Source organism: Pithys albifrons, chromosome 9 (assembly GCF_047495875.1).
Source record: "Pithys albifrons albifrons isolate INPA30051 chromosome 9, PitAlb_v1, whole genome shotgun sequence".
In the NCBI taxonomy this organism is placed as follows: domain Eukaryota; kingdom Metazoa; phylum Chordata; class Aves; order Passeriformes; family Thamnophilidae; genus Pithys; species Pithys albifrons.
In genome coordinates this window covers 18,022,771-18,159,067 of record NC_092466.1, presented here as the reverse complement: position 1 = coordinate 18,159,067, position 136,297 = coordinate 18,022,771, and the positions used below count along the sequence as shown (strand labels likewise).

Below are 136,297 nucleotides of genomic sequence, written 5' to 3'. Positions count from 1 at the left end.
TTTGCCTGAAAGCTCCTGAGTACTCCGTCTCATCCCAGTACTGAATGCCTTTTTGCTCTGCTATAACACTGAGCGATACAAACATCCCTCTGAAATGCTGCGTAGCATGGGCAGGAAAAAATCCAAGTCCTAGCTGTCCTTCTCTCCACTTACACAGCTAAAGCAGCAGCTCAGGAGATGCAGGAGAGCTCCATTGGGCAGCAGTGCAAGACTTCACAGGCTGTACCTGAGGGAGTGATGGTCACTTGCTTCTGGCTACTTCTGTTTTAGGAATTCCACTCTGCAAAGGTGGCAGGTTTTGTGTGGGGCTGCTTAACAGCAGTAACCAAATAGCCTCCAGCCATTGCTTTTCCCTGTAGCCTTATATTACAGCATATGTTGAAGTAATTATCCAACAGGATTCCCAAATCACTCTCCAGGCAGAATCAACCAAATTACGTTCCTTCCAACACCAGACAGACCTTGGGAAGTTGTCTAGTCGAGTTTCTGCTCAAAACAAGGTCAAAATTGAATTCAGGTAAGGAGGTTCCAGGCTTCACCCAGTCAGATCTGAAATACCTCCAAGGAAAGAGATTTCATAACCCCCTAGCCATCCTGATCCAATGCCTGAGTATCCTCACAGCAATTTCTTTTTTCTTATATACAGTTGAAACTTTCCCTCTTTCAATTTGTGTCATGGTTTCTTATTCTCTTCCCACAAACCTCTATAAAGAGCCTGGCTCTGCTTTCTTTGTAACCTCTTCATAGGCTGTTTACTTTCCTTGAAACCTTGTCTTCTCCTTGCTGAACAAGTCCAGCTCACCAACCATTTCCTACACGGTAAGTGCTCCAGCCCCCAGCCATCTTGGGACCAATTTTACATCATTGTTTGGACACGTGATGAAAATACTAAACGATGTTGTACCAGGAACTGATCCTTGTGGGAATCTGCTGGAAATAGTTCCGCTCGTTACTCTCACCACTTTGCAATCTGTCACTGAGCCAGCTTTAAGTTCTTCCACAGTGCATCCTTTTAATTCCATACAATGCATGCTTTTTAATCATACCAACATATCCCCTGAAATGAAATGCTTTGGCAAGACCCAAGTAAACTGCATTAACATGTATGCCATTCTCTACCAGACCTTTCATCCTGAGAAAAAAGACTTTTTTAAAATATCTGCTTTGCATCCAGCCGTACAGACTGGCATCCACTGCTTGTAACATGCCTGATTCTTTCTTTGTAAACCTTTGGTTAACTCTTCTCCTTGTTTTCCCAGAACCCAGTCAGGTCAGCCTGCCTGTCGTTTATTCTCTCATCATTTTCAGCCAGTTGAAATATCTTGGGAGCTAAGGAAAAACAGAAAGGCGCTTCTCTGCTCTATTGGCACTGAAGCTGTCCTGTGAGATCTTTGGTTACAACCCAAGTGGATGTTCTACCTTAGGGACGTTCCTGCATCTTGTGAATAAAAGGGAGCTCAGGGAATGAAAGTAAGAAATAATTGGATGGATTTTGCTTTAAAATATGATAATGTTTTCATAAAGCATTGATTTTGTAATCTTTTAGCAAAACAATAGTATGTCACAACACTTACAATACATGCACTCAGGCATGGCAGCCTTTCTCATTTATTGAAATCATATCCACTATAACATTAGAAACAGCTTGAGGAGATTTTGAAAATCACTGTTACCTGGAAAAAACAACCCTTTTGTGTTTGGGGGGTGGGGAGATGTTTATTGGTTTGGGTTTTTCCTTTGATTTTAACATATTGCAATTAAAATGTAAATGTGTAAATCTGCTTCACATTAAATTTGCTGAAAAGCTTTTTCCTCCCTTTCATGAAATGAGGTTTCACTGTCATTGAGGTATTATTGGATTTGTATCCAAGCTATTTTTAATAAATATCTCCTTTGATTGCAATAATGTCAGTGAGGGTGGAAAAGCATTGATGCAACTTTGGAATTACATTACATCATATTATGTTGGTCATTCTCTTGAGGCTAGAGGGTATTTCTTTGACTGTAAACACAGCTAGAAAAATCAATTTGCTCTTTTTTAATCAATTTGTTACAGGTACATGGCATATACCAAAAATACAATTCAAGTTTAATTTGAGAGAAGAGAGTAATTAAAAACCAACCAAGGAAAAAAAAACCCGGCAAGGAAAAAGCCCAGATGCACCTTTGTTCCAAAGTTTCATAATCAGGCAAATTTATTTCAGATGATGAACTTGGAGATAAACTTTTGCCCTTCCGTAACACAGAAGTTTTACAAGAGTCTATTGCAACACTTTGGCTTGGGATTTCTGTATTCTGTTTCAGGAGAAAGTGTAGGGAATGCATGAAAAAGGAGGAAAGAAGAGTGAAATATCTCAGTTGGTTTCTGCAGGTCTGAAAACTGCACTGTATTCATCTACGGGCACTATTTTTAGTAAATTGATATTTCACAGGGGAAAATACCAAAAATTTCCCTATTTTGTCTCAGCAAAGGCATCTTCACACCCCAGGCAGCCAAGGAGACCATGGGGTATGCCATTTCCCCCAAAATCTGTTGTTACCCAAATTAAGGAGCTAGGAAGGTTCCTAGGATCAGCCAGTTCTTCCTGAGCCTCTGCCCATTTCTAACTCACATATCCTGTAAGAATTTTCTATGAGCTCTGCTTCTTTTTTCATGTCTGTTTAGACCATCTGTGTTGCAAAGCCAGTCTAGGGGCAGGCTGTTCCCACTGTAACATGATAGAAAGATCGGGACAATCCTTCTTTTTCCTCCCCACCGCAGGGTATCAAGGGCAAGGATACAGGACAGCATTAATCCAAATGAAACACTAAATTTCATTGTGAAGAGCCATAAAAACAAACACATATTTTCCTTTTTCTGACAGATACAAGAAAAAAATTTAGAAACTGAGAGTACTGAAGGGCATTTTCAATTGTCAATGCCCATCTTTTCAGATGGCTGAGGGCTCTGGCTTGGTGGCCGCAGCAGTGAATACCTTCAGTGAGGTTCCTCTCTGAATGGCATGAAGACGCCTTTTCTGACACTCAGATTCAGACCACTGTGCTGTCTTTACTTCAAGTGAGTGGCCATTCAGTTCTGTTGAGTAACCTCATGTTTTCATACAGTATTGCATGATGAGGAGGGGAAAAGGCATTGCTTTCTCATTTAGTAGCATGAGTCAGAGCAATACTTTGGAGGAAATAAGAAATCACCAGTGTCTTTGCCAAGAAACTGCAGCTTGTGAAAACCAGCACAGTTTTGGCTAGTTTTGATTTCTTCATAAAGTGTCTCTGCAATTCTTAGTTTTGGCAGAAAGTGGAAAAGAAATACTGAAACACTGTATGTCTATCTAAATTCTACTAGGCTTCTGGGTTTCCTGAAGCAAGGAAGTATAGGGCATCTCTGACTGACTACAACTTTGAATTCCAGCTCAAATAGATGTAGAAAACCTTTTTCCTTTTCTTTTCAATAGTCTCAAGCCTTACTTGTCAGATACCAAACACACAGTCACAGTCAAACTCTTGGGTTTGCATGTGCTGGCTTGGAATGCTGGACTACTGAGTTTATAGCCAGGTACAGGTGAATCCTTGCAATTTCCGATTGGGCTTTCTTCTTTTAGTGTTTGATCACAGAAATCAGGAGAAATTTGGCCTTCTGCCATGTACAGCCTCTATTCCAGAAGCACAAGCACAGAGACTTCATACATGGAATTTGTAATACCACCTTTAGTAAAACCTGAAGAAATTAATCCCAGCAGTATGCATCCATGCTTCCCTCAGCTTAATGACTCAGATTTCATGGAATATTGTATAGCTTAGTGCTGATGAGATTGGAAATTATGCTGTTTTCACTCAGGCTTTTTAAGGGTGGAAGAGCACCACCTTTTATATCAACCATGAATTACTGACGAGAGGGCAGAAGCATCTTCTCATCAGCAGTAAGTGTTTTGTAGAATGAGCTCTCAAGGCATTACAGTGTCATTCACAGTAACACATACAGTGGTGAAGTAGAGCTCCAGCCTGTTGAACAAATGAATTAATTGCAAGTAAAACATTAAACTTCTTAGTGCCAGCTGATTGAGAAAGCCAAGTCAACTACAAAATGTGCTTTGCAAGTGCAGAGGGCTTTCTGCTTATGATCTGTACAACCAGAAACCAGTGGGGGAAAAGGGTAGATTTTAGCCTTCAGATGAAAAATGTGTAGATGAAGCAGTTGCCAGATATGAAAACATAAGGCCATAAGGCCAGATTTGACTTTTACTGTCTGAACAATTTTTTCAAGCACCTGCAAATACTTCTGCAGTCCCAGAGTCGCTGCAATATGCATGCTGGAGTGTCTGCTCTTCTGATGGTGAAGGGAAACAGTCATAATGCATCTTCCCATGTTTGCTGTGGATTAACGACACAAACCAAACAAAAAGTCAACTTTTACTATTTGTATAAGATGATGAAAGTATAATCATATTTGTAATAACTTAGTAACTTTGCTGCTTAATTTTTCATTGACTTTTCAAAGAGCTGTGTTTTACTGAGTTCCATAAGCAATAGTACACATGTTCATTATGTTCTAGGGCAAGAAATTATTCTAGAAAATAGATGAAAGCAAATCCAATTTTGCTTTTATCTTTATTACAACTTGGTAAATACTTACCTATCAACTCAAGAAAAGCAGCAGCCTTGGTGTCTGGATTGTCTTCACCTTTTAGCTGCAGCATGTCACCTAATCTTTCCAAAATTTATACCACCTCACCCAAAGTCCTGTATCAGAACTCCTGCATGAAAATAATGAGTGCATGTTTGTTTGGTTGCTGGCTCTAACAGAATGAAGACATTGAAGAAGCTGTCTTTATCCCCAGGTACCAGAAGTCATTCATAAATAAAATGTAGTGTCTTGGGTATGGGATTAAAATGTAATGTTATTTGCTTTTAATTGCAACTGTACATTTGAGAAGGGCACTTCTTAATCTCTTATCAAAGCATTCTATTTTTCTTTGATCTTACTGTAATTTATTGACAACAGTTGCCACAGGCATGTGTAATCCTGCTTAAAATCCCTCTTTTCATTCCACTCTCTTCCGGGCTATCCTTTTTCATCTATCATGGTGAACATATTCTCTCTTTTGTTGTATGTGCATCTCCCATTTGTCTCCATTGGAGTTACAGGCACTCACACAAGAATAGTCCTTTAAAGTGTATGTTTTCTTTGTATTTTGTTTCACATGATCATTAATTAATAATTTGCTACTCAGGAAGATCTCAGTTATCTGTATTAATGGAGCCTTTAGAAAGTAGGAAAAAGAAAAAAGATAACATTTTCATGGTTGTTATTGTCTAAGAATAATGACAGGGACATGTAACAGCTTTCAGAGAGTGGTAGAGTTTCATTGGCATTTTTATTTAAAGACTAAAATGGAAAGTTTTGAATCAATCCCATGGTTGTTTTGCACATGCATTGAAGTGCTGGTCTTTCTTAAACACACAAAGCATTTTGCATTGATGAACTGTCCAAAAATCACTGACTTGGCACAGAAGTATTCCAGTGAAGTGTACGCTTCTGAAAATGGTATCTAATACTCTGAGACTACAGTACCCATTTCTTACTGAAAACAAAACCAAGTACAGTGGACTGTAGTAACTGCCTAGCCATCAGAAATCACAAGGGAATTAGATACTAACTCAGAAACAGAATCAGGTAATTTGCAGGCTCTTGGTCTGAGAGTATCTCCATATTCATCACAAAGTTACAGCTGGATGAAGTCAGTCCATGTGTTGCCTATAGATTTTTTTTAAAGTATAAGCCTGCAAACACAAAACTGAACAGCTGAATATTTAAAATTTTTGCAGTTCCAACATTTCATTGAAGCAAATAATTCAAAAGTTTTGGGATGAAATGATAAATTTTCCCTTTGCATTTCAGGATATTTTATCTATTTTTTCAGTTCATAACTTAAATGAGTTGAAGTCTATTGCCTAAAATCCCTAGTCTCCTGAGATGCCTCAGATGATTATGAAGCTTCCTCAACAATCAGTTTTTACCTTGAACTGGCTAAAACCCAGCTGGCCGAAGCTAATATGTACAAAACAGAGATAACACTAATGGAAGAAACCCTTGAGCTGTTCTATTGCTATGTAAGAGCACCATCAGTTAAAAAAAGAAATCTCAAAATCATAAATTAGTGTGCAGTGCCTTTTGAAAACCCAGTAACCATGACACAGGTGCTGCTTTCAGCATCTTCACAGAAGATTGTGCCCTTATGGACTTGATCCTGGTTGCCTCAGTTCACTTAAGATGAAAACCAACCATTGCACCCTCTCTTTGACCAGCACACAGCAAATTTATCTCACTTTTGTCCTGTGGGCTGTGTGCTGTCAGCCAGTGAGAGAGTTCATAAAACACTGTCACATGAAGCAGAACATCCATACGGAGATCACCTGTAGATGCAACCAAAAGGCCACAGACATCACCATGCTGAAGTGCACACCTTGTCTCCGTGTCAAGGCTTTTCACCTCTCTAGAAGGACAGTATTGTCCTAAGTCAACTAAACACAAAAACACAACCACAAGACTTCCCAGCTGACTGGAACAAGTTATTAATACCAGTTCTGTTCACAGAGAGAAAAGGAAACTTCTCTGAAAAATTCACCAAGTGCTGATTGTTCTAAACATAGAATAGTTTCCACAATAATCTCTTCCCAGCTTGCAAAGATTTATCTGTGAGATTTTTACTAACCTGCACTAGTGCAGTGGACTCTTTTGAGCTTAGCATACTTCCTACCTCATTAGGATGGCTTGAGCATGAGGGATGAAAGGGAATAACTGCTAATAGTATCTTTTTTAAAAATGGCAGGAGGTATTTATTACTCAAAATAGTCATGAGAAAGAGGAGCAAAGTAACTGTTAGAGGCATCAGTCAGAAGAAGATAAATTCAGCAACTCTGAGGAGCTGAACATGGAGATGCAAACACACTCCTTGATCAGAGCAAGTGCAACACCACCTCCACAACCTCTGCAGCTGCAGGTTCATGGAGCCACTAAGTCTAGGAAAAACATGTGGGGTCAGAAGCTTGCAGAGTTTTGGCTGAGAACTAGTAACCACAGCAGCTGCGGACTCCCCCTTCTACTCTGTTCAGGGAACACAAGACCTTCGCACCAGCAACTATTTCCCAGCTGCAGCTGGTAGATATTCATAACAAATGTCTAATGGCTAAAACTGTGAGCTGTGGACAGTGTCACTTTTCATGTCATACGGGGACAATTGTGTATTCTCCACGGTGGCTGGGACACTGAGCTGTCATCCTAACATCACCAGGAGCTGTACCCCTAGACCACAAACCACTGTTACTGAGCAGTAAGTTATGACTGCTGCTGCTGCCTTCTTTGTATCAAGTTACTGTTTTCCAACCTTTTACATGTACCAGAAACTGAGTAGCTGCCACTGTGTCTCACTGCAAGAGAGAAAGTGTAACTGTAGTAGCCCTGCCTATGAATTGCATATAAATCAGGTTCAATTCCAGGTTACAGCAGGACAAGGGACATGCGCATCCCATTCCAGAGTGCTTCTGAGTTTGTTTCCAAAGGCACTGTGCCTTTTGTGCTGATGTTTGGTATCATCAGGGGAAACCACATGGAGGATTTATTCTGTTCATGAATGGAGGGAGCTGAGCTGCTGCCAACCAGCCGTGAGGTTTGCGCTGGATTACTCTGAAATTCCTTTCTGCAAGTAATCTTGAGTCAGTCTTATTGGAAGAACATGTCTTTCTACTGATTTACACTGTAGAACTAACCTGAAATAATATTTCAATGAATCAGTCCATTTTCCAACTCATAGAATTTTGGAATCTTACAAAAATCTGCTTTTTGTTATCACACAATGAAACATCACAAGCAGTCAGAGGAGCTGTAAAGCACAAAGAGAAACTACTATACTATATAGGGGTGCAGTGCAGGCCAGTGACCAACAGTGCAATGCATCCCACACATCGGAGCTGTTAGGGACACACAGTGCACCAGCTCTCTGTGGGCTCCGGTGCCTTTGGGGCACTTCAGTCCAGACACCAGGGGGTGGCACAGTTGATCTGATCATGTGTCATGTCCAGACACATCCTGGATATGCTGGAGTTAGTAAAAATATTTGGAACAATTCTGTTGTGTGCACAAAAATAACTTGGCTGTGTTCAACAGCAAAACAATTGGAGGTTTCCTCTTTAAGTGGCAGGTTGCATTCCATTCCAATTCAGTAGAACTGGCATCTGATAATCATAGAATCAGCTGGGTTGGAAAAGACCTCTGAGATCATCAAGTCCAACCCTTGAACCACTACTGTGGTTACTAGACCATGGCAGTAAGTGCCACATCCAGTCTCATCTTAAAAACCTCCAGGGATGGTCAATCCACTATTTCCCTGGGCAGCACATTCCAATGCCTGTTCACCCTCTCTTTAAAGAATTTTTTCCTAATATCAAACCTAAACGTCCCCTGGCAGAGCTTAAGACCATGCCCTTGTGTCATTCTGATAGTTGCCTGGGAGGAGAGACCAACCCCCACCTTCTTTCAGGTAGTTACAGAGGGTGATGAGGTCTCCCCTGAGCCTCCTCTTTTCCAGGCTGAACAACCCCAGCTCACTCAGCCTCTCCTCATAGGGCTTGTGTTCACGTCCCTTCACCAGCCTTGTTGCTCTTCTCTGGACTTGCTCCAACACCTTGACAGCCTTCCTGAACTGAGGGGCCCAAAACTGGACACAGTACTCAAGGTGAGGTCTCACCAGCGCTGAGTTTGGGGAAGGATCACTGCCCTGGACCTGTTGGCCACACTGTTCCTGATACAGGCCAGGATGCCTTCATGTGTGATTGTCTGGACAGAGATTTGAAATCAAGGCAAAAGGCTCAGCCAGAAGAGAAGGAAACATCACTTGCTTCCTTTGCTTTGTAAGAGAAAAAAAACACTAGAGCCCAGTTCCTCTTCTGTGGAAGGATAGGACACATTGCATTAGACACTATCAACATTTGACAGGTCCTAGGGTTATTTTAAAATTACAAAAATAAGAACATGAGTTCTTTCTTGTTTACAGGACAAATATTCTCACAAAATAAATCCAGCAACAAAGGGGAGTGGCAGGGATAAATGGATAGCATTTGGTTTCACTAACAGTCTAGTCAGATGAAAATATCCCCCCTATATCTGACCTTCAGGGTGTGTGGCTGGTCAAGTGAAGCCAAGTTGCATAATGTTCAGCCAAGAGAGAGCCAATTTTGGATTGATGTGCTAGAGCAATATTTATGTGTATAGAATCAGGTTAAAGAAGCACTGCAATGTTTGCTATCAAGTAGGGAAATGGCCTCATCCTGAAATGAGCTGAGATCACTTCCCTGGTGCTGAGTCACTAGACCCCTGTGAGAGTTAATCAGAGCTGAGAGATTTTGACATCTTGGGGTGTACCTCATATGGAGTGTGATGTAAAGGATCCTGTTTCTCAAATGCTGACAAGCCCTCCTTCTTCCCTGCAGTTTAATTCTAGGACTTGGCAGTGAAATGTGTACATTGTGTCCCCTATTGTCTTCACACAGATAAATTAAGGTGCTGCTTTTATGGAGTGATGAGAGGTAACAGTCCTTTTTGAGTAATTTTGCCACAGCTAAAAGAACTTTTTCTCATGCAAAGCAGAAAAATAGTGTCTGTCCCGAGGGACAACTGAGTATTAGCAGAACTTTGAGTCAGTAATGCCTCTTCCCCTTTCTCTGATGTGCATCCTCTCTTGACATGTAGTAATTTAATCTTTCATTTTATAATGAAGCAGTCACGGAAAACATAAGGTTTCTTAACATTTGCAAGAATCTTACCTCTGAGTTTGACTCAGGTTTTAGTTTTGTTGAAGAAAATGATCTTAGAAAACTACCGAATGCAATCTATCATTTAATTGATCTGGATTTCTAAATCCACTTATATCTATTGCAGAAGAGTATCAAATATTTTAAGAAGCGTTCCAGCTCAAACTCACCCTCTGAACTGGATGCCAAGAAACAATCAGTATACATGAAACAATGCACCTGAGAAGGAAGAAATAACCCTAATGATTAACAAATGTAAGAACTTGTTCAGAATTTAAATTTATTGGTTTTGGCTGTCAGGTACATGAGAAGAATCCTCCCTAGTCCCTCTGATGGCGGCATCATGTCTGCACTTATGAATGTCATAAACAGATTGTACTAAATCCATTCACAATCACATTTCTTAAATTTATACTCACAATATGGTTCATTGTGAATGCCATTATGCTAAAAATAAAAGGAATTATTAATTATATAATTAATTATTAATAATTATATTAAGTGCCAATGTATACATTGCTCTTTGCTATATCTCTACTATTCCTTCAGTGTTTCTTTTACCACATTTCTAACAAGACAATGAAAGTGAATCTCTAATCCACAACCTCTAATCTCTGATACTATGTTCTAGCATACCAAACTGTTCCTGAAATAAACCCCTCTAGTTTCTTATATCATCTGTATTCTCCATCTCCCACTCACGTATTTGGAAGCTTTTGAGGCATAATATGTGTGTCCATACCACAACACAAAATACAGCTATCCACAGGGCTGCAGAATTGTGGGGCATTAATTTACGTAAGGTAGGATCTTACAAATCACAAAATACTTCTCTATGACAGTATAATTTAATGTAATTTATTCACACTCATACCATAGCTTCTTCAAGCAACTGAAAACACTTCTATTTGCTTATCATTGTATTTTCAGTCAAGGCTGTAACTGTTGACTAGAATACTAGGAGATATTGATCAAGTAATCTGGTTTTAAGCAGAAAAATACCCATTATAGCTCACGGATAGTTAAAACTACAACAATCTTTATAAAGAATCATTAACTGTGATCTTTCATGTTAAATCCCAACCACACTTGCACTCTGCTAGCAAGCTGTGCTGAACTAGCAGGTGTCTCTACTAAGGACCATGACCACCTGACCTTCTGACAGGCAGCTCAGAAGGCAGGAGAGGGAACCAGGCCACCTCCATGTGGGAAAGCAAGCAGGAGTGGAGAAATAGATTCCTGTCTAGCCCTGAACTCAAGTAAGTGCTGCCTATTTTGGACTAGAGTCGAGGGAGATCTGTTTTCTTTCTATACAGTAATATGCTGTAGCCTGTTTACTGTGATTAATTATCATATGTAATAGTGCCTCAAAGGAATTGTGCTTTGAGAGTATTACCTTTGTGATCTGAGATGATGTGTAGAAGTTCAGACTTCTGTTTGGGTGTTTGGAATCTGTTCTTTAAGTAGCTGCCTTTCCCCTGGGTAACTGACCAAAAAAAAAAAAAAAGAAAAAAGTAGTGTAAAATCTTCACAAACTTCTGTGACTCTGACTCTAAGCTGCTTGCTTGGCTTCTAAGAGTTCCCTAATGTCTAGGACAGAAGATAATTCAGATGAGAGGATGACACCTGTTTCTTGTAGAGCAGTGAGTAAGGAGATAAGATGTGAATGGAAATCTTCACTTTGTTTGATGGACGACTTGTCGATCTTCTGCAGGAGCAGTTTTTTCAGGGGTATTGAAGGAAAAAAAAGCCTATGGTTTTTTTTTCATGAATCTGCTTTTCTCTGCTACAGCCTTCTAGTTCCTCATTTGAAGAAAAAAAAAATCTTGAGTTCATGTGGCCACTTTAACATTTGTAAAAAAAACCCAAAACCTACTCCCTTTTCAAAACCTTGAAAAGTTCATTACATCCCTTGTTCCCTCCTTAATCTTGGTTCCCCACCTCAGGCTGCAGGAGGGATGAACTAAGAAACCACCAAGGTATACAGTCTGCCCTGAGACATACTACTTATTGCAATACATTTCTGAAAATTACTGCGAAGTATTCTAGGGTAGGGAGAAAGAAATGAGCGGGGGACATTTGTGTTGAAATGTTCACACAACCTCCTATATGCAGAGAAATGCTTGTTTGTCTAGATTGGAGCACAGAGGAGCTCAGCAGCTGCCACACATGGCCTCTGCTCCAAGGGGTTCATCTCCATTCATGGTAGAGGGTTGCTGAGTCCTGGAGGCAGCAGGTTCCTCTGTTTCTGGTACATTGTGAAAGGGCAGCAGTTGTTACTGAAAAGTGCCTGCTGGCATCAAGCTGTGTTTTGACTGGGAGTACTCCAATATTCGCCTTAATGCTTATTCATAGGTAATAGGGAGTGTGAAAACCATGTTTAGTCGAGTTGCCAAACAGCATATGTGGAGAAGCTTGATTTTTGTAGGTGTTTTTCCCTTTTGGTCTTGCTGCTTCATCAGAGTCGGAGGGATCTCCAGCAGCTCTTCAGTCTCTGCCTCTGTAGCCACCAGCAGGTCCTTGTCAAAAGCCTAATTTTATCACAGACATTTCTGAGTGATTACAGACCTACAGACAGGGCAGGATACTCTCAGCCTTGTATCCATGATGGTGCATCATGACTTACTTTCCCCCTGAAATGTTTAAAAACACCATGAATGATTTTTTGTACTTTCAATGCCTGAATATTGTCCCTTACATAGAATCCAGAGCAGTTGAGGTTAATGACTAAATTATGTTTGGCTGCAGGTAATAGCTAGAGGCTTCCTGTGACTTTCTAGCATTGCTAACACCCTGCTAACTCTCTCCACAACTCCTTGTTACAGGTGCTCTCAGTGCAGACATTTTCCCTGTTCCCCAGCAGCAGTGAGGCTGCAGAGAAATAATGCACAGCAAATAGTTTGACTCATGCACACCTTTAGCCTCTCTGCTCAGCAATGAGACCTGCATTTGCACATCAGCTTATGGAGGAATGATTTCCATAGCAACAGCAAGGATATGTGGGATAGTATGAATACTGCCTTGGAGAGCTTATAAAGCCCCTTCTTAAGAAATAACTGACTGCATGCACTCTGAAAAAAACTCTCACAGTTGGCTATGTGGAGGCAGTGTTGTATAACTTATTTTTTTTGTTGTGGTAAAAAAAAATTATATTCATGTTTTGTTTTAGATGTCCCTTTTCTCAAAAGTCATTCCTCTGTATAGAGAATAGGGGACCTGTGCTTTGTGTAAACTGTTAGTGGGTGCAGAGACCATGGAAAGATTGATGGTGATTTTTCAGCAGCACAGTGAATTAATGCTCTTAGTGAAGATCTGAAGGGAAGTTACCTGAGGCAAACATCAAGGGGGAGGGAAGAATGACAGCTTAGTTGATTGAGGGGGGGGGAAGCAGGATCAGGTCCTTGTGCCTTTAAATAACAGGTTTTATGGTTACTACTGAGGGGCAGACTTTCTGTTATCAGAAGACAGGGAGGTGATGATCTAGTACTTGGGGTTGCAGAGCAACAAGATAGGAAATATGCATGAAGGAATCAAAACTATTTAATTGTTGGTCACATGCTTATGCCTGTCTTCCCCTTGCTGCTGTTGTCTTCCTGCTTCTCTTTCTGTTTTTTGGGGGGTTTTGAGGTTGTTTTTTTTTGGTGGTGGTAGAGTTGTTGCATACTCCATGTATCCACAAAGCAAGCAAGTATCTGAACACCCCCACCAGGCTTCTCTGGGGATTATGGACTTCTATAGGTTCAGCTGTGTTACCCCTTCAGGAGGGTTGGCCCCTTCCTTCTTGGTCCTTTCACCAGTTACAGGGAGATGTGTCCCTGGGCACATACCTGCATCAAGCTCTGTGGGCCAGCAGTGGTTACTTGGATACAAACAGCTCTGTCTTTCTGAATGGCATGAGACTGGAAGGAATTGCTTCAACTCATTATAGGTGGAATGAATAAAAGTAACAGTGGTGATTTCCTTAGTAAGGTGATATCTCATCAACAATGTGTGCTGCACTGCAGCACAAGTATCTTAAAAATAAAGAGTTTTGAAAGGGGAAAATGTCTTCATTTCTTGGATATTACTACATTTAACAGATTAAATCAAATGTTAGGTAGAGCTAAAACCATTGGAAATCTTGAATCTCTTACTTAAGCTGGATGCCGCAAAAGAGCTCCATGTGCCATGGAATTCTTGACCCTTCCACACATTAAGAGACATGGAGAAGTTTGCACAGCCCATCTTACTGGATCTTTTTCTTCACCTTTTGAAAAATGATTACTATTCCTGTACAGATTTACTTATTGACTTACACAACCAGCCAATATGCTTTTTTTCTTTCCTTCATCCATACCCTGGAGGTTTCTGTGCACTCTGTTTCTGGTGTTCTGTAACTACAGGCAAAGTCAGCAGCAACAGTGAGAGACTTAGAAACACACCCAGCATGGAAGGTAGAAGAACATGTCTGTGTTTGTCTGTTTGGCACTTTAATAGTGAGAAGGCCGATGTGAGGACAGTAGCTCTGTATAGACTTTGTGTGCCTCTAAAGCAGCAGCTGAAGGACTAGCTAGGCCCTCATATTTGCAAATTCCCTCTGGAAATACACATGCTCTAGCTCTGGCACTTGTCCTCGGGATCCTAAGCCTGTGTCTTCATATGGGAGCAAAGTGCAGACTGTGGAATGTCTTTATGTAGCGAAGCTGGGAATGGCAAACCAATAGCAAGCCCTACCTGCAGAGATCAATAATGGTGGGTTATCCCACAGTGGCTGCGGCTGTGGGGTTCAGATCTTGGGAACAAAGTGAGCTATTTTCTTTTAATGAGTATCATGTACTTCCAGCTTATGCTTTAATAGGATTAAACAGTCTCAGCACAGCCTTGGCAGGATTGCACATACGCTAGGGCAGAAAAGTCTAGACTCCTTGTCTGCCCCAGGCATCCTCACCCCCTTGTTGCTGGCATGTGAGGAGCATGGCTCTGTGGACACCCTGGCAGGTGTGGTGTGGCTGAATCCAGTCCTAACACACCCTTCCTTAATCTGGCATCAGGTTATTGCTCTGTATACATGTATTTACCTGCTAAGTTGAATTTTAAAAGGCAAAAGATGAACTGGAATACTGCTTGCACTGGTGAAAACATTGTCCTGAAGGATGCATTTAGCTCTGAAGAGCATTGGGCAGGAGCCTTTCAAGGCAGTTCAAGGCCAACTGCCTCTGCAGGAATCTTTCCCTCCTCACTCTTTTTTCTTTTTTCCCTTCTGTATATGACTTGGTTATATAGAGACATGTAACGTCTAACACAGTGTGACCATGTGAGAGTATTCTTGTTCATAGGTTTCCTTATTCCAGGCTAAGGTGTTGCAAAGGATGTTGAGAGTTGAAAGCAGCATGCGATAACAGCCACATGTTGCATACACTTGGTGTAAGCAGCGAGTTTCACTCTGGGAGCAGGGGGGTCTTGTGAAGGGACATATGACTGCCTTCTCCTTACTCTTTCTTCTCTGCAAAGAAAGTACAATCTATTTGTATTTACTCTGTTTTCCTGCCAGCTATATCTGCTCTGTTCAATGCCAGCTCTCCTGGCGAGTCTGAAATATGGGAGCTGTGGACCCACATTTCAATGCCTACCCAGCAAACATTGTGGAGGAACAGCATGTGCACTCTGAGGATGGGATCTCCTCTTGCTGGTGTCTTTGAAGGCAGCTCTGTGGAAGCAAGTTCCAATTAAAATAAATGACTGTAGAAGACCAGTGCTGGAAGCTGTTTTGTTTTATCCCATGCATCCATTTTCTTCATGGCAATGCAATGTGTCTGTGTCAAAGCTATAAAATAACATACCTCTTTTCCAGAAATGAATAAATTAATTGTGAATACATCAGATAGCATTGCCACATATGCTGTGTGGAGAACAAAAAGGCAAGAGTAGCTTGTAATAAAATTCCTTTTATTGAAGCAGTAAAGGTTCCCATGACCTTCCACCTGTTCTTTAATAAAGTGACTTAGCTTGGCAGCATTGTTAAAAAGGAGTAGATGGCTTTAGAGTTCTTTGGTTAGAGGAAAAACACATTAAATTGATCAGGTATTGGCTCCTGAAATAAATGTGATGAAGAGCATCACACACACACACACTTTGCTGCTCTAAGGCTTATGCTAAGCATATGCCTTGAAGAGAAAGCATCTTCTGCTGCTAACACTGCCCCTCTCTGCCATCATTCTGAGGAGGCACAGGTAGAGGGGCTGAACAACCAAACACAGAAATGCAGAGTCTTGCCGGAGGCTGCAGGGTGAGGCTGTGGCAGAAAGGGGAAGATGAAGCTGTTACCTTAACTGAGTTCTCACCTCTCATAGTTATTTGTAAGTCAAAATCAGTGCTTTGAGGTCTTGCAACGGAAAGCTCTGTAGCTGAGTGGGATATTGAACTTTCTTACATACGAGACATCAGGAAAAAGAGAACCCTCCTCCTGTTTTCATTTAGCTGCTTCTCTATTATCTTCTCCAAACATGTCATATCCATAGGAGCTTCCATGAGAATGATCTGGTAATCTGCTTCCCTAGAGCATAGAGGCAGAAAGCCATTTACAAGGCGCTGGAGTAGATGGAGCAACATAAGCAGGGGGTTGAACTGGAAGCAGTTACGAGATAGGCAAGCAAGTCCAGTGCTTCCATGATGGTGAATCTCCTCTGCAGGACAGTGCAAGTAGAAGAATGGGATGGGAGAAAGGAATCTGACAAGCTGCAAAAGTCATAGTGTAGCTTGGTCAGGGATCCTTGTGGATACTGAGACGTAAGAAAACTGTGCAGGAGTTTGCTTTATCTGCAGAGAATGACAACATGTGCTGCTAGGGGATTGTTCCTTGTGCAGGCTGGCAGAAGTTCATGCCGTCAGTGGACAGTTCATGGCAGTCAAGAGCTTGGGAACCACCTTTAGGCTAAAGCAGAGTGAGAAGTCAATAAGGGTTTAAGATAATCACAGAATATGATCTGCAGGGTGAACTTATCAGGTTTTGATGATCTTTTTAATTTATGGCAACTTTTATCATTCATGGAAACCTGTAAGCAAATGCTTCTTGACTTTTCCGTCTCGCTTTCTTGTTTATTTCTTAAATATAGCAGACAAGGTACTGCAATTTCTCTCCTATTTCAAATAATTTCTCACTTTCTTCTGCTCTCATTTTAAAATCCTGGGGACAAACCTCTCCTGAAGACTCTGGTTTTCCAATTTTTAATAATTCCAAGTTCACCCAACTTAAGCTTATACTCTTCCTTATGCTTCTATTTCTCATGCTTTAGGTTGTGCTACTGTACATGTGGCAGTTTCACTTTGATTGCTTTCCATTTTCTCCTCTGCCTACAGTAAATTTCATATAATAACTACCCAGCTATTCATCCCTTTTTGATCCTTGCTCTGTTACAATTTGGAGACTTAATGTTACCTTCTCTCCACCCGTCTCTCTCAAACCTAAATCCAAATCACAGAATATCAAGTAGCCTTGGTCTATTACCTCTAAATATACAAGTATGTACTATTTCTCTCCTGCAGTCCCTCTGATCTTAAATAGCCACTAGGATGGATTCTTATTAGTTGTCTTGAGTTCATGATGTTTTGCTGTTGGGATCTTACTGAGAAGTTTCCTTTTGGCTTGTTCCTGCCACCATTTCTAAGCTGGACCCCAAAACCTCCTTGGCCAGCCTCACGCAGGGGCTTTCTGTACAGTGGGGACCTCCCCCTGCAGGGCTGCACTGCTGGCTCTGTGCTGCTGCAGGGTGCCTTGGGAAGCAGAGCTTCCCTCTGCACACCATGGCTCCAAGTCCCTCAGTGTTTCTGGGAGTAGAACTGTTAAGGGTTTTTTGATATATTGTCTTTACAAACACAAAAAGCTTCGATTCATTAGGAAGGACTCATCTTTTGATAGCAACTTGCTTTTTCCCAAATTCTTGTCACTATCAGAATACAAAGGCAGAGCAGCAAATGGGTAATGATTTGGCTTTTTCCCTGGACAATGAGAAACAGGTTCAAAGCTGTTGTCAGAATAGGATGTGGTGAACATAAGTATATGGTCTCAGGTAAGTTCCTGAGCCACTGAATTATTCCAGGATAGAAATTTTATGCCTGTTTACCAAGCAGTTTCCTCTGTTTTTTCATTCTTCGGAGATTTATATAACAAAACAGTGGAATCGTTTTTCCATAAAACTCTATTAACCTTATGCTGAATTTCTATTTTTGAACTGTATATTTGATTAGTCGTATGTGAAGGTTTGCTTAGGGAGGTCTTGGCTGACACTTGTTAAATGCGTTTGTGGATTACTAAATCCTATTGCATAAGAGGACATTTGTGTAGCCAGGGGCCAGACAAATACCTAGATAAGTGCTCCTGTGGATAAATTGCTTCTAATAGCTTTTTCTCTAGGTGCAAATAACAGTTGTTTTCCTGCCAGGGAAAAGTATTGCAATAAACATAAAATTAAAAAAACCCATATGAATAATTGGAAGAACTATCAATCAAAAATACTTCTGAAGAGGTAAGAAATGTAAAGCATTTAATAATATTTACTTGTGATATTTGGCATTCATTCTTTAAGTGTTCATACAAGATCCCAGCAAGAACAGATAACTATAAGGAGTTTATTCTACTGGTGCATGCTTGGCTGTCTGCTGAGGTGGTATATTCCAAAGTGGTCCATTCTTAGGAAACTGAAATGTTCCTAGGTGAGGGTATTGCTTCCATAATGTTTTGGGGGTTTTTTTCCTGTTTTTAACCTTGAATAAATGAGAAGAAAAACAATGAGACATAAGCAAATGTTCCCCTTAGGATACTGCACAAAGTTGCAGAGCTGAGCAGGCAAGAATGAAAATTATCATAGCAGAAAAATGAAATGAAAATGGACACTAAAAATTAAGTTTGGCCTAGTCCTGAAAACGAAATATTTTTCTACATCTTCCCTTGCTGTGACTGTACCATATGTCTACCTCACTCCTTATTACATGTGTTATGGAGAAGAGGGAGACTGAACTGAAACAGTCTAAATGCATGCGTTGCCAAAGTAATTAATTTGCATTTCACTGCTGCGATGATTCCCTGGACTCTGCCTTTTGCTTCACTGTAAACAATTTTTTTTCCCCTGTGTGATCTCACAACCCTCTGCTGTGCCAGTCCATTACTGCTTCTGCAGCCACATATAGTCCCAGACTGTTGAATTTACTCTCATTTGAACCTGGTGCACACAACAACCATACCTCCTTCATTAAGGAGTAACACTCCACTGACAGCTGGGTAAGTCCCTCAGATAAGGCCTTGGGCACTGGAACATGAACTCTTGGCTTAGGTACAGGAGTAAAGAAAATTAATAACTACGTGTTATATGGTGATCTGTGTGTCGCTTTAGAGGTCAGCCTTTTCAGTAAGTCAACAAGTGAAGCATAAAATTATAGATGTATACTTGTTCTAATGGATTTGTGCTGATGGTCTCTGTTGCTTATGTAGTTGTTTCACCACGTGCAAAAGGATGAGAGGAAAGGGCTTGTCCTTCAGTAAGGGGAGTAATTGACTTCCAGTGTGCACAGAACAGTCATTGCAACAGTCTCAAAATAATAATAATGCTGCTACCTTCAGGCAACACTGGCCTTCAAGCAAACAACAGGATTGGGTTATTATTATACCCCCTGAATTCCAGTTATTCAGAGTTTACTCTGCCTTTTACCTGTGGTGGTTTATTGGTGCTCATTAGTGTATCTGTTTATTGCTGGCAACAAAAACATGAAACAGGATTTGGGTCAGAAGACACAGTGGCTGCAATAAAATTACCAACACATAATTCAACAGGTCTATCATCTCTGTAGGATTATTGAGTTATGGTCAAACCCCTGCTAGTTCTACAGGTTGGAGGGAGAATAGGATCTGAATCAGCTGCTAAAAGCATATTCTTTTTTTTTCCGAAGTCAGAATAATTACCATTCATCCCAATTTAATTTGCAATAAAAAAAGCCTTAGTAATGCATGACAGCACCAACACCATTTCTTTTCACAGTGACTGATAAATTCTCTTGGATTTCAAGATTCTTTTTTAATTTTAGGCAGCTTTTACTTTTCCAAAATTTCCTTGCAGCCTTACGTTTGGACAAATGCATGGTTTATAAAAATAGACTTCATTAAAGTAGCAGGGTAGGTTTTAGGCAAACCAATAAATTTTGGAGTTTAATTAAATCAGCATCTTTATTCTGAAAGGACAACTTTCGAGGATAAGGGATTTTGTGCAATCCTTGATAAATAAGGTTTCTAGCAACAAAATTTGAGTTGTGAATACAATTATTTACCTCCCTTTTCACCAATTATTAAAAAATAATCTTTGTGTGGGAAAGGTGTCCAATGGGATTTGAACTTCTCTTCTGTTGATTATCCAAAAATTTAATCTTCATTTAACTCTACAAATGTCATTGGCAGTGGAGGAATAACCAGTCTCCTGAAGACCCATGAGGCTGAAATAGGTTCTTCAACTAGGATCACTTAAAGGATAAGTCAAAGTTATATTCATAAATTGCACATAGATGTGTGTTTTTTCTCTGATGCAGTTTTTTCTATAATGGAGCCTATGAAGCATTTCCCTTCGAGCATCAGTAAAATCCTCCTCAAAGCTGTGCTTCTAGAAATAAGCTGCAATTGGATCTACCTAAATTAGCAGGTGCTTTTTGGTTAGTGGCTAAGCTGGAATGTTAAGAAAAACATTGGGTTGAGACTAAGTGAAATTCTCTTGGATTGTTTTCTAAGGAAGTCAAGGAAAAGATCTTACCTGCAACTGCTTCACTTGACTCAAAAGCAGAGAGCTTGCTTTGGTTTAGCATCTGCTTGGCAGATTTAAAAACAAATGTCAGCTAAATGTCAAAGTATTTTGAGTTTCCTAATTTTTCCTCTTTGGTCACCATTACGTTCTAAATCTGCAATTAATTAATGAATGTTTTCGCTACCTATTTCCTCTTCCCATGGAATTTTTCAGCAAAATATTTACTGAAGTGTACTTTTAACTTCAACTTTAGTTGCAGAACTCCAGTCAGAAGTAGGTCTTGTAGCCTTTGAATAGGCTGGGCATTGAAGTCTTTGTCCAAAGGATTATGGATGCAACCATCTCTAGTGAGTCCTGTTTGCTTAAAGATTTAGATAGCTCTTTTTCTTATTTAGATTGAAAGCACTTGAAATGCAAGTTTGCTCAAGCTCTCTGGACTATGCCAAACTGCATGAGGTCTTTTAAAACTAGGACTCTTGAGCAAGAAGCTTTGAAACTCATGGCTTAGAATTCTATCCCCTAGTAAAAGATTTATCTCTTGCTAGACCAGCCCTTAACTTCATAGCTCCCTAGTTTTATGAAATAATAGTCCTTGGGCTCCTCTTATTCAAGAGTTGTGTTACAAATGATTGCCAATCAACCTATTTTCCTTTCTACTCAGCAATAGGAAACATAATTGAAGTTTCTTTTCCCCTGGTGTGACACAAGGGAGTTCCAAGGCTGAGGATGACACAGGATGCATTCTCTGCTGTAGGCAGCAGGGAAAACAAACAAACAAACAAACAAACAAAAAGGTGTCTTTTTAGATTATTAATAAGTTGTATGACCTGAAAGAAAAATAAGAGAAGCCCTGAAATTATTGACTGTGAGGACAACGGGAGGGTGTTTTTTTTCTTCTGCTGTGTATTTAAGAGAACAAAACCTGGCAACGCATTACTAACAAGAATACTTATTTCAGAAAAGGATGCAAGAACTATAGTCCAAGTTCAGTGAGATGTTATCAGCGTCTCTTTGTGACCACAGTAGTGTCTGGTGGTATACATCCTTCTTGCCACGCAGGAAAGACAGATGACTAGTATCATGGAGATCAGCCTGATAAATCACCACCATTTTCCCTCTAGGGAGCTAGAGAAGAAAGGTTCTTTGGAGACCAGTTTGTAACAACATCCCTTAACAAAGTCATCTGGACACTTGCTGCTTTGCTCAATAGAAAGGCACTTTGTTTCATGGTTCCAGCTGTGAGAGAGGAGTTAAAATCAGTGAAGGAACATGCAAAACATGTTCCCCAAACTTAGCAATTAACATGCTTAAGTTAAATGGAAATATCATGTTATTGCCAACCAACTGCATCAGGTTTTACTTAATTTGTGGCCTGACCTTGTAACATAACAATAATTAAAATGTACTATCCTCATTAGAAGAAAGGAAAGGTTTGTTGTACAAAAGACTAATTAGATTACTTATACTCTCAATGTTAAGAGCTTTTGAAATCAAACCAATAACTATGTATAATTCATGAGACTTGTTTTATTTCCATGTGTAATTACTAATCCAGAAAACCACCACAAAATGAATTGTGATTTACCTTTGAGGAGCCTGTAGCTTTTCAGCTATGGATTAAAGAAATAAATTGGGCCTTAAGAGTTTAAAACAAAAAAACAAACAAACTACCCAAAAAAGCAACCATCTGAGACCAAAAGGATCACAGGCAATCTAGACCATTCATCCTCCAAAAAGTGGGAGAGACTACATTCTTAAGTCCTAGTGATGATATATTTGCTACTGCTCACACTCTCCCTCTTTCTTCCTTTCCTCTTGGAAACCCCTGGTGATGGATAGCCTATGTGGTATCTCCAAAACCTACTGCAGAAATTTACTAAAAGGATGATTTCTGCCCCTTTGGGCTGTAAGCTGCCTGTTCATCTGGAGCATTCCAAGATGCGTAAATCCTTTTCCATCTTGTATGCTCCCAGCATATTGATCAGACATAGCCTTGATGATGTTACCAGCACTCTGTAGAACAGCCCACACAGTATGGGTCTATTTAGCTGGAAAAAAACCTAATCAAACCCAAATAGCAGAACCCTGTAATTGAGGTACATCTTAACAAAAACACCAAAGCCATTACTCTGGACTCTTTCCTGATGAGACTGTGGAAGGTTTCCCTTGTGATTTTAATTGCATAATTATAAAATTTGACTCAGCTATTGAGTTTTATGTCAGCTCAATCTGACAAAGCTAACAAAAAGACAGAGCTCATACATTGAGTTTCCAGTGATCCCAGAGAAGTAAATCAAATGGAGGATGCTTATTTGGTTGTGTAACTCCATATCTGTTGGTACAGTAAAAGCACAAATGAGCAATTCAGATCTGTAGAAGACCCTGTGAGACTGAAGGCAGCTAAGAATAAACAAGTCACAGCTGCTTGGAGGAGTTAGCTATTCCTGAGAGGTTTGTCATGGGAGCTCCTGAGGTTTCTCACAGCACACCAGAGAGGTTCTTGAAAACATCTAGGATAAGTTCTCCAAAACATTAGACTTGTGAGATATGGGTTCTAACCAATTGATGTTTCTAGCATGGTGGTATGTAACTCTTTTTAGCCAATAAGCTGTAGTTCTAACCCTATATAAACCGTGTGGTATGTGTAATAAAATGTCTTCACTATGAATCTCATAGGTTTGTTGTGCGAAGTCCTTTCTCTCTGCAGTATATTGTTTACTTTACATATCAGTTTTTGCATCCTGTGAATGAAATGAAGGAGTCCTAGGGATGCCAAAAGTAACTAATAATATGTTTTCTGATGACCAAAAGAAGACTGAAGAAGCTCTGGGCCAGATCTAATGGAGCTACAGTGCTTTAAGGCAATTGGTTTATGTCAGTCTGTGTTAGCAGAGGATTTAATCCTCCATGGAAAAGCACTTGTAAGAAAGTGTTTCTTTTTGCCCTCTCCTTCTCACTCACCTTTATATAGTAATAAGAATGAAATAGCAATGTTAGCTGGCTTGCCCCACACCACACCCTCCCACCTCAGAATTCAAGGGGCATAAGAACTGCCTCTAAACTAATCCTGTGATACACAGCTCTGGTACTTGCCCATTCCATAGCCTGTCTAGAGAATGTGTTCCCACTGAAATGCTCCTGCCCTCCTGGCCAGTGTTGTAACAAGTGCTTATTGCTGATACAGAGCATTGCAGCAGAGTGCTCAGAGTTTGGGAACTCTTTATGTTGTAGACAAAAATAAGACAATGAAATGTTAATCTTTTCAGATAAATGCAATATGCTGTACAGCTTCCCAGTGTGACTGATTCTCTGAACACCCAGGCAGACCCATGCAGGCACTGAGTCCACTGCACTGGGAGACTCCCACTCTGCATCCTAGAGGGCAACTATTAAAGCCTTCTCAGGGCCAGGGAGAGAAAAGTGTAGGATGCTGAAATATATTACTATGTTTGCCATTGTAGTGGAGAAGAGATGTGTCTGAGAGTTGTTTAAGATGCAATTACTCAGTGGTTAAGTGCCATTGTTGTTGTCCCAAAATCTAAAGGAGGAAAAGAACTCATTGCTGTTGATTTCCTCAGTGTATGCCCTAGTTATGGAGGCTGTGTGCTGGGGGGTCAGGATTTGAGCCAGTGTTTGGCAACTCCAGAAATCAAAGACAGCACTTCACCTCATTTGCAAGTACCGTATAATGAGCTTTGAGAATTCCTCTTTAGTCTGAGTTTGCTCTCAGAAGCAGTTCTGTAGCCTATGTATATTAGGGCAGCATAGATGACAGATGAGTCAAAGCCTTTTTTAGTCTCTTCTCTTTTGAACCTGTAGAAGAATTATCTGACTTGACTGTCTGTGCTCTCCTGAAATTAATTAAAGCTTTAGTTCCACTACTTTTAGTTTCAGTAAAAGTTTTGTTTCCTACTCATCATGACAACAGTGAAAAACTTCTTAAACAATATTTATCAGCATGTTCAGCACTTCCAGCTTCCCCGAAAAGAAATTCCAAGGTGAGAGTTTGGGGTTTTCCCCCCATGTTTTCAGATTCTAAGAATGCAACTAAAATCCTGAAGCTAGCAGAAAATTCTGCACAGAACTTGGATTCAGCCTCATTGCATGAAAAGGGGACACATCTTCCAAGTTAAGACTACAAAACCAAGCGGGATCACAACTGAAGTAGGGTTCAAGGCTCTCTGTGAGCCGTCTATCTGCATTCAGTAGAGACACTGCTAAGGTTTTGTTCTTATTTGCCTTATTTTGAAAGCTTTCTTTTTAATTTTGAGGTGCATTTCAGACATTAGTTCTTAAAAACATCTGATATTGGCCTAGCTCCTATTGAAGTCACCTGAAGCTTCAAGTCATGAAATAAGCATAAACCAAGCTCACCAGAGTGATCAATTGTGATGGAAAAGAAAGGAAAATGGTCATACTGAAGAATAAAGTGAGACACTGGGACTTAGAAAAGTTTGGTAGCAGACTTGTAGTGTGAACTCAATGCCTCCAGCACTTCAGTTACCCTTGCTCCATAGAGAGGATATTTCCTTACACATAATTTACAGGAAATTATCTAAGATACCTGGCAAATAAATAACTTTAGCAGTGACAACTCTTATTACTGGCTGAGGCCACCCTTCTCTCCAGTGCAACTGTGACTGCAGGTCTCTGGAGTGGTAACATTTTCTGGCATTACCTTGAAATCACAACTGCGAGACTTGAAATCTTAGGAAGGAGCAACAGTGTGACTGTGTCTGTGAGCTCACAGACAGATTCTGGCACGGTAGCTGGGTAACATTTTGATACTCCTGCAGATGGCAGTGGAATGTGTTCTGGGGATGGGAAATATCCAAAAGTTCTGCTGTTCTCCTAAAAAAATGGTGAAGTTACAGCTCTTGCTGTGGTAAGAAATGTTTTCTTTCTTTCAGTTCTGCTTTAGGACTTGCTGTGGATTGTATGACAGTCTGCCTAACATCAGCCAAAACAGTCCCTTCCTGAAGTCTCCTCCAAAGGGAAAAGTAGGAACCCTGATGTGGGCAAGGGCTGCCTGAAAGGTGAGGAGGAGAGAGAACCAAGCCTAAGCAAGAAGACTGGGACAGTAAAATCCAGTCTGCTTGCTGTGTTGTTATTAAGGGTTATCTAGCTGTGAATAGTGGGGGAAGTCACCCAAGCAAGAGCCTCTTTCTGTCTAATTTCTTTCACAATTGACAAAGTAAAGACAAATGCAGGCTGCCCAAAGTTGTGCTGCTCAAAATGCTGATGACCAGCTCTTCTCCTGTGGTATTTTTGATAAGGACAGCTAAGTAAGAGCAGGAGGAAGTGCAAGGCTGTTTTAACTACCTTTTTATTGGTATATGTTTGTATATATGTGTTTATTTTAGTTTTTTGTATGTAATTGTGTATGTACAACTTTTGGGGCTATATTTGGACTTTAAATTGGACATGCTTATTTAGATTTGAGTTTGTTCACTGGATGGATCTTTCCAAAGTGAGCAAACCACGCTGTAGTTAAAGAGCCCATTAGTCCTGTCTGAAAATCTCAGCTTTTGGTGAAAGCAGCAGGAATTAATATTGTCATCTTACCTGCTCTGACTCTGGTTTAAAATACAATAAATAGCTGACTGAAACATTGATTTATTATTAAGACCTAGGTTCTGATGTCCCAAATTCCAGTTTCATATTGGACAAGTTTTGATGATAAACCCCTGCTAGTAGTCACATTAGGATGAAATAGAGTATACAAGGCTAAAATGCTTATTATAAGATTTATTCCTGCAGAAATCTTGCTTTTTATGGTTATTATCTCTCTTGCCCACCATCCTCTTAGCTCCATTACTGTAAGCAGTAAAAACTATACCTTCTTCTGCATGTTTCTTAAAATGTCTCTTGTGAAGGCAGAATCAAGAGGAGCACTTGATGCAGATCATACTGTGATCTCTGCTGCTGTACAATGAAAAACTGGTAAAGGAATTATTTGAATTCTGCCTTCTTATGACTGAATGGAAACAGAAAACTGGGGTGGGGGGAAACTGTCCACAGTGGGAACTTGATCTAGAAATGAGGCCTTTGTACTAGGAAGTGTTCAAACTATAAATTACAAATCAAGAAGCCTTTTTTTACTTTTAAAAGGTGTGTGGATTTGTATCTTGCCTTCTTGAAGGAGACCCAAGTGCCAAATTTGAATGTTTCATTCTAGGATAATGGTAGACAAGTATTTGTATGTGAACTTGAGATAAAGCCACAAGGGAGGAGGTGGGAATTGTAGTACGTCTCTCTCAAGCATACAGGCTTTTAGCAAGAAAACAAAATGAGCTCTGAGCAGATATATTTCATATCTCATCTTAAGAGAAAAAAAGGGCAATCTCAAATCAGTGCTCATCTGATTCCCCAAAGCTGCCAATGACAAAGAACTTTGCTTCATGTAGATCTCAGCAAAACCTTTCCACTTCTCTCCAGCAAAGATGTGATTCTGATCATCAGCCTCTAATAAATTCTGGGTTTGTGTTACCATATTTGTCATTTTACAAACTGGTGCTCATGCAAAAATAGACATATTAACACATGCTGATGCTTGTACTGGATCCAGCATACAAAAAGGAGCAGTTCAGGAGAGAGAGGCAAATGGCAGACTGCCATTTAGAAATGAGAAAACAATTCAAAAGTGATAACAAATTTACAAATTCTCTGTATATGAGAGCAGTAAAGTTCTTGTATGCATTAATACCTTGTTATTTCTGGGTTACTCCAAGTCCAGTGTGTGGGTAGGTTGAAAAATATACATGTTCAGTTGAATGAAAAAGCTTGGATTTCAAACCATAGCATAATTGTCAGAGGTGGATGGAGCTCTGTGGTGGCAGGGAGGGACCGAAACAATTTCAGCTGCTCAGGGTTCAGAATTGTTTGGTTATTTCTGGGCTGCTGTGTAACTGATGCAAAACAGACATAATGGGCTGGGGCAAGGAGAGAAAAGGCTATTAGTAGATCAGTCCTGAATGTGCATTTATTTCTACTCTCAACAATTGTAGCTGTTGCTGCTGCTTGCTGGGGATTTGTTTCCCTGGGAGGAGAGGCCATCAGAAAAACAAACCCCCGGCAACTAGTACAGCTTCTCTGCTAAACAGGCAAAGCATGATTGTTGTGAGAAATGCTACCTCTATAATGAGCACTTACATTACTCCTGGAACTTGGCACTTTGCTAATAGTTCTCTGTACACAAACTTCCCAACCAACTATCTGTGTACCTGGACAGTTAGTAAGAAAAATTGTGCCATTAACCCACACCAGGAAAAAACGAGACTCCAAGATCTTAATTTAGGGCAAATGTTACTTCCTGTTGCCATACAACCCTGTCCCCTATCCCCTGTGTAAATCTTTCTAGAACAATATAAAATTGTCTTGTATAAGAGATGCCCATTTAGACTATTCATCAGAAATATATTTCTTTTAAAATATGATCAAATTGTTGGTTCAAAGTAAGTTGCAACAGTATGCCCAGGGTGTTACAATTTCTTTGTCATTCATATGATAAAGATATTAGGAGAGAACCCCATCCATGACTTGTTTCTGCTTCATTGCAGAGCTAACATCCTCCAGGTTCAGTAACTTGTTATGCCCACCAACTTGTTGGAAACACTGGAATTAGCTCATGGGGAGGGAAAATGAAGGGAATCAAAGGAGACAATTTTCCAAAGCAGACCTTCTGCAGAACCAAGGAGGAGTTTTCTGCAAGGTTGCTTTGATCCTGTTTCTTGTGGAAAAATACTGTGTAAAGGAAAACTGTATGGTGTATAGGATACAAAAAATCCCCAAAATCTTTACAGGGATTAAATCCTCCTTCTCCTATTTATCTCAACAGAGACTTTTACCTGACTTGTCTATGAAAAAAATTTAGAAATTAAGATGGACATGTGATGATGTCTTTTTGCTTCTACAGTAAGAAATGTCATTCACTAGGTAACATTTTAAAATGTTCTTTAATGCACTATACTGCTTTATTGATATGAGGATGATGAATCATGTCATTTGGTAGTAAATCAGTGAAGCTCAGTTGTGTTTGTTGTAAAAAAAGTGAAACTATTGAGGTAAATCAGAGCCATTAATTTGTTCTCAATCTGTGAACAATTTTGGCCTCAATTTCCTTTTCTGTGTGTAGATTTGCTGTGGATACAAGTAGGAAGTGCTTTTTAGGTATTGTCAACATGTTGTTTAAATTGCTCTTTTTCTTCTTTGTAACTTCCTTTTTGTGGGGCTAGGAATTCTTGCTCTGGTTTTCTAAGGAAACAAGGCTTATGCAGTCATGTGATTTGGATGTGGTCTAGCATCTCTCTGTCCTGCTGTGGCAGCTTTTTATCTCATAGTAAATTTTAGCCAAATTGGAGAGCAGCAGCAGTCTCCAAGCAATTTATATTCTTATATATTCATGAAAATCAAAAGTGCACTACAAAGGGGAGAGAGAGAGGCTTTAAGAGTGTCCGCTACCAAGGACTCTATTCCTACAACACACAAAGGATTCTACAAGAAGAACTATGTTTTGAGTATCCTAAATCCAGATAAAGCTTCATTTAAAATTCACACCCAGTTTGCTACCAGTGAACTCAGCTTCCATCTAAAATCCATAGCAAACTAGGCTCTGTGAGCTCCTCTCCTCACAGAACCATTTGTTTTGTGTATGTGACCTTGGTCAAGGGTAAGTTAGATCCAAATGCTGCCTGTACCTTCCTAACCTTGTTTATTTAGACAGATCTGGAGTAGACATGAAGAAATAATCATAAAAGTGCTGCATTTTATGATTCATTAAGCTTTCAGTTGGCACTTCATGACACAGTAAATAGAAGTGCACAAAAAGCATTTCTAGGACCTTTTATTAATTGCTCTGTTTCTGGGAAATCTGTTTGGAAAGTGGCCTGTTAGTGCTGCCTCCTCCCCTCTCCTCCAACAGCACGCAGCTTTGTCACCTCTGATGAAGTTTAATCAACACTAAAAAAAAAAGTGGTAGCCATTCCAGGTCACAGGCATTGTGGCAACTCAAACACTGAGTGCTCTTGACAGAATAGAATGCACTTTGCAAATCTTCCATTGTTCTTGGATGAATGAAGGTAGAAATATGGACTCCTTGGTGCATTCTCTGCAGCAGTTTTGTCTTGATGGGGGCAATTTGTTGCTGCATTTTGCATAAGTGAAACTGTGAATGAAATCATCTTTTTGGCACATTACTGCTGTTTGAATTCTCATTCTGTTGTTCAGCACTTCAGTACTTCTGAAGAAAATAAACCACAGTGATCCATCAGTTATTTTGTGTTGAGCTACTGGGTTTTGTTTTCCTGAGATGTTAAATGTATTTTCACTGCACAAATCAAGTCAAAGATGTTACACAGCTGAAAATTGAGTTTTCCTATTATTTTTATACACAAAAATTAGAGTTTCTACTACAACTTTCTTGCTGAGGAATAGTCTTAGAAGGGAAAACTGAGAACAGGTTCAATTTCATAGTAACAACAATGTTTTATACTTGAAACAAAGCTGCAGCTCTCAGTTACTGCTGTAAGAAAGCTCACACATAGAAAACATTTCCCTTTCATCTTGCTCACCTCCCAGTTCCAGCACTGATGGAAGGTAAGAACATTCAGCTAAGGATCACTTGGGTTTTCTGGTTTTCTTTAGCAGGTGATGGCTCTTTGATGATCTGTCACCTTTCTCTTGCTTCACTTAAATCTCTGGGCATGGATGAAAGTCGAGCTGAGACTGCTTTTTGTTCTGTGTTCACAATGGACTGGTGATGTCGCAACTTGCATCACACTTAACAGTATTGCTGGTCTGCAGAGGTAAATAGAGGTAAACCACTGAAGCAGGATGCTTTTCAGAGATGCACTATTAGCTTTGCTACCAGCTGCAGGCAGCAATCAAGATTCAGTGGTAAGTTACATTCTGAAGGCTTCTTGACTATGTTGCAATAGGATTACTTCATCAGTGTTGTATTATTTCCACCCCCCTCCATGAGGACAGCTTTCTATTTTTTGCTGTTGGGGAAACCACACTGCCTGGAAAGATATCTATATTAAGATGACATATTATAAGCTGTTGGGAAATAGATTTGCATTTGATTGGCTTATTCTTAGAAGATTAGTCTCAGAGACTAATCATATACAAAAGTGTTTCTTCAAATGTCATTTCTTATGTTTAATGTACAACTTGAAAAAGAACGCTCTGCTAAGAGCTCTCTTCAAAGATCCTTAAAAACTTTTACAGGGATTGAATACAGGCCTGACCACCAAATACTCTTAAAAAATTAAGTACTGTATGTGGAAGTACACTCTTGGCTTCTGTAGCTCTTTACCTTTTGTTCTGCTTACAACATATCTCCTGGCTGGGCTCAGAAAAGCTGGCTGCCAATGGGAATATTAGCGCAACAGGAAGAAGAACAACTAGAAAGACCCAGTCAGTTCTCCTGCAATATCTGTATTAAACAGAGAAATAGATAATTATTTCTTGAATTTGCTGTGGTGTTTTGTGGTTTGGGGTTTTTTTTGTTTGTTTTCTTTTTTTTATCTTCACAAATTTCTTACTGACTTCTTGGAGAGAATGAAGCATGAAGTACCCTATTGAGGTTAGTGGGATATTTGCATTATTAACTCCTCCTTTCACAGTATCTGTAGTTTACAAAAGATTCTACTGGAACTCCAGAAGTGTCTTAAAAATGCAGTAATAGTGCTTTACATAAAGACACATCTCTGGAAATCTAACTGCAGAATAGTCATCACATTACTACAAAGCTGAATAGCTTTAAATACAAAGTGCTGAATTTCCAAAAGCTGCTAGCAGTAGCTTTTCTGTTTCATGCACTATTAAACTGGTGTGCAACAGGCTGTCACTGAACATTTGATCCACATTTTGATGAATAAAGAATGAATGCAAGGCAGCTAAGGTACCTTCCCTGCAGAGAGCAAAGATGAACAAATCCAGAGCTGCTGCAGGGATGGAAAAGGAGAGGTGTGGAATACCAGCAGTGGGCGGCAGTGATGCTTATTTGGACATTGAGAGAGAAGGGAGCAAGATGCTGGAGCTTACTGAAATTGCTGGAGCTATTATATCAGCCATTAAAAAAAATCAGAAAAGCCCCAAGCAAACAAAAACAAAAGAATTAAAAACAAACAAACAAAATCCCACAACTCTAAGCTGTTATCTATATGGCCTGTTAATGCTAATAGGAAGAGTCCTCACTCGGTGTCTCCCTTACAACTGGAAAAAGTTTGGTAGTGGATGGATGTTCTCAGAAGACAAATCACCTGTAACAATTACTAGGAGTTACTTTTGGCCTCAAGAGTCTGGTTAAGCATAAAGAACAGTTGTGACGCTGATTAATTTAACCTTTAGAATTTAACCTTTAGTCTAGGACTTGCATCAAATCTGTTGCATAAAGGAACATGGGCTCTTGCTAACAATTCATCAGCCTTCATACCCCTAGGTCTACTTACCTAGGAATGCTGTGGTAAAAGCTGCTGAGGAAAGGTGGGTGAAATTTTCTGCAAAGAAAAATGGCATTAAAGTAGGCATTCTGTCAGGAGAGATTAAACTTGGGCTGATTCAATGTGCCTAAAATCTGTTCTGAAGACAGAATTCCTCTATCTACCAGGCAGGCTTAGCCTAGCTAATGCCAGCATAAGTGTATCCTGTCACACCATGTGCTTCCTTCTTCACCTCACTGAGTGAGGCAGCTGTGATAGTGCAGCAAGGGCACATGTAGCTCAGTTGTCACTCTTTGGTGGCTTTGCAGTCCAAACAACTTTCTGAATCAAAGTGATAATAAACAGAAGATCAGCACTTATTTTTACATGAGAGAAGTTGTATTTTTCATTCAAAGTCTCCCAGCTTCTCTTAGTCCCTTGGTGGGATGCAGCAGGGACCACACTGAAGGTGTCTGTACATCACTGAGGGGCTCATCCACACAGAGAGAAGAAGAGGGGCTCCATCTAATGGTTTAAGAACTCCTTTTCTAAATGAAATAAATGAGAGGGGCCTCAGGTCAGCCTTACTCAGGTTTTTGAGGCTTTAGAGATACTGAAACATCATGCGATAAGCACTCAGATTGCACTAAAGACTACAACTGGCCAAGGTGTTCTCACATTTAGACAGATATCCTATTTAATTATTTAGTTCACCAAATACTGTGACTTGTTTTTGAGCCTGGTACTTGACAACTGGAAGAATTAATTTCAAATAGAAACTAAAATTTGCTTGCATTGTATAGGATTTTCATTTTAAATGAAAGCAAAGCTTTTGAGACACGAAGTTCAAAGCAGTGCAGTCACAGCAAAATTAAATTTACTCAACTCTGTCAAAGCAAATCTTAAAATATTAGTAAAACTAGTTGAAACTGAAAACAGCAATATTCAAATATCCATGTGTTCTGATACTTGGTTAAAAAAAAGGTGATTTTATTGTTTGTATTTCTGCATATACATAGATACACTTGATGAAGCTTTACCTGTATGTCAGCTACTAAACTAGGTCTGACCACCTTATTTTCTCTGGTGAGAACAGGATTATAAGAATTATTTAGTTCCAAGTGGGAAATAAAATTGGTAGGAACCTTTCTTCTCTCTAATATATGAGGGCTTTTTAAATAAGTTTCCAAGGTATTTGCTAATTTCTATTTTAGGAAATATATAGATATAATATAGTGTTATAAAGAAAGAAAGCCTTCTGTGAAACATGATTTATGTGGTGCCACTGATGCCCTTTCTTCTTGCCTTTCCTTGATGCCTCCTTGAATCACAGCATCACAATATAGAAATAAGATTGTACATGGGGGCATTGTCCTGGGCAGACAGAACCTATGCCTGTCTCACTTGTGTGGTTCACCAGCTGGTTTGTGCATCCATGCTTTTATTTACTCCTCCACCAATGTCTGTATCAAAGCAATTATGAAGGCTTCTCTTTCCCTTTTGTTGGCCTACACAATTCTCTCTAGTGCACTTAGTATATTCAATAATAGTGACTTCCATCAGTATCTAAGGATATGTGGGGCTGGACAGACTGTAGTAGAGAAATTATAAATTAAACACTGAGGGAGGAAGAATAAAATTGCAGTAATTACAGTCATCTTGCCTGGCAAGCCATTTAATGTCATTTCATCCACATGATCTAGTGGGCAACAGAGGGAAAAAAGTGGCATTGATTTTCTTGCCATCCCCCTCGGGAGTTTGTGACTGAAATCCCCTAAGAGCATGCAAAAACCTGACAGTGCCATAGTACCTGCTGGGCAGAGGAGCTGCCAGTGCAGATGAGAACATGCAACCTCTTTCCCTCTATGGCTTTTCTTTTTCCAGTCTTTGTTTCCTCATGTTCTGCTGTTCTTTCTCATTTTATCTCTGCAACTATGAATCAGTCTTTTTCAAACATGCTATATACCAGTGAAGAAGTAACACCTTAAATTCAAAATTCAAATTAACTCTATAGCAGTGCATATGGATCTTGAATTTGGCAGGAATTTAGACAAGATTTTGAAAGTTTTATTACATAAAATTTGGGGGTGTAGAGTTTTTCGGTTTTGCCAATTCATCTTGTAGATTCTTCCTATTTACATCTTTGGCTGTGTGAAAATAGATTCCATGTTAAGCTTAGATGTTGACCTGCTTTGATTTGTCACTAACAATGCCTGTAAATTAGGTTGCTTAAAGCTCTTTCTCAAAAACACCAATATGTTTATCATCAGGTTATTGAAAACATAGTTTGGACTTTTAACTAGTGTTATAGGAAACTGTTTGGTTAGTACTAAATTTCTGAAGGCTACATCTAACTGGAGTTCAACTGGGTGTTTGAAGGAAAGAAGGAAATAAGACCTGTAGTCCCACAGTTTGTCCATCTGCTGGCTTCCCTTACCTAATGATGTTTCAATTTACAGACAAGTTCCAGCTATATTTACCAGACAGAGACTTGGAAAACACGAAGCTCCTGGCAGAGTACTGTGTAACTTACTGTGAGGGGATTAAACCTGCCTGCTCTGTCTGTTGGCACTGGGTTGGTTTTAATCAGGTCATGGGTGGCAGACGTTTCAAGCCAAATCCTCTCACATGTAGATTTGGATGAAAAACATCTTCCACATATTTTAGCCCCTCTAAACACACATCTCTGCCCACACACAGAGTTCAAGGCCATATGCCACATGCTTCCATTTGTGCCCTAGAAGGTGAGTTGTTTGTTTTGGTTGTTGTTTGCCACCAGCACTGCTGGGATGTAAGAAAATGGATTTACCGCTTCTGTTTCACTTTTTTGTGTTCAGCACAAGGGTTTGTCCCACGAAAGTTCTGCTGCCTGCAGCAACTGGAACATCACGCAAGATCATTGCACTATCATTGCCATTCTCCTTGGCCTTGATCATGGCTGCACAGACCCGACGTAACCCTCAGAGTCATTGTGTTTCCAGGCAAATGGAGAAGATTTGGGACCTTCAGCAATTGGCTCATTCAAGCCCAGGCAATTGGGAGAGAGAGGCAGGCAGAGGGAGGGGCCAGAAGGGAATAATCAGCCTGGGCCTGGTCATGTGAGCAGAGGGGCAGGGCTGGGGCATGGCCAGACTTGGGGGGGGTGTGCCAGAAAGTATTTACATACCTGTGTGCTAAATTTGTACTAGGGCAAATGAAATTATGAAAGCACCCTATTTCTTCTGCATGGATTTGCAGCTATAGACTCTTCATATGTTAATAAGTGCAAATTTTCATATAGTGGGAGAATTTTTATGCATTTGATAAACAAAAATATCCTGGTAATTGCTCTGATTAGAAGTATAAAGAGCAGTCTGTCAAATTCTCCCTCCTTATCTCTTGGTTCTAAATCTTTTCTATGTTTGCCAAGAAAACATACTACTACACTAACACCTGATAAGTCAATAATCCACTGACTCAGTTACAAAATATATATGTTGCCTGATAATAATTTAAGGTCTTAATAGTAACTATTCAGACTGTCCATATGTGCTTTTACAGTAGTGCATTCAGGATTAAGAATTTCTGCATCACTGTTGTCAGGGAGGGATTTTATAAGAAATGTTACTGTGTTCCAAGTGAGGGTGCCTCTGGGTATGAGCAGAGGGGATAAAATATGTATAAAATATATTAAAGCTATGGGGCAGAAAAAAAATGCCAATTAATACTGTACTTTTTAGTATGTGCTAATTTTTAAAATACAATATAGTGTGTGCTGTGTCATCCTAAGTATTTGGCAGTTAAGAGATTGATCCTTAAAGATTAGAAAAGCTCCCTCTCATATAGAAACTTTTCAGTCTAATTGTGCTCTATCCTGCGGGAAGGGCACAGACAGATTCTTTGCAAAGAAATTTAAGGAAGATCTCTGATCCATGGGATGGACGTGTCACACAGATCTTTCTTTTTCTCTTATCCTTGTACTATTGCATCCTATTGTTAAGGAAAACTCCAGTATCCACAGCTCCAGTTACCTACATCAAGAGCTCAACTACTCTCCCCTAAATATATAAATGCCTTAAAATTTGTTTTCAACAAGGTCCACAGACTAGACTGAAAACAGAACTTTTTTCCCCCTCTACCTTTTCAAAATCTTTATTCCTACATTCTATTTGATATACAAATGAAAACCTAAAAATATATTTGTCCTTTAGGTGTTCAGATGTCCCAACAAGGACTGTGACAAAACATACCAGATGAAACCCTCGTGATCTTAAGGATTCTGAATTCTAACTTAAAAATCGGTGTAATGCAAGAACTTGACCAGTTGGAATTTATGATTTATCTTACTGTTCAAATTGCCAGCAAGACCCACTGCATGTATTTTAGTAGAAACTCTAGAAATTTTAAAAAAACCTGATTTTTAAGGAACTTAAAAAAGAAAAAAAACCCCAACAAAAATACAACAAAAGGTGGCATCCTGCTTTCTTTTACTTCAACTATATCTCAAATCACCACTACCAAAAGAAAATAAAGACCCAATGCAGGAAATAATTTTCTTTAGGATAATCTAAAAATGCTTACATAGTAAGGAATATATGTGATTGGAATTTAGGTATCTAGATTTACCTTCTCCTCAGGAGCAGCTACTTCTCTCTATTGCCTTGTGAGCTGTTTTGCATACCATGGGCTACAAAAGGGAAGTGAAGGAGACCAATTATGCTTAATTTGTAAATGCAGAGGAAAAGTGTTCCTGGAGACTTTGCTCTTCCATCTTCCTTTCATTCATTCATTCCATTTGACAGTGAAAAAGTGATTGTCCAGTCTCTGGGCTTCGAAAAGACTGACTCTACTCAGTAATTATGCTCTGAATCTCTTGATAAGGAAATGTGTCCTCACTGTACAGGAGGGAGACTTTCTCAGAAACAGCTGCTGTGATTCTTGGGCACAGGTATCAGTCTTGTCCTGCCATCCCACTCAAATAAAGCATCAATAGTTAGCCTGTTAAAATCTACTCTCATAATTCTCTATGAGCAGAACTCCACAATGTGAAATAATAATGTCCTATGTCCTTCTCCATTTTTGAGGAAGATTGTCCCCAGTCATTGACAGGTATTTTATCCTGCCTGTAAAATGACATCTTATAATAGTCTCTCATGTGATGTAACTATACCTTAGTTCATACTCCAAAAAATGATGAAATCCAAACTACTGCTGGAAAACACCTTTTTCTGCCATTATGACTGAAATGTTTCACAATGATACCAAGCTATAGATCATGGTTGAGTTAAAAAGAAGTAGTAAAACAGAAGGAAGTAGAGTAAGTGTTTGGAACAGTGCAACTGGAGATGAGATGTGAGTTGCCTTAAAGCACTCGAGCAGGTCTGTGGAGATTCCTGCTGCCTTTGCAGGAGTGCAGAATGCCCTGATGAGAGTCTGGCCCTGATGTTGCTGTAGCTGTGCTTATGATCTGCTCCAATACTGGAGATGTTTGTCTTTTATGTACATATTTATAAGGCACCAATAAACTGTATTTAAAGAGCCATTTACCCAAGGATCTCAACAGCTATGTCTTGAGGAGAAAGTAAACTCTTAGATTTTCTTGTGATAGGCTTTATATCAACTTTGTAACTAGGCAGATACTCCAGCTAATAGAGGATAGAGAGATCACCTGGCAATTCCTCCTCCTGCTGGAGCTCAAGCCAGGCTGAGCAGGTGTTTTACAGCTCAACTGAAAGAAAACTTTCTCAGTCTAGTCCAAAGGCAAGAGAGCACTTGTTTTCTGCTGTGTAATTCATACGTCAGGGTGTTTCAGTATTTATAGAATAAAAATAAAGCAGCGCTCAAGTTAAAAATATCCACCAAAAACACAGAATTCACAATTTAGTCTCACTGTGGCTATAAGATCCCCTGGAATTATAGTAACACTAAGCAGTGCACAGTAAAACCCAAGAGTGCGTTTAGGTCATCAATAAACAATCCATAATCATGCTTGGAGAGCAACTCAGTAACATAAATGAAACTGAAATGCCTGAAATGCAAAAGCAGACTGTAAAATAGTATTTTAAATAGCATCATGGTTCGCAATAATGAGTTAGGAGTGATGATACTCTCTTTTCAAACCGAAGTTGTCATAGAGTGCCCTAGTACTCTACTAAACAAGAAAGCTTAGTAGCCAAATTCTGGATGAAAAGGAGAGAGGGATTCATCACTCTCTGGCAAGAAGTCCTAGCTCACAAGAAAGCTGCAAAATTAATGCTAGATATTTTAAAGCCATGATTTGCAATTTCTATGTAATCTTTGGAAAAGAAAAAATGTACCCTGGCAATATTCCTGAGGAGGTAGGGAGGGCACCCACTAAGACATGTATATTAAGTCAGAAATTGAGAGCCAGAGATCTAAAAGATCCCTGATATACCAAAAGATTACGGCTTGTCCTTCACTGGAAATTATGAGAGCTGATACGACATGCAGAATCTGCTAAGGGATTGAAAGTTAACTCACAACCCTAAATGTAGCAACTGCTGAGAACCAAATTAAACTGTTTGATTTTGCTTATTTTTTAGTTTTAAAAAATATTTCCCAACCACATATTTTAGAGTTGAGAGTGATGTTCATGCCAGTTCTCCAAAGATGCATTATCAGAAGAGGAGCTCCAAATGTGGCTGTTGCTCTAATTACAGTTAACTGACAGCTTATAAAAGCCATCATCTTAAGGAAACACTTCCATGTTGCAAAGCTTGGGATCAAGAAGAGAGCCCCAGGGAGCATTTCTAGGCTTCTCCCTCTAGTAGAAAAAAAACAGTAGAGGAAGTGAAAGAAATATAATTAGAGAACTGAGTCTTGAACCAGACGAACTTTTTCCTCCTGTATGCAAAGTCTACTGTGAAACTGCAAAGCTGTTTACACTAAAAATTCAGTACCATCTAAGATATAAAATAAAACTGGAATCTGTAGTTCAGGTTTTCCCAGTCATTTAATGTCTTACACTGCAACAAATAAAGCAAATATTGCCAACTTTTGTGCTTTGATTATTCATCTCACACTATTCAGTGTCTCCTTGGAGACAAGAAAACATGTGAGAAGATAAACTTTCGTCTAAATTTACAGTTACATATGTATGTACTTATATTTAAATATGTGACCCTTTTGGCTGTGAAGAAAACCTTGTAAAGGGAAATTTGTATCCATAATTAGGTAGACAAGAGAGCATTTGGTGAGAGAACTGTCAGTACTGAATCATTTTTCACATTGTGTTTATTGCCTGCCTTCCTTGCTGTCCTGGTAAACAAAGTTAATCTGCTCTGAGCTCTGTCCTGCCAATGTCTAGAGGATCACTGGTAGCTACATTTCCTACTTGTAACAATACCTCAAATATCTTTATCTTCTGGTATGGTTTCTTCTGTGATTTCAATGTAGGAATCAGTTGTTCCTCACTGACAGCCATCTCTCTAGTGGTTACAATTTGGTACTATCTTGCCTCCCAGAACCAGGATAGCTCTCAGAAGTTTTAGTGCAGGATTCATTTTCCAGTAAAATCACTGAGCACACAAGTACTCTCATGTACAGGAAGAAATTTGTTCTCTGACCTTTTTTTCAGATAAACACCTCAGTGAGAACTACTGTCTCTCTCTGGAACTGTTCTTTCATGATTCAGAATTTTTCTATTTATTTTCTGCAAATGAAAACTTAGAAGTTTTACTTACCAAAACCTTCAAAACCAAACAAAACCCCCCAAAACCTTTACTGATAGGAACCGAGGTACAATTCAGAAATGTCTCAGCTTTCAGAGAACCCTATTCAATAGCTTAAACTATGGACAGTCTAGTTTATTTTCACTGAAGTTTCTTTTAATCTCTAAAAATACTCTGTGCATTGTGAGACCGCCACTAAGTATAAAGTCAAAGGAGTTGAATGCATTGCTCTGCTATAACAAATCTGGCTATCACAAACACAGTTATAACTAACAGCTGAGCTGACAGTCAAAATCAGCACTAGTCTCACCAGCAAAGCCTCAGAACATCTACCTACTGCCAGGGCCTGCTGATGTCTAAATAAACATGATGCTGTGACCTGATCAGATGATTCTAAAGCATCTTAAATTCAGATATTGTGGCAAGTTCTCCCAGTAAGTGACTAAAATGGAAAAGTTCTAAGTAAGCAGACACAAGAGAACTCTTCCCTAGATAATGGGGGTTTTTTAATGCAATACTACTTTGAAAGCATCATGGATAGATTAAATCCAATCCTTCAAAAACATTCTCCTACTTTCCATGTAAGAATGAAAGTTGATCATGAAAATGCTAACTTGCAGGTGAATACTCAGCTCTAATTATCATCAGCAGTCCTGATTGCTGGCCAACTGCTCTACTGGCTTGCAGGAAAATGGTTTTAGCCAGTGACCTTATCCCAAACTTTGTGCAAGAGGCAACATGAAACAGTGTACAGGGACTATTGCTTCTGTTACCAGTAGTGAGTTGAGTGATTCACTATTAAATGCCAGGAAAACTTGATTGAGCAGCTTATTCATCTGAAAATGAGTCAAGGAAATTCCTGTGGTACGTACTGAGAGTGCAAATTGGGGATTCCTATTGCAAAGAGCTTTCATGGCATGTATTTTGATATTGCATTTATGCCATTGCTGACTGTGGGATGGGAGTAAAAGAACATTAAGGAGTTGCTTAATTAGAAATAATGAATACATAAGTAATGTCACGCAATCGTGTGCTCATTAATTCCTTGGTTAAAACTGTTTCTTTCGCTGGAAATTACCAAGGATAAGCAATGAGTCACACTCAGCCCAACAGAAATACACCAAGGAGCGAATCCCCATCGCTGCGCTGGCCTTTTGCCCACGCGAGCAGGGGCCGTGCGCTGTCTGAGCAGCTGCGCACACAGCGCCCTCGCTGTGGGGAGTGCTCGTTCCGTGCCCCTGTATTGCCCGAACTTTGGAGTTTTCCGGACGGAAGAGTACGGGCAGGAGCCGGCTCGGACCGTGTGTCTCCTGCTCCCGGCACCACCATCCCCGGGGCGGGCCCGCACCTGCCGGGGCGTGGCGGGGAAGGGCTGCGTTACCCGGCGGGGCCGGTCTGTGCAGACAGAGCACACCCAGCGCGGCTGGCGGGGAGCGCGGCCGGCGGGGAGCGCGGCCGCGGACACAGCGCGGGGAGCCGCTCCTGGGCGGGCGCTACCGCTGGCAGGGGTGGTGGTGCGGGGCCGCCAGAGGCACCCCCCCGGTTACATAACGGGCGCCTCCGGGCGCAGCTCCGCCTCGGCCCGCTGGAGGGCGGCGGACACGGCGGAGCGCGCCGGCCCGGCCCTGACCCCGACCCCGACCCCGCTCCCTGCCCCGGCCCCGGCCCTGGCCCCGCTCCCGCCGCCGCGTCCCGCGGGAACGGACCGGGCACCGATTCCGTGCGGCCGCCCCGCCTCAGAGAGCACGAACAGGGCGCATGCGCTCCCGGGCCCGCCGGCGCGCCGGGCATGCGCGGGGGTGGCGCGGGGCAGCGCGCGGGGGCGGGCAGCGCCCGCGGGGCACCGAACGGCGGCGGCCCCGAGCGCGCTGCTCGGCGGGGGCTCCGCCCGTGGCCCCGGAGGCCGCCGGGGTGGCAGCGCCCGAGCCGGGCTGTGCCCCAGTTTGTGTCCAATCAGAGAGTGCAGCGCCTGCACCGGGCGGGCGGCAATGCGTAAACAAGCCCCGGGAACTCCTCCGCCCCCTGCGCTCCCCTCCGCGCCGCTCCCCGCGCCGCCCCGCAGCCGCCCCCGCCCGCCGACAAGTCCGGCGAGGCGCGTTCCCGCCGCTCCGCCGCCCTCCCCTCCCCCGCCCGCCCGCCCAGCCGGCGCCGCCCGCGCTGCCACACGCACCCACCCCGCACACGCCCGCGGGTGCCCGTGGCCTCTGCAGGGGAAGGTAAGGGGCCCGCCGGGCGGGCGCGGGTGCGTGCGGGGGGATCATGTGTCAGAACAAGTTGTTGAACGTGACATTGCTCTTGAACTGCGGCGGGTGCGGGGCCGCCGCCGAGTAACTTTCTCCTCCGCTCCGGCGCTGAGGAGCAGCCGGCGGGGCCGGGCAGGGCGGCGGGGCCGGGGCCGCGCTCGGGAGGCTCTGGTGCCGCTCGCGGTGCGTGTGCCTTCGCGGCGGGGGGACGGGCGAGGGCTCCGCGTCTGGCGGCTGCTGCGGGAGCCGCTGCCGCCCCGGCGAGGATTTTTCTAGCAAGGTGGCTGGGCGGGCAGTGGTGGGGAGCGGGTGCCGGTCCCGGGCATCATCTCCCGCGGGTGATTATCCCCGCTGATGCTCCGCGGAGGTTTGGTTCGCTTCCGGCGTGATTAGCTCGGCTTATTATGTAAGATGTCACCGGAGGAGGAGAGGCACAAGCCCTCGGTGTGGCGGAGCGAGGGATGCACCGGCCCCGCCGCGCCTTCCCCGCTCCAGTACCGGAGCAGACGTAGCAGCCCCGGTCCGGAGCGGGCGGGAGGGAAGAAGCGGAGCTCCCCTCCCCTCGAGCCCGCCGCTGGAACACGGCTGCTCGTTTTACACGTGGGCTGGGTGTGTTCCCCAAACCTTGCCTTTGAACAGAAACGTAACCTGTTCTAGTTCTTCTCCCATGTTTGATTGCTTCTTTTATCTTCCAAAAAGAAAAATAAACATTTGAGCATAAAAAAAGTTTAAGAACTTGATTTTTGCTTCCTTTATATGCATGCTTAGTATGTTAACATGATCTGGAGACGATTGAATGAATCATCAGTTCCATGGAATAAAAGCAAGTGAATCATCTCGCATACTCACAACTGAGAGGGAGCGTAGTTGTGCTTACCGGAGATAGTGAAAGGTTAGTGTCAGTTTCTGAGACGCAGAGGGGATGTCAGGAGTACAGACAGTGCTCAGAAACCCAGCAGGTTTCCTGAGGCTAGTTTGTGAACTGTGAAAGTTTTACAACCTTCAGTTGCAGTTTTTCTGGCTCAGTGGTTGAATAGTAACCTCTCTCAGTTATCAACTTGCTAGCCATTATTTTATTCAAATTCACAAGAGGGGAATGTAAATGGTAAGAGTCAAGTAACTGTATTAGTCAAAGTGTATTACTTTAAAGTAAAATTTAATTAAAAGTACCAAAAAGGATGGTATCACACTATGTCCATACACTGAAGCCAGAGACAGATCACAGATGCTTTTATCGTGGGTTTGTTTTGCTTAGTTTACTTAAGCAAAAATAGTTAGTCTTGGTTAAAGTAAAAATATATAAATATGTATTTTTAAAAACTAATCCAATTTGTTTAATAAACCCACTGGAGTTGTACCTGGATAGCCTTCTGTTCCTGATCCTCTTACCTGTTGTTGTTTTAAATGGGATTGAGGCTGGTTGTCCTTGCAACTCCAACTTGCTTCCAAAGTGAAATTTCCATTCTCCATGTTTTCTTGACACATCTATCTCTCCCTGTACAGAGGCAGAACTATGAATTATACAAGATTAAGTCCTCTTTTTTTTTCTTAGCATGCCTACTACTGTCAAGAAATGAAATCACTGTTTATAGCAGGGAGGTAGTTCTTTACACATATAACCAGTTGGTTTACAGTATAGAAGTATGTGAAGATCTTTGTATGTCTTGCTGGTAAACTATTTTGTTTCCTGTGGCATCAGATATCCTTTATCCTGCTGCCTGTGTTACATACCTCTAGTCATTCTCCAAATGAGAATGAAAGACTAAATCAGTCATGGAAAATGTTGGTTTGGGTATTTGTCACTGTTGGGGAGACAGGACGTGTTAACATTTTTGTTTGTCTAGAACTGTGTCCTGGCACTTCATAGTAGTGACTACAGGGTTGGAGAAGCGAAGTGTGGGAAAACTGTATTACTTCAGGGTTCACTGTGCAGTTTTAACACCTCGCTATCGGAAGATTCTGAAGCTAACCCAAGCTAAGACTGCAAGGGAAAGTGAATGCACTCTAATAGAGAATCTCTTAGGTGTGTTGGGTGGTCAAGTTAACAAACAGGAAAAAGTGCTGTTTTATTTGTGCATTTAATTCAACAGCCAAATAGCACTCATTCTTTTTTATTGAATTTCCTTACAAAGAAGATAAAAACATACAAGTAAGTGGCATTCTGTGTGCCCAGACCTCAGCTGAACGTAGTAAAGGAATTAATACTGAAAGTGTACTCGCCACCGCTCCAGCTGTTTTTCCTTAACACTCTGGGATTCAAAGAAGTGAAAAATTCTAGGTTTTGCTTTTAAACCTGCAGAATGTGCAAAATAAAGTGAGAGAAAGTGTATCGGTATAGGCTAAGATGTAGTTGCTCCTGTGGAATTCCATTTTTAGGATTGATAAGCAAACGACTCTGGGATGCACAGCAGAACTTTGAGAACAGTGGAGGGCAATGCTGATAAAAGTCTGAACTTTGTATCTTGATCTTGGATCTGTGTTGAGGATACACAGGCTTTGTTCTTAGCATGAACTATTTATGCGTATAAAGTTGTACACTCTTTCATAAAAAAATAAGTTATAATCTTTCTGTGCTTTGAAAGTGTGGTGCCAACAGCATCTTCATACTTTCTTCTGGCTATTTCATCTAGAAATTAATGTTTAACATCCCAGTGGGGAAGAAAATCCCAAATATTCATTCCTTTTTACAGTTTAGTTTTAAAGACCCTTTCTAGACAAATGGAGCGGTCCTAAGCAAAGTTTTGAACTATTCCTGTAGAAGGACATACTGCTGGTATTGAAAGAGGGAATCCTTTCTACAGCTGTTGAAAACTTTGCACCAAGTGCACATTGTTTTGGGATTGTTTGTTTCCCAAATCCTCAGTTAAAAACATTTGTTGCAGTAGTCTGGGAAGAAGTTCATTTCTATTAATACCCAAATATTTAAAATACTGAGAAATAGTTAGGAAAAGTTGATAGTGTAACTTAGAGTAGTAGCTAATTTGTTTTTGAACATAGTAGGTAGTGCCTTAGACATTTCTTAGACAATGAAGCTTATTTTCCTGATACTGTGTTATCTTTAAATTTTTCTAGTAGATGTAGTGCCAGGAAAAGTAGCAGCTTGGCAGACTTTGAAACAAGTCTGTAATGAGCAGAACAGGTGTAGCACTGGCAGCGATCTCATTGGGCTGTGACAGGACTGTGTATGTGTAGCTGCGTGCCCATGGGAAATAGCAGTGTTACTGTCTCTATCTCGATTATTGCTTATAAAATTAAAATCGTTCACTGTCAAAGGTGGGACACCTCTGGAATGAAAGATACATAGTGTTACTTGAGCAGTGGTCTCAGCAGCTGTCACTAGTAGCTCTTACATGTGAAACAAACAATTTTGACTGGTTACCTAAAGCTGAAACCGTTTATCTGTTTATCAACAGTTAAATTCATGCACATCTCCGCAGCTTTCTTCAGACCAAACTGCTCATGTGCTACTGGGCTTTGGTAATTTCTTTCCTGTTACGGAATAATTTTCTTCCCTTGTTTGCCACCAGTTTATATATGTTTTGAGATTGGGCTGGAATTAAAAAAGTAGCCTGCTAATTTGCCTTAAAAATCCTGTTTTCACAAAAGACTTGACTAGGAAAAGACAAGACTTACTTTCTCAGAAGAGGTTTAAGATGAAACTTTTTGGGGGGATCTTCCCGTCTTTGAGATGCTGTCGTGTTCCTGACTGATGGATCTCAAGTTGTTGCTGTCTAATGGTTCAGGAACTGCCTTCCCACAGTGACTCTTCACTGACAGTTGAGTTTGCACTCTTTTTTAGCGTGCAGCACATAAAGAGTGCAATGAGTTTGCACACATTGTTTTAAAGACTGGAGCACGTGGACATGGAGCAATGACTGCTGAACAACCAGGTACACACACTGCAACCAGCGTGCCTTTGGTGGCTCCTTATGCACAGCTGCAGTTTGGGTTCTTCCACAGGAAGGAAGACTACTTTGTAGTCATAGCATTTCTACTCCAAGTAAATTTTTATCAAAAAGAACCCTTTCCACACACAAAATCACCAGTGGAGATGTACCAAGTAGTAGTGGTGAGACCTAAATGTTGAAGCTGTGATTTTTTCCTGATTCGTGGGTATGATTCTCATTGCATGCATATTATTGATACTACAGAACTATTTTCTGACAGCTGAATCAGTAAGTACAATCTGATACTACCAGGGAGGGTCCTAGTTTGTAACTGCTGTAAAATTGCTCACATCCAGTTTGTTATTCCCAGCTTCCAAACTCCACCCTACATGCTTGTTTGGCTCACCTGTTACAGCTAAGTTCTTGTAATGTGATCTCTTGGGGAACATACTGTCATTCATTCTGTATTTGTAAAATCTGCAGCACTTCAGTATCCTGGCTGATTTGGCTTCTGTCTCTATGGAAATAAGTAATAAATAGTAGCTTTCATTTTAGATCTTTTTGCCTGAATCTTTACTGGGTTTCTGTCCCAGTGCAAGGAAAAAAAAACAAAACAGTTCTTCTGAAGTTTTAATAGAGCATTTGTTCAAAGACCAACAATAAAAGTAACAGGTTACTCCAAACAGACAACAGTAAAAATGAAAGAGAATAGCAAATTCACATTTTGTGACTCATGTGAAGTTCCAGTGATTGAGAGTATGACAAATAAGAGATGAGTTTTGTTTTAACGTAGTTCAGCTGGAAAAATCTCACAGGAGTTCTCAAATGTGATGAACTGCTGTAAGGGATAGCTTGGTTGTAATTTTCGTAGTATCTTCTGATACAGCCCCTGTTTTCTTTGAACTGTGGTATGGTTTCTTAAAAAAGATAATTTGTGATTTTCTTGTGTTGCCGAGGCACCCTGTAGCACCTTGAGCAGAGGTTTATCCAGTTGTGGACTTGGAATCACACAGTTTTTTTCGTACCTGAGCTATCCTGGTTTCCTACAGAGGAATGGGAAGTTAAAGGCTGCTTACACAGATTATAGACAGATGAAATAGCTACAATTGACTTCTTCCATGAGGAACCAGTTGCTGGGATTATAACTTGACGCAGAGGGGCAATTTATCTTCACCTTGTAATCACAAGGGTGATTTCACATTGGCACTGTATCACAGTGTAGGAAATACATGAATTTTCAATGCAGTGTTACACAATTCATTCGTACTAATTTCTCTTTGCAGTGGTCTTTGAAAGTATTAATGTTCATGGATTACTTTTTCAGGTCTAGTATATTTGTTCTCTAGCAGTTTCAGTCGGTACTAATGAATTTCATTTTATCAAACAAAACAAAAAAGTACCCAACTTAGTTTGCAGCAGCTGTGAACTACAAGTTGTATTATCATATTATGATTTTATGACCTTTTATGAGACAGTAACATATTTCCCAGAGACTGCAGCTGACAAACTAATTTGCAAAAGTAGAAAATCCAAGATTTTTCTTTAGAACTATGAAATAAAACATTTTAATATGCATTAACATTTACATCTTTAAAAATCCTAGACAGATAGTGTGGATGTATGAAAACACACTTGGATTAACTCTTACGTTGTCATCTGCCTGTAGACAATTCACTTGTTTTCAGTAATTTTAAAATTAGGATAATCTGTGTAAATAAGAGCTTTTATTAAAAAAACCCCAAATAATGGAAGACAGGAATATGGGCTGTAAAATGTGTATTCTGCCCCAGTAGTTCTGTAGCTTTTACTGAGTATTCTGACACATGAAAAAGTTCCTGTTAGGGAACAGTGTCCATTTACAGTCTTGACATTCTCCTAATCACTGTATTTTTCATAGTCTGTGAATTTATGTTGCAGAAAGGAAGATTCTGCAGGTTGAAATTACTGGTATGGTCATAATTACTCTTTTAGCTTTGTCAGTACAATGATGGTGCTGCTGGCCAGCAGGACTTGATTCATAAAAGCAGCTCTCCCTCGCAGACTCAACACTGAGCCTCCCTGGTGTAGTTGCTGATGCAGTAAAACAAGGTAAAGCTGATGATGTGACGTGTAACAGGGTAACTGACTTCCTGAATCTGAAGCTCTACATAGAAGACAGAAAGTTCCTCTTAATAGCAAAAGACTTTGCATTGTACTTCCTAGTTCTGGTTCTTTCTTTTACCAATACTGGTAGAATATTATTGCCTTATTTTCATTTGGATTGGAAACTCTGTTTATTATTCCAACATTTGTTCAAAGTTCCCAAAAGAGAAACTTTTCTTTGAGATGCAAAACGTGCCACGATTATCTGTTCACATAGAATTTCTTAGATAGAATTTTTCAGATGACTTTTTGCATTTTGTTACATCTATTAAAATCTTTGTGTACAAACAAAGCACAGTAAGGGAATCCAAAATCTAAATATTCTGAAGATAGATTTCAGTGCTAGTTACTACTGATCAGATCTCACAGCCAGAGAAGGGCTCTCTGCCACAAAGAAAAGTAGTTGATCTTGAGATAAAAATCTTGAGTGATTCTTTGAGGAGTGTCACCACTGATTAAAGCAAATGTAATTACATTTATTTCCTTCCTCAAGAAGAATGGAATATGGAAAAAACTAGGCTTTTGATTAATTTAATAATTAAAGCACAGTTCTTTTTTCAGATGAAAGATCATTTCTTAAATAGCCAATGTGTGGATTGAATGAAGTTAAAGATGTTTCTTTCATAGTTTTATAAAATTGTTGTTTATTTTTTGAAGAATCATCAGTACTAGCTGCAGAGACAAAAGATCCTTTATATGATATAAATGATGTTTTGAGTAAGTATTGTTAGTTGATTTTGGCTGTAGAATTTCACTGCATAAAAAGTGATTTTGAAGAGCTGTTTAATCAAACCAATATTTTTCAGCTTTCCATCTTAACTCTTTTGATATATCATAGATAAAGTAAATTTTTATGCTTTCATCCCAAATACATATTTACCAAAAGTGCAAGTGGGGAGGTTTTTTGTGTGATCACAGAATACAAATGGATTTATTTGAAGTAATCTACTCAGTGACGGTGCCTCACACAGGTTAGTGCTTAAAATCTACTATCAATGTGTAGCTCTTGTGCATTGGTTGCTGAAAATTTAGGACATAAATTTACATGGGATTAGTCTGCAATTCAAAATTACCACTAATTGCAGGGAAGCTTTTTCAGTTTGAATGAAACCAATGACAGACTTGTAACAGAGGAGCTTTTCAATAGGGAAAACACAGAAACTTTTGGGCGTATAAACCCTTCCTCAGTTTTCGAACAATAGCAGCAAACTGTGAACTAGGGATGCGGTTTCAGAAGACATTTACAGCCACAAGGAACAAGGAAAGTGCTGCTACTATGTCTTACACTGTCTGAGCCCTGGCAGTCATTAAATCCCCAAATAAATTAGGTTTAACTAAACCAATGAGCAACTACTAAAAAACAAATTTTCTGCTGGTCTCGTGTATATTAAATGGACTTGCAGGTGGATCAACAAGCTCCAGTGCTTTCCTTCTTTTTGTACACCTGGTCCATTAGATCAGCTCTGCTCTTCAGCTAATGGTAGACTTAGGATGAATTTGGAATAGTTGCTGTAAGTTTATATCAATTATAGCAATTAAATAGCTAATTTGAGGAAAAGTGTTATCACCTGTAAAACAAAGGGGATATTACTATGGGTAGAACTTGTGAGGGAATGCTCCATCATGGGAAGATCTTTACCAGAAAAACACTGAAGGCTTTAGCTGGGGTGTCCCCGTGCAGTAGAGACAATATCTCCAGTGAAGGCAGTTATTTTTGGTACTTAGAAGGTGTATGAATACCCATTTCCACATTTGACTTGGTGATCAGGAGTGTGAGTGAAGAGCTTCATTCTGCCACTAGAAGTCTTGGTAATATGTGTGCAATTACATTGACAGAATAGCATAAATAGAACAGTTTGCATTAAGAAAACAGTTCTTTATTTAAGGTAATCTCTGTTCTTTCTTGGATACTTCCTAGGCTGCTGCCCTTGTGTGGGTCACATGGACAAGGGTTGCTGAAGCAAGTTTGATGTTTGCTGATTCTGGACTGCTTGGTACAAACTCTCCATCTGACTTCTTTCTTGGCAGTGGAGAACCCTCCCTGCTCCCTCCATCAAGCTGTCCTATCTATACCTAGAGTTCTCAAGCACCTCTGATTTATAAAGAACATTTGCAAAGGTCTGCCAAACACTGGACTTTTGGATTTATAGTTTCCATCTTTTGGTATGGGGCATTAATTTGTGATAACATTGACAGGCAATTGTGCTGACTGAAATTTCCTACAAGCAACAATAGCTAGCCATGTAATTTTTACTGTATATTTTCAAAGGCAGTGTCTTTGGTCTCATGAATCCACGATAGTATCCATAAAAATAAATGTATATCTTAGAATGTTTAGCTGATGAAAACTGCTGTAACTTAAGCTTCAGTTTATCTGTATGACTTTATGCATGTATTGAACATGACTGTAAATAGAGGAAAGCCTAACCAAAAGTACTCCTTGTACTTGCCATAGTTAAGTTATCATAGACGTTGCCTTGAATTGTTTATAAAATTGTCAGTTATTAAATATTTCTAAGAACAAGATAAGGGAAAAGTCATTTTGCCCAGTTGAAGAATTTCTTTGGTAACCTTTTTATTAAGCCAGAATCTCAGATTTGACTTAATTATTGCCCTTGTATTGTGAATGTATTTTTCCTGTGAAAATAGAGCAGTGTTTGATCTTATAAGCCTCTGAAGAAAAAAAAAAATCTAAGTTTGTGTATATTCTTAGACAAGGTTGGTGAGAGTCTATTAGTGACATTTTCCAAAGACAGTATCTGCAGCCCAGTCAGTGAGTAGAAGTTTCTCTTTCATTGTTCTTCCTTGAATCCCAGTGTGCCCTAGGGCAGAAGTATTAGCAGGAGATCTGCTCTGCTCGGCCTGTTAGAGGTACAGGCATCGTGGAGGAGAAAGAAGTGGCTGCTCTGCAAAGCAGGGAGGGTTGCAAGTGGCTTCTGTTTGCAAGTATCAGTGGGTAAAGGAAGCCAGAAAACTATTTGGAGGATCTGAGCACAGGATGATGTGAAGATGAATGTTGGGTGATCTGGAAGGGCCCCCTGCTCAGGGAAGGGTAGGTGGTCCAAACCCAGTAGGAGCAAACTTCCTGTGCCACCTCTTTCCTGTGCTCGCTACAAACAGCTGAGAGAACAAGCGAAGAACCTCCCTGCACTTCAGTGCTTTCTGGTTTGGTGTTGACTCTGTTTATTTGTACTGGTGGCAGGTGCAGAAGTCAAACTGCTGACAACTCAGACTGCAGGGAGTGATAGTGACTGGAGTAGAATTCTGTATTTTGGGAATGCATAGGTATAAAAGTTAGTGTTCTCATTTAGCTAAAGCTATGTAGCTAAAGATGTTTAGGCTGCATTCCTTCTCTAGAGGAAGGCAGTAGATCAGATCTTTGCAGGATGCCAGTTTGAAGTACCTTCATACTTAGGAGGTCCTTGCAGGAGTCATCTGCACTGCAATTACCTGCACCAGACATTACTGGGATTAATGTCTTTCAAAGTTGTTTTCCTGTAAGCAAGTAGGTGATGAAAATATTTCAGGGGGGGCTGGAGTTGCTGTTATGTAAACATATGTTTGCAGTCTTTTGGTTTTGGGTCTTGTGCTTGTGATGTTCTCTGCAACACTTCTGAGTTGGCAGGGTTTCATATTCAGAGGTTTATTTTTTCATTATCCGTTTGTTTTGGGGGTTTTTTTTGCATGTTCCTGCTTTTCTCACAAACACAAGGAACTGGTCAAAACTCCAGGTAGAAGATAAATTCTGGAATAAGAAGAAACTTGTGTACACTGAAATCACGGAAGGATTGTTGAGAAAAATCTAGAGTACAGGTTCTGGTATGAAATTCTAAATATTTTCCTTGGAATTCAGGTCACTGTCTGCTCTGGAAGACAAGCCTCACTTAGCATAGAGTGTAGCATGTAAAACAGTTCCACTGTGCCTGTGCTAACCAGGCAAAGATTACTTCTTGCTAGAAAACTGTTTAAATGGCTTCAAACTAGCATAGTTTCTACTTGGTTGTACATGGTAGCCTAAGATATTCATGCTTTAACCAAGTGTTTAAGTGTCTCACGTGTAAGACACTTCCTTTTTTATGAAAACTGGTTATGGAGTCGGGTCAACTTTCTAATGCCTGATTTTTTACCGTTGATAAAAATGTTTTGAGTGTGATTATTTTTTTTACTTTCCTAAGATGTAGGAAGGAAACCCATTTGTAAATATTGTATATTGTAACCTGTTGTAAATATTGTTGAGATGCATTCTTCAATCTCCATAATATAAAATCAAAAGGCAATTCATTTTCTTAACACTGAAGAGGCTGAAATAGTCCCTGCATTTAAATAATGTTGTATCAGTATTCACCTGGAGAATACTTTGTTCTGTTTTAGACTGTATTTCCACTCAAGGCACTGACAAACATTCCTGCTAATTTAAGGGCCCACAATTTGAATCCTTTTACTTATTACAGAAATTCTAAACCTAAACCTATGAATTTGCACAAAGCAATAATAAAGGTCTTTCATTTAAAATCAAATGGTTAAAACCCAATAAATTTTATATAAATTTAGAAAACCTTAAATGCTCTTTTCTCACTTCTGTAGCTCTAAAATTGTGGGGTTTTTACTATTAATTATTTCTAGAATTATGCTGTGTAGAAACTTGTCAGGTGAAAACCAGGTATACTTGCATTGCAAGTTGACTGCCTGGAATCAGTCACCTAATCCTAGAGAAATGGCTTGATTATTTTTAATGTTCTGTAGATGAACTTACTGGTACAATTTCAAAAGCTTTCTCTTTGTAAGTGCAAGACAGAAGACTGGAAGGTCTCCATGTATGTTCTCTAGGCCCATGTCCTGGGTGCTGTTATAAAAACACCTGAAATTCAAGCTGTGATCTCACTGTTTGCTAAGGGCCAACTTCAGCTCATGTGAAGCACTGCCACTGGAAGTTTGTTAATTGTGTTTGGGGTGACCAGAAGAAAGGACAGGGACCAGGGAGGGGAGAAACTCATTATAAAAGTAGTTTAGCAAGATGACACAAAACCATGAGTAAGAACTAGTGCATCGGTAGAAATTAAATAGAGATATAATGTGGCAATTTTCTTAAAGTAATATAATCATGATTGCCCTCCAATAGACATTTGATTAAAATTTTAGACTGGAGTCAGCTTAATTGTGAATCAGAAAAGCATCACAAAGGAGATGGAAGCCAAAGAATGCATGGGAGGGTGCTGGGCATTCATACCCTACCAACTCTTTCCTCGCTTAAAACTGCAGAAGTAATTCTGTAGTGTTGAGTTGTTCATGACAGAAACAGCACAACAAAACACAGAAAAATGGGAGTAATTCTAAAATTTATATATTCTATATGCGTGTAATTAAACTCCCTGATATTAGATGAGTTCAAATAGAAATCTCACACACTTTCATGGGCATGTTCCAGATCTAAGACCTGACATAATAAAATAGAAGAATAGGATAAATAGCAAGAGAGAAATCACTATGTAGAAACTATTTGTAGGTTCTATTTACAGAGCCTTATTCTTTCCTCACAAAGCACAGACTTCTAAAGGAGTTTTGAAGGGTCATGGTATAATCAGCTGCCAGTGTCAAGAGGAGACAAAAGAATGGAGGTAGTCTTAGATGAATGGGCAAGGGGAATATCAAGCAGTTGTTGAATTACATTTATTCAGTGGTTGTTAATGCTGTGATCACTGAACTTGGGTCTGGCAATTGCACTTCAAGGATGCAGAAAACTTGAAAGGGGTATATAGAAGACCTAAAAGAATGATAAAGTGCTTGAGCCACATGCTTTATCATGAATGACTGGGGGCACAGCTTAGTAAAAGTAAAGCTAAGGTGGCACTTCCAGACAGTAATCAATCCATCTCTTAATATTTTCTTTGGTAAACTACAGGGAAACGTTTGAGATAAAGTAAGTGGTATTCAAAACCAGATTATTCAGTCTTGATGATTAAAAGAAAATCAAATTACTGTAGCTTAGCAAATGAGGTAATAAAACCCAGACTAATTAAGACTACTATTCAGGATTTATATTTGTTTTATTATTAATTGGAACTACTAATGGTAGTTGTAGATTACTCAGCACTAGAAAATTAAGAAGGATAATTAGTCAAAATAGTCTGTTGAACTTCATGAGAAAATTAATATAAGTATATATAAATTCTAAATGATCTTTTATCTTCCCTTGTGGTGGGTAGTATTTAAAAAGTATTTGGAAAATAAAGCAGCAGCTATCCCTGTAGCTCTGCAAAAGACAGCCCTTGGATATAAGGGAGAGCTATGTACTGTATTTGCATAACATGTTGGTCTCAAAGTAGGTTAGACATCTGCTTGGCCATTTAGTTTTCTGTAAAAATACTGTTCCCTATTTTTTCTGTATTAAACCCTTCTCCATTTATATTTTTATGTTCTTTAAAAATAAATGTAGAAAAGATGTGTTGTTTTAACAATTAATAAAAACAAACTAGCTAAGGTACAGAATGGTCCAAGATCAGCGTTTCAGAAGAGTTCTTTCAGAAAGTAGAAAGTCAGACTTGAGTGAATGTCTTGTATTTATTTTTCAAATAATAAGGCTAGAGAAAATAAATACTGTGTGGAAGTGTATGCCCAGCTTCCTCAAAGTAACACAGGGGTGTATGTTGCTCAAATAGAACTAACTGATGCTTAGGAATCTTAAGAAGCCAGGATTCTTATCTTTCAGGCTTCTCTTCATTGTGGCAGATTTTCTTCATACCACTGATAGAAAATAAATATTTTGTTATGATCGATAAACATCCGTGTTAATAACCACATTCTTTAAGCCATCTTTGTATTATATTTCAGTGGTATGCAAGACAGAGCTTTGCTTTGGATGTACAGTAATCTTTAAGCCCCTTTAGGAGATTCTCAGTTTGCTTTAAGGAGTAGATTAAACTAGTTCTGCAGTTCCTGAGTGTTCATAGTACTTTTCATGTGTGACAGTGATGCAGTGTTTATTTTAAGAGTCAAAAGCCACAGGTTCCAATCCTCTTAAAGTCAATAGTGAAAATTGCTTGCAGTGACTTCTAACTTATATAGCCTGTACATTTTGATTCCTATTTTACCCATAAAAATTATGTATGAAAATCTACTGCTAAGTGGGTTTTTTTTATTGTTAGTGTAACACAGCTTTTTAATATTGAGAGGGTATAAAGGATATTCAGTAATAAAAATGGTGCCTTACTATGAATGCAGTAAAAGTAACAAGTATCAGTGAGACAACACCCAAAAGGCTAACATTTGCATCTACTATATTCCCAGTCTAAAAAAATGTTCAATAACTTAATATAAATATCTGTCTGTTATGAGATCATGCCATTAATCTGTATGGCTCCTTACAATGTATTTATTGCCATACAAATGAAACTTCTTCTAGCAGTGTAGTCAACAGGGTGCCTAATATCTGTCACACTTTTCATATACATCTTCTCCCAGGGGAGAGAAGCTTGTGCACTACACAGCCATGTTTTGGTAGAATTTTTGTGTTTATTTTGGGGCAAGCATGTTGAAAGTATTTATGTTGACAACACATAACCAATACATAGTGTTATACAGAATTACACTGTTTATGCTGATTGGCCTATAGGCAAACCTGAGATTGAGTTGAATACTGCCTGGGTAAGTACTTCATCTGGCACTCAGCTCCCTCCCACAATCTTTCCATCATGTTGGTCATGTCACACAATGCGCATCTGCGTTTGGCCATGGAGAAATGGGACAGCATAGATCTGCTTGTAATGCAAATACAGGTTTAGTCACATCACAAGGGTGCATAAACCTTCAATACCTACTCATACATCAATGGACAACACAACAGAAAGGTTATAAATTACTAATTTTATTGATTGTGTTATTGTTGTGGGTTAAGCCCAATAGGCAGCTAAGCACCACAAACTGCTCACTCACTCAACCCCAAGTCCCTGTGGAGTGAGGTTAAGAGTGAAAGTAAGAAAATTAGAGGGTTCAGATTAAAAGAAAATTTAAAAGTTTATAAAGTGAAGGATAGATGGAAGATGACAGAAAGGAAGGCAATCACAGTCTACCTCCCACCAGCAGACTGATGGCCAGCCACTGGCCAAGCAAAGGCAGCTAACTTCCCTAAACTCCCCTTTTTCCCTTAGTATGGCTCACCATGGCCTTGTATGTCATGGAATCTCTCTTTGATTAGTTTAGATCATCTGCCGTGTTACATCCTTTCCCAACCTATTGCAACCCTCCAATCTCCATAGTGTGGGTAGTGAGAAAGAGAAAAGGCCCTGATGCTGTGCAAACACTGCTTAGGAATATCTAGAACATCGGTGTGCTATCAGCATCATTTTGGTCAGATACTCACAAAACAGCACCATGTGAGCTGCTGTGTATAAAGTTAACTCTGTCCTAGTCAGGCCCAGTAGAGTTATTTAGCAGGATGTCATAGGAAGCATTTGAGACTTAAGCTGTAAAAATCTATAGAGATCACCTAAATAACAATGTTTTTTCAGGAAGAAAGAATACAGTATTTATTTTATAGATAACCGTGGTGGCTTTGAACACACTTGATAAGTCTCATGGCGAGGGAGATGATAAATATTTCTAGGTCAGACTGGGAGGGAAATGAAAGATATTCAAGATACATATTTGTGTGTCCCACTGAAGTTGCTCAAGACTTGAAAGAATTGAAAAATAAGAATTTATGTTTGTCTTGGACAAAAAATTTGTACTTAGGTCTGTTCATTCCTTTTACTGCCAAAAACAGACTACTTACACAGTTGTGTGCATTGTGTAATGCTCAACTTTCTCAAACTAGCATATCAATTTTATTGTGCAGGAGTCTTTTGAATGTTTGGCCTAAATGTCTTATGTTTCTACCTACTCCTGTCTAACATAATGCTTTCCTTTTTTAGAGAAATGAGATCTGAAAGATCATACTTGGCATTAGACTCTAGTGAAACTGAGATTTTTGCTGGAATCTACTGGAAGTTTTGCAGGTTTCCATGCAGTGCTGTTTTGGGAATAGAGAAGTTATTTTTGTTGTCATAGAGTCTATCGAGATGTAAGCAGTTTAGCATTCCTCATGAGTAGGTTTCCATAACAATGTCTGAATATTGCCTGAAAGCTTTCGTCTTTCCTCTTGTCTGCTCACATGTCATTAGTGAAGTCAGCCACTGACTCCACTATGAAGAGTTTGCTTGAGTGCTTATGAAGTGTGGAAGTATTTTAGACAGAGTAAAAGGTACTTAGAGTATCTAACCATCCTTGGTTTGGGAAGTGGGAGGAAGGGACTAGAAGAAAGAATGGAAATTTGGAAATTCCATATGAGCAGTTTCTGCCTGTGCAGTGGTTATCACAACTAACCAAATGTAATGAAACCCCCTTGGGATTATAACACAATCTTTGTGGTGTCAGGACTGAGAGGTGTACCAGGCCAGTAGACCAGTGGGCTCTTTCCACAGGATTGTCCACAGGCTTCTAGCACATTTTGTGTCCGATAATGCATTGGAATCTTCTCACATAAGAATGCTTACAGGAGTTAGAAAGAGTGACACATTTCTCCCAGTGATCCATGCACTGTGGGCTCTGGTGGACATCGTCACTCCTAGTTGCTGGAAAATTGGGGTACTTGCGTATGTGTGGAATTACAGCAGTTTACAAGCACACTTCTAACCATGCTGCAAACTGTACAGTGATGGAGATGTAACATTTAAACCTCACTGCAGAGTTTAGTATATGTGCATGCTTGAATCTGTGACAGCATGCCTCTATTTGCAACCAAAAATACTTTCAGTTAATTGCAAATATAAAGTGAGACAGTATTTCTGTTTCAGTGACTGTTAATATTAACTGCTGCTTTGAAAGTGAGCTTAACTCTGCGTTTTTATTTCCTTTTTAATAAGTAACATATAGCTGTAAAACACTATATCAGATGTGTACTAACCAACAATCTCTTCATCACAGCAGAGGTAAAAGTGTATTTAATTACATCACAGCAGAGGTAAAAGTGTATTTAATTACATCACAGAGACATAAAAATAACTTGTTTCAAGAAGTCGTGGTGGTATTGTGTGGGATTAGGCTCTGTAAACAGCAATATTCACATTCATGAGATGTTTGTTAATATGAAAAAGAAAGATGAGTTGATGGGTCTGATTCTTTGTCATCTTAAGCAGTCATTTCCTTAGAATGCAAAAATGCAATTAAACACAATATTCTGTTTCAGTTGCAAGTGTATAAAATTATATATCTATAAATATAGACACATACTACATAAGGTACAAAATTCTGAAGAATCCAACTTTTTATCTTCAAATATTTTAGCTTGCAAAATGTTATACTTGGCTCCATATGCTGAAGATTTGAGACTAAACTTTTAATGCGTTATCAACCCTGTTCTCAAACTAACGGCAAATATCTTGATTATTTTCAGGACTGGGTATCAATAGCGATATGAGACAAGATGTAGGTTAAATGGCGCTTTTTTTTAATAAAATCTCTCACCTCCAAGATTAGGTGTCTGGTTTAAATGCATGTCAAATGAATTTTCCGATTAAGAGTAATACTAAGATTAACACATTGTATTGGAATTTGAGAGTTGGAGGTTTAATTCCTAGGCAGACATGTTTTCTTGTGTGGCTGAAACAGAAATTTATTAGGAAACAGCTAGAAATATTTTACTCTTTATGTAAAACAGGCTCAGTAATGCATCCTTTTCTCCACACAGACTTTTTAGACCAGATGGATTCACAAAGGGTATGTTTCCACTGCAGCTGAAGGTGTATTAGCTGAATGGATATATTTGCACTGAGTGTAATCTAACCAGCTTTGTTAAATAGCAATAAACACAGTGTCAGGTGTTTCAGAAAATGAGACCCAACTTGCCCAGGACCCTTGTGTGACTGCATTATGCTGATGTATGTGTTCACTTCCATTATTAGTGGGTTAGCTAGATTAAAGAGTAGATCTGCTTTTCCTTTTCAAAACAATTATTTTGTCACGGAACAAATGGGAATGGACACAAAGCTGCTGTGTAATATGATACTAATCTATAATGATTTTTAGGAAAACACAGGAACTTTTGTTTAGTTTGCACCACAGTGGATCCCACAGGCAAATGTAGAGAAGGAAGTGACAGAGCCTATGCATGCTTGGATGTATCCTTAGTAACCATCTGCACGTTCAGGAGGGCTAGTGTCATGGCCATGGGAGAAGACCCCGTCATTCACCATGGCATGCACCTCTGATACAGTCCAGACTCCACTGGAATGACTTGCACTTTCTGTTCATAGGTAGCGTAGAACAGCAGGTAGTGACCATATTCCAAACCTATTGAGTAATTCTGGGTAGTATTTCACAGAATCCCAGAATCATATGGATCTCTGGAGGTCATCTATTCCACCTCCCCCTGCTTGCAGCAGGGTCAGCTTGAGGAGATTGCTCAGGACCTTATCTAGTCTGGTTTTGAAAATCTCCAACGATGGAGGCTCTACAACCATTCAGGGCAAACAATACCAGTGTTCAAACAACCTTGCAGTAAAATTCTTCTGATGTTTAAATGGATTTTCCTGTGTATGTCCATTGCCTCTTGTCCTTTCACTGGGCACGACTGAGAAGACTCTTTCTCAGTATTCCTTACTCATTCCTCTATCTGTGATCAAGAATTTATAGAGATTAAATTCTCCCCTGAGACTTCTTTCCTGCAGGCTAAACACTCCCAGCCCTCTCCGCCTGTCCTTGTGTGATAGATGTCAATCGTCCAATCATGTTTGTGGCCCTTCACTGAAATTGCTCCAATATGCTCATGTCTGTTTCCTTGGGAAATCCACAGCTGGACACAGCATTACATTTGTCACTCTCCATCTCTTTTGACCTTCTGGTAATATTCTTCATAATGTAGTTGTGAGGGCTGTTGGCCTTCTATTCATCAATGGTGCATTGCCTGCTCATGTTTAATTTCAGGTCCACCAGGACATGCAAGTGCTCCTACAAAACTGCTTTTGAGCCCATCAGTCCCCAGCATGAACTTGTGCAGAGGCTGTTGCTTGCAAGTACAAGAGTTTGTATTTCCCTTTGTTAAACATCCTAAGACTCCTGTAAGTCCATTTCTCAAGCCTTTTGTTGACCCAGTGAGGGGTGGCCCAACCACCCAGTTATTAACTCCTCCACTCAGTTTTGCATCATCTGAAAAATGCTGAGTGTGCACTCTGTGCCATTATGAGGTCATTCATGATGATGTTTCACAGTACTAGCCCCGTTCTCAACCCTTGAGGTGCTCCAGTAGTGACTGACCTCCAGCTGGACTGTTTGTTGCTCATCATAACCTTTGGAGACTGGCACTTCAGCCAGTTTTCAGTCCACCTCATTGCCTGTTTGTCTATTCCAAACAGCCCCCCTGTTCAGAGCAGGGTCAACTGGACCAGTTCTGAAGGATGAGACTCTGTGACATTGCCAAGCAAAAAATTCTAGAATTTGTTTACTCTCACAGTAGATTTTTTTTTCCTTATGTTTAAATGGGATTTATGTGTTTCAGTTTGTGTCCAGTGCCTCTTGTTCTGTTACTGGACAATATTAAAAATTCTCTTGCTCTGCCATATTTACTTCCCCTGTCAGGTATTTATACACTTTGCTAAGAACCTCTCTGAGAAAGGCCCTAAAAAACCTCCATTCTTTGAGCCTCTTCTGATATGATAGATGCTCCAATCTCTTGAATCATCTTAGTGATTGTTCAAGCACTTTGTATGATAAAAACAGAGGGGGAAAATTATGTGGTAGAGTAGCAGGTACCTTTTACTTTTTATGGTCAATATTTGCATTTTGTCTGACTAAAGTTACTGTGTTCTGTGGCTTTCAAGAAGAGAGATTTATCAGAGAAGTAGGGATCTTCAGCACATTTTGTCTATGCTAAATAAATTAGAGTATTCTTGTAAGTAGTTATAAGTTTTTGTTCTTTAGGCACTAAGTGCCATTTAAATTGGCTTCTGTTTACATCAGTGACAGTAGTTTGAATAGTAACATCAAGGGGTCATGTTCATAGTGAGGACATTTGCTTTAAAATTAATAATGCTGGCTTTTTTATTAAGTGAAAATTATGTTTCTAGGGACTGAAACAGGGGTTCCCAGACTCTAGACAAACTATGAAGCTATGTAGGGATGTAAGGATGTAAGGAGAGTCACCATTAAAACCTCTACCTTGGACTTTCGGAGAGCAGATTTTGGCCTATTCAAAGAACTGATTCAGAGCATACCCTGGGAAACAACCCTTAAAGGTAAGGGGGTCCAGGAGGGATGGACATGTTTTAAGAGGGAGATTTTGAATGCACAGCAACAGGCTGTCCCAGTGTGCCGAAAGGCCAGCCGGAGGGGAAGACAGCCAGCTTGGTTAAATAGGGAGATTCTGCAAGAAATCAGGGATAAAAAGAAAGTTTACAGACTATGGAAAAAAGGGCTGGCTACTTATGAAGAATTTACAGATAGAGCTAGGTCATGCAGGAAAAAAATTAGGGAAAGAAAAGTGGAATTGGAAGTAAATTTGGCTATTTCAGTTAGGGATAACAAAAAGTCCTTTTATAAATACATTAATAACAAAAAGAGGGGCAAGGAAAACCTCCATTCTCTGTTGGACTTGGAGGGAAATATAGTTGGGAAGATGAGGAGAAGGCTGAGGTACTTAACACCTACTTTGCCTCAGTTTTCACCAGTAAGACAGGTGGCCCTCAAGACAACTGGCCTCTGGAGCTGGTAGACAGGGAGAGGGAGCTGAATAACCCTCCTGTATTCCAGGAGGAAATAGTGACCGACTTACTGAGCAAGCTGGATCCTAACAAGTCTATGGGACCAGATGGGATCCATCCCAGGGTGATGAAGGAGCTGGCAGAAGAGCTTGCCAAACCACTCTCCATCATCTTCCAACAGTCCTGGCTCTCTGGGGAGGTCCCAGATGATTGGAGGTTGGCGAATGTCACCCCAATCCACAAAAAGGGCTGCAAGCAGGACCCTGGCAACTACAGGCCTGTCAGCCTGACCTCTGTGCCTGGCAGGGTTATGGAACAGTTCATCCTGAGTGCAATCACACAGCATCTTCAGGGTGGACAAGGGATTAGACCCAGCCAGCATGGGTTTAGGAGGGGCAGGTCCTGTCTGACCAACCTGATCTCTTTCTACGATCAGGTGACCCACCTGGTGGATGAGGGGAAGGCTGTGGATGTGGTCTATCTGGACTTCAGCAAGGCCTTTGATACTGTCTCCCATAATATACTCCTGAAAAAGCTGGTAGCCCATGGCTTGGACAAGTGTACCCTCTCCTGGATTAAGAGCTGGCTGGAGGGTCGGGCCCAGAGAGTGCTGGTGAACGGAGCTGCATCCAGCTGGCGGCCGGTCACCAGTGGTGTTCCCCAGGGGTCTGTATTGGGTCCAGTCCTGTTTAACATCTTTATTGATGATTTAGATGTGGGGATTGAGTCCATCATCAGCAAATTTGCTGATGACACCAAGCTGGGAGGGAGTGTCGACCTGCTGGAAGGCAGGAGGGCTCTGCAGAGGGATCTGGATAGACTTGAGAGATGGGCTGATTCCAATGGGATGAAGTTCAACAAGGCCAAGTGCTGGGTCCTGCACTTTGGCCACAACAACCCCCTGCAGTGCTACAGGCTGGGCACAGAGTGGCTGGAGAGCAGCCAGGCAGAAAGGGACCTTGGAGTACTAATTGACAGGAAGCTCAACATGAGTCAACAGTGTGCCCAGGTGGCCAAGAAGGCCAATGGGATCCTGGCCTGTATCAAAAATAGCGTGGCCAGCAGGACGAGGGAAGTGATCCTTCCCCTGTACTCTGCATTGGTGAGGCCACACCTTGAGTACTGTGTTCAGTTCTGGGCCCCTCAGTTCAGAAAGGATATTGAGGTGCTGGAGCGGGTCCAGAGAAGAGCAACAAGGCTGGTGAAGGGACTGGAGCACAAGTCCTATGGGGAGAGGCTGAGGGAGCTGGGGTTGTTTAGCCTGGAGAAGAGGAGGCTCAGAGGTGACCTCATCACTGTCTATAACTACCTGAAGGGAAGTTATAGCCAGGTGGGGGCTGGTCTCTTCTCACAGGCACTCAGCAATAGAACAAGGGGGCATGGGCTTAAGCTCTGCCAGGGGAAATTTAAGTTGGATATCAGAAAAAAATTTTTTACAGAGAGAGTAATCAGGCATTGGAATGGGCTGCCCGGAGAGGTGGTGGATTCACCATCCCTAGAGATCTTTAAATGCAGATTGGACGTGGCGCTGAGTGCCATGATCTAGTAAATGGACTAGAGTTGGACCAAGGGTTGGACTCGATGATCTTGGAGGTCTTTTCCAACCCAATCGATTCTATGATTCTATGATTCTATTCTATACTTTTTCTTTCATCAAAAAAGTGACTGAATGTAATCTATCTACAGCAAAACAGCAAACTTTCCATTTCTCTTCTTTGTAACAATCTTTGTTATATGCTTTTGTCACCACGTTAATTGTACCAAAAATATTAGTTTTCAGGAATATTGTTAAGTCTCTCTGTACTGAAATTCATTAGTCTGTCCTTATTGACTGAGGAGTACTAACATAAAATAGGATTATTGGGAAGCAGTTTCAGTACCTCATCTTGAGAATTTTTAACTGTTCTTGAATTTTTTACACTATTCACTGATATATGACAAAAAAGGAGGGGGAAGGGTATTGCTTCACTGGTACAAATGTGGAGACTAACAGATGCAGTGAAGAAAATTTTGAAGAAGATTTTGAATATATCAGATAAAAGTGTAAATTGGCAGTATATGTTTGAAGGTATTTCTTTTTGATGTATTCTGTAACAATAGTTTCTCTCATGTTTTAGTAAGTTGCTGCTTAGTGGAAGGCATAGACCCCAACTACATATTTTAGTTCCTGACTGATGGAGGGTTTGGATGGCACCAGTGTTTCTGACAAGTTTAAAAGACATGGGATAAAACACTAGACAGCATTCCAGATTTCTCAGCAGGAAAAATTTAAATCTCCTTAATTTTATTCCTACTGATCTGTGGCAACTGAAGCCTTGTATTTAAATGTGAATAATTAAATAGACAGCAGGATGGTGGTAGGAGCAGCCTATGTGTTACATGTATCAACAAGTTCTCATAAGCCAAATACCTTGTCAAAATTTGATATTCCCATCTATGCATTTCTGATAAAGGGAAATAATTTTAAGAGTATTATGCCTTTTATTCTTAGAAGTCTACCAGGGATATTAGCTTAGGGAATTGAGTGAGATTTGCAATGTAAATTGATAGGTGAAGCCTTCTAGCTTTAAGCCCCTAGAACCTAAACTTAATACAGCACTGAAGGAAACAGTCAGATCTTAAAAACCTCAGTAAAATGCCTACAGATTATATCAATGTAAAAAGGTTAAAAATGGTGTATCTTTAGCATAGTTTATAATTTACTTCAGAAAAACATTCTTGAAATGTATTTAACAGGGAACTCAGTTCATTACAAAGTGTGAAAATGTTGAGAGTGAAAGCGTTTGTTTCTGGGGTTTTTAAACTGTGTTGATGCATAGAAAAAAGGCAACCTGAAGCTGAGATTATTATATCTGTGATAAATCTCATCTTGTGCAACCTCTTAGTGTTTGCCAGTGACTGTAGTGTTTGAAACTCTTGCAATACAGATTAGAAATAACAATGAGGTATGGAACAATAGTAAAGAATGATGTATGGTCTCTGCTGATTTTATACACCTTTATAAGATACAAGGAGGTGACTGTTACATATATATGTAGGTTGCTGCATCGTGGACTGGCATATCAAGCTTAATGATGGCTGATGGTCACACACTTTAAGGAGCAGGACTGGAGGCCTGCATGGACTGTGGGCATGCACAGTGAAGTGTGAATGGCAATCCAGGCCTAATCAAGAAATACAAAGTTAGTTCACCTGCCATTTAAGTATAGATAGGAGAATGTAGTGAATTTAGCAAGAATGTGACTCTTGCTAAATGACAGCTTTTTGAAGGGGAAATTAAGATCTGGTTTTCTAAATATAAAGCAAAATTCTTAAAAGAATGATGCAATTTGTGCATTTGTCAGACGTTTGCATTAAGTGCCATTAGATATTTAAGCACCAAACCAGATATTATTTTGTTTTATTCAACAAACTTGGTCTCTAGAAGGGCTTTGCCTGTACTAGTGTACTTAAGGACTCATACTTTTAGACTCAAAAGCATGTAATCTCCTGAAGTATTAGCTACATTTTTTACCAACATTTTTTTCCCTACAGAATTTTTCTAGCAAAGTAGTTCACAGTTGTATCTAGTTGATGAGACTGGACAAGTTAGTAATGTGAGAATTAGCTTCTGCAGGCAGTACAGCTTTTTAAAAGTAGGATTGTGAATATTCTTTGTATCCTGGAAGGGACTCAGCCCTTCTCTGTCCAGTGCCTAAAAACAGGGAGTCCAAACTGCCACAGCCTACTCAGCTAAAAGCCACGTGATCTCATTAGCAACATGCTGAACCCAGACTTCCCCGCATTACAAACGGAGGCTCAAGATGCGGGGATGGTAAACACAGTCTCACATATTTTGGTTGATTTTGTGCTCAGTCTGATTAAATTGAGCACGTAAACTGAAAATATGCTGTTCACATGCAGGCAGAGTCTGAAGGCCATGATTTTGTACCTGTAAAAAAAGCCCTTATTTTGCATACTTGAGAATTGTTTTACACATCTTTTCTTTAGAAACCTCAGTGATGATAATGTCAGATGCAGGCACCACTGGTGCAAACCTTTCTGATTTACTGAAGTCATGGAACTAAGATTGGGAAAGCCAGCACTGTCAACTTCCTAAGCTGATGTCACTGCAGAATTGGCATCTGATGCCAAGTTATGGGCTAAGCAGTGATTGCTCACTTGAGAGTAGCTTCTGACTAGAATCCTGAGCTTGTCTGTGCCCAAAACTAGTATATTATTCACGTGAAGAACCAACTAAAAGTATCAGTTTTGTTTAATCTTTTTCCATTAGTAGAGTGCATAAAAATTATTAGTATTTCAAGGTAGTGCTTTCAGTGAAATGCTATTTATGGTGACTCTCATCTGTTAATGTTACAAATATCCAAAATACATAAAGAACTTCTATTTTTGCTTACTCTTATGGAAAATTTTTTATCTAACTGAGTATGTCAAATTCCAGAGTGACTGTGGTCATATGATTGGATGGACTGGATCACATGGAACATGTTGCTGTGCACACCTTTAGATATACACCAAATTGCTGTCAGAAAAGATGTTGAAGAATGTGAAGCTCAGTATCTCAGTCTGCTCCATATTTTCTCTTCATTTACCCAGAGCAAACATTCCCTCTTTTACAAAGTAACAGTTAAATTCCCAAGTATATCTATTAAGTTTTCTCCGATGAAGCTCCTGTTTTAATGGGCTCACAAAGTGACAGTTCCCATGAATGAGTCTTCCCATGCAGCAAAAATGAAATGGAGTCCATCCAACATCATGTTATTAGGTTAAAGGTTTTATTCTTGCAAGAGCTGAAAACACAAGTCCTGTTGAAAATCGATTGGAGTAGTTAACTCCCTAAGACATTGTGAATGTCATTAATTTGTCATGTAAAATATAAGGCAATTTGTTTGCTACTTTTGTTTCCTTTCAAGCCTCTTTGTTTGCTGGTTCTGCCATCATAGAGGCATGAGTAGGTTTGTTGAGGATGCTTTTGCTGAGCTTATTGAAGTTTTAAATTTGTTTTGACTTAAGATCTAGTAACAAGTCTTGTTTTTAATTTGCAGTGCAAGTTGATTGCATAATTGTGAAGCTGTTTGACATGTGTGATACAAATTGGTTTATATTCCTGCCAGTTTTCAACTGTAAGAAGCAAAATCTGTTGGTAACAATTTTAGCGGGAGTCATTGGAAGGTTCTTACCATTCGTTTTCATTGTTTTCATTTGTCTTTCAATTTCAAGGAAATAGAAAGATGACACTTATAAAACTACTTGAACATTTTGGGTTATTGTTTAGCTCTGTTGTATATGTTCATGTAAGTTGGCTTCAATAATTTCAGGGGAAGAAATAATGAAAAAATATATAATATATATAATATTTTTATGTCACATATGTATAAATTGCAGTGTAGAATGGAAAAGGCTATATATTACTAACAGAAACAAGGATATTAAAAAAAGAGTAATAGAATTATAGCATATCTTGTGGAAAAGCGTCGGTTTCCTTGAGACTCAATTAGAAAACTCAAAACCTATGTTCCTACTGATATGGAGATACTTTTCCCCTGGAAGGATACATAAATTGACAAAGTGTTTACACTGTGACCTGCAGGTCCTGAAAACGTATGGAGGAAACAAAGTCCTGCTGGTGCAGCCAACAGCTGTGTTCAGGTTGGCCTGTGCATGTTACACCACTGGAGTTTTTCTGGTGATGTGGCTTTGATCGTCACTAATTGATTTTTTGCCATTGTGCAGTAGCAGGGAGACTTGAAGTAGCATTAATTCCAGAGCAGATTTTCTCTGTAAAAGCCACAGAATAAGCAGGTGATACTATTGCAGAGACCAGAGTAAAAGGGAACTGAACTAGCAGAAACATATAATCACATAGCAATAGTTAAGGCTGTTCAGAAGTATTAGAGATAATACATTAATAGAAATGGAAACACAGGTGTGATTTCAGTGAATTCAGAGACAGTCTAACAAACTCTGCAGCAGAAGTGAGAGAGACCAAAACTTTTTTGGCCAGAGACCAGAAAAGAAATTCTGAAGAGGCAGACGTTTGTGGTGCATGGAGAGCAGCTGATTAAGAATCAAGGTGATTTTTTTCTAATTATGCATCTTCTTTAAGATGTTACCAAAATGCATAACCATTACTTCCTCTACTTACACAGAACTGCTAGAAATTTATATAAAACATGGGACTGTAAAAGACTACTTTGGTCATTCCCTGTGGTTCCCCACAATCACAGGCAACTCTGAAATAATACCTGCTCCATTGAAGCCTACAGAACATACCACAAACCACAAAATATTTTTTTCAAAACCTGTAAAAAAGCTAAAGGAGATGTAGCACAGCAGACCAAAGTGCCTGGAAGTTGCAGTGTGCCATGAGACAAAACCAGGAGAGATTGAGGATACCACCTGTATTTTAGTTGCCCAGAGTTCCTAATTCCACTGCAGACCAGTGGTTTTTTTAACCAAGCACACGGGCAAATGGAAGCACAGAAGCATCTTGATTTCAACTCTTGTAAACCTCCTGCTGTTGTATCACTTCCTGTGAGCAATATCTGATGCTTCAAAAGCAAACCTCTCTTCACTGTATCACCAAAATTAAATTACCTATGAAGAAAAAAATAAATTGTTGTGGCATAGTACAAGGCTGTATACCATAACAAAGAATTTTTGCCTTTAAAGCCAAAGTAATGTCAATTTGGTCATTCTCACGTGAAGAATCAGCTTGGCTTCATGGCAGCCTTACGGTATCTGTTCTGTGCCTTAAAACACCAGAAAGCAGCAGCTGATCACAGTTCACACAAACTGACACTAGAGTAACTGCACAGACAATTTGATCACTTAATATTTTAGAAGTTAAAAGTTTGTCTCACTTTCTCTGGAAAGTTTCTGGAAATGTTTGTCTGATGCATGCAATCCTGACTATTAAAACTGTTCTTCTAAAGAAAATTACAGAATAGTGACAAAATAATCCAGGAAACACAGGGAAAATCCTTTTTAAAAATATACCAATTTCACTTAATTTTTTAATCTACAGCTGCTTTCAGCTGAATAGTTTGTATTCTGCTGTAATAGATTGGTGGTTTTGAATTTGCAATACCCCTGAAGATTGGAACCACAGTTCTTAAAATTGTTACTTACAGGGAGGTATGTCAAGCTGGTCCCAAGATTGTCACTCAGTATGTTTAATGGTCAGCTAATAAGATGTTCTAGACCAGGTATTTTTTCACTTCAACCTCTGCATACAAGTATCCAAAGTTAAATTGTCTCCTTCATGCTTGTGACAATTTCTAGGCAATTTTATTTCAAAGTTGTGATTTTTTTTTCCTTGCAGTGGCAGTCTCCTTCTCCCACTGCTATGACCTTGTTTCTTACTTGTTTCCTGTGTTTCCCTTGCTGGGAAGAGACAACAGGTGCCATGGCTGACCAGTATTTTAGTGTGCCAAGGAAATGTTTAACAATACAGATCTGCTTATCTTTCCCTTGTTAGAGTCATTTACTTGATTGTTTCTTCTTTACTAGCAGCCAAGTACTGAAAAATCTGTAGGAACTTACTTTACAATTTCTCTTACTTTTGAAAATTTGCTTGAAATTAGTTCAACAAAGTTGGAACACTTTGTGACACGATTTTACTTTACTCTTGAAGTGTATCTTGAATGCATCTGTCTTGTTTATGTATTTGTCAATGGCCTAATAATACAGATGTTGGCATTTTGCAACCTGCTTTGCTACTTTAGGCTATTAAAGAAGAGTAAGCATAAAGAAATGCTACATATATCCCAGAAGTGCTATTATGTGCTAACATACATCATCTTATAGAGAGTTAGTAGGGATGAAGAAAAACCCTCATGGTAGGAATGCAAAACCTCATTGCTGATCATTTTCACCACTGAGTGATGGGGATAAGAATAGACTGGTTCCTGTTGTTTCCTATGAAATCAAAGGCAGTCTTCGCACTGAGCATTGTAATACTGTTTAAATGATACACAGTGTTACTACTCTGCCCAAAAAGAAAAGAAGTGCAATGCATGGTCTCAGGAAAATGCCAAAGACATTGTTAATGACATTAAGTTTACTTGATATTAGTAAATTATTCATATGTATGAGAAAGTACACAAGATGAAGCAAGGAAAATCCAACTGGACTTAAAGAAATAAACCCACAGTGAGGGTTGCCAAGGGTTGAGACAGGTTGCCTAGAGAGGCTGTAGAACTGCAGTCCTTGGATGTATTCAGACTTTCTTTGGTTGAAGCCGTGAGCAATCTGAATTAACCTTAATGGTAGACCTGCTTTGAGCAGAGGCATTGGAGCAGATGACATCCAGAGATCCCTCCAACCCAATGAGTGTATGGTTCTATTCTAGATAATGTTCTACTTGATTGGGAATTTCACTGGAAACAAGAGATCCCAAATTGGTTATATGTGATCTCTTCTTCATACCTGAGTAAATATGCAGTAAATTCAAGTAAGTAGCCTGCATTTTGAGGGAGGTTTATCTTCCTCTCTATTCAGCACTGATGAGGTGACATATGGAGTTGCTATGGCCAGGTTTGGGCTTCTCAGAACAAGGATGTGAAGCAAGTCTAGCAGAGGGCCACAAAGGAGATTAAGGTATTGGAGCATTGTTCACATGAGGAGAGGCCAAGGGTTTCGGGACTGCTCAGCTGGGGAAAAAAGGCTCAGGGGATCTTCTTACCATGTGTAAATACTTGGTGGGAGAGAATGAAGATGAGGAAGTCTAGCTGTTCTTAATAGTGCCCACTGACAGGACAAGAGGTAATGGGCACAAATTGAAACACCTGAAATTTCATCTGATAACAAGAAAACATTTTTTTTTTACTGTGAAAGTGACTAAAACTGGAACAGATTGCCCAGAGAATGGGTACAGCTCTATCTGTGAAGATCATCAAAACCCTACTGGGCACAGTCATGGGCAACCTGCTTCATCTGACCCTGCTTGAGCAGATGGGTTGGATTGGATGATCTCAGGAGGTGCCTTGCAACCTCTAAACAATTCTATGAAGTTTTCAAGTTTTTAAAAGTTGTAGAATGACATTTCCATCAAATGTCTAGAGACTCTGCACTCAGTGAGGGTGAATACCACAGTTCCCTCTAAGTATCGTTCAGATTGCTACACAATTTCTATTTAGAAAATTAGGATTTTTTTTTCTTTTGGTTTCCTAGTTCAGGTGTGTCCCAGTAGTTCTGCATCTACAGCATACAAGTAACTCTTAGGATAACTGGAGGGTAGTTGGAGGCTTGCCTAGAAAGAGACTCCAGTTTAGCTCTACAGGGATGTCACATTGTACCAGTGTGGATCTACTTGCAGAATTAGACTTATTCGCTCATTTCAAATGTTGCTGAGGGTTTGGTTTTATTGACCAGTGTTTATTTTCTCCTTGGAATTTACTTGGGAACTGACTTTGAACATTGGTATTTTTCAAAAATGTTTGAACTGCTTTAATGAAATTCTTGAAGTTCTTGTGTGTCCTGGCTGTTCCTTTTAAAAGATACATTTTATTCATATTAAATGTAAATGGTTACTCTGTTTCACATTAGAATGATCGAATAATTCTGTAGAGTTTTCAAGAGCTACTCTTCAATGTTGATAATACTTAGAAAGCAGTCTTTATTTATTGTGTTAGAACCCCATGTATGTAAAAAAGGACATGTTTTTTTAAAAAAAGGTAAGTACTGTGTTAGAGGACACTCTGAGAACTGCTGAGTTACAGGTCAGCTGATGAGAAAGTCAAAAGTTTAAGAAACAGAAGAAAATGAGAGCAGCTGTATTTTCATCACTCATTTGAGGGCTATAATCACCCTTTCTGTCATACCATGTTTCCTGTCACTAGTACATGATATATATTTACTCTGATGAGCTCAATTCATTTTCTTGATTCTGTTTCTTTCATAATATGAAAATGACTGCCTTATTTGATTTAAACTCTATTCTTCTGTTACCTTTTAACTGTTTTAAGTAGATGAAAAAGCTCACATCACTCATTTCGACCTGTATTTTTAAATAAACCTGTTGTATGCAATGCTAGGAGTTAACTACCTTTGAAATTATAATTAATTCTTAAGCATTTATTAACATAATTTGCTTCCTCGTGATATAAAGTGGGAGTAAGTATTTAAAGGACTTACTTCCTCTGATAATGAAATGAGAGCTTCTTTACTGCTTCTCATTTGCTCTTTATGTTGTGGTCTTGAAAGGTGCTGAAAGCCTCAGTTTTCATCACTTCAGTCAGCATCTCATAAATACAGCTTGGTACCAGCAGGACCGAGTGGAGAGATGAGGCAAGAATTTGTCATCTACACTGTCACCTACCTGGCATGGGACTGGTTGCCCTGAAAGAGGAACTTCAGTATGGCTTGTGGGAACCTATACCAGTTGTGTATGTTTGCAGGTATCATAACTGCTGTGTGAGTATTACTGTATGGACTACACAGCATAATAAATGACACAACTGAGTTTTAATGTGCTTGAATCGAACACTGTGTAGCCATTACTATGTAAACATGAGCCTGTCTGACTAATTTGTTTAGAAAAATGTTGTGTTCTTTTTTTTCAAGTGGGACACTTGATAAAGTATGATTTGAAATCTCACTTAGAATCTGGTTTATTTTTAAAACAAGTCATACCAGATGCAGTCATTTTGAAACAGCCAGAAAAGCATCTGCAGTTGCTTGTTTTAAATGCACGTATATAAGTTTAATAATGCTGTATCATACTTAGCCTACATTCGAGCAGGGCTGCTGTCATGCTCGTTCTGACAATTGTCAACTTCTGCTAAACTGACAGAATGTGACTAATTAAAATATTCCCATGAGATGTATATAGCCTCTGTTGTCTCTTTCTCTGTTGTTTAGTGTTTAGTTTAGAATTCTGTGTTCTTTAGCCTTTGGCTCATCAGTATGTGCTCTTTGGTATAATAATGCAAACAATGGTTAACAAGAGACAGCCAAAATCATTAAAACACAACACTGTGTTAAACTGTACTCTGTCCTGGGGTGCATCAGGCACAGCATCCCCAGCTGGTCAAGGGAGCTAATTGTCCTGCACTGCTCTGCACTGGTGCAGCCTCACCTCAAGTGCAGGAGGCAGTTTTGTGCACCACCATATAAGAAAGATATTAAGCTATTAGAGTGTCCAAAGGAGGGCAACGAAGATTGTGAAGGGCCTTGAGGAAGCCCCATATGAGGAGTGGCTGAGCTCACCTGGTCTTGATCCAGGGTCAGTCTGGAGAAGAGGAGGTTGAGGGGAGATTTTTAGCTTAAAAATCTTTTGTTTATGTTGTGAAGAAATAATCTTATACAAGATGAACGTTTTATCAGTAAAATTATGCATGTTTTGTTGAATCACTCCATGTCTGGTTTGTCATGCATTCATCATTGCACTGTAACCTTAATGGTAACAGTTTTTAGTGCACCTGACTCAGACTGGCAATTGATTTGATGTACATGGAGATCTATTGGTTGGTAAATATTCCAGAAGTAAGAATGGATGACAGGATCAGGCCAAAATTATTAAAGCCTTCTGCTGTTGCAGCACTTACCCCAGGATTGAAAGGGAGAGTGCACTGGGGGTGCAATGCAAAATGAGTATTTATTTAAAAATGTAGAATGGAAAAGCAAAGACCTAATACAGTCACAGGAAATGTGGTGGCATTGCAGCTGATACAGGAAATGTCTTCTTATGTTTTTGTCATTATTGTTAAAAACAGTGTAGTAGAAATTTTCTAGAAATAATGACTTTGAAAAAGTAAGGCAGCTTTATTTTTTCTGAATAATTACTTGGTAATATGGTGCATTTCTTAGAATAGGGGAGCAAAGAGCAGATGCCCTGAACCGCGGACGCAGCTTTCACTCGTGCTTAGCGCTTCTCTGGCTGGCTGGTCCCGGTTCGAGGAGAGCACACGTGTGTTCTCAGGACTTGGGTAACTCAGCCCAGCGTTCGGTGTGTGCGGTGTCAGGTGCGTGCGGCGCTGCCGCCGCTCCCGCGTTCACCCGGGGAGGCTGCGGGTCCCGCTCGGGGCTGCGGCCGCCGCGGGCCGGGCCGTGTCGCGGCGGACTCTGCCGGGGAGCGGCGCCTGCGCGCCCGTCCCGGGACCGGCCGCGGCCCGGCGGGAGGAGGCAGAGCTCGCAGCGAGGGCGGTGTTTCTCTTTCTCTTTTGCGGGGCGCCCGCCCGAGGCCGAAGGGCTGCGCCAGGTACGGCGGGGCCGGGGCGGGAGGCGCCGCAGGTGCGGGAGGGGAGAGACGGGAGTCGGGAGAGCGGCCGCAAAGCCCGGGCTGCGCCGCCGCCCTCTCCGGCCGCGGGGCCGGCCCGGCCAGGGGGCAGCTCCCCCCGGGCCCGCCGAGGCCTGCGGGGCCTCCGCGCGGGGCAGGGCGGGCGGCAGGGCCGGTCCGCGGCCCCCGCACCTGCCACCGGCCCCGCACTTGGCCGCAGGGCTGCTGTTACGTAAATACTGCCCCGTGCCCCGCCAAGTTCGTGCTGACACTGGTCCTCTAGGGCATCCTCGCTGTCCGGCCAGGTTCACACAGTTCTCTCTTTCCACGTGTGTTACAGGTAGGAAAATGACTCACCTGGCACAGGAGGAGGAGTTATGAGCCATGCCCCAGTGAGACCGGGGGAATTAAGAGCAAATGCCTGGAGAAGTCCAGTTGCACGGAGCAGTGCCACAGCTCTCCTGAACTGCGAGCATCGACGCCTCTCAGGCTTGCTTCTCTAGCCCCGAGCACTCTGCCAGCATTTCCTGCCCCACGAATGGCTACTCAGAGGAAGCACTTGGTGAAAGATTTCAATCCTCATATCACCTGCTATATCTGTAAAGGCTATCTTATCAAGCCAACTACAGTGACCGAGTGCCTCCATACCTGTAAGTAGTACTTTGCAAAAATATTCCCTCATTAGTAAGGGATGTTTTCTTGAAGCGTTAATGTGTTTATTATAACTGCTGTGATGGTATTTGTTTACTGCATTTTTACATGAAATACTGTGAATTAATTCAGTCCCTGTTGGCATTTCCTAAACACTGGTCTGCAATCTGAGTCCTCTTGAACTGTGTGCAGTACTGTGCTCCACAGTACAAGAGGGACATGGAGCTCCTGGATCAGGTGCAGCAGAGGGCTACTAAGTTGATCAAGGGTCTCAAGAATCTCTCCTGCGAGGAAAGTCTGAGGGAGATGGGCCTTTTTGACCCTGAGAAGAGGCAACTGAGAGGGGACCTCATTAATGTATATAAATATCTAAAGGGTAGGTGTCGAGAAGATGGAGTCAGGCTCTTCTCAGTGGTACCAAGCACTAGGACAAGTAGCAACAGGCAGAAACTGATGCACAGGAAGTTCCATCTGAACAAGAGGAAGAACTTCTATACTATGCACTGGATTGTGATTGTGCACTGGAACAGATTGCTCAGAGAGGTTGTGGGGTCTCCCTCTCTGGAAATACTCAAGAACCATCTTGAGTATTTCCAGGATGCAATCCTGTGCCATGTGCTCTAGCATAGCCCTGCTTGAGCAGGGAGGTTGGACCAGGTGACCCACTGTGGTCTGTTCCAACCTGACTGATTCTGTGAGGGTATGTTAACTCTGCTGAACACCTTGAAGAGTGAAGATACCCCTTTTCTTTCTCCTAAGCTAGTGGTGATTCTGCTGGCTCTAACACCAAACTTGTATCACTGTAGTCTGGCTTATCACAGGTGAGATCATTAGTCAGCTCAGCTGTGCTATTTTGATAATATAATTATGTTTTTGAAACTTAAGCTAATGTATCTGTTGGCAGCGGGCATGATGGATATGCAGGTTTGGTCAGTATTGGCACACATCTCTCTGTAATGTGTTCCATGGCACAATGCAGAGAAATACGTGAAAGTTGGCAAAATAGTTATGCAGGGAGTAGATTTTTTTCAATAAAACTGTCTCAGGGAAAATTATTCAGCTTGTCTTAGCTCCTAATACATCTAAAACATTAGTGTGTGTGAATTAAATTAGACATATGCATGGTCCTGGCAGACTCAGTCATCTTACTTCCAGGCTTGATTTTTTAACATGTATTCCTGAATAGACAGTAGTTTGGTTGGACCTTGTTGAGAATTTGATGTCTTTCCAAATAAAATTCGAAGTCTTCTAAAAGAAGAGTAAGGAAAATTTTATGCTTCTGGTAGATTTTCCATTTTCAAAGGTTTAATAAATATCAATTGAAAGCCTTGTCTTGGCATTTCCTGCCCTTTCTGTGTAGCCTTATTCTTGCAGTTGTTATTGTTGTTGTCTTGCATTTTTGTTATTGTCTTCACTGTTAATTTTTACATTATGGTGTTTTATGTCCCTACTATCTCAAGCTCATAGAGAATTAAAACAATGGAAGCCATTGTGTAGCAGGAAAACTGACATAGTTGCCATTACAGAAACATGGTGGATGACTCACACAACTGGAGGGCTGCAATGGATGACTGTGAACTCTTCTAAAGCAATAGGTGAAGAAGGAGAGCTGTTGGGTAGCCCTATATGTTAGGAAGTGTTTTGAGTGTCTAGAATTTAGTGCTGGTGATGGTAGAGTTGAGTGTTTATGGGTAAGAATGGAGGGGAAGGCCAACAAGGCAGGTGTCCTGGTGTGGAAGTCTGTTACAGATCACTCAACCAGGATGAAGAGGCAGATGAAACATCCTGTGAGCAGCTAAGGGAAGTCTCACAATCTCTAGCACTTGTTCTAGTGAAGGATTTCAACTTAGCAATGCCTGCTGGAAGTACACTAGCAGAGAGAAGACAGTCTTGGTGGTTCCTAGAGTGTGTGGAGTATAACTTCCTGACAGAGCTCACAGAGTGAGGTCCCACTGGACCTGCTGTTTGTGGACAGAGAAGAACTGGTGGGTGTTGTGGTGGTTGGAGGCTTTCTTTGGGCACAGAAATTGTAAAGGATAGTTTTAAATTCCTGGAGAAGTAAGGAGGGCGTTTAGCAGAACCATTCCCTTGGTCTTCTGGAGAGCAGATTTTGGAGTCCGATTGACAGAGTCCCTTAAGAGACAGTCCTAAAGGGCTAAGGAGTCCAAGAAGGCTGTACATGCTTTCAGAAGGAAATCCTAGAGGCACAGGAGCAGGCTGTCCCCATGTGCCAAAAGATGAGCTGGCAGGGAATATGACCAGCCTGGCTGTACAGAAAGCCTTACCTGGAACTCGGTAAAAAAAAAGGAGAGTTTATGCATTTAGAAGGAGAGGCACTCAACTCAGCAGAACTACAAGGATGTCATAAAGTTATGCAGAGAGAAAATTAGAAGGGCTAGAGTCCAACCAGAATTTAATCTGGCTACTGCCATAAAAGGCAGTTAAAAATGTTTCTATAAGTCTATACTTTTACACCAAAAGGAAGGCTAAGGAGAATCTCCATCCTTTATTGGATACAGAGGGAAAATAGTGACAAAGAATCAGGAAAAGACTGAGATCCTTAATAGAGGTAAATTAATCAGAGAGAGGTAAATGTATTATTAAATTATCTTTCCCTTTAAAGAAACTGGAAAAATTCCAGTATTAGCCAAATTTTTTGTGATTGAAGTTTAATGAACCATAGTAACTTTTAAAAAGTTGGTGTGAGATGAAAACAGTTATGTCAGAAATCAGCTTAGACTTAAGAAAAATGTTTTTATTATGGTATGATTTTGTTTAGGTAATTTATTCGTTTATTTACTTTTGCTCCCATCACAAAACAATAATGGCAGAAGGAGTGTTCTCTTCTCAGCGGCATCTGTTTCTTTTGTTCACTTGTAGATCGTGAGCTCTTCACTGAGACAGCTCTGTTTCTGCCTAGTCCCCAGATCAGAGCATGTGAATTTTACTCAGCTGCCAGAGAGTTGCATGGGTCTCCTCCCCAGAAAGCTGCCACGTGGTTGGGTCCTTAACTAGAACTGCAGGAAAGAAGTGGGTGTTTCTTTAAAGCAAAATTTAGTTACCAAAATACAAACCTTATAATGATGTAAAGGGAAATGAAAAACTTGAAATTAAAAATGTGGTGATGTGGAAGTCTTATGTCTGCAGAGGATAAGGTAGATGATCTCTGTGTGGCAGAATTCAGGATACCACAAAATACATTGGTTTTAACTGTCCTTTCATACTTTTCTCGCACCACTAATTGTCAAATTTCAAACAATGTCGGGAAACTGATCAAAATCTGCAGATATTAATGGCTGAAGAAGCAGCATAAATTCATTAGATACTGGGAGTACAGTGTATTATTCTGGACAAGGTGAAAAGCATGTATTGACGTGGATGTTCACCAGTGATGAAAGAGGAGCTGCTGTGATCAGTAGAAACCAAAACAGTTCGTGATTAATTTGCATATTCTGTGTTGCTGAAAACTGGTAGGTAGTAAAGTTCTGCTTTGAGAAATGAGTGCCTGTTAAAAAATAGATGTTTACAACAGGGTTTTTGGAAGTGTTGGACAGGTAACTCCACCAGTTACTGGAAAACATAAGTGTGACTTGGGCATCAGCCGTACAAACTTTCCTATCTCTGCTGGGAAGGAAATGGATATGTTACTGCAAAATGTTACTTATTCTGAAAATTCAGTACTTCATTTCTTTTTTTGCTACTTCCAACAGAGTGATTTCCTTTTATGGACTGAGACCTTTCTTTCTAGTCTGTTACACAGTTGTCAGGGATGTTTAAGAACTACTGATTGAAGCAGGCTGGGTGTGAGCTAAAGGGCATGTCCCATCATCTGTTGTTTAGTACAGTGTGCGCTCACAAAACTTGGAAAATAAACTTTTCTCTGGAACGTTCTTTAGTGTCCTAAAATACCCCAGACTGTTTACACAATCATAGAAATTGTGGTTGAAACAGACATCTGGAGGTTGTCTAGGCCAACATGCATGAGTCAGGTTAGTTGCCAACACTATACCAGGTCAAGCCATGGCTCTCTGTAGTTAACATGTGAGTTTCCAAGCATGGAGGCTTTAAAGCCTCTCTCAGTACCCATTTCCAGTGCTGCAGTCTTTACCTAGTTTTTCTGAATGTTCTACCAAATGTCACTGTGTGACCATTGCTCCTTGTGATACGATTTGCCACTACCAAGAAAACTGAGGTCTGTCACTCCTGTAACTGCTGTTCAAATGGTACAGACTGTTATCAAATCACCCAATGCCAATACCATGATTTGCTTTTGGCAAATTGGTATTGCCTATTCCTGATTACATTTTTGTCCCTCACATCACTGGAAATGGATTCCAAGGGAAATGATGTAAACTGCCATCTTTCCAGGGAGCTGGAGGAGACTACTGAGCTGTACTTCCCTGGATCTTCCTTCTTTTTATTAAAGGTGGGTCTAACACACTACCCTTTTCTAGTCACCAGACACCTTTCACAGTCACCATGAGTATGATGTCAAGGTTTCATCTCAGTGAATCCTGCCTGGTCTGTAGATTTGAATACATCAAGTGCTCTCAGTAGGCCCAAATATGCTCCTTGGCCGTCCATGATTCCTGTCCTTCCCAAATCATGCATGGAGGTCTGGGGTCAGGCTCTGTCTGTGAAGACCAAGGCAAAGAGGTACTGAGAATTTCAAACCTTTCTGTATAAACTATTCCCAAGTTGCTTCTTTCATTCATTAACAGGCACACATTTTGTCTAAGCTTCCTTCAGCTACTAGCATACTTACACAATTCCCTTATGTCTCTCAGCAGTTTTAACTATGGCTGGGCTTTGGCTTTCCTGCTTTTGTTCCTAGGTACCAGAGTAGTGATTTTTTATCCTTTTGTTTCCCATGCTTGTTTCCACATCTAATGTGCTCTACTTTTGCATATTAATTAGGAACCTTGTGCACTAAGCAGTTCCATCAAAATTCTCTGTACAACAGACTGGTTAACTCTTGAGGTCTAAATAAATTTTCTTTTAAAAAAACAGCCAGTTCTAAGTTTCTTTCTAATGGTGTCTTGGGAAATCTGACAAGCAGGTGCTTCAACAAGCTGAAGTCCCATCTCCTGGTGGTTAGAATCCTAGCTCTGTTTTTCAACTGTGTATCCTTCCTCAAGATCCTGAACTCAGTCATCTTGTGGTCACCTCAAGGCAAGCTGCTGTCTGTGGCTGTATCATCACCAGTTTTTCCCTGTCTGTGAACAGCAGATCAAGTGGTGCATTACTCCTAGTTGGTCTCTCTCCTATTTGCCTTAAGAAGTTGTCAAACAAAGCACTCTAGGAACTTCCAGAAATTTCCTTCCATGCAGGAAAATTGCCAGATATGTAATTCTCAGTATCAAATCAATAATCTTAAAACCAGCGTGTTCAGATTTTGCTAAAAACCTGTGGTCTCACCAGGAGAGCCCAAGAAAACTTTACTGCAGCAAAACTTCTCACCCTCAGATAATCAAGCTGAGCTGCTTTCAGACTCCTCCTGCAGAAGCTTTAGTCAATGGCAGGTAGCAGGCCTTAAAGGTTATTTTGAAATGGAAGTTTTCAACACAAAAAGACTTCGAGTCATCATGTACTGAAATTATCATGTTCCCTTTTAAGAGAAGGGAATCCAGTTTGGCTGTGTCTGGTAATTGTAATTAGTGGAGTAGTCTCACACACATAGTTTCTGAGAAGGATGGTTAAGTGTATTGAAGCCTTCTGTCCTGTTTTTATGCAGACACTTTCCTAAAAGTAAGTGCTTGTAAAGAAGGTTTAAGGTAGCTAATTAAATACTCTATTAAACATACCAAATGACTTGTTACATCTCTTTGCCTACACTGAGATGGGTTTGATATTCCACTACCTGTGTGTATCCTGTGCCCCTCCTTTGCTCACTGGATCAGAGTGTGATTAACTTTGAGAGAGGAGATCCATGGAAGAATTCAAAGGATGAGTTCTGATAAAGAATTTGTCCCAAACTTCACTAATTAAACTTTGTCCTGTAGAATATTTTATTTCAAAAATGCAATATGAAGTTTTATTTAGGTACCTCATTAATCAGCATTTAAACAGTAACCTGGGAGGAGTCTCTGGATTACATGTATGTAGATATACATAATATATGTGTACTTTTTTGTTTGCATAAGGTGACATACAGCACAGTCCTGACACTTGTATCTGTATTTTTGATCTGATTTCAAAGATCTGAAAGAATGTGTGAACCAGATATCTCTGTACTGGAAAGCATAGCATTATCTGTTATGGTTGCCAGCCAATTAGCATATGTCACACAAGTGCTTTTATCAGCTGTAGAAAGTCATCTTATGTGAGTTTAACTTTTATTGTGTCTCATCTGAAATGTTATAGTACACCCATGAAAGCCAAGTTCTCATTTCACTGGCATGTGTAGCATATGCCTCAAAATTCTGAAAACTGTGTACATTTTGGTTCAGCAGTTTCCTTTTGCCTGTTTGCAGCTTATAATCTCCAAAATTAATATTGACCAATACCACTTATAATATTTTTTCCATATAGTTTATTCTTTATCAATCATTTTAAGTTGGTGTCAGGTTAGAAAGACTCCATAGAGATGCTGCTGATTATATCAGGAGGTCTACCGAAAAAGAAAAATACATTAAAGACTAACTCATTCCTTTATTATAGGAGTTAGCAGAAGAGGAGCTCCATCTGACTTGCAGTTCTCCATTGAAAAAAACTTAAGAGAATGGGGATTAATATTCTTGGAGAAGTGATTTTTGTATATATTTTGCTGTCTGTGCCTTCTCTCTGTTATATCATTGTGTGTATGTAACTGAGTTTTGATCCATGAAGGAACAGAATGATGCCTTCAGTTGTTCCCTGTATTTTGTATTTCAGGTGGGTGGCAGAAGGAAAGATAGTTCAGTGGGTTGTGGGAGCTGGGATGGCAGAGGAGCTGCTCATCAGCTAAAGAATTCCCCCTTGCGCTGTTTACCCCTGGGTTGTACAAGTGCAGACACTGTGCCTTAAGAAAAGCTTTGAGCTGAGAATCTTCATCTTTTCAATTCCAAGGATAATTTCTGCTATTTTCAGTCTTAGAGTAGATGCTCAGTCATATTAATAAGATGTTATAGAAATCTAAACTACACACATTTTAAAAGTTATTCAAATTTGTGTTCTAATTTCAGCATATTCTTAAATGCTCTGTTGGGCTTGCAGGACACCTTCTACATGGGTGATGAAATTCTCTATTATGTAAGTGTGGTAGCAAAATGTTTACTTTTAGGAGTATTAGTTAATAAAAAGTGTGTCGAAAAATGAAGGAATGTTGGTGTAGGTACAGTTACATTTCCTGCTCTGTACCAGACTTCATACCCTGTGGAAGTGCTGGGGAATGAATGTGCCAAAATCAATTAAGCCTATTAATTTAGCAAATTATAAAAGATCTGTGATATAGAAAGATTTCTGTGTTTGCAGATTCTTGTATCTGTATGTTGGTGCTAAATACCTCTCAACTGAGGTTAAGCAAAACCTGACTTGTGTTCTGAGTGTTGCTCTCAGGGTATCAGCGTCCTCAGGTCCTTTGGAGACCTCCTGTTCAGTGCTGTGCCTACTTAGGGGGCTTGTCTGGCCGGGCTTATGGGTGTCCTGCCCTCATTCACCAGATTGTCTGAAATCTGCCCTTCATCCAGCCTTGCTAGAGCCATTTAGCTTAGAGTGCTGAGAGCAGCCAGGGAGCTCTGAAGTCTGTTGTCATATTTAAAGTGTAAAGTTCATTGTAATTTCAACTAGAGCTGTGAAGTTAATGTCCTTGAGTTAGTGTTTTAAAGCAGTTGAAAACAACACCTACATGAGAATTTAACGTGTGTGCATTACCAGCATCAGCTGATTAGACATAACTCTTCTGAGCATACTAAGGGAAAGACAAATGCAGGCTTTGCTTCTGAGATGACATTTGTTAAAGGAATTTTGAGATTCCTTAAAGTTGTAATTTGGAATTACCAGCTTGTTTAGAGATGCTCATACTTCTTTAGGTAATTGATGAAAGAAATTACAGTGTTTCAGCAGAAAGCATATTGCAATCACAGCAGTCCATTTATTTTTTCAGTCCATTTACTGATGAATTTGCAGTTCTCAAGTCAGTGTAGGTGAAGTAATAATAAACAGAGGATACAGTTTATCTCCATCCAGAATGTTTTAATGCAGTAATAATAGCAGGCATATTTGTTCTCATCAGCTTGGCTTCCATTTTCTTATTAATGGCATTAAAATCTACAGTCTGCAGTTAATAATTTGGAAGCAACAGCAGTGTAGCACCTTCTTTCGTTTAATTTCACTTTGTTGAGTTTTAAATTCACATTGCTGTTGGTTTCATTTTGTTTATACTTGCCATGGTCATGATCCTGATTTTTCATTGTAAGATTCAAGTATTAAATGTTTACTGTAAGTTCTGTCAGTGCTTTTTAAAGGGCTATATCATAAGGAAAACACTCTGAACCGATGTACAACTTCTGTGAACTTTTCTTTTACAGTAAGTATTTACACCAGTATTTTCAGTTGCAAGCAAATCATTAGAACAAAAATTATGTGCATAAGTCATTTCCAGATCAGCTGAAGTGCTGGTTGGCTCTGCTGGGCTCGAGCTCCCCAGCACACACTTTGATAGAACCTGCTCTTTAAGGTGCTACATGGTATGGGCTTTGCGTTTTATGATGTTGGGAGAATTCTAAGTAGTAAAAATGTCACATGTTTTAAAGCAGTGCTTGTCTAACCTGTACTGCTGAACTTGGTGTCTCAGTGGAGCAGAACTAACTAAGGCTTTGAGAACAAGAAGTGGAGAAAATATATTGTAATTATTTAAGACAATACTCTTTTATTTCTGATGCATGTAGCAGCTAGCAGATATCACTAGGTCACGTTAAGCAATATTATTTAGATCTTGTCTAAGTTGTGTTTTAATTTTTTTTTCTGTTGCTCAGTTTGTAAGACTTGTATCGTTCAACATTTTGAAGACAGCAATGACTGTCCCAGATGTGGCAACCAAGTGCATGAGACCAATCCACTAGAAATGTTAAGGTAAGAAGTGATTCATACAAGTTACAGTGTTTTTCAGGGTATAGATCTGCCAATCTGAATTGAAATCTGCTATGAGATTAATGAAATCACACTCATGAAAAAAAGTTTTAACACTAAAAGTACCCTTTCTTGAGAATTTGTATTTTTATATCACAGTAACACACCTTTTTAAAACCAATTATTTTTCTTGAAGTTCTGGATTCTCTTTTAGTGTTGTTATTTTGAAACAAAGGTGATAGACATCCTGTAAGTATAAGAGAGAAATCAAGAAATGTCATCATAAGTGGAAGAACTTCATGTTTGCCTCAAGTAATGAAGGCACTCCCTGCCCTCTCTCCCAACACTCCCTCCACCCCACTCCACAGTATTCTGATTTTGTAATACTCTTGTGAACTTAGGAAGATCTATTCTTACATCAGTGGTAAAATATACATTTACATCTGGCATTTACTATGGTTGATATCACTTCCTGATGTTGTGTTGGGACAATTTGTTGTATATTGCTTTGATTTTTGAGTGGTATGTGTGTGCACAGCCATTCCCATGCTTCAGTTATACACGAAGAGGACAGGTGAGAGAGTTTAAATTCAGTGACTCTGAAGGGCATTAGTCTTTATCATCTGAATGTTTTTGGCAGGGTAGGGGTAAGAGGGTTTATGTAGATGTTTAAGTACTTTTCTGATCTCCTGCCAGTGTCTGAGGTGCTGTGTATGCCATAGCAGAAGATGCTACAGGCTACTCAGGAGCTGAAAACAAAAGCATTTTAGAAATACTTTTATTCTGATGGGACCACTTCACAGGAGATGAAAAATGCGTTTTCTGAAACATTTTTAGTAAACGAATACTGTCCTTTGATTGGGAAATTGTGGATGGGTGAGAAAAGCTACAGCACAAGCCAGAAATGTGAGAAGAGCTCTCTTCTATGCAATTATTTCCTGAAATTCCTCTTAGAGTCATTTGGTCTGTTTGCCAACAAACTGCACATAGTTAGTAGTTTTCTTGTTACATTTTATGAAACAGCTTTAAACATTTGCTAAGCAAATAGTCACAAAAGCACATGAGCAGTGTAATGGAATTATCTTTTTTTGGAAGTTGCCTGCGTAACGTAATACATGTCTTATGCTCTGACCATAGAGACCAGCCCCATCATAACTAAAGAATGCAGTCATTTTCTGAGAAATGGTGTTGAACACTGGATAATAGTTTTAACTGAGATCTTTCAGATAAACTTTATAAACTCAATGCTGAGTAACTTCATAACTGTGAGTTTTTTACATGTGTATCTCAGCTGGCAGCGCGTAGGGTCTGTTGAAACTATAAGACTGTGTCTGAATTTCAACACTGAGTTCTAAAATGAAAATGTACAAAGTTAAATTCTAGAATTCCCTTTACTGATTTAGGAGAATTCTGCATCATCAGTACTCAGTAGGTCTGCACTGGTTATACCATGCTGTCAGGCTTCATTTTCTCTTGGCAGCATCTCTGCATTGCTTCTCTGCATGCAAGTTTTCCTGAATGATAGTCTTAGTTTGGTTCATGTTTGCTGATAATTAGCAATTATCAAGAGAGTATTGGTCTTACCACTCATTCAATAGTACAGAAGAGAAAAAAAAAAAGAAACTGTACAAAGCTGGCACAAGTGCTTGGTGGTTCTTTCTGCTCATTGTTGTTTGGAGGTTGGAAGATGTGGGAGTGGAAAGAGTTGTGTCTAAAATATCAATGTTCTTGTTACAGCATTAACAGGGATTATATTAAATGACTGAGACCAACTTTGTCAAATAGTTTCATTTTGGAATGGGTTTGATGCAATTCAGAGAGATGCAAATCTTTATGTTAGAGTGCTCATAGGTGTGGGTAATAGGAACACTGTAAGATACACCTGAAATTGAGACTCTTTTATAATTTAATTTTTTCTATATAGTTTTTAGTTTTCAAGCACTTAAAGATCAGATAGGATTAATTTTTTTCTGGCCATCTTAAAAGTATTGATTAGTATCTCTGTAAGGACAAAACAGCCTTTTTGTTTCATTTGTTGAAAGAAAATGAAGTCATTAACTGGAGCAGGAAGCTGGTTCTTGCTGCCAGCATTGTCAGTTTGCAAAGCGTGCTGGGGGATTTTTGCTACTTTAGTATTACCAGTGACTTTTGTTTTGGGCCATTGAAGACAAATTAGAAAGCGCTAAGTGGGAATTTTCAAAAATTAATCTAGAAAAACCAGTGTGTATTATATCATCCTGAGGAACAGTGGGATTTTTAATTAAGGCAGTGATGTTCTCTTTTGAAGTCCATATTTCATTTGTCTTAACCAGTAAGTTACGAAGATTGGAGCTTTCTTACAATGTGAAATGAATTCCATTTCTAAGACAGGTTCCCAAGTTCCCAGTGCTCTGCTGTGGGAACTTCCTAGAAAGGAATGCTATCTACTTAGATGAGACAGTGACAGAGGAGGCTGGAGAGTGCACCATTTGGAAAGGTAGACCTGTGTTGTCATCTGTCAGCAGTTAAGCACTCAGACATCTCACTATTTTGTTCCCTTCTTCTCTGTGAGAAAGTGCTTTCTGTGCTGCTTTGGTTTAGGGAGGTATTTTTCAGTTGCTGAGGATTTTTTTTGTCCATGTAAGAAGAAGCAATTAAAAACTGGATTGTGGTTGTAGCTTAAACATGAATAATCTTATGGTATGGTTCCATCCATGGGTGGTACCACAGGGAACAAGTCTCAGAACATGGTGTTTGTGTAATAGGTCTAATTGTAAACTTTGAGTTACAAGTACAAATTCTGTAAAGAACGGAACTTTGAATACTCATATGTAAGATAATTGTTGTCAACTAAAATGGATTGTAGGCATTCTCAGCAATAAAAACATTCAATCTTGTTCCTACTTAGCCACTGTTGGTGGACAAAGGGATTGTAATATCCATTTTTGGCACTGATCTCAGGGTATCAGATGACTTGCTTGTGCTGAGTACTTTTTTATGATATAGAAACTTACAGCAGATTTAAATAGTTCAAATTAATTATGCTGGGTACTGAGAACTGTCAAATCAGAGCAGCATGGATGCTCAGTGGTCTTCTTTACCTTGCCAAGATCAGATTGTCTGTGGTGTAGTGAGTAGGGAATAGTTTGTTCAGTTTTTCATAGCAGGCTTATTACCAAAGCACTTGAACATTTAATATGATAATCGAGTTTATAATTTTCATGCTTACAAATCATGAGCTGGACCTTAAACTTCTCCAATTTGTTCCCTTTAGTAACACAATTGTTTGCATGTAACACAAATTCAAACAATAAAAATTTCAGAGTATAATGCTTTTTCTGTTTTGTTTCATTCTTGTCCTTATACATTAAAAAATAAATTCCTCGGTTATTTCTAAAATAAATCCAATCAAGAGGTGGCTGAGATAAGTTTTAATGCATGTTCCATATGAAGCTAAAATTAGGTGGCTTTGACAGGATTTATTTTTACCAGAAAAATGCAACTCTCTATTACTCCAAAGTTTTTGTCATTTAAACGCTAAAAATAATTAAAATGCTAGTTTCCATTTAATGTGAAATGTATTTTTTCCCTCTGAAAGGCTGGATAACACCTTAGAGGAAATTATATTTAAGTTGGTGCCTGGACTTCGAGAACGTAAGTTTCTCACTTAGTTTTGGGTACCTATTTGGGTTGATGGAGGGAATATGGCTATTTCTAATTATATACTTCTGTTATTGATTTAAAAGTTCACATTACTGTTCTTTGGTATTAACTAGAGGAACTGCAGCGAGAGATCGAATTTTGGAAGAAAAACAAACCTCAAGAAAATGGACAAGGTGATGTATTTTTTTTCTCTCTCATCTGTGTGTTAAGTAACATTGTTCATTAAGACCTGTTTGTTCACCTACACAAGTACATTGTTCTTACTGAACTCAGAGTACCACAGAAACTTGTAGCAAATCTATGTAGGTGTCACATGGCCCTACATGTACTGCTTCATCTATTAACCAGTTGTTTCACAAACACTGGCTGTTTTACCATTATTTTTATTTGCCTTTCCCTATGTTCTCACTTGCAACACTCTCATGGTTTTCCAGTTGAATTCTTAATTTTCTCAATACAGCAAGATACAGATTTTTTTTTACAAAATTTTTTCAGATTAGTTTCTGTTACTGAATGTGACCATCTGTTAAGTAGGAGGTTGTCAAGAATTAGTTACGACAAGTAGTAAAACAGTTTTCCACACATGCTAAACAATAGTTTTATATATCTTCCACAATGCTTTTTGGGGGGGAGTGGTTTTGTGGTGAACCCATGAAGTTTGAAAGCTCAGTATTGAGGTGCTGAGGGACACATCCAGCTGATTTTATGCCCCTTTAATTTGACATCAAGTTTTTGATACCACAGCCTATTTGATTTGATTTTAAAGAATTTTTGAAAGGTTCTGCTGAGTTAAAGAAATAGCTCTTTTTAGTAAACAATAACTGTCAAGCAAACATCTTGCATTCAATTGTTTATAATACCTTCTTTTCAACTTCATAACATTTCATTTTCTTTCTCACTAGTTTTGATGATTTGTGTTTGGCAGCCATTGTAAGGGGCAAGGTTATTTTCTCTGTTATGTAATAAAACTGCAGAACAGTTTACCACAATATACTATGTAGTGTATACCTGTTCAGTTTTTTAAAATACGTAGAAAATTAGATTTCTTGACTGTTTAGGAAATTATTTTCTGCTGTATACATAGATAGAATTAAAACACCATTTGCAAATTTGTAGAATGTGACTTTCTTTTAACTGACTTACTCTTCTGGTTCTTACCTTCCTCCCATATTTTAATGGTAATAAACCTAATGTGAAGGAGGGAAAATCTGTAACTCTCAAAATATACTTTTGAGCAGCCACGTATGTATCCGGCTTAATTAGTGACTGTGTCCTTGGGCTATGGAAATTTGTCTCTACAAACTGTTTATAAGCCGTGACAACTCATTAAGACAAATTATAAGCATTTAAACTATTTTCTGCCATAAACAAGCATTTAGAATCTTGCCCAAGAATGAAATATTTGCTGAGAATTATTTCAGTGAGGAGAGACTGTTTCAGTTGTCAATACCATGCCCTGCAGTCCCATTGTCAGTTTAGTTTGAGAGGCTGTCAGTTATGTCCTGGGCCATGGGTCAAAGCACATTTCCCAAACTTACCACTAAGACCTGGAAAAAAAAATCCCAGGACTTAAAATTTTCACACATCAGAAGGGGAAGAAAAAATTAAACAACAAATGATATCTCAGGCATTGGTGACTTCACTAGCAGGGGTCACCAGAAAAAATTGATGAATATGAAACATAAGATGATACAGAGAAAACAATATTCATTGGTCCTCTCAAGCCAGAACTGGGGAAGGAAGAGGGCCAACAGCTTTAAATAACTCACTCTCTGGTGAATGGTCAATATCTGAGAAAAACACAGGAAATAGACAATACCCAAGATTTGCAAGAAAGATGAGAAGAAAAAAGAGACACCAATTTACTCCTTAGGGAAAGAGGGTTAGAGGTAAGTGAGGTGTTGGTTTGGTTTTCTTACCCTGTTCTTGGCTTGATGCTCTTTGACTTGGAGAACAATCGAGTCCATTTTTGGTGAGATTAAATTTTTTGTTGTTGTTGTTTTCTTTTTCTTTTTTTAAACTTCTATCATGTTGAACTTTAATAACATACGTGTAATGGACCATCACATTGATTTCTGGAGGCTGCCTATACAAACAATGTTAATTTTAATATCTATAAGGATTTTTCAGTAAATAGTCTGGTGCCATTTACTTGGAGGAACATTTGAATTTCTATCAGGATACCTCAAAAGATGTGACCTTTTTTGTGTGTGTACCTGTTTCTGGTATTATTTTGTGATTGTAAATTTGCTAGTCTTCCTAGCTCTATAGTTGGTTTGCTTTTCAAGGCTTTTCAAACTGCATAGCTGAGCCTTCCTCTATTTTTCAGCATTGGTAACTATTCAAAGTTGTGGAAGTGTTTGCTGAAAGATCTGTGAATCATAGGCAGGTTCCTCAGACAAATGCTTGTGACAGGTAGACTGCACCTGCTTGATTAAGAGTTTGCTTCCTGCACATCCATAAGAAAAAGAAATATGTAGTGTGATATTGAAAGTTCTGTTCATAGGAAGATGATAATAACAAAATGTGTGTATGATACACAATCAACTAAATGTGTCAATAGCTAATAGAGGACTTAGGGACAAATATTTGATAATTTTTAAATCCTTGAAAATTGTAAGAAAAGTAATGAATGTAGCTTAAAACTCATCTTGAATATTTAAACTGAACAAAGGGAACTAATTACTGTGTTAAGAAACTTAGTTGTGGCTTGGTATTTATTAAAGTTTACATTTTATTTTCTCACCTAAACTCTTATAAACTACTTTAGAAGTTTGATAAGTGTGGGAAAGCAGCTTATTCAAGTTAGTTGTGATAATGTCTTACTAAAACAGAGAGCAGCCTTTGTTTTAAGTCAAAATAAATAACTTGGGGTACAATAAAACCCAAATGTATGCATTATTGTATACTGTATTCCAAATCTGTAAAAACTGCTCTATTTTATGGTTATTATTTACATACATTGTGGCCTTGTCAAGATGTACTTGCTGGTCTGAGCTTTTGAGTGTTCAACTTCACTAAACCTTTGAGAACTGTAGAAGATGGTACATTTTCCAAAGAGGTAGAATTTGAAACCAGGAATAAATAGAATATCTTAATAGCATCAGTAAAAGAGATAATATGTTAAATGGGAGTTTGTAGGGTATATGTGCTTTGATAAAAAATACAGGGACCTTTCTTTTTTTCTTATTTTTTGGTTTTTAAAGGGGAATAAGTAAATACATGGCTTTTTAGTTGTAAAATCCTGCTGAGTAGAAAATCCTGGATTTCTTACAATGACATCACTTAGACTGAATCGAAAGTGGACAAAAGCTAAGCTTTTTCTTTCCTTAGTTTATTTCATTATAACATTTCAGGAATTTGCCTCCACTGGATTACTGTGGCAGACAGTTAATATGAATTGATTACTCATGTTATTTTGATATACAAGTGTTGGGATTAGTTATTTCACTGTTTATTTAAAAATACTTTTTTTGTCAGTGGACTGCCATACCATGGAGTAAGTTTATGTGTTTGAGTATTCCTGATTCATGCACAATTGCAGGGGTTTAATTACTGGACACATCCAAAGTAGAGAGCCATAACCATTATAGGCCGTGAGACTAATTATTTTCTGTTCCATAGAAATCTGTTGTTTTCATATTGCATTGAAATTTCAATAGTAAAAATTTGTTCTCAGAGATTTTTAAATTGGTCAGTTTAAGAATGCACTGAATTAAAATTGTATAAAGTTAATTTGAAGGAAAAAAAGCTCTTGATAATGTTGTATTTCCTTAAATAATTTTAATTACTTTACACTTAAATATGATCTTCATATTTTACAGATGAAAGTCCAAAAGCTGATAAACCCAAAGTAGATGAGGAGTGTGATGAAAATGAAGAAGATAAAGACTATCACAGGAGTGACCCACAGATTGCCATCTGCCTCGACTGTTTGCGCAACAACGGGCAGTCAGGAGATAATGTAGTCAAAGTGAGTAGGAAACAATCTGTGCTGCTGTTACGGGTGGCAGAACAGCATCTTACAGGAACCAAATAATCTTAGAACCATTAACAATAAACCTTATTGTGGTGACCTCTCCCCCCTTCCATACTTATTTAGTCCTTCTGTTTGAGGCATTGTGATGCATCTTGGGAATTTGTAAAATACACAATTCCATAGAGAAATCCATCTGTGACAGTGGAATTTTTTTTGTGTATGGATTATAGTTTTGTAGTCTACAGCACTGATGGTATATAACTGCATTACACAACACATTACAGCATACCACAGAGGTATTTATAAAGCTTGCTGCAGGTGAGCTGCCTCATACTTTCAGGATTACTGTCTTAACATGCCAGTATGAACCTGCTTTTCAAATATGTTGGGCACTGAATGACTGGGATCCAGATCTGAGCTGTAAACCTGATTTTGACTCAGAGGTGTTGTCTGTGGCCTTGGGCAGGTCACCTCCATCTGCAAAATGTGTGCAGTAATACCTGCCAGCTGCTGTTTTAAGAATTAGGGATATTTGGTTTCTGCTTCTGAAAAGGATTACCTAATGTTATTGAGTCTGGAAGAAAGTCTTTAGAAATCCTTGTAGATATTAATAATGTTTTATGAAAATAAAAATACAAGAATTAAAAAAAACATAGAATTTTTCTAATAAAATTACTTATATTTTCTCTGTGTTATGTTACATGTATAATTTTGGAAGTTCTTAACATAGTAAGAAAGTTGTGATTCACTAAGAAAACGTACATATATGTTATCACTGTTCATACAGTGGGAAATCTGTCTCTCCATCACCATGTGGGTCTCAGGTTTCCAGTTTTCCTGCTGAACCATTAGGTTCTGGATCACAGAATCTATGATAACAGATCATGTCTCAGATTTGTAGCTTCCCTGTATTTTACCTGGTTTATTTGAGAATGTCTTTACTTCCTTTTTGTCTTGAGGACTGAAGAATTTTGAAGAAATGCATAATTTGTTTAACCCCCAGTGTTAGTAACACAAACATGTAGATTATTTAGGTTCTTCTGGAGGTTTCAGTGGTTTTGTGGTACTTGGGCTTTGGTTTTTTTCCTTTCCTCCCTTTGCTATCTTTCAGAAATTTCTTCAGAGCCAGAGGTGTGTCAAATGAACTTATCATCTTTTAAATTTTGCAAAAAAATGAACAAAAATGTACCTTCTGTGCCCTTATGAATTAAAAGAGAGTGCACTAAAGTTGGTTACTGGTTGAAAAAAATTGCAGTTACAGGTGTTCCTGCATTGAAGTTTGCTCACATTTTCCAGAGTTTCTAACATGGTTTTCCTGTTTTGTTGCTGTTGCTTAAGGGTTTAATGAAGAAATTTATCCGCTGTTCTACTCGAGTGACCGTGGGAACTATCAAGAAGTTTCTCAGCTTAAAATTAAAACTTCCAAGTTCTTACGAGGTACATTTGAAAGAAAGATGTTTTTATTTCTCTGTGACATAATATGTTTCTATGAAATTTATTCATGTTTAAACCTCCTTCCCCTCTTTCCAAGGGTGCAGGAGTTCAGACTGAAGTGTAGACTATTTCTTCAACCAGTTCTCTTACAGGAGCCAATGACTCCATGAAGTCCAACCTTCCAGCTTTGGTCAGGGTAGGGCTGAGATAGGTCAGATGCACACGTTTATTGCTACACCCAGGAGTTTGTCACAGTGCCATGACCTGCTGACCGGCCTTTTTGGTGTCATTTGCCTTTGTTAATTTAATCTGTCTGGCACCTTAATGGCTTGTGTTACGAAGAATCTGCTTACTTCAAAATTTTGATGTTTTTTTGGTCTAAAACCCAGTAAAACATTATAGCTCCAGTAACCAAAATAGTGTCAAACATTTCCAGTGGTGCGTAGCAGTAAGATCCTATAATTTAGTTTAAACTAGTTGTCTTTCATAATAAGATCATTAGTTTTCTCTGTCTTTTGCTTTCAATTCGTGAATGTTTGTTTACTTGGAAGTGCATTTTTCTTGTAATTTATAGTTATTTTTAAACTAATTTTTAAAAATTACTTCATAATTTATTTTTTTAAATGACAATTACAGTACTTCTGGTTTGTATCTTTGGGTTTGAAAGAGCATTGGCCTAGTAAGGTGGCCTTCAAAGTCCTGGACACACTGTCTAGTATTGCTGAATGTAGGGAATGTTTGTCTACTGATGATTTCCTACCTCGTTATCAGACTTTTTTCTGTTCACACTTCAAATGAAAACACAAAGTGAAAAAAGATGCAATAATAATGTACAAAGTAGCATATTGTCAGCATTTTTTTATCCAGGTTTGATACACTTGTGTGATGGATTTGTTGTATAATGATAGGAGTTGAGGAATGAACTCTGAGATTCACTTAGGACTTGATTTAGACATTAAAATTTTGCATCCCTTTGTCTTACTGTTTGTTCTGTTACATTTTAAGCTGGATGTACTATGCAACGGAGAAATCATGGGGAAGGATCATACTATGGAATTCATCTACATGACAAGATGGAGACTAAGAGGCGAAAACGTAAATACTGTTACATTATAAAGAAATGATGTTTTGGTATATTTATTATAAACAGTATACATGTTTTCAGAGCTTGGTCCAAAATATATTCTATGACCCTTCAAAAAACCGTTATTTAAAAATGTCTTTAGCATGTTTTCTGGATTTCTTATGTAAAACCCTGTGAGGGAAACCCTATTATGTAGGTTCTGAAACTTAATAGTAGCAGATAGGCAATGTTTACATTCAAGTTCTGCTCTGAGTCTTAAGTATCTGAAAACCCAAGCACTTGTTGTTTTTCTGGAAATGTGCTTTTGCTGATGTTCTGCATTGCAATAGTTGTGGAATCTGCATCCAGAAGTTCTTCACTAACTGTTTTATTCAGTCAGTAAACTGAAAGTGACACTGGGAAGTTATTGATGATATTTAATTATATCATTACTTTTTCTGTTAATACTACACACATCTTTTTCTGGATGTGCTGTATAACACTAACATGCAGATAACAGCCAAGTGGGTTTTCCTTGCTGCATGTGCATATTTTAGAATTGTAGTATTTAACTTTTTAACAGACCTCCTTTTTCAGGTCTGATACTCATTTTGATTTAGTATCCCTTATATTGCTTTGTGTATTTAATTTTTTTGGTTAGAAGTCATATACCCTTTCTTCCCTTTGTTTTATACATTTGATTTTGTGTCGCTGTTGATTGTTGTTCACTCTTTATTGCTTTCTAGTATATGCAGGTTTGTTGTCTGTCATTACTAGTGGAGGCTAAATTGGAGAGCAGCTAAGGTTACACTTACTGTACTGATCTGTAGGAAATTCCAAATTTTCTGTACTCTTTTTTTTGTTTTGAGCATCCTAGGACAGAGAAGACAGAGGACTAAACACACTGTGGCATTAACAATTCACAAGTTTCTCAAAATTATATCTTAACCTGAAGTGGCAGGTGGAAGGATAGATTTTGATAGGTATTTCTTAAATTTGAAAGTAATAGTGCACTGAAATTTGATGATTCCTGAAACATTAATATTGCACAAATAAGAGACCTTTAAGTAGTATTTTTTCCAATATTGCCTTGAAACCAATGAGTGTTTGTTTGGCTTAGCATCTTGTATTTTTGTTAACATTTTGGTTGTACTATTTGCAAGTGTTGAGGCAACAGCTTTAGTGATAATGGAATTTTTTCATGACATTTCATACTGCAGCACCTGCCTACAGATGGACTTTTTGCAAATGCATTGGATTGGAAGCAACAATAACTATCATCTTGACAAAAAAGACGTGTACTGGTGAAATTTTTTCAAAAATCTCAGAACTGTAGCTTTTAGCATTAAGTGAATATGATAACTCTTAAGCTTGTAAGTTGTGTTTACATACACACAATGTGTTCATCTTTTATGTAGTTCTAAATCGCTCCCCTGATGTCAGAGATTATTAAAACCTGCAAAAATTGCACTGTGCTGGTAATGCACCCATTAATATATAGGCTTCCATGGTTTTGTTTTCCTAAATGAAGTTGCAATGGTAATTAATTAACAATCTCTTCATTGGAATGAAGAGCAACTAAGTCCATTATATACATATTTGGTACTATTGACCATGAACCTTTACTGGCACACCTGTGGACCTTACATGAGGTAGACAAGTAAAGGGAAAATGTCCATTTATTCATTAGAGAAGTTTTTCCTGTTTTTAAATAAGTAAGTTAATTGTGAGCTTTACATTTGAAAATTTAACAAAAAAAAAATCACTAAATGATAAGTGTATATGTCCAGCTGTGGATGCCTCTTATCTGATCAGAAAATCATCTCCTTCGCAGTTTCGGTGTCAGAACTGCTCATCTTCGCAAGTCTGCTCACAGGATGGCACTTTTTATCAGGTAAGAGGCACTCACGACTGTACATATTACAGTCACAGAGGTCCTGTCAGCACTTCGATTGTAATTCAGCTTGTGGAGTTCTTATAATTCCACACTACAAAGTAGTAAAACTCTGGAGCGAGGCGTGAGCATTTTCGTTTCTTCAGCACAAGCTTTTTTGAATGAATATTGAATGAATAAACACAGTCCATTCAAAAAGTTTAGGGGTTTCTTTTTTTTTTGAGACATGCCATTCTGTAGGCTGAGATCCATATTGGTGTCAAAGGATTATCTACCTCTTCCAATCTCATCCTTCTAACTAAGCAGCATTGAGCAAAGGGATCAAAACTGAAGAGTGTGAATCAAAAAAGACAGCGTTGGTTTCATCTCTTTATGGGAATTCATATGTCCTTTTTAATGGAGTAAAAAATGTTACATTTTTCTGAACTATGTTTCTTTCACATATTTTAAAATTAGAAATGGAATAATACATTAATGTCTAGACTACGTAACAAAGCAAAACCTCCAGAACCTGCAAACTGAAGCTGATTTCTAAGTTTCATTGACAAGTCTGCTTCTTACCTATTTGAAATAGTATTTCAGCTTCCTCATTGGGAATTTTTATTTGAACTGATTTCTAAAAGTTACTTTGCAAGTTTGAAATATTTTTGCATGTGTAAAAAATTCAAGCTAGAAGGTCACTCCTCACTACCAGTGGGAGCAACCTACTGCACTCATGCCTGCTTCAATTATTGAAATTATTCCAGCATAGTGCATTTTATTTGTACAGTTTTGTAATTGTTTGCAAAAACACTGAGCCTCACAGGTTTACTTGGCAATGTCAGTGAGGTGACTGCTCTGTCTTTGCCTGTGTGCACTTCTAGTTAGATTTGCATACTTTTAGAGGCAATTTATGTAATCAAAGTGAAAAGCATGTGAAACAGCATTTAAATAATATGGTAGTCATGCCCTGTGCAAGTAGAAAAATAATCAGAGACTAAGTAATTCATGATGCTACAGGTACAAGTTTGTTAATTGCACAAGCCGACTACACATAGTGCTGCCTTGCCTTCTAAATACTCCTGATACTGTTAATACCTCTGGGTTTATGTTGTGATTTCGCTGCACTCCAGTTCATAAATCCCCTGCAAGTGTGACCACATTTACTTCTCAATATCATTTCACTACCATGGCACGCAAAGTTCATTAACCCACATAAGTCTCTGCAGCTACATTTTTGGGGGTTTGCCTCTGTTGCATTTGAAAGGTGCAGCAAAATATTCCTGGTTTTATTGATATATTCTGTAATAATTCTTTATACTTCCTAATTTGCAATTAAAAAACCCTTAAATTAGCTTTGTTCCTCTGTTCTGTGGCAGAGAGATATTTAAGCCCATAGAGCTGTTGAGACAATGAGATTTTCCAGCATTTTATGCTATAGGAAACATGCAATATCCTAATGAAGTTAAGAGCAAAACTTCAGACTTAAATGAAACCCTGACAGGCTTAAAAATGAAGGCATTTAATAAAACAACACTTTAAGCAACAAGTGCCCAGATATCCTACAGCCCTTTTGGGACACCCACCCTCTCTTGCCTTATATTTACAACAGCTTTGTCCAGTTCAGGGACCCAACAAGTAGCTGATTTTCTTACCTTTTTTTTTCTTTTTTTTTCCTGCCCCCTTCAGTAGAAACAAATAAAAAAGTATTGCTAGATCTGAGATTAAGGAGTTTGGATTGGGGGAAAAAGTTAGCCCTCATCTTTCAGAAAATCAGCGGACAGCAATTTGACCTTTTTTTTTTGTTTTTAGTATAGCTATGGAACCTCTGTGTATGTAAAATTGCAGCAAAGTACATCAGCTGTAAATACACTTTGGTTTAGAAAATATAAAATTTCAAGATTGATTTTTATCAAGCACAGCAACACAGAAATAAGAGTTGTTTGAACACTCCCAAGTATATGTATGTAATAAAACATAAATATTGAAATACATGAAATACAAAGAAATTTTATATCAGTGACAAATAGCTAATAGACTTGCAGTGCAGGTATGGATTTAGTGGCTGAAATGTATGGAATTATTTCATATAAATGAAACTATCATATGCATGTGTCTTAGGGATAAGCTCTGTCTGTTCTTAAGGCAGTCTTTAATTGCATTTTCTTTTTATTGTTTATGAATTATGTCTTCATGCTTTGTCTGTTTTTGTTGTTGTTTTTCCCTTGCTTTTGTTTTTAGTCTTACCCAATGGTACTTCAGTATCGACCTAGAATTGACTTCGGTTAGACCAAAGGGCCAGATCCCACTGAGATGAATCCTGCACTATTTGTTTACCCATCGACAGATTGCACAATGAATGGATGTGCCTGGATTGGGGGGACACAGCCAGATTTTCAGCATGCAAATAAGGACATTGTCTTTATTAAAATTGTCAATTGCATCTCTGTTGTTTCTATTAGAGCAAGCCAAGTGCCATTCTGCTACTGAAATGTGCATAAGATATTCGTGTATCTTAAGGGTGTGCTGCAAATCATAGCCAAAATCATGACGTGTACAGTCAAGATTCAAAAACTATGGAATATTTTTGCTTACATGTTAGCAAATTTTTCTGGTCCTAATAATTGATTATATTAGCAAAATGGCAGAGTGCTCATTCCATGTGGTGTTGCAGTGTCACACACTTACTATTTTACTGAATATTGTTGTTTAAATCATAGAGTACTGTACCAATAACTAAGGATCATACCTTGACAATATTTTGTATAGAAAATATGTTTAGAAAAGTGGTGATTAGGCCACTACTTTTTCTTGATAAGGTTCTCATGGGTCCAGGTATAGCTCACTCACGAGTGTGCAACAGTCCTTTTGCAGTAAATGAAGATTAATTACACAGAGATGTAGAACGTGATAACTCAGAATAGTAATTTTAAACCTTCTAAATAGATTCTGCTAATACTGCTTAAAAGCCTTTGTGATTGCACTTTTCTATGGTTTCCCCGAAGATTGGAATTTGGGATACTACCTATTTTTGGAAAATGGCTTCTGGTCAGATTACATTTCTTACAATTAAGCTTCCATAAAAATGAAGCTAAAATAATATAAATGTCTATGAAACAAATAAATTTCACTACAAAATTACAACCAAGGCAATATCTCACATAATTACTGCCTTTCATAATAAGCATTTCCTTTTAAGATTGGATGGAGATCTATGGTATGCTAAGACAAAAATAATATATAGCTTTAATTACATATTGTATCTCTTGCAACTATCTGGAGTTTAGAATTCATTACAGATATTTTCATTAGTTCAAGTCACATCATGAAACTTTTTCCATAAAATTAGAGGTAATGCAATACTGAAGATAAGCAGTCTGACCAGTATAATTGTTCTGGTCATCTTTTTTCCTAAGACCTGGTAGTGCTGGATAAAAAGTGGTTGTTGCCTTAGGTATTGCAAGCATAGTGGTTCTAGTATGAAATTTTTACTTGGGTTTCTGGCAAAGCTGCAGGGAGCATAGCAGTGTATATGTTTTCTGTAGTCTTCTGTTATCTTTGCTTAAAAGTCATTTGAGTTTTTCTCTTCAAATTCTCTGGAGATACTTAGAGTTCAGTAACTTTATGTAATTTCTACTTATTACATGCCTGCTAGTGTTGTATTTACTTTATGCCTTTTGCATACAGCAAAAAGGAACCAAATCAATTTTTCAGAAGCTACTGTAGAATGAACTGGTCATTCTTAGATAGACAAAGTGAAAATTCTTTCTTGGGATCAAGTATAAAAGATGGATTCAAGGCTGCAACTCCTTTGTAAGTGTATGTTCATGCACGTTGATGTGTTCTGTGGGAGAAATAAGCATGTTGTGGGTTAAATCTGGCCCCTTTAGTGTTGTTAGGAGTTGGAACATTGCTGACTTGAGGGATCCTACATGATCAGGTCGAATTCTCCCATTGCACACCAAAGCCCGTATGACGTGCAGAAATAAAGATGCTGTCAGTAGCAGTCTGTTTAGGAAACCTGCCATTGCAGGTCAAGGTTGCACATATTGTGCAGGTGCCAGTGGAACTGGGGAAGCAAAATGTTTAGGAAGCTGCTGCCCCTTTCTGCAGGCACAGTGTGCTGGCCCATACAGGCACTGGTTTGCCTACCCATGGATGGGAGGGGTGCATGTGCTGGCTGCAGGGAGCAGTCATCTTTTTGCCCACCCAGTCTGTGATGTGCTACTTGACAGAAAGAACATTTTCCGTGTAGGGAGGGCCCTTCTCTGCAGAGTCTCTAGGGAAAAATAGATTCTTTGTGTATATAATGGTCCTCCTCATGGAGCAGCTTGAAAGAGCAGAGCATGCATTCTGATTGCAAATCATTCTTCTCTTTAGTGTATATAGTTGTTTTGTATGGTAGAAATAGGATATTATTTGTAAATATTCACATGCACATACAAATGACACCTTACAGTTTTTATATATTTCGTGTGTTTTTATATGAGAATTTTCACTGTAGATTTGCTTGACATAAAACACCTGTTTCAGTTTATCACAAAGCTAATGGTAGGATGCTTAAGCATAATGTCTGCTTGGTTCAGGGCACAGGTTTTTTCTCAGCTATTGCACTTGCTGTTTCAACAAATTTGAACAGACTTGTTTTAAAAAGACACGAACACATCATTTTTAATCCATCCAGCTAACAGGACCCCTGTAATAGCACTATTTTGTATTGGCTTCGGAATGGCAACTAATAGAAGCTTTCTTTGACTGTTTGTTAACTTTCTGTATTCATAATTTAGAGAACCATGAATTCTGTCGATCAGAATTGGACATTGGTTTAACTTGTGGTATTTTCTTGATGCAAGTTAAAACAGGATTACAGAAGGCAAATCTTCATTTTGAGCATGGAAAATACTGACAGCTCTGAATCAACGTTCCCAGCTAAGAATGGTGGCATTAAATGCATATGAGCTAACCACCTACACTGTATGCATTTCTGATTTGATGGCACAGTGCCTGGGTACTGCTACAGTTTAATAGTTTTTGTAACAGTGAAGTGCCAGTGAAATATGTATCTTAACTGGGCAGCTTGTATAGCACAGGCACTGCCTGCTTTACAGGAAATTTGTCTCCCATATAGTATGTATGTGCCATGTGTCTACAGATATGCATATTTAATGCATTTGTGCCAATTAAGAGTATTTGAGCACCATAGGAATATGAGAATGCATGTACAGATTCCTGTGTGCCAAAGACTGGGTAAAGTGTAATGAATACCTAAGCATTCCCTTCAGACTGCACCCTATGCCGTCCTAGAGCAGATGCCTGGATAGAGTCACACTTTGTGAGCATTCCATGACAAAGTGTCACCACTGCATGCTTGTAAAGCATAGGAATGTAAAATAAGTGTTGCTGCCACTGTGTTTCTATGGCTTTTCCAAATCAGCAGTATCTAGCTGCAGAGGGATAAGACCTAAAAAAATCCACACTACTACTTAACCTTGGTGTCTCTTACTTAGCACATTTGGTGCTGCTTTTTTTCCCCCAAAAGTGAAAAACTCATTAATGAAAGTCATAAGTAACTTTTTGTTCAGCATAGCTAATTGCTGCATTTATCTAGTAACAAGCTGTAAGCTAGAATTTACAAAGATCCTGTACCATCTCAAACAATATGGAATTAAATGATTAATCAGGAAATGTATCTTCCATCATGCATTACTACACTGCTGGTAGCTAAGGGCCTAGTCCTATAAACTTCTTTTTTTTCTATGAAATACCAAATAAAATTACTACAATAATTTAAGTGACTCACCACTATAGTAGGTACTGTTCACATGAAAGCTTCTGGGATTTGGGTCCTAGCAGTATGCAATGCTCTAAGTATATTGTGCATACTCAACTAGCTTGCAGTTATCATGCAAAATAAATTATAAAAGTATTATTTTGACTTAACTGAAAATGTTATACAAAGCGAAGTGCCTGATTATTAGTACAGAATACCTTTTCAGCCCATTGTTTGCATTTGACAGGGTAATATTTGCTTCTGCATTTTATCTATGGTCTTAATATTTTCAGCAAGAATATTTCATGAACATGTTGTATTGAGAAGCTTTTAGGGAAACAGACATAAAAAGAAATTTGTCCTTCTAGATAATTTAAATTAAACCCTATCTCAGTAGAAATTATAAGAAAATTATTACTTTTATATTGGAAATAGTCCATTTTCTGAATAAGGGACCCTTGAATTCTGGATATTGGTCTGTTTTTATCCATAGGTTCCAGGAATGTGACTTGACTTTTCTGTTAGCAAAAACAGTTCTAGTGTATCTGCAGGAGAATACAAATTTATCCCATTCTGTTTAGATTTGAGCTAGGCTCTTATTCTTTGCTGCAGGCAAAGTAATGGCCCAGAGTTTCATATTGTCTCTCCCATGTATAACTATTACATGTGAATTTGGGAGAGGAGTAAACTCTTTCTCCTTCTCTACTGCTTTCTAAAATAACAAAAGAGGCCAGAGCTTAGTCCTTTAATTGAACCAACCAATGAGCTGTATTGTTTGTGGGTTTTTTACATTTTCATATAACTGAAGAGGCATTCACACCCCCCAAGAAACATTCTTGAGAGGACTTGCAACAAAAGGAATATCATTCAGCTCAGCCAGATACTGTGATAGAAACAGGAGAGAACAGGTAGCTGTTCAAAACCAGTCTTAAGTCTCAAACAGATTGAACCTTGTGTATAGAGAGGCTACATAAAATACTGGTCAATTACAGGCAGTGATCAAATGCATTTTTATCCTGGAAAAGTGCAAAGGCATTAAGACTTACATACATATCCAAGAGCTTAGTCCAGTTTCTTCAGTTAATCTGGCAGGCTGAAGGCATCTCTTTGCTTCTTACGAAAATGCATATATCATGCAGCATATTCCCCTCTCATTTTACTTCATGCTTTGTTACCTTATTATTTGTCTCAGTTAAAATGTCTAAGCAGGAACCCTCTGTCCTGTAATCAGTTCTAGGTTGTTACACATATTTTGCCCTTTCCCATACATGACCCTATTTCATATCCAACAAGTAAAAACACGGAGGAATTGTAAAGGTGAAATTGCACATCAGGTGTCAGCTCACAAATTTCATTCATCAGGCAGCTCTCATGGATTTCAGCAGTTTTCACAGTTCTGCATTTAGTCCTTTTTAGCCAGTTTAACAAGGTCATATTTCCACAAGGGGTTAAGCTAAAGACACTTTTTTGAGTAAGGATTAGAGTGTACTGGAGTGTGTGGCAGGATGAATTCCAAGACACAAGGGAATTGATTCACCTTAAAGGAAATGTGAAAAGCTTCCAACAGCACATTCACTGCTGATTTTGTCATACAGGGATTGTCTGACATTCAGACCTCAGATGAAACATCCATTGTCCTCCAACAGATGATCTTGTAATGTTAATATATTTTTCTTCATAAGCAGACCTACCTGTTGATTTTCTTTTTTTCATTACTGTCTACACTGTAGATCAGATTAAAATATTAGATTCCAGGATAGGAAATTGATTAATTAACAAATTCCCAACAGATTTTTCCATTCAAGGCATGTGCCATAAATCTTTTGAATTCAGATAGCTTGCTGCTATAGTTGAGTAAGGATGTACTTTCTTTTCCTAGTAAGCAATTTAGGTCTGTATGGTTTTGGAGTGTGGCAGTGAAAGGGAGGAGCTCTGTGCATGGGTAGAGATGTCCAAAATATCTTTTGCAGTTACCAAGTTCTGTAAGTTCAGGATGGAGGAGAAATTCTGGAATGAAAGATGTCTACAAGTGGAAGTTCTTGCCATTACATCAATTTTAACCAAAGAGGGGCATTGGTTTGACTTTACTTGTTTACCTGAACCATTAGGCCTACTTTTCTTTGAAGTAACTTTTTTGTGTATTTTTAGGAAATGCTTCTAACGTGGTTGACAGTTGACAGGATGAGGTGAACAGAAGTAGCTACTGTGCATTTACCTTTTTCATCATGATAGTGAGTGGAAAGCAAAGTAAGAGTTGAGACAAGATTACAATACACAAAATCACTGCAACAGAAAACATTTTGCTGCTAGTTAACATACTGAGGTTTTTATTAAAAATGAAGTTGTAATGAAGATGTTTATTATCAAAGTGCAAGGCACGTATTTTATGATGGTCTTCTACTCATAAAATTCAGTTTATTATTAATATTGAATACGATAAATGTTGTTCCTGTTGTGTCCTGAGTTTTGATGCAGTAAAATTAAACATGCTCCCTTTTTACTGAAAAATACCACATACTAATCAATTTAAAATTAGTCTTTGTTGTCAAATATTTAGTTTGTTCATAAAAAACACGTTTTTTAAAAATAAACTATTTTTCTGGATAATCTGATTGCCTAATAGTTTTAAGGAACCTATTTAATACCAAAGGTAAGGCCACCCAGAAACTGCCTTGGAATATGACATTGATGCTTTTCTGGAGTGCAGAGGTCCAGAGGTACCTCGGGACTCAATCCCGCAGAACTGAACAGGTGGTCATTGTTGTCTGTGTCACCAAGCTGAAGGGTTAGGCAAACCTAGCAAGTTCCAAAACAAAACACAAAATGAAAAAACAACATGAATAGCATAAAGCCTGAGTTAACAGACATAGAGTAGCTCTTTGAGCCCTAGCCCATGTTCCTGAAGAAAAGCACAAAGGCTTGCATTACTGATGTGACTGCTATACCTGGCCTGTGAACTAACAAAAACTTCAGTGTGCTGTCAATCCTCTAAACCTTCCAAAGCACAAAATAGTCACCAAGCTACTGTTGCGGTTTCTAGTTGTAGTTCAGTGATATTTTGGAGGGTCGAAAGGACAGACTTGGAAGATAATGTGAAGATACTGAGTATGTTTTACAGATTTTTATAGCTATTTTTTTAGCAAATGGCATTGGTGTCCTTGACATGAGAGCGTTGATTAGCAAGAATTGATTAGTTTACTTGTGCAGTATAAAACAGAGAGAATAAAGAAATCCAGATATCCTGGTTTTCTTTTCCAGGATAGTGATTAACTAAACTGGAAAGTAGTAGGTCAATTTATTTAGCTGGTTGAAAGATTTCATTCTAAACACTTACTGATGATATTTTTTTCTCCAATACAAGCTTCTTAGCATAACCATGAAGCAATGCATCACTTCCCCTTATTGCAGACTTAACTATCGAAAGAAAAATATTTTGCATTTTTTAAATTAATGCAAAGCCTGAATGTTGGATGTTCCAGGCTACTGAATAGATGATACAGAGTTACTCTCAATGGATTTTTTGGGGGTGGGGGCCTAAGTGTCCTTATATAAGCTGTGATCCAAGTTATGATAAGAAAGGAGCCTATGGTGAGCAGTAATAATGTTCTAATGCTTCCTTGCATTTGATCAGTAGTTACCAGTTTTTAATAAAGCTGCCCTCACAGTACTTAGGACCTCATAGAACACATTGTGATCTTATGTTGCTAATTTGTTTTAAAATACAAAATGTTTTAAGCTTTTTGTCAAAAGTGATAACATCATATTACGAATAAACCTTTTTGTGGTTGTAAAATTTAGCTTATAAATCATTCAAATTGAAGTGAAAAAAACACAGGTCATTGTTAATGACAGTCTATCCTACTATTAAGAATATATGTATTTTTGTAAAGGAAAAGCACTTGTAGATATTTAATCAGTCCAATATCTATCTATGTTAATGTTTTGGGAAAAAAAAGAAAAGAAAATGCTGCTTAGAGAATCACATGTTTTTATTTTTTGTGCTTAAATGCATTTTCTGTTGATTTATGGAATGTTTATTCTGTGTGAAGCTGTATAGTTAGTACAGCTGGGCTAAATGCATTTCTCACCTTAATCAGTTGTATCTGACTATGGTAATATATTTTGTATCTGAGCAGAAAGCTAATTGCAAAACATAGGCTGGTGGTGCTGTTTTTCATCTTCGATATTAGCTTCATCCTGCCTTACAACTTTTCTATTTCATTATAATTATAAAAAATGCTACCCATTTTTTGTGATGTGTGTGTTTTAATGGACATTTCAGGGTATATTTGGTTATTTAGTTGAATCTTGCTGTGCTTAAAAACATTTTAATAAAACGATGACAGAATTTTTTTACATACAGTACTTAAAAAACAGTCCCCTTGATGAAAAAGTATGCAAGATTAGTCAAGTTTGATACTTGGTTGCCTTCAGAGAAAACTACTGGGTACATGCATGAAACATGATTGCATCACTAAAGTTTCTGAGAATTTTTACAAATAGTACTTTTAAATTCAGAATAATTCATTCCTCGTAATATTTTGCAGTGCTTTGAAACCTCACGTTTAACTGTATTTTGATTCATCATAATGCATTAACACAGTTTCAGGGAAAAAACAGTAAAGCAGAGAATTTCATTAAAGTACAGTAAAGAGTGGCAACCATATTTGTTTACTGTTACTAGTGTACAATCCAAAACCTAGTTACTTGTTTCAGTGGGATTTTACAGGGTTCTACTGCGTGGGCTAATGTGGTGCTCAGTTAAGTTCTTCAGCTTGAGCTCAGTGGAGTGATTTTCTGTAATTGTCCTTGTAGCTAAGACTTGAAATGACCCAGACTTCCCCCTTCTTCATTTAATTTCCTTTCATAGGTGGCCAATATTAGTTAAATTTAGTCTTATTATATTAACCCTCCCACAAGTGAAGAAGTTTTGCAACACTGAGTGTGTACATTAGCAGTTGAATTCATTGTTAAGGACTCAGCTGAGGAAATATTTGTGTTCCTTGTCAGTTTGGGGGAGAATTTGACTCGATTATGAACATTTGAAATGGCATTGTCTCACTTGCATGTATGCTTCACAAAGATCTGCAACTGAGCAGGATTTGATGGGGTTTATTATATGAACACTGTCCATTTTTATAATTTTTGTTAAGAGCTAATTTCATTAGGGTCAGCATCTCAGGGTCCACAAAGTAGCAGTTTAAAAACTTAAATCCGTTTGATCCAAATGCAATACCAGTATTGCAGGCTTTTATCTTCTGAAGAACCAAATATGTTGTGTTTTGATTTTAAAAAGCACTGTAAATTTCACCCAGTTCTACCAAAGGAATGTGGGGGGATTTTTTAATCTTAGAAGCTGAGTGTGGCCCTGAAAAAAATGAGACACCTGTAACTGTCAGCACTAGTGAGCAATTTTACAATTAGGTGAGGGAAGTGCTGGTACTTGGGGGTTTTTTGGCAAAACCCCGTGGCTGTGCCTCTTGATGTGGAGCAAAGTGTGCCTGTTCAAAGCTGCATCAACATTTGTAAGCAAAATTTATTTTAGAAAAACAGCTCATGCAAACCCTGTGAAGGGGCCTTTAGAATCTTGTGTGTAAATGTGTCTGGTGTGTAATGATATTTCTAATAATGAACTACCTGTATGGCTCAGCACTGGTGACATTACACTGAGTGTTTCGTGCTAATGTGAAGAAGTTTACAGCACCTTTATAATGGCTGGTAACAAATGACAATTTGGCCTGACCCGTATGCTGCAAGATGCCTCTAGCCCAGTTGGATTAATTTTATGAAAAATCTAGATGAGCAAGAAGTATAACTAATCTGCTTACTAGCACTGAATTGCTCCTTTCTCAAAGCAATAAATATATTCATGTTGTAACATCTGTTGTGCAGCCTACAATACAAGTTGTTTTGTTGCATTGTTTCTATATAATTTATTTTGTGCAATAAAAAAATCTCTGGTTTTATCTGACTTCTCTCTTGTTTGTAATGATATTTGATTAAAACATTTACTAGCTTTATATCTCAATCATGCAAGCACACTATCAACTCAGAAGTGCAGAGTAGGAAACAATGCCTTAATATTATGCATCATAGAAAAATCAGAGTGTACTTACATGGCCTGATTTTGTTCTAGTTAATGTCATAGAGTGCTACCATTAATTTTCACAGGTGCAGAATCTGCCTGACGCTAAAGTTGGCTGGAGTTGGCACCCCATTTGTAAATTATAACCAGGTGGGTTACAGAGTGTCACTGTGTGTTTGAGGCTCTGTTTTTAAAAAACAATCCCTTAGAACTTCTGCCAGTTTTTTTTACCTAATTTCACTGCCTTTTTCTTTTTTCTTCTCTCCCTTTTAATGTTTTCTAGGTTAATACTGTTTCAGTATTTAGTGTTCTGTGCGTTTACCTTCTGATTAGCCTTTATTATGTTGTTGGGTTGTTTCACCTCTAAGATAGTGTAAAATGACTGTACATGCAAATTGGAAACTGCAGGAAATCCTTACATATGAGCCCACGGTGTGAACTAACATTCTTCATAATATATACTGAGTTACTGTGAATTAAAACCATGGAGGGAGAGCTGTTATTCAAGGAAACTTGTACCTTTTATCTGAGATGCTACTGTGAAACCTGCAATACAAACCATCTGAGACATGGTTCAGATTGAGAAATAATAGAAAGGATCTGAGGCAAAGAACACTTTGCATCCTCTTGCAAAATCCCTCTACATGTTAGCAGAAGATCACAATTGCTTGTGAGCACAAAATGTGAACATGTATATAGTCTATGGCACTATGTACATATGATTAAATGGGAATTGTTCACTACATTGCGTTTATCTGTTAACAGGCAAAGAGCAGCTGTGGCACCATTGCCTGCTGTGTAACCTGTGCAGATGAAGCAATGCAAGCCTCCCTGTCTTTCTTAGAACCTTTTTCACATGGGATATTTGACCTCCAGATTTGTCAAACATCATAGACTTAATACTTTTCCTTCTAAAAGTGTTCTCGAAACTTAAGGTCACTCAGTGAAAAAAAAAAACCCAAACTTTACATAATGCATCTAAATAACTTTATTACATTCTTTATGAAACAGAAATTGAATCATGTGTAAATGCAAAATTCTGCTCCTAAGTAGGGAGCAATGTTTCCTTAAGCAAGATTCCCATTAAAAATGCTTGTGATTAAATTATTTTAAATAATTGCTTTGTTTCAAGTAGCTAAAAAGGAACTCATTGTGGGGGAAAAAAACATGCATAAAAATAGTAACAAATGCCTGATCCATCATAAACCTGAATTATGTTCTATTGAAGGAGCAGGGTAGGTGGTGTACAAACAGCTATTTACATCAGGGGCATAGCGTATGAATTTCCCTGTTAGAACTGTACTACTTACTGCTTTCTACCCTGATTATTTTTCCCTCTTATTCTAGAGGAGAATATGCTATGCAATGTCATTATAGGCAAGAGTAATGCTTTTCAAAAGAAAAGTGCTTTTGTAATTTAGGTTTCATTAAAGAAACAGGAATTTGCTGGCAGTGTGTAATATGAGCACCTTATTCCAGTGGCACACTTCCAACATCTTCATTTAGAAAGAAGACTGCTGCATTCATAATTCATAAAAGCGTTGGCATCTGTCCCATTAAACTCACACAGGAAAAGAAAACATTCTTATATGCAAAAACACTCTGTCTATCTTTTCTAAAGTATTTACAGGTAAAGTTCTGTCCTTCAGTACACAAATAACTACGGTAAGTGCATTTATAGATACAGAAAATAATTACAAAAGTGAACCTATTCTTAAGAAAAGCTGCACTTAATGCCAGGTTTGGAGACACTTCAGTGCCCCTAAAGATTTCCAGTCCTCCTGCCAGTATCCTCTACAGATTTTAATGTCCAAGTACATCTCTACAACTTGGCAGAACTTGTTACTAGCCAGTATTCCTGCTTTAATTTTTCTGTCCATGTCTTTCTCAAAGTAATATGATTTCGTCTTGACCAGTTTCTAAAATGTGTTTTATTCCCATGCTCCTCCCTATAACCTGCTAAAAGTGCTGCAGACATGGAGTGCTCTGTGTGCTCATCATGTCCTTATGCTGCACCCAACATCTGGAGTTCTGAAGATCTTAAAAGGTGAGCTGAGAAAGTTCACTGCTGCTCCTGTGCTTTGCTAGTTTATTATGTTGAATTTGCAAAGCACCTTGTTACAAATGAAGAACTTATGGAGTGTATTTGAAGCCATTAATGAGGAAAGAGGAAGAGATGTACTCCCAATGGGTATCCCCTTGGTAGCAAATGGCATTCAGAATGGCACCTGTACCTCTGTATCTGCTTTCTCCAGTGTTGATTGCATTATAATGTTAAACAACAGTTCCACAGATGACTTCTCAACCCTTCCTCTTTCTTCAAGTATTCAACTCAGATTCTTACTCTTTGTTAATGAAAATTCCTGGAATAAGAGAATAAAAAGGCATGGATCTGTGCTGCTAAATGGTACAGCAACTTGCAGCAGTCAATCTACCTTTCTTTTCCTGTTCTGCTGGTTGCAGAATCTTCTTAAAGTGAAAATGTGCTTCCAGAGTACCTTATAAATAAGAAAAGAGTATTACTAGTCTGCTTGAGGTAAGCAATGTGGAACTTGTTTTTCATCTTTGGAAAAATTGCTATTGAAAAGCTCTCTGGCTAATACTTTGAGTGGGTGAATGAGCATGTTCAGAGCATTACCCCTGATTTGACTTTTTTATTTATTCACAGACAAATAAAAAATGTTTGCTAGTGAAAATTTTTGTTACTATAATAAAAAACATGTAAATTATGCTATCGCTTATTTAGAGAAGTGATACTATGAAAGCTAAAATCTGTACTCTTCTTGTTTTCAGCCAAGGGCTGCTATAATTCAGTTTTCTATTCTTGCTAAAAAACCACAAGGTACTATGTCATAGCATAATAACAGCATGAAACTAAACACATGGTATGTAGATGCCTGATCAGATAAAGGCATGTGCTTAAAGAATACTCATATGTAACATGCAACACATGTACATTGGCTTTTAGGGCTCCTGTTGTGGAGATATGAAATGGCCTCCTGACAGCATGTGCTTCATCTGTTTTACAGATTGTATTTAAAACAAGATAATCACTTGGAAAATAGATGCCTACCACATCAAATGAATTCAAAGTGCTTTGTAAGTTACATATTTCAAACATACACATGCAAGAGTGACTTTGCCATGGCAACGTGGCCATAGGTGAAAGTAGAATAGAGCAACTTAGCACAAGAAAGTAATTCAACGGCAAAATAAGTTTTCAATGCAACAGTAATGTGAAATCAGAATTCACACCTAAATCTCTTCAGGTCTGTCCCCTGACTTTGGAGAAAAGTGCCAGTAAAACCATTTCAGTGACTGCACAGTGAGCTACCTCCCATCTGCATTCAGCCTCAAAACATTGATTTCTACCTATTCTATGGCAAACAAATTCTCAGGGGTAAAAAAATTCAGAGTAAAATGCTTTACCCCTATGAGTCTTAATACAGTCTCATTTCTCAGCATGGGGAATCTACAATAATCACTGCTTGAAGAAGCTGAAGAGAAGCTAAATTCTTCTAAGTTCCTTCTAATATCTTCTGGATTTTGAGAAGGGGGTGGATGTGGTAGGAGAGCCTACTTGTCTTTCATGACAGAGGGCTGTATACTAATTTTCTTTATTCTGATGTCATCTATTGCTAGTCACAGGAGGTGACAGGCTAAACCCAAAGTTGAATAGCCCGTAAGAAATTCTGTCTTCACCTCTGGTAGTTCTCATCTCTCTCAATTGCACAACAGCAGGTGGGGACAAGAATTTCCAGAGATGCAGCATCACAGCAGCATGTGGAGGAAATTGCTCAGCACACCAACACAAGGGAGTACCAGGCAGCCACCCTAAGGAGCAGTAATGAGCCAGACAGCTGAATACACGTTCCACTGGTGCACTGCTCAAGCTATTCATAGCTCTGTGCTATGAGTGTGGAAACTGGCAGCAGATAGGCAGTGGCTGTGTGTTTAAACCCCATCCAAGCTTGGGTCACTGCTAGCCACTCTATCTGTACACCACACTTCATTGTATACAAGATGTTTGCCCATGGGTTGTAGATAATATACTGTATTTCAAAATATGTGATCTTTCACCAATAAATATTTTTAGTATCACCCATCTTGTTAACTGCTGACAAGCGATGACTCAAATTAACGTAGGTAGCCAGCAGATACAATGGTATTTTCTAAATGTCCTCACATTGTACTACGAAACATAGACTTAGTTCCAGCTCCTTTTGCAGTATAGCATTAACAGTTACCAAAGAGCTTGACCTTGGAAAACGGTAGAGGAGCATCCTAGAGACTTACTATAGAATTGCAGGCAGCAGCTCTGGCAGAAGACAGAAGACTTGGTGTGGCCATCAGCTTGAGACTGAGGCTATGAAACCCAGGGCAAGACTGAGCCTGTGGATTCATGAGTTTCTTGTCGCTAAACACTTCAGGAGTGTAGGTCATGGGGATGGAAAAACACCTATTGTGCAGCAGCTCTATCACCTTCTCTGCTTTTATTTGTCCACAAGTGACTACTGGAATATTTGTTTGACTGTTGTAGTGGTAGAAAATACTGTGGCAAAAAGTACATACTTTTGAATATAAATTAAATATGTCTAGGAGAATGTAAGCCCTAGACAGTGCTTTATAGTATTATTAGCATCTAAGAAAAGATACCATGTCCCAGGAGCAAAAAAGCAAAAGCATTGCTTAGAGAACTTAGCAAAATGTAGTCCTCAAAGAGGCTGATGATTATTTCCACGGACTCCATAAGTCAAATGTGTTTTTTTTCCACTTCAGTACAGGATCAATTATAATCATCTCTAAAAGCCTACAGGTACAAGCACCTCTAGTGCAAGAGACCACAAGGCACATAGACATTTTTAATTTGAGGAGTCAAAGCTGAACTGAATTTCTTCATGCATCTCTAATATTTAGAAAAAGAGAAAAAAAATCTTTGATGACTGATGATCCATGAATGCTGCATTAAGAATGCTTGAAGTGTCACAGATTCCTAAAGCAGCACTTTAGAGGCTCTGGTTGCGCTGCTACAAAATTCACAAAGGGAGGTGGCAAGATTTTTCTCTGTCTTCCATAAATGTGTGGGCAAGACAGCAACATCCAGATGCTGAAGTGATTCTGAGTAAGAATGGGGAGCAGAAACACAGCTCACAGCTGATTTCTGTCAGCAAGGCAATGTGGATGTTTGCCAGACTGAGGTTCCAGGGTAGGTCACAAAGGAAATACAGCCATCCATTCCAAGGAACAGGAGGAAAAGTTCCTCTATGGTTCTCCAGAATCAGAAGGATCAAGGCTTGTTTAGTTTTCAGCCAGACCCAGGTCTTTTGTCAGGAGTGGAATGCATATGAAGAGTTTGTGCTTTGCATTCAAAGAAAAATCACTTTTTGACATTTTTCCAAAAGCCCCCAGCATTTTGTTTCTAAGTTTAATGGTGAAACCATATCCTTGAAGACCAGAAGGCGAAGTTCCTCCCTTAGCACTGAGAGACCTTCAATGGCATGGGGAGACTGCAAATATGACAGCAGCAAATGAAATTCTGTGAATGGAAAATATCTTAGTAAACAGCAAAAACTACAGAAGGTATTTTAAATTACTGAAAGGTACATCAAAGTAAAAGCCAAGGAAATAAAAAAAAAAGGTAAGAAAAAAAGAGCTTGTTAATGATTTTATAGATGCTCTCCATGTTCATTAATATCTGACGATTTTCCTGTACAAAGACAATAGTGGAGCCCTAAGCTGTTTGCATAGAATGTACTGCTGTTAATGATCAGTCCATAGCAACCTCTCTCTGGGTTCAGATGCATTCAAGTCAGAATTTTGAACTGTAAATGATACCTTTACTGTGGTTAGGCAAAAACTGAACTTAAATGCAGGAAACAACTGCTGTAGATCAGATGTGATAGCTGGGGAGGAGGTGTAGAGACTTAAGGTTTGGAAGCTCCATCTGTGTGCAGTCTGTCATCAGCTCTGATCTTTAGGAGCTTGGTGTTAGTAAAACAGAAGTGACTCCATGCCCAGGCAGAACAACACAACAAACACCTCTCTGCAGCTGTAGCTCTCTTATATGGTAAATGTTTCTAGCAACATCCTTAATATCCAGGATCTGTTCAACAGGAGACACAGCTGGACTCTTCTGATAGCATTTATACTGGGTAGTTAAGTAGGAAAACAAAGGTAAATTGACCTGTTACTGTGCTGCCTGGCAATAAGCAGAAGAGTTACTCATATTCAGGGGCTGTTGGTAGGAATGTGCTGGACTTCTGCTTTTTAAGTTCATTTTATATGATGAGTGTCACAGGTACTTGTTTAAATCACAGAAGGATTTTGCCCACCATCTTTCATTATCAATTCAGTTCAAGCAGCCAACAGGTTTGTGAAGCCATAATAAGCTTTTGCCATTGATTTTACCAGCAGCAGTGACTGTCCTACTTGGTCTTCACCTCAGAAGTCCCACCTAAGAAACCAGGTGCATTGTGTTAACCCATTTCCATCCTTTCAGGTTGGATCTCTTATCAAATCAGGTACTAATTTACCAGATCTTCTTACAGAAGATTTTCCTCTGTTCATCATTATAACGTTTTTGTCCTTTTAACAGCAACGGCTCTGCTTGAAATTACAGTGGTTAATTTCTTTGCACCCAGCTCTCCCAGTGCCAGCCATGTTAGCAGGATGGAAATTGCTGCTAAACCAGCAGCCACAGGTACGTGCAGTTGCTAAGATCTGAATGCAAAGTTGTACTCAACCACACCTTCCTTATTAACACAATGTCAAAGCATGGAGCATCCTCCCTAGGTAGCTCCTAAATTCTCATCTCACCTGCACGAGGTGGCACAAACTCACAGAGGTGTTCCTGGGCCAGCCTTCTGCCCTGGCTCATGGGGTAAGTTAATCTTCCCCCTCCTCGCTTCTCAGCTCAGGAGACTCCCAGGAGATAAACTCTGGGAGGTGACTCTTAACTGATGACGCCTGTAACATAAATAGTGCCCTGCCATGCCCGTAGTAGTGAGACCCTTGATGCTGTAGAGACAAGAGGATTACTTTAGTTATGGGAGTAGATCTGTTTTATAAGTGCCCCAGTTGGCTGTACTCAGTTAAGAATGCATTATATTAATCAGTTTAATCAGCTTCTCCTTTCGTTTTCTATCATTATTTATAGTATTTTTTCCTTGGCTTTACTTTCATATCGTAGACTTCCAGTTCCTTCACACCTCTCTTACATTATGCTCTACATACTGCAAGGAGGAATGCTCTGCATTGATACTGCCTTTTGAGTAATTTCACAATGCATTTTTCACCCATGAAATCCTTTTCTCCATAACAGGACTCTTTTTTTTTTTACCCGTCAGCCTCTGAGGAGACCTGCTTCAGCTATTAACAAGCTGTGTGGATATTATGGGTGAAAACACCTGTATTTTTTTCCTCTTTTCTTAAAGATAAGTTTAAAACTTCATTTTTCTGTTTTCTTTTTATCTAATGCACTCACTAAATCCTGTGCCACTTTTACCTAAATGTGACTCCCAGGGAAATTTAAACTGGTGCCAACTTCTGCACTGCCTTTGCCAACATGTTAGGATCAGGGAGATTGTATGTGACAAGAATTTGGCCAAGGTAAGACCCTTCTGGAGGAGAACCAATTCTGAGCTTTCTCAATTTAAGTCTGGACTTTCTCCATGAACCTCAGGTTCACAGAAAGCAGAGTAGATTAGATCCTAATGCAATATTGAACCTCATTTTTCTTATTGTAAGTGTAAGTGCTGTTGTGTAATTTCTTCTTGTGATCAATGCTATTGTTTAATACTTCCCACAGGTTTGCAAAACCAAACCATACTCAACTAGTTTTGAGGGTCTCCCTGTTGGCATCCATACATAAGCTGCAGGATTTCCTCCAGCTCTCCAGGTGAGTCTTTTCTTCCTTTCCAGTGTGAGCCTCCTCCTGAGATGAAACAAGGCAGAGGGACTGATTCCTCTGTCACACTGAGCCAGTTTTAAAATGGTGGTGATTTGTGCGTGCGTAGGGGACACCTAGTTAGGATTAATGTCGCCCTTGAATTTGTTTCAACACAAAACCAGTATCTATAGTAGGAGTGGGTTGACTCTAAACATAGAGAGAATGGACCAGAGCTCATCACTACTCTTTATTATCAGTCAGCTAATTAGAGAATCAGAACTCAGCCTTGCTCTTTGCATTGCTTCCTCATATAGATAAGTATTAATTTCAATCTTAGCTGCAGGAGGACATTGGCAAGAGACGTTTGGATTCAAGTAGGTTTCCGGCTTTGTTTTAGCCTGTTTTTGAACATCTGCTGAGGTGGGTGGCTGCTTCAGGGGGAAGGGAAAATTAACTTTATTGATTGAGTAATTTCCTTTATGAAGGATCTGAAGGGGAAGGCTGCCTGCAGAAATAATATTTGTTAAATGGCCATATTTGGAAAATGAGTCAGTGAGAAAATAGCATGCAAATCCCCCAGCTTATCTCCTGCAGGGAAAGAACAGAGACGTGCTAAGAAAGGAATAAAGATGCTGACTTGGAGATGACAAGCTAAAATGACCCTAACAGGATTTTTTTTTAAATTTTGAACCAAAAAATCCATTAGGAAAGTGTTGGACCTGGCCACTTCAAATGCTAAAACTTTTTCCCAATGAAAAAAATTTGCACAGAAATAATTGCCACCTGCAAAATATGTCTAAGTCCACAGGTGTCGATTAGTGCTGGGTATGTAAGGTTTTGCAGCTCTATCCTTTACCTAACCTCACCTACTTTTTCTAGAGAAAAAAAAGACCTAAAGGATAACACAGTTATGTATTTAAGGTATGAATAATAAAAGAAAGGGAAAAGGAACATCTTTGTCTTGTATGAACTACTTCAGCATAATATGCAAGAGCAGTGAGGCCCCAAAACCCTAAAATATCTCTCAGACAAAATCCTTGGGTTTCAGACAGCCAGGCAGCAGCCCATCTAATTACCTGCAGTTACCGTGTCTTTAGCTGCTTTGTCACTGCTGACCTTCTCATTTACTCTGAGTCTTTGTAAGATGACATTTTCAGTAGTCTTTTGTCCTAGCAGCTGACTCTTTAAACCTGGGAGCAGGCTGAAATAGTTTCTACTTTCTACCAGTTCATGGGTGTCTTGGTCTTGTTTTCTCTTGTGCTCCTGAAGAGATGCCACGGCCTCTCTTGGCTTTGTGTCGATGTGGGCTTGGAGTGCCTGCTGGGGACATGGTAATGCTTGTTGTTTGGGAATCTTGGGGAGGGGGAAAGGAGACCAGCAGCAAATTGATCTAAAGTTAAGTTATTGCTTTTGTCCTTAGCCTTGAGACTGGAGTGGGAAGTGGTACGTGAAACAATATGAAATCTGATCTTTACTGAGTAAGCTGTTAGAACTCATGTATTAGCCTAGGAGGCTGCCCATAGAACAGAATAGCTCTGCACTGATGCAACTGAAACATTCCCTGCCAAAGCTAAAGCCAAAACAGCTCAGCACTGGAAAGAGAGGGGTTTGTCCAGGAGTACTGTGGGAGCCACTGTGCTCAGGATTGCCTCCTCCTGGGGAGGCCTGAAGCTCACCAGCAGCTGCAAAATGCTTGGAGGCCTTGGCCTGGAATGTGTAAAGGGTTTACAACATCGTTAATCATTTTCACTAAATCCCTCCCCACCTTGCTGTGTTGTATAGACATCTCTAACAAGGGTAATACTTCTCTTTTGAAAAAGCATGCAACAAGCAAAGCAAGCCCTGAGTATGTGAGGCTTTGCAAAGCAGATGCACAGTAGTGGGAGTGCCCAGGGCTGTGCCCTGATGGCAGCATATCCCTCCCCTTCCCTCTCGATGGGCACTGATTCGCCTCCCGCGCGTGCTCCTCTCCATGAAACTGTTGTACAGTCGGGAGACAGTGGAATACAGCCTCCTAAAAATACTTAGCTCTATCATTCTCTGATGCCAGCATTACTTTCTTTCCCTGGTGATGACAGAGAGAACATATACTGCTTTAAAACAAATTAAAAACTCCCAAATCTCATCTATGGCAATCAGTGTTTTCCAGCCCACCTGAAAACTCTTCTCTCTGGAGTGGTTTTGCTCCATGTTTTCTCAGGGATGCAAGTCCCTGTACCCAGCACTGATGAGGCTGCACCTCGAGTGCTCTGTTCACTTTTGGGCCCCTCACTACCAGAAAAGCTTTCAGGGGCTGGAGTGTGCCCAGAGAAGGGCAACAACGCTGATGAAGGCTCTGGAGCATTTACGTCACTGTCCCTGGAGGTATTTAAAAGAGGTGTAGATGTGGCACTCGGAACATGGTTTAGTGGTGGACTTGGCAGTGTTTGGGTAATGGCTGCACTTGGTGATCTTAAAAGTCTGAAATACAGTGCTGCAAATATGACCAACAAAGGGAGGATTGAAGGATTTGAAACAAGCACAAAATGAACTGGGTGTGGGATGGCCCTATGTAAGGTTATCATGAAGAAAAACATTTTTAAAAAGTACAACTTCCTACAAGTCAGAGGGTGCTAGGTCTGGCCAGTGAACATTTTGATAACTCTTTAAAAGATAATATTTCTAAGAATAATATTTAAACTCTCTGTTTACAGTAAGGGTTGTTTTCTGGCCCTGGATTGTGAAGTGTTGTTATCTTTGTTCTGTTTACTTTAATAAAGATGGATATATCACCCTTATGTCCCACAGAAATCTGAATTAGGTTATTTCCTTCTAACTGAAGCTTTCTCTGTGTCTTAATTGGATGTACTCTAATTTGCCTTGTGAAGTTGGGGAAGAGGAACATTCTGTGCAGAAAATCCTGCCCAGTCCAGGTCATATAAGAGGGCTAATGAGCAGGCTGCTGAGGTTGTTCTATCAGCTCCTTTGATCTGCCCCAGAACCCCATCAGCTTGCAGAATAAAAAATAATTAAGCATTGCAATAGAAGTTTTCACAGTACTTACAGGTGGATGAAGATCTGCAGTACTGAATGTAATGTAACTCAATTGTTTAAATGGTCCATGTGTTTATAAATTCATAGTCTTTCACTGACTTTTTTTCCAGAGGCAACATATTCAGAATTCAAAGCAGTGTTGGTAGTGCCCTCTTTGTGCCAGCCACAGTACCCTGAGCTGCACCCTTTCTGTTAGGCTCTGCCTATGTGTTATGTTGCTCCTCCACTGGGGGTGTCTTAGGGCTGTCAGACAAGTATCAGTTCTGATCTCTGTAAAATAGCAAACATTAGTTTTCTTTGTGCTGGATTTGGTGTAAAGGATCAAGTCAGTTATAAGTGCATGACGAACATCAAACAACACTGAATTCACTGCAATTTTTTGTAGTACACAAATGTAGGGACACAAATGACTCTTGTAGAATGGACCACAACTGGTTCCATAGGAAATAAGCATAATCCCATCTGGTTTGAAAAAAACCAGGCTTTAATGCCTTTCATTCTGCACTCGTGTATTTGGGCTTACGGTAGGAAGACCAGCAATATATTTTTATTTAATCAAGTGCAGTTACCGACAAATTAATATTATTCCTGGTGACCATTGAAATGAGGGGCTGAGGAGGAGGAGGTTGAGCATATGAGAAAAGAGAGCTATAGGAGGGTCGGTTTGTTTGCCCTAGAGCAGAAAAGGTTGGGAGGATCCAGTTGCATTCTTCTGCTATCAAATGAGTGTTAGAGAGTTAAAAGATAATTTCAGTAAACAGAAACTTCATTAAATAGTAAATTCTTTGTAGGCAAAGGAACAGGGACTGCCACTGAGGTTACACAGTACTGAGAATTAGCATATGCCCCTGTACTGGTAATACCTGTTCACTGGTAGAAGCAAGCCAGATTAAGCAATGTTGCTCACATATTCAGTTCTCAGACTCTTTGGGGTTTTATGTGTTTTGTGATTTCTGAACAAGTATTGTGTCCTCGAAGCTCCTGTTCTGACAGTGCCAGGGGGAAAAGTTTCAAGTTAGAAGTCCAAGTTTCATGGGAATTGTAAATGCGTCAATGAATTTTACAGGATCTTTAAGCAAGCAAAATGAGAGACTGCTCTGATGCCTCTGTTTAATAAATTTCAACATTTATGACTCAGACTATGAAACATACAATGCTGAATTATTTGATCTGGTCCAAGAAGAAAAATAAGACACCATCTCTTATTATTCTGTGAAATACTATTACAGGACAGTGATGGTATGTTGAACTCCTAAAAATCCTCTTAGTATAAATTAACTGAAAGTATCCAAACATAACAGGCTTGGATTTTGGACAGATCCAGTTTAATTTCAGAGTTGTTTTTTGTTTTATTTTGTTTTCTTTTTAAAATTGCTCTTTTCTTAAAACACAGAAAAGCTGAAGTGAAAGTATGTGTATTTGTGTATTGGAATAGCATGGTGTAACATGATAACTGTTATTTCTGTTGCTTTTGATCTTTAGCACATGAGACAGTCAGGCTTCAAGGTTGGGCAGGGTCCCAGCCTCTTTGGCCCGGGCCTTTGCTATGGATGCCTGAAGTAGTCTCTTCATTTGACACCTTCACAGTAGCCTGACCACTCAGCAAATGATCTAAGTCCAGCTCATGAATATCTGTTGGCATTTTTTCAGAAAGATCATGCCCTGAGACAACCTTGTTGTGGTTTGACTGGCTCTGAGTAACCCTGACCTAATGCTAACTTTCCTTGAGAAGAACCTATAGGGGAAAATGGCTTTTAAGACAAAAGGTGTAAGACATTTCACCTGTCCTGTAAGGTCAGTGTAGCACTTGTGCATTATTGGCTCAGTGCAGAAAGCATCATTATTACCATACCAATTTTTAGGCAAAATCACTGATTTAGATTAGCATTCATAAAGCCTGAGGAAACAGACATGAAAAGTCAATATGCTCAGCAGGAAATTGCCTGGATAACTACCTGAGTAAAATGTTCTACTACAGGCTTCAAGCTTCAGGGAAAGCCTTCCTGCAGGGGCCTTGTCCTGGCTGTATCCTGAGGATGCTTCCAGGGTCCATTCCTTCAAGGAGCAGCGTATGGCTTGCTGTATGTCTCAGATGTGCATCTTTCCCATTGCAATGGGGGGTTACTGCTCTTGCAGAGAAAGCAGGGTCTTTACATTTGGTTCCCTTCTCAACTTGAGAGAATTCAAATCCATGTGTGCTATTTCCAAGGCAACCACTTATCCTAGAAGAACACCCTTCGCTCTTTTTGAATATGTTCTGCCAAACCAAAATTAATTAAAAGGAGGGAAAGCATGAATACAAAGAAACAAAAAGGCTGCAGGACTGTGGGCTATTGCTTAGGGGACTCATGAGGAAGAGGGGAATTTAGAGCTGGGGTTCCTGCCCTCAAGATGTGTTGTGTTTGGCACTTGAACAGTCATGTATGCAAGCATTTCTGGCAGCAGAAAAACCAGCCAGAACTCCCTGTTTGCCCTGGAGTGCCCTGAGCATGGTGAGTGCTTCCCTCACCTGTGCCATGGCTTCAGCTGGTGGGATGAGGAGTGTTGCCTTATGGAGGATGAAGCTGTCACCTAGTGACAAAGGCATCCTGCTCAGAATCACAGCTTTCTTCCCCACAGGCAGAAGCAGCTAAGCATGAAATTAATTAATTGAGGGGACCCCTCATCATCCTCCATTCTACAAAAAGACAGAAGCTGCAATGGCATGTCTGCATCTCTGAGACCTGGAAGCCAACTGTCCCATGGCTGTGTTTCCTGCCACTGGGCTGAGATAAAGCCCTGTTCTGGGTACAGAGCAGGTCGAGGCAAAGCAGGATGCTGAGCTCCTCCGCTCTCCCTGAGCTGAGGCAGTTCTAGATACATAAAGTGGTAAAGGTCAGGGCACCTGTGCATTGGGAAATGGAAAAGGCACACATCTGTAAAACTGAGTTTTCTCCAGTGGTAGAAGCCAACTAAATCAATAGAGTCCGAGATCAGATACTTGAGTCCTACAAGTCCTTTTTGATGTATACTCTTTTTGTCTCTCTTTTTTTCCTTTTCCTTTTTAAATTTTTTTTTGTTACCTCAGACCTGTTGGTCTGAATTCCCTCATTGCAAGACTCTAACAGGTCTCTGAAAGGATGAGCATTTAAAAGGTTTGCATATTCTTAGTGCAACTAAACGTAATAAATGCCTCCATTATATGGAAAAGCTGTGTTTAAACCTGCTTCCAGTTTCTCCATTTAACCTCAATGTTGTCTGTTCAAGAAGCTTGTGAGGGACAGTGCTGTTCATATTAGTACTTAGTGATACTGCTTTGAGGGATGTGCAAGTTTGGCTGTAATGATGTTTGAGTCTGGATGTGCTCAGCCAGGACGTTACTGGAAGAGGGACCAGCATTGACTCACTCCTGCTGCGTTGGCAGGCATTCCCTGTCACTGATGTTTATTTTCTATGCTGTTGGAGCCAGAGGAGGCTGAAATGAAAGTTAGGATAGGCAAGGAGTGAGGTGTAAAAACATGAATCTCGGCATTCTAATCACCACCATGGTTATAATTAGTGATACAGCAAGGATAAAATATGCAATATGCCTGAGGGACCTATATATCCACTGCTTCTGGATTGCTATCTGACAAGTTTAATTAACCACAACAGTGTTGAAATACATACTCAGAAGGGTTGCTTGGGACTTGACTTGCCGTTCCTTCATTAGGGACATGAGAGAACAGACAAAAACTTACGGGAATAAAGAAAGCATTGAAATGAAGGAACTATTTCTCAATCAGAATGAAGGAATTCAGGCTAGTAAACCTGCATTACAACTGATGTTGAAGAAGAGTGAGCTCCCTCCCAGCCACAGTCTGGACTTGGAGCATGCTTAGAGAACTCAAGCAGCATGAAGGAAGAAGAAAGACTTTTTCCTCTTAAGCCAGTCCACTTCAAAATGCATTAAAAAAAAAAAAAGATAAAACCTTTCCTTGTTTACGGAGACTTCTTGACTTCTTTTTTTTTATTTAAATTTTCTAGTGTCTTCTATTTTCTTTTGCCCAAGAATGGGCACCAGGCTTTCTGTGGAAACCAAAACAAGAGCATAAGCAGTGGAGTGATGATGGAGCATTTCTTCAGGGTAAGCAGAATGAGGTTCCAGATTTGGTTACTAACTGCATAGCTTTCTCAGCTGTAAGTGCTTGGGTACATAGTGCTGAGTAACTACACTTACATACATCATTATTGTTTGGTGTGTGCTGATAGATTCTGGCAGAGGAAAGAAATCCTGTATCTAAAGGAGAAAAATGCAAAGGTGGCCATAAATGACAATTTCTGTCTTGTGCACATTCTCCTTCCCTCACCACAATTCCTTGCTCTCTTTCAAGCCACTAATACCCCATTCTAGCAAGAAATCAGGAAGGAGGGCAGGGAGATGCATTAGGAGGCCAGGAGAGCCATACTTGATTATTGGAAATGGTACGGAAAGGTCACCACTTACTTTAACTTTGCTGCTTTGCAAAAGTACGAAATGCCACCATGTTTTGAGTAAATATTTAAAATTATTGAAAGAAAAGTGTAAAATGTAGTAGATATAGCTGAGTATTTTAATATATTGGGTATTTCTGAGTGAATGATAAAAGTCCACAATGTCAATAGACCAAAATGAAATTTTGGTGCAAAAGGCACATCTTGCAGCACTTAATCATGCAAATCTTCTAATAATTCATATGGAAATCTTGAGGCAGTAGGGATCAATTTTTTGCAAGAAAATATAAAAACTACAGGAAAACATAAGAAATTTTTATGTGATGTACTTACTTTCTTCTTTGTAATTGACTTGTTTCTTATTTGTGCTTGTAATATGAAATCCTCTCCTTCCTGCACAGCCACAGAGCCTGCTTTAAAACCCAAAAATTGTAATTGGCCTGTTTTAAGCTGCTTGTCTTGATGTCAGTGAGAGATCTGGCTCTCCTTGAAACACATTAAAGTAGTGGATATGAATGTTATAAATATATCAAGAAATAAAGACATTTCTTCATAATAAGTGAACTGCAGTTCCTACCTCAGCAGACACCCTGCCCCCTCTGCTGAGCAATAGGCAGAAGCATGGCTCTTTGGGTAGATTCCCTTCTTCTGAGCTGTTGCCTTCCATTCCGAAGCACATCTGTTATTTCTAAATAGTCATATAAGGTTAAATCTAAACAAAGAAAGGTTCTGTCAAGTGAAACAAAGACGCAGTATAATTTTACTATGGAGCCAAAAAAATAAATAAAATACTTGCTAAAATTTTATATTCCCTGTGCAGAAAAAATGCTTACTATTCAGTCATGATGACTGTTTTATTTTCAGTGGGTTTTCATACTGAAGGAGTTACAGAGTGTAACCTGGGACATCAGTAAGTAGCTTTTCCTGTAACATGAGGTTTTCATGCAGCACTCATACAGGCAAGGCATTTGTGTGCAACTCAGCACAAATAATCCTGCAAACATGATCCCACTTTGTTATTGATGGAAAGATGATGCAGCTCCCCAGCCGTGCAGAAGCAGCTCTCCCGATGGTTTGCATTAGTTCATATAGAAGGCATCCAGACTATGTCACCAGCAGACAGTTCTGCCTTATTAGGATGTGGCAGCTTTCTTCTCGGAGCCTGCGTGTTCCTGGGTTGCTCAGAGCCTGGTGAATGGGTGGATACCAATCTGACTCTCACCTTTTTCATGCCAAACTGACTATCCTGTTTTAACATACTAGAGCCCCTTTCTTTAAGCTGTATGTTGGCGTTTCTTTGAGTCTAAATATGCAGTTTTCTATCTTGGGAAGGCACAGACTGTGTTCATCGCCATCTGTGGGTGAAAGCTATATTCTTCACATGTTGAGGTCCACATCAAATGCTGAAGATGTGTATGCCAGAGGGAAATTTCTACTTGAACCTCCTCCCTTCTTAATCTGTCAGCAGTGATTTTTTTCATGTGGGAACTTCCTGGGGAGCTACTGTAATATTATGAAGAATTACTTTTAAGACTACCTGGACCAGTCAGTGCTGGGGCTTGAATGGCACTGCAAAGTTAACACAGATATAAAACACTGAGCACTGTAACCTTGGCATTAGGAGCATGTCTGATTTTTTACACCAGTAAATTTTATAATTTGAAAAGCTGCAGCAGAAGAAGAGCTTCAATGAGACTACTTCTAGTCACCCATTTCCCTAAAAAATTAGAGCATGCTAAACATGCCTTTTTTCAACATCGAGCAGAGCCTGGTGCTTTCAGCAAGCAAAGGTGTTGGTTTCCAATTGCAGATGTTGAAGCTGCATTTAAAATGTGTATCTGCAGGGCAGCTGGGCACTCACATCCCTCTGCAAGTCTGTGGGTGTAAGCACTGCAATCTGAACATGGGGCAGCTCAGCACAGCCAGGCGGTTGGTTACTGGGAAAGGGCAAAAATTGTTGATCTTTACTCTGATTTCTACCATTTGATGTAGGCTGGCCCAAAATGTTCAGGCAAGAAGGTATCCTGATATTTGCCTCAAGCTTCAAATAGGTGGTTTTGCTGAAGCTGACAATTTACTTTTCTTTGTTGTCTGCTCTAATTTTGCAAACAAAGCAGGACCTTCTGAATACTCAGAAAACAACTGACAGTATTGTTCCAGAATAGACCTAACAAGGTAACTTCTGCTTTTAGAAAAAGAAGTCAGACACATGACTACTTTGAACATTTTCTGGGACCACATTTGTCAGTAATGGCTCTTTCGAGTAGTAAATGTTGGCTTTCAGAGCACCCCCTCAGGAGCAGCTCTGGGCCAGTGATGAGGAGGCCAAGATTTGGAGTCCCACTGTGTTGAATCCCACTCATTTTCTATAAATCACAAAATTCTGACAAGTTCCTTAAGTGGTTTTGACATTCTTTCTGTTGTCTAAATTCCTGTTACAACCATAACTAAAAAAATATCAGAATAAAAAAAGAAAATTCCTCTAATTTTTTCTCTGAGAATCCCAGGAAGTGTTCTGGATGAATCCATCATTGCTATAGCATTTCATTTATTTTTCTGCAATAAGGTGTGAATTCCAGAAGGAAGATATTACTCTTCTAGACTCTCAGTCTAATAGGAGATTAACTTCTAAGGATTTATATCAGTTCTCTTGTTTTCCCGCTTACTTTGTAGTTACAGTTTCTGTAAGTTTGCCGAGGGACATCCCACAACACTTCCTGCTCTAGACTTTCACCAGAGCCAAAGAGCACAACAGTTACACCCATAACTTCCTTAGACAGATTCCTGAGAGAATGCATCATCTCCCTTTTTTTTGGCTTGCTATAACATGCTTAACTTTTATAGGCATTAGACCTTTTAACACTTTCTAAATTTATGCTACCGAAGAGATGTCCTAAGTTGCATCTGTTACATTGCTCTCTGTTAAATATATCTGAGAATGCAATGCCTCTTGCCTAACAGAGATTCCACTTTGTATCAAAGGCATGTAGTTTTAATTAATTAAAACTGAAAGAAGGCCTCAAGCAGAGGTGTTTTGTAAATCATTAAATTCTTAGGTCTCAATCTTCAGGAAAAAAAAAAGACATGTTTAGACTATTACACTTGTGCAGATAATGACTACCTCCTCTCTCAAGGTTTATAGCTTTTGACAAGGAAGAAGTGTGCAGAGGGTGTGGGAAAAAAAGGAAAGCAGAGGTGAAACCCTAATGCTTACCTGGCTAATGCACCATTTCTTTAAATATGTATGTTTTTATTAGCTACAAAAGCTGATTTCTCCATCATAAAATATTTGCAGTAGAGGCTTCATTACTGTCACAGAATTCTGCTTCCACTTACACTTGTAACACTAACAAAGCTCTTTATAGCTGTTTTTGCAATGATATCTGATTAAGATAAGCTTGACTACTGTCTAACATTTCTTCCATCTGAAAGACCATTCCTTGGTTGTTCATTATACTTTCTTTCCCAATCCTCTTTTCTTGGAATTTCTGTATAAAAGCAGCATGTTGGTTTTCAGTTCTTCATTGTGGACTTTCCCTTAACTCTGTAAAGGAGCAATGATTTTGTTCTTTTTAATCCTATGAAATGTTGATTAGAAAAATGTTTTGATTTAAGAATGTTCTTGTTTGCTTTGAAAAGAACAGACTATAGTCAGAGAACCAGAGGACATCTCAAACAGCTGCTGAAGTTTTAATGACTCAGAGTAGATCCACTATGAAGTGTCTTCCATCTGATACTGAACTTCTTTGGCCTTGCAAAGGATTTAATATACTCACTTGTGGTTCCCATGCAGCTGTGCATGAACTGCATCAGAGAAAGTGCTTTGTAAATTACACGGTTTGGGGATTGTTTGGGTTGGATGGTTGGTTGGCTTTTCTGTAAATATGTTTGCATCTAATCTTGTTTCCATTGTTTTTATTGAAAGTAATGGCTCCTGGAGCTGACCCCATTGCAGTAGTATAATTCATGCCATAATGGAAGTCAAGTATTAGAAAATACAAAAATTAAAACCTAAGGGTTCCTGAATAATACAGAGAGATCTACCATAAGGTAGATTTCTGATCCTATCTGTTCATTTTGTACTAAGCATCCAAGGTAACCTTATTGTCACCTGGCAACTTAGCTGTTTTCCCTAAACAAAGGCTTTCAAATTTGGAAACACCTCCAGAATCACCAGTTAAAAAAGTTTTGATGGTGTTCATCTCTGATATGATTCTACATTATCAGACACCTGGCTTCATTGCTTTGTAAATTTTATATCTGAGAGGAAGGGACAGATTTTCTGATAAAAATAACTTTCTTACTGTGTGAACCACAGAACTAGCACCTTCTAGGTAAAAAGATGAATGGTTTTTTCCTTCAGTTCTTGGCGTGGGGGTTGCTGTGATGGAGGGTGTCTGTCTCAGGAGCAGTTCCCCAGGTCTCCATCACTGCCTTGTAACAGTTTGGTTACTCTCTGGTCCCATCTAGACTGTAATGAATATAGGGACTGGATCCAGCTGCCAAAACCCTTCTAAGTCCCCTGTGTCTGCACAGTGACAGATGGCTGTTTTGTAAACCTGCGTGCACAAATGCATTCTGATCTTTCCTGGGGCCATGGGGCCCTCAGTTCAGCTCCCCACATGGCAGAGCCACTGCCCCGCCAGGGTTTGCTGTGAAACCTTAGTCAAGGATCATCCTCCTAATCCTCTGCAGCGGGCTGACAAAGCCATGAGTTGGCTGGTAAACATGCAGAAAAGATGGGAACATAAAAGCAAAGACCGTCATGTCAGCCCTTTGGAGCTGCTGTGGTATGAGGTACATGCCAGCACTCCTGCTGCAGAGCTAATGGATCTCTGCCCCCGTGCAAGTCTATCACAGGAGTAAAGACACAGCAGCGACAGTGCCAGTGCTGGCTGCCACCCTGAGAGATGCACTGAGCACCAGGCTCTGCTCACCTTCGCCTGCCTCCAGTGCATGAACTGGGCTGGTAACAGAAGACAATTTACAAGGTAATAGCTTCTATTTGCTGTCACCAATTAACAGCCACAAACACAGAGGCAGAGCAGAAATGCTTTTATAGCTATTCCAAAAAAATAAGTATCTCATCCACTTATTTGGCCTTACAGTAAAAAACGGAGCCTGTTACAACAGTTTATCTGAAATTTTCTGCTTATCTGAGCAGGTAGCTAATATAAAAAGATCAACAATTTCTAACAAAACAGGACAGGACTGGCTTTCATGTTATAATGATGAGAAAACAATCTTTGGCTTTGTAACATGAAATGAAAGAGAGAGAGGGGTGGGAATGCTGGCTTTGTTAAGTCCTTTGCTCAATTTTTCCTCCATGCTTTCTGTTCCCTTCTTAGCTGATTATTTTGCTATTTAGTGTGGTCATTTTCATGGGTAGGACTAGAGAACTAATTGGATGGTATCTCTCTCCCTCTCCTGCATTTTTAAGATCCTTTGGAGAGTTATCAGAACATATTTCTATCCATGTAATTTAAACTAAATTTTCTCCAGTAAGATTTATGAAGCTCTCAATTTTAATTTTTCCTTTTTCCATATTTTTAAAAGTGACATATTATCAACATTAAACCCAAAAATAATCTGGGGGTTTCTGTAGCATAAGACAGGGAAACAAGTTTTCATGTTACTGGCCTGCTCAAGGCAGCTGAAAACTTGTATGGTATCTGATGTAATTTTATCCCAGGTTTTTCTTGGAAAGTGAGGTCTTGCTACACATCTGAAGAAGCTTGAAGTTCAGTACATGAAGTTAACCCATCTCTTGGACATCTTTGCTATGCTGGAAGGAGGGACACGACTGACATAGGTCCTTCACTGGGGCAGCCGTTGATACTGTAAAGGTGTTAAATTTTGGTTGAAGTAAATAATGTTTGAACTGTGTCACTTCTCTACTTGGGGAGCTGCTGTATGAGAATCTTTGGCTAAAACCAGAGTTCCTCTGTCTTCTAAATTTTAAGTTCTCATCTTCTTAACTCATTTAATTGTGAGCGACCAGTATCAATGTTAACTAGATAGGAAGTTTCATTTGTGCTATTTTCTTACTATTGCAATAACTGCATTAATTTTCTAGGCTGCATGAGAAGAAGGGAAAGGTTAGGTCTGTATTTTTCATGACTTGTGTTAGCTATGCCAGGATAGGACTAACAGCCCTAAAATTATTACTCCAATAATATCTGCAAAACACTTTGTCCTCATTGCTTCAATATGTTGAAAATTATAATAGACTCAAAGCAGAGATTTGGGGCCTGGGTTTCCTCTTCTTTTTTTAATACAACTGCTGCACAAAGTTCTTGTATTGTGAGAGTGAAGAATCATTTCTAAGGATCTCTGCAGACATATTCCTACTTGATACATATGTCCTTCTAATGTCATATCCCAGTACTGAATTAGTGCCAGGATTAACATGAATTTCCTCAGCATGGGGAAGTGGGACAGCACATGACTATTATCTTTGAATTGCCCCTGGCTGGTTTTGCCAGCCATCTGTCCAAAAAGTGGAACAACAGTCATTTGTTTAGGCCGAATATGGTACTCTGGTTCAGATCTGTATCGCTGTTCCTTTCCAAGGGATCCAACTTGCCCCTCTCCACTCTAACCAGTGCATCCCAGTACAGAGCTCTCTCAAGACATGTGAGGAGCTTAAATCATATTTTGTGATGTGTCAGAAAGAGAAGGCTCTAGCTCTGAGAGAGCCTTGCTACAGAATGGTCAGCAGCCTTGTGCTTAGGGGTTACACATCTGCAAGGCAGCAGACCCAGGGTAAAGAAAGGGCACTGCCTGAGAGGGAACAAGAACTTGGCCTGGGCATCCCACAAGCCCCTTGAATGCCAGGCTGCTGTTGTTACGAAGGTTTCTCTTTATTTATACCAAGCAGAGAAGCTTTTGCTTTCAAAGATAAACTAAAAAAAACCAACAAAAATATAATTTACATTTCTTTGGCAGCTACTACGTAAGAGCCTAGCAGTTTAAGTTCCTCTAATGGTACCTATGAGATGTAGGGAAGGTCTGTTTTGCCACAATATATAGACCAGGACATGAGAACAACCATCCTGCACGATAAAGTAGCCCTGATAAAACAGCATTGACACAGTTGAACTGGGAATTCCCTGGTTGAACTGGGAATGCCTCTTTTGGTCTCATTGCCTGAGTGATCAAGGCTACAGGCAAACATGATAATCACTGAAACGTTTATACCTAGTCCCCCTCTGTGGTATGACCCTGCCCCAGCTGGCTGGAAGACCCAGCCCATCTAAGTGATGGAGTCTGACCTGCCTTCTCATGTCCAAATATGGATTCAGAAGTCAGGCTAGTATATATATTGTAAAAAGGTCCTTCTCAAAATCTTCTAGTAAAGCATGGTAAAAAGACTACAATTTCTACAGAAAAAAAAATCCATGATGTGTTTTTCGGAAGTCTAGCTATACAGAAGTGTAGTAATTGCCAATACACGTATCTTATTTTCAAACTGTAATCCAGCCAATTTCAGTTAATAAACTGGATCATGTATTTGTTTACAGTACTCTTTATTTAAAAGAGAAATCCCATTTATAATAATCTCATACACATGGAAGTTATTTTATTTATGCCCTATCAGTTGTTCATGCTTTTTGAATATTCTTTATTCCAGTTTCACCAAAGCAGGAATTATTTTAGGTCTGAATCTGATTAAAGAAACATCAGTGAAATGTATTTGTTTGCTAAGTACTGCAGATGAAGAGAGAATTATTTCTGTCCAGTACGAGATCTATCCTGGGGTTTCTGTTGATGTACAACACTCATATACTCTTAGCAAGCCCAAAACCTCTGCCACCTGCCAGGTAAGACTTTGTTACTACAGCTAAGTGACCAATATCCCCTTATTCTCCTCATTTATTCCAATCTTTCCCACAGTGAGCACACATTTCAGGCATTCCAGATAGAAGTGCTGCTATCACAGCCTTGCAAACAATGTCTTTCAAACACAGCTCTCTACATTGTCCACATTGCATCATTCCCATGAAAACTAAGCCAAACTAATGACTTTTTAAAGTTCCCATTACAAGAGACTAGAAAGCATGTACATAGGAGTTTCAAGAACCAAGGACTTGTTGACAAGATCTGTGGTGAACTTAACATCACATTCAATTGTTATTAACAGTTGCAAAACAGAATGTTCTCATTTCCAGTTCATTTAAGTTTTATGATGGATTTAGCCTAAACTATGATTGTATTAACAGAAAGAGGTAAATAGTGATGGATTGTCTGCTGGAGTATATAATTTTTTATCATTGTGCTTCAGCTTTTATGTGAGGAATAATTTTCATTAATCTAGTTTTTGTAGAATTAATATATTTACATTCCCTATTTTCTTGTATCTTGCAATCCCAAAATAAGAATTTAACCATACAAAAAGACTTTTTTAATATATCTGCTGTTAGTGTTCCACTTACTTTCCCACTCCTAGCAAGCGGATCAACTGTGAGATACCCATATTCCCTTTGAGCAGCATCTTGCTTCACAAACCGCTTCCAGGACATCATTGGATGTTCTTGTTATGTCTGGCAGCGGCTACTGAACTGTGATTTACCAGCCCAGTGAGATTCTGGCAGTTCCAACAGGGCGACTAGTCTGACAGAAGTACAATTGTTCATAGAGTTTATATGGTTACAAGTCCAACAGAAGTGGGGGAAAATGAGAGGAAATTTGGGAAGGTAACTAGGGTAAAAGCTAAATAGCTGTGAACACAGACATCCCAGTCTGGCTTTTGATCATAAACACTGTTGGTGAATGCTGTAGGACTGCTGAAGATACTTTGTAGTGCAAAATAGTGAAGCAATCCTTGGAACTTGAAGGTCACCTGTGAATGCCAAGATGCTTCATTCAAACAAACATTAAGTTTGCACCCCACTGGCCATGTGCAGATACCGTTTCAGCTCTGTTGCAGAAATTGTGCCAATAGCTTGTATGAACAAATGGAAATTATGGCTTGGGTTTTTCCAGCTACAATGTCATAAGGGATTTGCCTTTATACGACTTCATCGTACTTGTTTCACTGTTTCAAAAGAACAACTTTACAAGTTTATCCTTATGTTTTTTAAATTATACAGTAAAAGTTCAGTTCAAATGCAGAGCTAATCGTGCAACATTTCATTTAATCTAGTTTATTGTTTCATCCTGTTTATTAAATGTTTAAGAGGCCAAAGTCTTGTTATACTCAAAGAACGGACGTTATTTAAGATCCGCATCTAAAGCTAATAAACCTTTCAAACCTATAGGGTCTGACAATAAACAGCAAGTTCGTTTGTGATGATAACTTCATCCTTACAGAAATCTGCTCCTCATAAAACTGGAATTGAATTGTTAGTTCCATATGTCTGATTACTGTGAATAAGGGCGCTGTGTACCGGGACTGGTTGTGGGAATGGATAAGGGCATACAAAGCCTTCTAGTTCTTCATCAGAAAACTTAGTGTGGAAGAGAAAAGGCTATATGTAAGTATTGAGGAAAAAGCTGCCCCAGTATTAAGAGCAGTCAAGTGCTGCACTGGTGAATACCAATTTTAGAAAGTCAAAGTTGATCTAGGTCATTCAGCTCAGAGGTTGGAGGACAAACAGCAGAAGTCTGAAACTGGTTCTTTCCTCCTTTGAGATATTCCCCCATGTCTTGGCTGCTCAGTGACACAAAGAGTAGTCTGGAGAAATTATTGCCCCATGTTCATAGTGTTCTCTGCTCTTTGGCTGCAGTGGTCTTGGTTTATGCTGCTCTGGCATCCCAGAGCAGCCACTCACCCTTAGTGCTCTCACCTGGAGGATTATGCCAGCCAGGGACAAGCCAAATGCCACCATGAGCCCTTGAGCTTATCTCTTGTAACCCGTTCCCAGTGGCTTTTGCTATTTGAGTTCTCAATGTCAGGGTCCACATGGATGCTCAGGCAGACGTCTGAGCCAGGCAGGAACCAGGACAGAAGACAACTGCAAATTGCAGATAATGAGATATGGGCTGCTGAAGGTTGGTATGAGTAAAAGAAGAGGGAACTTCAAAGGGTGAGATGAAGAGCTTGGACTTTGCCTTACATGTGTTTTCCACAGTGTATACAGTGCATGAAAGGACTGTGGCAAGAGCCTCTGGAAGTGTATCTGAATTTCTGACCCCCGGGCAACAGGTTGTACACAGGGTTGTCTTGACCTTAGCCAAGGTACATGGAAAAGATTTACAGCTTCGTACTGAATGTCTTCCCCTTTGATCAAATGACACAACTGTTGGGCTTGGGAGGTTATTTTATTCCCTCTGGGCCCATCAGATTGTGAAAGGAATACAGATGGAGGGTTGATTGGTTTGGGTTTGTTTTTTTTTACTGCAACAACAGAAGTGAGGTCTAGTGGAAATTATTTACTCCAAAGTGGAAACTTTCTTAACTCCAAACAGGTTGGTGTCTAAAGCAGACCTTGCTTCCTTGCTCAGGAATGCATACTATTTCAAACTGACCTGGAGGGTTAAAGACTGCTCTGTTTATGGGTATTGCTAAGGGAATTTCCAGTATAGAAATCAAAGGTGATTTTGGCTTGAAGAGAAAGAAAACCAAGTATTAAATACTTGAAGTCTTGATTCTTTTTTCACTAATGAAGCCATAACTGGGTAACTGTGGAGTTTCCAGACCCCACACCTTTTCAAACAATGTCACTTCTTTATGTGGGAGACACTAAAAAATAAAAATGAGGAAATACCAGAAACAAGAACTTTAACTGTCAGATGGAGTTAGTTTTATAGTGTTAATGCAGACAATATAGAAAAGTGACAGGACTTGCCTTTAGTATAGGTGCTGTTGAAATACTTAGCACTAAAGAGATGAAGCTTTGAAGATCAGAGTCCTGATATGCCATGAAATATTCATTTTCAGTAAGTCATTTAAATTAGAAGCATTGAAAAGAGAAATTATTCTAAAACCTCTCACAGTCTGTTGAACAGTTAGATGGAAATTAGGAGGGTGAGTGGGGAAAAGTTGTTTTGGTTTTGTTTTCTTTTTCAACTCAAACCCTGAAATGTAGCTTACTGCAAATACTGATGAATTGCTCGCTACTTCTCTCATGTAGTCATATGATGCTGACCAAAACTAGGAAGGAAATGTTTGAAGCTCCTTCTCCCATTTCAGCAATTTGTACTGTGGGATATAGAGTAATATCAAGGAGCAAAACTGCCCGAGGTGTTGGTTAACTGTGTTGTAGAAGATTTATGACCACCCAAAATATGAGAAATTCTTCTCAGTTCATTGACTTTATAGTAGTAAGATCTAAACAGAAAAAAAAGCATTTACTGTAGCAATATTTGGAAAAATTCCCTTTGTACTACCGTGTTGTAACAGGCTGCCAGCCAATGTCATCCACATCTGCTTGGCAGTAAAAAGATTTTCAGCATTTTTTCTTACTGAAATGAAACATTACATATGTATTTTAAAAGCATCCTGACATTTTAAATTAGATCACATATGTTTAGCTCTACTTTGAAAAGGAAAACAAGGTTCACACCACTTATAGTTTGGCTTCACTTTCTATCACTCAGTTCTCTATTTTTTCAATCATCTTTCAGCACTGTGCCAACCAGTCTTAAGCAGAATGCCTTAGATTAAATGGGCCCAAGTTCATACAGCGGAGAATAAAGGGCACAGTGCTACAACTCTGAAGGAAGTACCATCAGAGGAGTTTTACCCACATATTGGGAGTCGGGTCTGACTTAACATGTGAGCTCAGCTCACATGAACTCCGAGTTCATTGCAGTTAGTGCTTTGCCCACAAGACTAGAACAAGCCAATAGAACAGATAGAGTCACTGGAGACATTTGCATCATGAGCAAGTGGAAAACTACTGAGGCAAGGACATCTTGTGTCCTTGACCTGTGTTTTCAGTTGTCCAGCTGTCTGTTACCATTAATAATTCTTACTTGTTTGGATAGGGACTCTGTTATCCTTGGTACACTGCACAGACCCAAGTGATTTTTTTTTCTTGAAATGCATTTCCCATGACACATGGACACTGGCAACACCCTGGTCTCTGGTTTATTCTCTTGATAAATCTACACCAGAGCCAGAGGTGCTGGGATTTCTGGCTGCAAAGCATCGCCACAATGCTGAACTCTGGTGGGACCAGATTCAGCCATAGGATAGACCCCTAATGTCCTTAATTCAGATAGCAAAACTTCGTAAGCAACCAGGAGGATTCCACAATAGTTCATCAAACATGCATAAAGTATAAGATTAAATGCTTCAAATTCACTAAATATCCATCAGTATTGGGATGAGCCTCCAACTAGACTATAAAAAGACACTGAGCAGAGACCTATTTGAAAACAATATTTTTCCTAAAAAACAGGAGGTTTTTACCCTCTCTCACCTTGCCTACATACCAATTCTTCAGAAAGCTGAAGAATAACACAGTTGTTTCCTTATTTCCATCCATTAGCACTCATTTATCATCTGTTGTATCACACACAGATTGCCAGCTGTCTTTGGGCCTGCCTTTCTATTCCAGTTCTGTACAACATTCAGCACAACAGACTTGGGGGCTCCAGAAGCAGGGATGAATAATGTCTGTGTAGCACTCTGCTAGCTTCTAAAGTGTAGCTCTTGGAAGTGTGGATAAAAATCTGAATTCGTATTGTTTTACTTCACTTTTCCCCTTTCATAGGGGCAGTAAAGTGAAATCTCTCCCTCTAGAGCTGTTGCAATGTTGAGCCAGTTGCCCTCTCAGTAATGCTCCTGAAAAGAATGGGCACAAAAGGAGTCTTCTGGGGTGTCACTTCTTATGGTTGTAATAAAAAAATGGCCAACTATTTCCTAAATGTACCATTTTTTAGGAAAGAGATGTTACCCACAGCTCCATGGAAAACTCTGACAGCTTGTTTTTGCAGAGCATGTATTGTACACATGCATATTACAGATCATGATTCTCCTGAATATCCTTAAGTACTTCATGAATAGTATAAAAGAAAAGAACAAACAACTCTTTTAAAGCAAACTTGGTGCGCTCTAAGTCACTCCTTTGTCCTTATAGCATAGAGTCACATAAAAATATGACAAAATAAAAAATATTAAAAAACCCTTCATGGATGTCACCCAGTACTTTACTAAAATGGGTATTTACAGCATAAGAAAATGGAGAGCAACTTTTCTAAATTAATTATTGAAGTTACAAAACCTTTACCTTTGTGCAGGTTTTGGATTGTTAATTTTTAGATGCAATTATGAGGCACATCTGTTCTTATAGCAAATAAATGCCTACTATGTGCAAGTCTAAGCCTGCTGGTGTTTGCATGGTATTATGTTCCGCAAGACACACAGTTCTGTGCACTCAGCATCCCTCTTGCATATGTCAGATATTGTCAACATTTTGGCATGGAATTCACTCAGTGCTGCTTTCTGGATCCACACACTCATGGCTCTGAGGTGCCACATTGCTCCTGTGGGCAGTGAGCAGACAGTTGCATCATCCTGCTCTTGCACCTGTTTTGGATGCATTTACTTTTTCTCTA

At 39.3% G+C, this 136,297-nt stretch overlaps 1 protein-coding gene across 3 annotated transcripts; it reads left to right on the top strand.

Annotated features, from left to right (window-relative positions):
* The first annotated feature begins 41,771 nt into the window (after nt 1-41,771).
* Nucleotides 41,772-107,304, top strand: PCGF5 (polycomb group ring finger 5). Of its 3 annotated transcripts, none has more exons than XM_071563182.1 (10): nt 41,772-41,870; nt 74,214-74,523; nt 83,479-83,575; nt 87,150-87,205; nt 87,328-87,387; nt 91,039-91,187; nt 92,532-92,630; nt 93,633-93,722; nt 95,525-95,584; nt 97,805-107,304. In XM_071563182.1, exons 2-10 carry the CDS (start codon nt 74,412-74,414, stop codon nt 97,850-97,852), a joined length of 771 nt encoding a protein of 256 aa, XP_071419283.1. In that variant the 5' UTR covers nt 41,772-41,870; nt 74,214-74,411; the 3' UTR covers nt 97,853-107,304. The 3 variants fall into 3 exon arrangements, with proteins under 3 accessions (XP_071419283.1, XP_071419282.1, XP_071419285.1); XM_071563181.1 differs by lacking the exon at nt 41,772-41,870 and adding an exon at nt 73,750-73,855; XM_071563184.1 differs by lacking the exons at nt 41,772-41,870; nt 95,525-95,584 and adding an exon at nt 73,750-73,855.
* The last annotated feature ends 28,993 nt before the right edge of the window (nt 107,305-136,297 follow it).

Coding starts and splice junctions, on each gene's coding strand:
- PCGF5 (XM_071563182.1), top strand. CDS start 74,412: ATGGCTACTCAGAGGAAGCACTTGGTGAAAGATTTCAATCCTCATATC. Junction 74,524..83,478: donor GACCGAGTGCCTCCATACCT/GTAAGTAGTACT, acceptor TCTGTTGCTCAG/TTTGTAAGACTTGTATCGTT. Junction 92,631..93,632: donor AACTTCCAAGTTCTTACGAG/GTACATTTGAAA, acceptor TTACATTTTAAG/CTGGATGTACTATGCAACGG.